This window comes from Meriones unguiculatus, chromosome 9 (genome assembly GCF_030254825.1).
Source record: "Meriones unguiculatus strain TT.TT164.6M chromosome 9, Bangor_MerUng_6.1, whole genome shotgun sequence".
Taxonomy (NCBI): domain Eukaryota; kingdom Metazoa; phylum Chordata; class Mammalia; order Rodentia; family Muridae; genus Meriones; species Meriones unguiculatus.
Genome location: NC_083357.1, coordinates 74,876,304 through 74,991,333, shown reverse-complemented (window position 1 = coordinate 74,991,333; position 115,030 = coordinate 74,876,304). Strand labels below are relative to the sequence as shown.

The 115,030-nt window shown below is 41.4% G+C and overlaps 1 protein-coding gene across 3 annotated transcripts; it reads left to right on the top strand.

Annotated features, from left to right (window-relative positions):
* The first annotated feature begins 26,196 nt into the window (after positions 1–26,196).
* Positions 26,197–70,491, top strand: Akap11 (A-kinase anchoring protein 11). 3 transcript variants are annotated; one of them, XM_021659134.2, is made up of 12 exons: positions 26,197–26,328; positions 39,853–39,961; positions 43,392–43,508; positions 46,846–46,893; positions 48,541–48,675; positions 50,241–50,505; positions 51,059–55,514; positions 58,133–58,288; positions 62,431–62,514; positions 63,206–63,252; positions 67,019–67,179; positions 69,131–70,491. In XM_021659134.2, exons 2-12 carry the CDS (start codon positions 39,902–39,904, stop codon positions 69,269–69,271), a joined length of 5,670 nt encoding a protein of 1,889 aa, XP_021514809.1. In that variant the 5' UTR covers positions 26,197–26,328; positions 39,853–39,901; the 3' UTR covers positions 69,272–70,491. The 3 variants fall into 3 exon arrangements, with proteins under 3 accessions (XP_021514809.1, XP_021514807.1, XP_021514810.1); XM_021659132.2 differs by having other exon boundaries at positions 62,428–62,514; XM_021659135.2 differs by lacking the exon at positions 62,431–62,514.
* Positions 70,492–115,030: the final 44,539 nt, after the last annotated feature.

Below are 115,030 nucleotides of genomic sequence, written 5' to 3'. Positions count from 1 at the left end.
CCTTTCTGCTCATTTATGAGCACAACTTTCATTTTGCCTTCTTCACCCACTTCATAGCTCTAAGCAACTGTTATTTATTCTCTCTCCTCCTCAAAACTCTCATTATTTCAAGTATGTTATGTTAGTGGAATTATATAATTCATGACTTTATGTGATTCCCACCCCCCCATACATCCAAATTAATGTACATACCAGTGTGAGGTTTTATTGTTTAATTTTTTTTGTTGATGGATAATATTCTATGTGGTAGAGTTATTAATATTAAAAACACAATTTGGTTTACCCCTACACAAATAAGCCCTTGAGGTTTACTACAAAATATTTAAGTTCCCAGTGTCGGGTCCTGGAAAGGTGACTCAGCAATTAAGAGCACTTGCTTCGGGAAATCAGGGAGAATGGAGTTAAAGTTCCAGCACCTTAGAACAAGCCTGAGCATCCTGCCTGTGCCTCTCATCCCACCTCCGAGGAGGGCAAAGACAGGAGGGTCTGCTTGCTGGCGTCCATTGTAGCTCAGAAAATGTGACCCTGATTCACGATGAGTGGCTCAAATAGCTGCAGAGTGATGGAAGACTCCATGGAGATCCTTCTTCTGGCCTCTGCATGCAGGCATGCCTGTGTGTGCATGCTGTCTGCACAAACAGAAACATATATTTGTAAAAAGAAGCAAAACGGACAGCACAGTGGGGAGGATGCTGTAGTGTGACTAGGACACAACTACAGGGGGAAGCAGAAGATGAATGTGGAGTATGTGGGTGTGGAAATGAATTGTCGGAGTTTGGCCCCATACAGAATAGTGGGTAAAATGAACTTGGAAAGGGCGGAGGACAGGGCAATCAGAGGGCGCTGAGGTTGGTTTTAGTGGAATGCCCAGGACAGAGCAGTAAAGAATACCTCATTGTGATGGCCTGGAGTTGGAGCTTGGCCGCAGATGAATGAGGAAGATGAACTCAGAAGTCTGGGTGGATGTCGATAGCAAACATAATATTGGAGAGAGTTACTGAAAGGAAACACAGAGCTGAAGGCCAACCTCTTGTGAGCTAAAGTCGTAAGGGAGAGAAGTCCTGAAAGACCTTTGTGAACACAGAAACTGAGCGTCGTAGTTAGACCCAGAGGAGATTATTCTGACTGTACGAGAGGGAGGAATCAGAAAATGGAGCCAACTTGCCACGTTCTGAATGAGAATCCATGCAGTTAGGATTCTGGCAACAATAGCGTGGCAGACAATCGGCCTTTCTCCTCCTGCCCAGTCTCTCGCAGGCTCCTGTGGGCAGAAAGAGAAGGAAAGAGGCAAGGCAGAGTCTCACGCCGAGAACTGAAGAGCAGGGGGTTGCAAGGCATGTTTGAAGCTGAGAGACCAGAAGAGCCCCATATGTGGCCCGGAAGCCTAAAAATGCACTTTTCCTTAAGATAACCCAGTGTTCGCCTCATTCAGAGGGCAGATGAGATACTGTGCCCAGGAGAAATAGTTGGGGGAATGGAGGCTTCATAGTGTAAAAAAAAGGTAGACTACAGGGTCGTTGGGAGTGGGGTCAAGCCAGAGGGGATAAAGTTGGATGGAAGAACGGGTTAAAATCCGGGAGGGATTGTCATGGTAGAGTGAGCTTATAAATGAGATGCATGAAACTGAGAGAAAACACTGTGATGTCTAAAGGAGTGATATGTCATTTAAAGAAAATAAAAGACTTCCTAAGAGGCAGAAGTTCAAAAACTGGCTGGCAACTTCTGGTACCTGGTCTAGTTTGCCTTCTGATGCTGTGATACAAAACTGGCCAAAAACGACTTGGGGAAGAGGGATTATCTCATCCACTTCCAGGTTACAGTGCATCACTGAAGGGAGTCGGGCAGGAACGCTGAAGAAAGCTGAGCACGGCCTTGCCTTCCAACTACTTTCCTTATATGGCATAGGTCCGTTCCAGGAATCGTAATAGACATACTTTTTATTTCTTTTATTTACATTTCTTAGGCTTTCTTCCCTTCTCCCATCCAACACTCCAATACCAGGTAGGAGAGAAAGAAGGTTAGTGGGGACAGGGGGGCGGAGTTCTCTTTAGCTACTTCCTGCTGGATAGGGTTGTCGGGTTCCTTGTGGAAAGTCCAATCTTCGTTTCAGGAGATCCTCAACTTCTCATCAAACTACATTAATGGCAATCAGGAGCAGCAGTGGGGAGCACCAGGAGCAGCAGTGGGGAGCACCAGCAGCCTCCCTTCTCAAAGCTCTCCCAACACTCTCTCTGGGCTCTGGCCGTCCTTTATTCCCTCTCAGAGTCCTCAGAATTAGACTATCTTCAGCTGGAAAAAAGCCCCTCTCAGAGCCCACATGAGGCAAATAGCTTGCTGCTGTGGACAATATTCTGAATCAATCCCATATCCTACATGTGGGATCAAAACAAAAACATATTTACAGCCACAACAAATCATACGGCCCACAGTGGGTTGGGCCCTCCTACATCAATCACCAGTCAAGAAAATGTCTCACACACGCAACACAGGCCAACAGGATTGGGTAATTCAGCTGAGATTTCCTCTTCCCAGGTGTGCCAAAGTCATAACCAAAATTAGCCATTCCCGTACCCAATGGAAATACAGGAAAGAGAACCATTTCCTCTCTATATCCAAAGGTCTAGAACAGTGCTTGACATGTAAAGCACACATCTATTAGCTGACTAAATTGGAAATGATTGGGTCAAATCAGAGGACCAGATACTCTTAGGTCCCTTTCCTTCCTACAGTTGATCATACGTAAATAACAAAACATGCATCCTAAGTGCATTTGGAAATAGATGAACCAGAACTTAAACTCCAAAAGAGCGGTCTAGTATCCCTTTAAAAACAAATCATGATTAGCCAGTGTTTTGAAGAATCTGCGTGGTTTCCTCATGATTCTGACGGACTTTCCAGATGCAGATGATATTCTTTCATACTAATTCAATCTGCTTGTGTAGCTAGCTCCAAGTCTTGGATCATCATCAGACCCAGTTCCTGCTTTCAGAAACTAATGGCGTCTAAAGGCCAGCAAATTACGATTTTTCACCAGGAAACAGAACCATAGCTGATATTCCTGATGAGAAGATCAAGAGGCATTCAAATGCTTCTTGCTTGAATTGCTTCATCCTTGGCTTGCTCGGGACCCGGTCCTAGTGCCACAGCTGGTACATTCACAAAATCTGTGCACTGTGGCATGGCTGCAAGGGTGGTGCCAGCCACAAGAACAAGAGGCTGCAACAAACAAGGCAAAAATGCAGTAGCATCCTAGCATAGTGTTTCGTTGATGGCGTTATGTCTGCAATGAGCCCTCAACACCCTGTGGGTTTAGCATTTGCCCCATTTGAACACCCTCACACCATAGCATCAGTGCTCCGTTAGCACTGGTATTTTGAATAAAAGTGGGCACTGAGGCACTGTCCTTTGACTGACAATAACAGCTAAAAGCAGCTTTAAGAACCCCAGTCAAGTAGGCCATGCTCTCTACACAGCTCTACCCCAGTGCAGTTCCCCGTTTCGCTCAAATCCGTGCTGGCACAAAACACGGTGTCGCTGACTGAGGCCACAAGTGAGGTTATGGACCTCCTCCTGTAATTTTTTGGAAGGCTTTGTTATTTTTGGTTATTAACTCAGAACTTGAAATTTTGAGCTAGAGAGATGACTCAGTGTGTAAGGTACATCAGGGCCTCTCTGTTGAATCCTCAGAAGCTCACATTGAAGAAGACAGGCATAGGGGTTCATGTTTGTAATCCAGCACTAGGAGGCAGAGACAGGAGGATACCTGAGGGGGTCACTGGCCAGCCTGCCCAACCTAATTGTGAAGGCCTCGTTCAAATGAGAGCCCTCCCCCCCCAAAAAAAAAAAAAAAAAAAAAAACAAGGTGAGAGCTGGCGAACAAAATCTAGTATCGACCTTTGGCCTCCGTGTAGACATGCGCACATACATGAGTGCCTGTATTTACATTACACACACCACACACACAGAAAAATAGAATGGAAATGAACGCACGCTGCATGAAGACTGGTGAGGTTTGTTGAGCAGTAAAAGTAAATGGTGTACATACTGAGGCTGGTGGGTCACAAGTTCGAGGCCTGATTTCGCTGCACAGGGAGTTTTAAATGAGCCTGGGTTGCTTAGACCCTATCTGAAAACAAATGAAAAGAGTGAAAACGGGGGTGGATATATAAGTCGATAGTACAGCGCTTACTTAGTATCCACAAAATCGAAGGCATACGCCCCAGTAGCATGAGGAGAAAAAATAAATTAAGAATCTGGGACATGAAGACTGGAGATTCAGAGCACAGTGCAGTCACAACAGCAATATTAACAAGAAATCTGAACTTGAACAAAGCTTGTCTCATAATTTGTTCACAGCTAATTAAAGGACTGGAGCCAGTGCCCCTCTACTGATAATAAGAATATTAAGCATCCCAAGGCTGAAATTTATAAAAGCTCATTATCCAAAATGACTAATCTTCAACTGACAAAAACCCACTAATATGTAACGCTCTCATTAGCTTAATTATGATCTTATGAACTGTGCAGTTCCAACTGGAAATCAAATTGTTAAGGCTTATCTGCTGATTTGAAAGTGATTACAGCAGCTGACAAATGCATCTGACTTTTTTTTTTTTGCCTGAAACATTCTTAATTTTAAAGAGCACAATTTAGTTCTATTATCATCACAATACAAATTATCTTGAGAAACACTTTATATAGAGACCAGTATATATTGAGATTAAAATGGGTAAAAATGGGCTCAAAGACAGGTAAAAAAAATAAACCGAAGATTCCTTTTCTTCCTTCTCATATTTATTCTTCAGTCTTCAATAGCTTTAGTTACAGCATTTTAAATATTTTAATTTTATTGCTTCCCTTTGTGCACCAAGTCAAATAAAAGAAAACGTCTAAGGCTTCCTCCTCCTGAACTGCCTTTGGCTCTTCCCTTTCCAGTACACACAGATACCATGTGAACACAGAGTACTGTAAATTACATCCCTACTCCACCCTATCCCAAATGATGTTACATGGTGCCATATGGTTAGACTGTGGCATTCTGAATAATCCAGTGTACAATGGTATTTGTGCAGCATCTTAATGTGGAAGTCAATATGGTGAGGGGTGAGCTGCACAATGGCCCTGATCCCTGACCCTCATTGCCCACCATCCCAAGGAGGCCTGTGACACCACTGCCACCTTTCAATGTAGAGTCCTCCCTGCCAATTCCATACCTGCCTGATCCACCTGGGGCACAGACAGCAGAGGTGAGCTATTCTGTCCCCTGAGCTCCATTATCAGGACCACTGTATTCCTTCCCTTCACCAAGAGGCCTGCGGGAACATTCAGGGCCACCTGAGGCTCATCTGCCAGAGGTGAACAACTGGCTATTCCTTGAACTGCATTGACAAGTCCAAGGCTTTGCCTGCCTCCCTGAGGAGTCGCGCAGTGGAAACATCCAGGCAACACCGGGGCAAACCAGGTGGCTAAAGGACAGTGTAAGAATACAATCAACAAGTGCCAGGGTAATATGACACCACTAGAGCCCATGCATCCTATTACAGCAAGCCTTGGATATCCTACAAGAAGGTGACCTTAAATCCAACCTTATAAAGATGATAGCGGCCTTTAAAGAGGAAATAAATACCTTAAAGAAATACAGAAAAAATGCAATCAAACAGGTAGAAGCCTTTAAAGAAGAAGCCAATAAATCTCTTACAGAAATACAGAAAAATACAATTAACAGGTGAAGGAAATGATTAAAATTGTTCAAGACCTGAAAATAGAAGTAGAAGAAAGCACACACACACACACACACACACACACACACACACACAAATTGAGGGAATGCAGCAGATGGAAAACCCAGGGAAGAGAACAGGAACAACAGACACAAGCATCACCTACAGATTAGAAGAGATGGAAGAGGGAATCTCAGACATAGAAGATGCAATAGAATAAACTGATACAGCGGTCAAAGAAAATGTTAAATCTAAAAATTCCTGACACAAAACATCCAGAAAATGTGGGATACTATGAAAAAACCCTAAGGATAATAGGAATAGAAGAAGGTTGAAGAGCTCTAGCTCCAAGGACCAGACAAAAATCATAGAAGAAAATTTTCCCAAACTAAGGAAAGAAATGCCTATAAACATACAAAAGGCATACAGAATACCAATTAGATTGGACCAGAAAAGAAAATTCTCCCACCACATAATAATCAAAACACTAAATCTATAGAACAAAGAAAGAATATTGAAAACTGCAAGAAGGCCAAGTAACTTACAAAGGCAGATCTATCAGAAGTACACCCAATGTCTCAACAAGAATGTCTTGCAGCCTCTAAGAGACCACAGAAGCTAACCTAGACTATTATATCTAGCAAAACTCTCAGTCACCATAGATAGAGAAAACAAGATAGTCCAAGACAATACCAAATTCAAACAATATTTGTGAACAAATTCAGCCCTAGAGAAAATACTAGAAGGAAAAAACTACATCCTCAGGAGGGTAACTACATCCAAGAAAACACAGGAAATAAATAATTTCACACCATCAAAAACAAAAGAAGGGAAGCAGACACAAACACATGTACACTAATACCACCAATATCAAAATAACAGGAATTAATAATCATTGGTCATTAATATCTCTCAGCATCAATGGCATCAATTCTCTAATTAAAAAGGAAAACAGGCTAACAGAATGGATGGGGAAACAGGATCCATCATTCTGCTGCACACAAGAAACACACCTCAGCAACAAAGGTAGACATTACCTCAAAAAGAGCTGGGAAAAGGTTCTCCAAACAGACCCAAGAAGCAAGCTGGAGTAGCCATTTTAATGTCTAATAAAATAGACTTTCAAACGAACTTGATCAAAAGATATTCAAAATGACACTTCATACTCATAAAAAAAAATCAACTAAAATGGCATTTTAGTTCTGAACATATATGCCCCAAATGCAAGGGCACCCATATTTGTAAAAGAAATATTACTAAAGCTTAAATCACATATCAAACCTCACACATTAATAGTAGGAGACTGAAACACCTCTCATCAAAAGGAAGGTAATTGAGACAGAAATTAAACAGAGAAATAATGTAACTAAACCACAGTATGAATAAAAATGGACCTAACAGATACCCATAGAACATTCCATCCAAACACAATGTACCTCTTTCTCAGCCTCTTATGGGACCTACTCCAAAACTGACTGAATACTTGGCCACAAAGCAAGCCTTAACAGATACAAGAAAATTGAGATAACACCTTGAATTTTATCAGACTACCATGTATTAAAGCTTAATTTAAACAATGACAGAAAGCCTAAATACTCATGGAAAGTGAACAACTTTCTACTAAATGACCATTGGGTGAGAGAGGAAATAAAGGAAGAAAATAAATAAAGGAACTAAAGGGAGGAAATTGCAGTTGAGAAATGCAATGAAAATGAAAGCACAACATACCCGAACTTATAAGACACAATGAAAGCAGTGCTAAGGGGGAAATTTCATAGCACTAACTGTCTTCCTTCATAAAGACATTGGAGACATCCCATATGAGCAACTTAACAGCTCACCTGAAAGCTCTAGAACAAAAGAAGCAAACACACCAAGAGGGGTAGACAGCAAGAAATAATCAAACCCAGGGCTGCAATCAGTAAATTAGAAACAAAGAGAACAAAACAAAGAGTCAGCAAAACCAAAAGCTGGTTCTTTGAGGAAATCAACAAGATAGATAAATCATTAGCCAAACTGACCAAAAAGCAGAGACACTATCCAAATCAACAAAATCAGAAATGAGAAAGGGACATAACAACAGACTTTCAGGAAATCTAAAGAATCATTAGGCGTTTCTTCAAAAACCTATACTCTACAAAATTGGAAAATCTAAACAAAATGGATGATTTTCTTAATCGATACCATTTATCAACATTAAATGAAGATCATCTAAACATTTTAAATAAACCTATAACCCCTAAGGAAATAGAAGCAGTCATCAAAAGTCTTCACCCGAGCCCCCCAAAAAGCTCAGGGTCAGATGGTTTTAGTGCAGAATTTTACCAGACCTTTAAACAAAAGATAAAACCTTCTTAGACTATCCCACAAAATAGAAACAGAAGGAACATTGCCAAACTCATTCTATGAGGGCCACAATCACTTTGATACATAAACCACACAAAGACCCAACAAAGAAAGAAAATTTCAAGCCAGTCTCCCTTAGGAACATTGATGCAAAAATACTCAATAAAAATACTCACAGACAAAATCCAAGAACACATCAAAAATATCATCCACCATGGTCAAGTAGGCTTCATCCTAGGGATGCAGGGGTGGTTCAACATAGGAAAATTCATCAATGTAATTCACCATATAAACATACTTAAAGAAAAAAAAACCCATATGATCACCCCTCTAGATGCTGAAAAGCCTTTGACAACATCTAACACCCTTTCATGTTAAAAGTCTTGAAGAAATCAAGGATACATTTCTAAATTAGGACACATGCCTAAACATAATAAAGGCAATATACAGCAAGCCAATAGCCAACATCAAATTAAATGGAGAGAAACTTAAAGCAATTCCACTAAAATCAGGGACAAGACAAGGCTGCCTATTATCTTTGTATCTATTCCATATAGTACTTGAAGTTTTAGCGAGAGCAATAAGACAACTTAAAGGAGATCAAAGGGGTATAAATAGGAAAGGAAGAAGTCAAAGTATTACTGTTCTCAGATGATAAGATAGTATACATAAGTGACCCCAATAATTACACCACAGAACTCCTACCACTGATAAGCACCTTCAGCAAAGTGGCTGGATACAAAATAAACTTAAAAAAAAATCAGTAGTCCTCCTTTATAAAAGCAATAAGTGGGCTAAGAAAGAAATGAAGAAAACAACATCTTTTACAGTAGCCACAAATAATATAAAAACTCTTGGTATAACTCTAACCAAAAAACTAAAAGCCTTGAATAATAAGAACTTCAAGCCTTTGAAGAAAGAAGTTGAAGAAGATATTAGAAGATGGAAAGATCTCCCATGTTCATGGATCAGTAGGATTAACATAGTAAAAATGACCGGCCTACCAAAAGCAATCTGCACATTCAATGCAATTCCCATCAAAATTCTAACACATTTCTTTACAGACCTTGAAAGAGGACTATTCAGCTTCATTTAGAAAAAGAAAATAACCCAGAAGAGCTAAAACAATTTTGTACAATAGAAGAACTTCTGGAGGTATCATTATCCTTGATTTCAAGCTGTATTACAGAGCACTAGTAATAAAAATGACATGGTGTTGGCATAAAAACAGACATCTGAAGTAGATGGATAGAGCAAAGTGGGTGGGAAAGGGTGTGGGGAGGCATAGGAGGGAGGAGTGGGAGGAAGGAAAGAGAACAGAAATGGGGGGGGGGGGGGCATCTCGGACAGGGAAAGCTCCCAGGAGTCTATGGAGATGATCCTAGCTGCGATTCCTAGCTGCTGGGCTTAAGGAGCCTGAAGTGGCCACCTCCTGTAGCCAGGTGGGACTTCCAGGGGAGGAGTGGGGACAGCAACCCACCCATAAAACCTTCCAGCCAAAATGTGTCCTGCCTCCAAGAAATGTAGGGATTAAGACGAAGCAGAGATTGACAAACCAATGACTGGCCTAACCTGAGCCCCACCCCGTGGGAGAGAGCCCACCCCTGTCACTATTAATGATACTCTGCTATGCTTGCAGACAGGAGCCTAGCCTAACTGTCATCTGAGAGCCTTCATCCAGCAGCTGGTGGAGATAGATGCAGAGTCAAACAATAGGCCTGACTTGGGGAGTTTAGTGGAAGAGTGGGGGAAAGGATGGAAGGAGCCGGAGGGGTCAAGGACATCACAAGAAGACCTACTGGGAAAACTAACCTGGGCCCATGGAGGCTCACAGAGACTGAACCCTGAACCACCGGCCAAAGAGCATACTGGGAGGGTGCTGGGATGGGGGGAAAAAAAAAAAAGGAAAGGAAACCGTGGCAGCTGTAGAAGGCGTCTGTAAGCGCAGCAGCCCCAGCTTCATTCAGAATGAAGCGTGTGACGCTTCTGGCAGAGCTTGCCCGTGTTGTGGCTCCCAGCTTCCCTAGTGTTAGTGCTGTACACACAGCATCCGCCCTGTTAGTGTGCGTGCCTTCACACCACACGGCGCCGATGGAAGCTTCCCGAAACACCCCGGCTCAAATTCCACACTAGCGTGCGTTCTGCTTTGCAGTGTTGCTACTGGATCGACGAAGTCTTCTGAAAATGTGGGGATCTAATCCCAGGAAACAAAGGCTTGAGACATTTTACTGCTTTCCACAGCCTGTAAGCACGTATTCGGTTTACATTTGGACTACATACTGTGTTAGAACATTTGCTTTTTATATGTGTTTGAGGAGCTGGAGAGACGGCCCAACAGGAGCGCTGGCTGCTCTTCCAGAGGACCCAACTCGGTTTTCAGCGCGTGGCGCCTCACAATGGTCTGCTGCTCCACTTCCGGGCAGTCGTCCCTACTTCCGGGCAATAGTCCCCTCTTCCGGCCCCTGCGGGCAGTTCATGCTTGTGGTGCACAGATACACATGCAGGCAAGCCGCCATCCACATCAAACAAAATGGGAACAATTGTTTGAGTTCCTGACTTAAACTCGTTTTAAAATAATTTTTTTTGAAGCTGAATGTGATGCCTCAATTCCATGAGAAAATGGAATTAACCCCCAAAGCAGTTACACAACTCTTGTGCCAGCGGGTACAACTTACTTTGCTGTGGGCATCTCTTACCTGGCACAGATTATCTCTTACCTGGCAGTGGACATATCTTATCTGGCAGTGTGTATGTCTTGAACAGGTGTGTCTTACCTGTTGTCAACATGTAGAACACAGAGTGTCCGTAGGTGGCTAAGGCCATGGATGGCTCCCTTCCCCCACAAGAAGCCGCACAGTAACTTCTGGGTCTGTGAAATCTAGCCAGCACAGGAGGAACCTCCAGCTCAGTTGTGTCTTAATCTCTCTGTATTCTGCAGCCAAATTGTGTGGTACCTTCAGCAATAGGGTCTCACATCTGGTTCTTGTTGGTAACCAGAAGTAACGGCAGTAGCTTACGTTGCTTTGGGAGCTCCTAGAAACTCCACAGCCAGTATCTTGGGCACTGAGATTTTTTTTTAAAAATCATGGTTTCTGGGAATGTCATTAGATACACATCATACATGCAGTGTATTTTCTTTTAAAAGTGTGTGTGTGTGCGCGTGCGTGCACGAGTGTGTGTGTCTAGTTAACTTCTAAAGTAATGGGCTCCTACAGGGTTTTTTCAAACACACTCCGTTTCAGTTTAGCCACCCCCACCTTTACCCCACACTCCCATCTCCATTTTAAACTTTCTGTGTCTAGTGTTCTCTTTCTACTTTCCTATCATATGGATTTTCCTACCCCCACCCCCACTTTAAGGCCTTTTTCCCCAACTCCTTGTGGTGTCTTTCTTACTCCCTCTCCTCTGCAGGCATTCTGTCCCACTTCAACACAGGAATCTAAAGATCTGATACTAGGACCCACGTGTGAGCAAGAACAAGCACTCCTTGCCTGTGTGGACCTGTGTTAGCTCGGTACAATATTTTCCAGGCCCATTCATTTTCCTGCAAAACCATAATCTCATTTTCCTTATAGATTTATAAGATGCCATTGTGTATGGGCCGCATTTTTATTAACTGCTCATCAGCTCATGATTTGCCCTGACTTCTTAGTTATTGTGAACAGAGAAACAACAAACATGGATTTGTGAGTATCTCTGTTGTAGGTTATGTATATTTCTTCATTTCCTTAACTTCTGCCCTTATCTATCATTTCTTTCTGTCTACCGAGTTGGGACTTGGCCTATTGTTATTCTACATCTCTAAGGTGTGTCATGAAGTTATTCAGGATCTCTGATTTTTTTATGTCTATGTGTGCATGTTTGCATGTGTATGATTGGGGTGGCCCAAGGGTGATGCTAGGAGCCTTCTTCAGTCACTCTCCTATCATGTCTACCTGGCATTTGTGTGTGTGCTAAAGATATGAACCCTGGTCCTCATATTTGCTGGTTGTTCTCCAAGAACTTTAACTGCTGAGCTATCTCCCACTCTCCTCTGATTTCATAGTCAATCAGAACTATGAACTTTCCTCATAGGACTCCTTTCATTGGATCCATAGGTTTTAATATGTTGTATTTGCTTTTTCATTCATTTCTAGAAACTCGATTTCCTTCTTGATTTCTTGACCCATTCATGAGTCAACAGTGTTGCTTAATCTACAAGTTTGTGAATATTCTATAGTTTCTCCTGCTGTTGATTTGTACTTTTATTCCATTGTAATCAAATAAAGTACAAGAAATTGTTTTACTCTTTCCTGTTTTTCAAGACTTGTGTTGTATCCTAATGTAAGGTCTATTTTATTAGGAAGAGTTCATGGGCTGCTGAGAAAAATGTGTATAGTTTCAGCATTCAGATAGAATGCTCTGTAGATATCTGTTAAATCCACTTGTCTATACTGTCAATATATATATATATATATATATATATATATATATATATCCTGGGCTGTCAACTGATAACAGTTAAGATACTGCAATCTCCCACTGTTGTTTAGTATGCGTTTAACCTGTGGGCCAGAGGCACACTCTGCTCTGTTATGGGAAGGGCTGATGCCTTCTGTGCAGACTCTCAGATGTGCAGTCCTCTCTGGGATGATGGGCTGGGCTGGGCTGGGACCACCTGGGTATGCTATGCTCAGTGGAGAAGTCCTGCACTGGCGCTGCCCATGTGATGGGCGTGATGGGAGCTTTCTGGACACAGTGTGCTCATCTCTGTATTGGAGTCTCTCAGGGACGCAGTCCCCTCAGGGTTTCTGAACAGGAATGGAGCCTCCCATGTACTTACAGCAGGGGTTCCCATTTGTATTGTCTATTTAGTTCACCGTCCATTTATTGGTTGGATCATTCATTCTTTCGATATTTATATTCTTGAATTCTTTATATAGTCTGAATATTGATTCTTTTTTATTCTATTTTTTAATATTAGTTACAGTTTATTAATTTTGTGGCCCATCTGTAGCCCCCTCCCTCATTCCCTCTCAATACCACCCTCCTTCCCTCATCTTCTCCCTGCCCCTTTCTAAGTCCACTGATAGGGGAGGTCCTCCTCCCCTTCCATCTAACCCTAGCTTATCAGGTTTCTTCAGGACTGGCTGCAATGTCCTCCTCTGTGGCCTAGCAAGGCTGCTCCTTCCTTGGGGGGGGGGTGCCAAAGAGCCATCCACTGAGTTCATGTCATAAATAGTCCCTGTTCCCCTTACTAGGGTACCCACTTGGATACTGAGCTACTACGGGCCACCTCCAAGCAGGGGTCCTAGGTTATAGCCATGCATGGTCCTTGGTTGGAGACAGTCTCATAAAGGACACCTGTGCCTAGATATATTTGGTCTTTGTGGAGCTCCTGTCCTCTCCAGGTCATACTAACTCCCCCTTCTTTCATATGAGTCCCGGCACCCTGCCAAAGTTATGAGTTATGAGTCTCAGCATCTGCTTTGATACACTTCTAGGTAGAGTCTTTCAGAGGCCCTCTGTGGTAGTCACCTGTCCTGTTACTTGTTTTCTCCTACTTCCAATGTCCATCCCATTTGTCTTTCTAAGTGAGGATTGATCATCTAACCCTGGGTCCTCTTTCTTGTTTCTCTTCTTTAGGTGTACAGATTTTAGTATGTTTATCCTATCTTATAGATCTAGTACCCACTTATAAGTGAGTATATACCATGTGTGTCTTTCTGCTTCTGGGATACCTTACTCAGGACGATCTTTTCTAGATCCCACCATTGGCCTACAAATTTCATGATTTCCTTGTTTTGAATTGCTGAGTAGTATTCCATTGTGTAGAAGTACCACAATTTCTGTATCCATTCCTCTGCTGATGGACATCTGGGTTGTTTCCAGGTTCTGGCTATTACGAATAAAGCTGCTACAAACATGGTTGAGCAAATGTCCTTGTTGTGTACTTGAGCATCTTTTGGATATATGCCTAGGAGTAGTATAGCTGGATCTTGAGGAAGCACTATTCCTCGTTGTCTGAGTGTATATTGATTCTTTGTTGAACTAATACCTGATAAATATTTCTCCCATTCAATAGACTGTCTCTTTACTCTGGACTGTTTCTATTGCTGTGCAACCCTTTTAATTTGACATAAGCCCATTTATTGTTTCTGTTGTTTCTTTTTTGTCGTGTTGGAAACAGCAGGGGTTAAGTCCAGGGCCATGTACATAAAAGGCTAGTGCCCTTCTGCTGAGCTCCATCCCCAGCACACCTGTGCCTATCTATACCTTAGAGGGTTTTCCTCATACTTTTCACAGAACTCTAAAAATGTAGGAACAGGCCTTGTTTTTGTAGAGGCTGAGAGGCAGGGATCTCCTTTCATTCTTCTTAGCTTTCCAGTGCTGATTGTTAAATATGTGCCTTGGGGGGGGGGGAGGCTTTTCTTAACATGTGCTTTTGCTATCTTTGTCGAAAGTCAAATTGGCCTGGATCTTTTGAGTATCTTGAGCTTAGATTCCCCAGTGCTCCATTGGGTCTGGATTTGAGTCACCTCTCACACTCGATGTTGTACTGTTTGGCATCTGAGGCCTGCTATCTTTGGGATATGGAACTCTGAGCTCCAGCCTGGATTTTCACTTGCTCTGTTGCCTGAAACCCATCCCAACTTAGTGCTGAGTGCAAGAGTCCCAGGTATGAGTGATGACAATGTACAGCTCTCAACACCTGCTAAGCTTTCTGACTTCCTTCCTAACCTGTGTCAGACTGATCATATGAAGCATGCTTGAGAGCCAGGCTCCTAAAATAGAACATTTATTAGGACGCAGCTGTCCCTAAGAACCTCTTAAATGCCTCAGACCTAGAGATAAAGTTCTTTCGGAAGTGAAACCCTTTGCCTTGAATGATAGGGACAGATGTGTTCTTTAAATTGCATTCAAGAAGGCTTACCCGAAAGCTACTTGTCTTGGGAGACATGGCATTCTTTTGCCTTCAACTCTGTACTTGATCAACTTGGCTCTTCTGCTTTCTGCAGGTTTCTCTTTGGAACCCCAGGTTGACTTCTTGCTTTGCTTCAAGCCACCTCTGCTTACTCTATTCCAGACAGCTCAAACCTACCTAAACTTATCTTCTTTAGCAACTATACTACATCACACCTGGAAGCCCTGTTTTCTCCAGGGTACCAACATTGAATCCCTTGCCTGCTCCTGGCTTGGTCATAGTTTCTCAGGCCAAGACTCCAGAAAACATATTAAAAGAGTGAATTAGAAGACGCTATGAAAAAAAGAAAAGAAAAGAAAAGAAAAAAGAAGAGACTACGGATCAGCAGAGATATGCCTGGACTCCTAGTTAATGCCTGGTTCCTAATTCTGTGATAGAGCCTTGGGAGTCAGTAATAATGAGGTTCAGTTTCTGAGTACATTTAAGTGGCATGGTGCTCAAAAGGGATTTGTAGAAGCAAAGCTAATGAGAAAAACAAAAGGTTAACCAGCATCACAGGCTAGGGGAACTTATCTCATGTGGACTTCCTAACAAATGCTTTCTTAGAAATTCTTGAGGACAGTCAAATCCTTGGGAGTAGAAGGCTATGGATAAAGAACTCTCTAGGGACAAGACGTTGTGGAAATTTTAGCATTCTGGGTCTCTGGGTATATTACTTTGCTTTCTGTTGCTGTGGTAACATACCACGACCAAGGCCATTTACAGAAGGAGAGGTTTGTTTGGGCTTACTTTTCCAGAGGTGAGTCCATCCATGGTAGGAGGCATGGCAGCAAGCAGCAGGTGTGGTGGCAGAAGCAGGAAGATGAGACTCTTTACCAGCATGCACAACGCAGAAAGACTCAACTGGAAGAAGAATGAGGCTATGTGCTCTGACAGCCCGCCCGCAGTGGCATACTTCCTCTAGAAAGGCGAGCTAATCCCCCCCCTCAAGGACTGCCACCAGCTGAGGCAGTGGTCAAATGCCTGAGCCTAAGTGGAGCATTCCTTATCTGAACCACCACACTGAGTCTTTCCTGTCAGTGCTCGAAGACTCCAGATGGCTGGCAGAGGTGACGTGTCATCCTCTGAGCATCTGTGTTTGGACTGTATCTGCTGAAGTATGTCTGATTCTAGTGGATTCAAGACTCTGATATAAAATGAACTACATCTGCTTGATTAGTATGAACAAAGGAGAGACTACTGATGCAGTGCACTGTAGAACTGGAGAGCGTCAGGAACTATAGACACCTACCACCAGTGAGAAGATAAACCACACATGTAACTGTGGAGGATTGTACGACGAGCAGTTGCCAAGGTGTTATCCAGAGGATTAAGATTCTTTAGCTTTGTCCTTGGGTAGCAGGGCATCTGAACTTCTTAACTTCTTTGGGAAAATATGCTAGCTATCTTAGAATTCCCGACATATATTCTATAATCACAAACACTGTCAGAGAAAACCCAGTCCACTAATTTAGAAATGTAGTTGATGGTTATTATGCGTTCTGAGATAAGGACGGATGGCATTTAAATAAGCAAGTTAGATGGAGGGAAGGAAGATGATTAATTGATTGTCTCAGTGGGGGAAAGAGAGGCACTGACGATACATCTTTAGAGTTTGACTGATATTCTCCTTCGGTGATATCCTAAGACATTTTGACAGACAGGCCAAAAATAGGTTCTTTCTAAGAATATCTATATACTTTCTTTTCCATGATGACATGATTTTAAGAAAAGGAAAAGGGGGGGCTGACAATTAATGTCTGTGACTGTAGTAGCCCAAAGCAGAGTACAAAGTCCGCTTGAACAGAAATACAGAGAGGTCCTCTGAGGAGCGCACTGAACAATAGCAGACACGCTTTGTGATGGTAAAGAAGGACCACGTGACTACTCGGATGATTCCTTTGTGTCTCTCTGGTACAAGGAGAAGTGAGCCGTGCGTTGTTGGAAACAGCTACCAAGGCGCTGAGATATTTCTAGGAATCTGCTTCATGAGAATTCCATTACAAAGGAGGCTTATAGCATGGAACTCAGAAAACCTGGAGCTTTTAACAGCAGCTGTTTGTTCTTGCGCATACCTTGTATATCATTACATCTCACTACTTTAAGATCTGGTGGTATCAAATATTAGGTGAAAAGTAAAAGCTTTGGCGGGCAAAAGTAAAGAGGTGAGCAGAAGGCAGGCTTCAGGATCCTCTTAATGATGGCCAAGTTATTGAGAGGAACTTCTCACCAAGGATAAGCAAATAATTCATTTGGTCTTAATATATTCTTGCCATTATGGAGTGAAAAACAAAGTGGAAAATCACTGAGCATTGTGGTGCACACCTTTTATCTCAGTGCTCAGGAGGCAAAGGCAGGGGGATCTCTGTGAGTTGGAGGGCCTCCTGCTTTACAGAGTGAGTACCAGGACAGCCAGAATTACTTAGTGAGACCCTGTCTCAAAACAAAATAAAAACCAAGACAAGACACCGAGAGGAGCGGCGCCAGCTAAATCATGGCACGAAGCTGAGTGCCACAGAATGTGGACCTCGTGGAGCATGACTAAATCACAGCTGGGAGGAGACTGCATTCCCACCAATCACTGGTCTCCAGACTGTGTGTGGTGGTTAAGAATTGAATGGTGTTTCTGCAATAATGGGTACCCGAAAGAAAAATGGTATTCATTAGAACATCTAAAGGAGAGTATTTTGTAGCAAAAAGCAGCACTGATTAAGCGAGATCAGCTAGCAGGGAGGCATGTCCAAGGACTCTGGAAAGGACATAATAAGATAATGGGAAATTTGGCAGACTTCAGTCGAATAGATTCTTCTTGAAACTTAGTTGATGGGGGAGTCTTAGAATCACACAGAGTAAAATGAACAAGACTTTTTTTTTTTTTTTTGAGTTACAGAACATGTCAACTAGTAGCAAAGTTTGAAGGGTACTGAGTTTGGCACTAGAGCTGTGACACCTGAGAAATGGGGGCTTTTCTTTCCCATTTGCAAATGACATGTCTTCCAGCCAGACCAAAAAAAAAAAAAAAAAAAGAGGGCTTGTTTACCCAAGATCTCACTTTCCTGGGGAGTTTACATGGTGACTTCAGATCAGCTGCTGGCCATCAACAAAGGAAAGAGAAAATTACACGGCATTTTACTGTCAAACAAGAGGTCTGTGGGACTCTTGTTACACCCAGTACACTCTGCCACAGGTTTACTGATAACAAGGTCTCTCGGATCTTGTTACACCCGCTGAGAAGGGCAGCAATCTACGCTGTCAACCATGATGTAAGGAAACTCAAAGAAAGAACTTTAAAGTCGGTTTAGAAACAAGAACAGAATATGACAAAATAATAAACAGAGATCTTATAAATTTGGACTGTACAAAAATATTTTTTTTAAAAAAAATATTAAGAACTATTTTGGCTGGGTGATGGTAATGAACACCTTTAATCTCAGCACTCAGGAGGAGAGACAGGCAGATCTGTGAGTTTGAGGCCAGCTTGTTCTACAGAGTGAGTTCTAGGACAGGAAGGGTTATATCTGTCTTGGAAAAAAAAATTTATACCCATTTTATGCCATTTAAATAAAAATAACCCATTCCAGATGTAGCCCATGGCAGCTCAGTATCCAGGTGTGTTCCCAAGAGGACTGTCTCTGACATGAACTCAGTGGCTGGCTCTCTGATCACCTCCCCCTGAGGGGGGAGTAGCCTTGTTAGGCCACAGAGGAAGATGATGCAGCCAGTCCTGATGAGACCTGATAAGCTAGGGTCAGATGGAAGGGAAGGGTCTCCTTTATCAGTGGAGTTGGAGAGGAGAGGAACATGGGAGGAGATGAGGGCAGAAGGGTGGGATTAGAAGGGAATGAGGGAGGGGAGGCTACATTTGGGATACAAAGTGAATAAATTGTAATTAATATAAAAAATAAAAATTTAATTAAAAAAATAACCCATTCCACGAGGCTTGGTGGAACACACTTTTGATCCCAGTGCTCTAGAAGTAGAGGCAGGTACATCTCTGTGAGTTTGAGGTCAGCCTAGTTTACCTATTTTATTTTAAGACAGCTCTAATTAATATTTTTTACTTTATATTTAAGCTGGAAATGTCTTTTTCCCCTGGAAGAGGAAGAGGAGCTTTGGGCATTTCTTGCATGATAGCTTTTCAGCCTCAGTTTCTATAATCTGCCTAGGTCTTCCATTCTATAGATTAAACAAAATCAGGTTGAAATTTGTATCCAGAGTGTTTCCTAGTTAGCTCACCTCTGATATTAGCTTACCTGATTAATGTGAGGAATGACCAGCCCAGACGAGTACAGTCTGTGCCTCTTTTGTTCTGAGTACTACGCTAACACTCATGAAGCTCTTTTTTCTAAAGCCACATCCTTCAGATGAAGGAGCTTACGCTCCCCATGGAATGATGGCTACTTTCATGTTCATAAAGACTGGCTGTAGGGACAAAACATGGTGTACAGACAGACTATGCCTGTTTAGTATAGTTTACTGACTTAAAATTCCAAGCAGAACAGAGAATTCCTAAAGCCAGAGTGCCTTCAAAGCTCTGCTGCTTTTGCGGGAGACTTTCCCACAGCATCTAATGGCTGAAGTAGACAGAAATCATCCATTTTTTATATGCATGAGCACTAACTAAAGCTCTCATCTCAGGAGGGCATTTCATGTTAACTAATGAATGAAGATGATGCTCTTGCTGGCATGAAAAGGAAAATAACCAAGGACTGGGAATGGTAGCCACAGGAACAGGCTGCTCTAAGATCTGTTCTTCTATCTGTTCTCATTACGAAAGCATGCCAAAAACCAAACCAAACCAACCAACCAACCAAACTGCCTGACTATAAACCTATAGTCTAAGGGAAGGTATCTAAAATATTTTAGAATAGGCATATTCAGTCACAGGATGAAGGAGTTCATCTCATCTTTTAAGAAGGCCATGTTTGGAAAAAAATGTAAAACTGAACATTATTTTTCACCGAGGTACCCTTAAGTGCTCTTGAAATTCTTGATAACTTTCATGATATTTTTGAATGTTTAACATCTAAAAATAGTTTTTTATAAGGCTTTGTGCTTCTACTTTACAATCAACTACAATATATACTAACCATTTAAAGTAAGGAGGGCAATGACAGTTAAAGAAACCACCTTATTAAGTAATTGCATTGAGTACATCCTTTCAAAAATGCTTGTCTTGAATTTTGGACAATCACATTTTCTAAAAGAAAGTACACCTGACTTTTCTATATTGGAAATTATTGATTAGCTAAGGCTCTGATGATTTAATCAGAAAAATTATTAAATTTGAGTATGATATGTAATAACACTTCAATTTATTTTGCTAGTCGTGACGACCTTAGCTTGTAGCTTCTGAATTAGCCCCTGTGCTATTTATTAATAACAGTCATGGTGATCGGGAGAGATGACTCAGTCCTTAAGACTGCTTGTTCTTCTCGAAGAGGACCAGAGTTTGGTTCCCAGTACTCATGCAATGTGGCTCACAGCAATCTGATGCCTTTTGCTGGCCTCTGTAGACATCACACGCATATTTGAATATATACATGCAGTAAACATATCCCCCCCAGCACAAATAAATGTTAAGCAGTCATGATTTTAGAATCCTTTGAGTATTTAATGATGACTTCCTTTGTGTATTAAAACATTATTAGGTACTGTCTTCTAATATTGGTGTAGTTGTGTTTTTGTAGGTCCAGAGATTTGCTACAAATGATATATATGTAATAAACATTCCAATAAGCTGTGATTATATATATATATATACATATATATATGTATATATATGCTCTTTATAGTGGTTTGAATGAGAAATGCTCCTGATAGGCTAAATTATTTGAACACTTGGTCCTTAGTTGGTGACTCTTGTTTGAGTAGGCTATAGATCCTTCAGGAGGTGGAGTCCTGCTGGAAGAAGTGTTATTTATATATGTATATACATACATATGTATATACATACATACATATAAGTCCTGACAAAAGAAGTATGTTATTTAAGTATACATGTACACACACATGCACATACACAAGTGTGTGTATGCTTTGAGGGTTTATACCTCACTCCACTTCTTGTATTTTGCTCTGCTACCTATGTGGACAGGATGGGATGTACTTCCTGCTCCTGCCACCGTGTCAGGTCCTTACACCGTTAATGGATTCTCGACGTCTGGAAGGATAAGCTGAAACAATGTCTTTTTTCCTTTAAATTGCTTTTGGTGATGGTATTTTATCATACTGAAGGAAAACTAACACTTTAAATACACTCTTTAAACAAAGGTATGGAAACTAAGAGGATAGCTCAGAGGTAGAGTACAAGAGCCTGCATCGGATCCCCACCACTTCAAACAAAGCAAAGAGAACCAAAAAAAAAAAAAAAAAAAAAAAAAGTGAGAACTTCATCAGTTCAATTTCAAAGGCATTTAATATATTGAAGTAGTTTATATACATATGTATCTTTCTCCTTTCAGAATCTTCACATCGGCTTGTTATCAAGAATGCATGTAAAGCAACCACAGTCCGAGGGCCTCACTGTCTTTTCCTGAATTTTCTAACATTCCACAATGAGTACATGTCAACGTATAGCCGTTAAAAAGCAACAACGAGAAAACAAACACAGGAACTGGAGGATGTGTATGAGGACTTCGACATGTTTTTTACATGTCAACCGACAGCTGGCTCCATCACTCATGCAGGGTGGCTCAGGGAGGAATCCAGCAGCTCAGCCAAGGGCGAGTCAAGTTTTCAAACAGGAAGTGACATGGAATCTCCTTTGGCTATCCTAGGTTGCTGGTGTAAAGCTCCAAAGCTTCTGGTGGAAAGATGATGCCTTCCTTTGTAGTCAGAACTTCATGGGAGGATTAAGTTGGGAGCCAGCTTTGTGTAGTAGGCTCAGTTTCACTGAAAGGCAGGACCCAGACGGAACTAGGTGATTTTAGCATGGAACTAGGACATTTAGTGCCAGATGTGATCAAGAACAGATCACTCAATGCTGCAAAGCCACAATTCTTTTATGTGCCTATTACCCAAGTTTCTTGGCTCCACTGGATCATGTCTACAAGTGAAAGCACCATTTTAGCTACTCTGGATGCTGAGGCCTGAGGAACCCAAGCCCAAGGCCTGCCTAGTCTACAGAGTTAGTTTCAGGCCAGCTTGGGTTAACTTAGTGGGACTGTCTCAGAATAGAAAGTAAAAACAGGGCTGGAGATGAGCATATCCCAGTGTTAGACTGCTTGCCCGGTGTGCCTAAGGCCCTAGGTTCAATTCCCAGGGCTATAATTATAACCTGCTTAAACTCTATAAGCCCTCTTTTGAGACGTACTTTAGTTCTTAACATAACTGTGGCTACTCTGTTAATACCTGCTGTAGCCTTTAGCATATCAGAAGCCATCTTGCTTCTAAGTCTCCATTTTGATCATGAAGTAAAATTAAGTTCAAGGTCTTAGGCCTATGTGTCTGAGACCAGGATACAATTCAATAGTTCAATACTTGCTGCTTAATGTGTCGGAGTGTACTTCACATAGGGAGGCAGGACAAGCGCTCCTGAAGGAGTGACGGAAGAGCTGAAGGTTCATGGATTCTGGACAGTCACAGATAAAGGAATACAGAAAAAAGATACACAATACTGAAGGAATAGTATGAGGGAAGGGTCTGAGGCAGAGTCTGGCCCTATTTGAGAATCTGAAAGGGAAAAAGACATCAGAGCAAAGAAATCAAGACAGGCCACTGGGAGAACTGAGGATCTTAAGCAGGTGAATGACATGGGCAGGTCATATACTCAGTACATGACCTGAGTACAAATACTCTTGTGGGTAGACTAAACATATTTAACAGAGTAGGCCAAAAAGAGAAAAGCCACAGGAATAAAGGAAGTGTGCTTAGACTGGAAGCAAGGACTTTGTAAACTAGATAAATTTGTGTGTGTTTTTTTTAATTTTAGAAAGATTCATTTGTTTTATATATAGATGTCTTCAATGCATGTATGCAGATGTACTAGGTGCCTACAGAGGTCAGAAGGGGGTGTTCAGTCCCCTGAAACTGGAGTTATACAACCTAGGTCTTCCAGAAGTGCTCTAACTGTGGAGCCATCTCTTCAGACCCTTGTTAAAAGTAAAAAAAAAAGTAATGTGTTACATACTTTTAAAAATTAAGAATGGAAAGCAACCTCTACCACAGAATGTTTAGAGAAATGTTCAGTGCACATTTTCCAGAATTGCCCAAAGTGAAAACAACCCACATGTCTATCAGCTGATAAAATGATCAATAAAATATGCTATATGCATAGGATTATTATGTCAATAAAAGGAAACAAAATACTCATACATGTTACGCCATGGATGACCCTTGAAAACAATGTACTAAGTGGTTAAATGACACAAAAGGTCATATACTATTTAATTTCATTAATATTCAATACCAAGGTTAGGCAAGTTTATAAAAGCAAAGCTTATTAGTGATTTCTTAGGGGTGAGGGTGAGATAGGGGATTATAGGTGGCTAATTGATGATTTTTTTTTAAATGGGAGGACAAAGTTATTTTGAAAATTAGATCACAGTGAGAGCTACAAAGTTCTGTCAATATATACAAAAACCATGAAGTTGGATGCATGTAAATTAAATTGGAGTAAACTATATGAGTATGTATATATTTGTGTGTGTGTCTATATATACAGTATGCATGTCTGTGATGGAGGTTTTGAGAGAATCTAAGATCTAGGGACACCGTAGGCGATCTTAGAATTCTTTTCACTTGCTGTCCACAGCACTCCAAACAGCCAGCACACATGGCCACAAAAACTTCCCTGCTAGAGTGAGTTAGGATGACTTCTGATCCTGTTAATGTTAGGATGGTAGAGTTGAGTCCTCTGTTTCTTTATCAGAGCTGCAAAAATCACTCTAAATTAGCCTTTAAATTGGCTTTATTTGAGGGAGGTATTTTTTCTGTTTGGGGGATTTTTAAATGGCCTTGTTTAAACAATTATTTTTAACACTTCCTTTCTTAAAAAGTAACTTTAAATCTTATTAAAACTAAGGTGTTAACGTTCAGATGTTGTCTCAGACCAAATAGAAAAGACTACTTTCCATTTAGTTCTCACTCTGATCAGGCACAGACAAGGTTTTGGATGCTACACAGATTCTCAATAGCTCCAGAGGAAGGGACTATGAGGCTGAACAGGTGGTACTGCTTCCGTTTTCACACCCTGAGGCCAGCATTGCTTAGGAAAGCATTCCTGGTATCTGTCTCAATTAGTTGCGGTCTCTCAGTTGGTGTGTGAGGGTCCAATTTCATTTGGCTTGTGTTGCTTGCTGACTCTTAGTCTTTCATAAAAGTTCATTTCCCTCTCCAGCTTCCCCTGCCAGCACATGCTTGACAAAATGGAATTCAGTCTTGTTGTATGCATAGGAAGCTGAAACTTGGAATCATATAGAGCCTTGCTTTGGTTATGTCTCTAGTTAGTGGGTGGGTTTCACACTGGAAGACTTCCTGATCTTCTTTTTTTCTTCCTTTCTTCCTCCTGTCTTTCCTTCTTAAATTGTCTTTTTTTTTCAGCCTCCAAACTCTATCTCTTCAAATCTTTCTTTAATACATAGCTACAAGAAACGTTATTTTATGTTCCATTTTGCTTAGAACTAACTTAAAAATGTAGCTACCTATGTAGTGAAAATGAAGGAAAGAAAACCAAAGGTGAGACCCATTTCTGGCCATTCCTTTTCTCAAGTAGTTCAATAAACAAGCAACAAAAAATAAAACAACAACCCCCCCCCCCCCACTTATTTAGGTAGGAGAAATCTACATATTTTAAACAGAAGTCAGCAGAAAACATTAGGGCTTTGACTTCTGATTTTGGAGAATGCCAAGGTCATTGGAAGTTGAGTCTTACACAATTGTCTCTCACCTGGACTAGACTCTTTGCTTCTCTACTTTGGCTTCCTTAAATTTCACTATCTACAGGGAAGAGTTTATTATTATTTTTTGAGTTAGCTGTTAGTATTTTTGTAAGTTTTCAAAGCTTTTCACTGTAGACTAATTCCTAATTCCTTTCTTGGTTAATAAAACTGTAGAGGATCTAGTCTCTATTATCTTTCCAGGTTTATTTCCTGTCATTCAATATTCTAGATTCTATCCCAATTTCAGGCTTGTGAATTTGCCTTCTTCTCTCCCATTTTTGCAGGGCTGTTATCCAAATCACTGCTTGAACCTTTTCTCCCCCAAGGGCATCGCCCCCAAGTAGTGGGCCAATTTTAACCACCTTCAGATTATGATAAAATTGTGTAACACCTACAGATACTCTCCCTCACCCCTAGCAGATCTGTCTACAAGCTAGGCTATTTGTCTCCATCATAGTTCAATAGACAACTTGGTGCAAATGCTTAAAACGTGTAGGAAAACAGCCAAAAGCTGTGGAAGAGAATGAAAATATGAATCCACTCTTTCTTTCTCAACCCTCTCTCCGGAGGAGGACAAAACAAATAGCAAGGAGGATATACTTCAAAATGTCTTTCTCATCTCTCAGCCAGTATGAGGAATGGTTGTCTTTGAGACCGAGCATCTTGGCTGCACTAGTTCTTCCGATTTAAACAGGAGTCACACAGCTTGTCATCCGAGTCTCGGCTTCTCGGTGATCCAAGCCTTATTTCCCAATTCCAATCTCGATGCCACATGGGGTGAACACTTCCCCTGGACGGGTCCCAGAGGTTCAGTTTGGACCCGAGGCCTGGTGCACCCCGAGTGGTTTTCCCTGAAGTTGTTGGGACCGGGCAGAGCCATTCCGAAGGATGGGCTGTGTGTGGACCCTTGATCTAGTGGGGATGTCGCTGTGGAAAAGCAAACCCATGGAGGGGGTGCAGCCCAAGCGGGCAGCCTATGGGTGGAGGAGGCGAGCGAGCTGGGCTCGGGTGTTTTGTCAGGAAAAAGGGTTAAACCGTTCCCAAGGCAACAGACCAGGAAGCGCGCAAGACGTCAGCCGAGTGTTCGTAGGTCAGCTCGGCGTTTAAAGCTCCCACGGGCCGAGGGGCCCCTGACCAATGGAGAGGGCGCCTCTGTGTCACGTGCCAGGCGCCCCGCCGCTTTGCCCTTTGGAGCACGTGGGAAGGTCCCCCGCCCCCTTTCTGGCTCCTTTTGCGCGGGCTCGGCCGCGGGGTCGTTCTCGCGAGAGGTGCGATCGCTCTCGCGAGAGTGAGTGGGCGGCGTGGGGAGGCGGCGGCGGTGGCGTCGCGGGTTGGGGCGGGCGAGGGAGGCGCCGCTGCGCTGCGGCTCGCTCCACCGGGCGTTGCGGGCCGTGACGGGCGGGTGACATGCCCGGGAGCTGAGAGGCTGCGCGGCCGGGTGAGCGGGGCGGGGAGCGGGGAGCCAGCGGGCCGGGTCCCGATTGCGGCCGGGCGGCTTGGCCTCGGTGCGTGGGGCGCGGGCGGGAGGAGGACGGTGCACTACTTTGTCCGCAGCAGCATCCTTCCCTGTCAGCGCCCGAACCCGGGTCCCGGCGCTGCCCAAACCTGCGATGCCGCTGTTTGCATCGCTGTCACGTCGCCCCGGGCTGGCCGAGCATCCGAACTGCGCTATCAAATAGAAAATGGTCTGGCTAAAGCACAGTGACATTACTGTCTAAACCCCTGTCATGGCTTGGTGACAGTCCTTAACTCTGCTGACCCTCTTTAAAAAAGAAAGAAAGAAAGAAAAAAAACCCTATTATTTGGAGGTGTTTTAGCCTTAGGTATTAAGACATTTCATGGTGAGCAATAATACTGCTGAGACACATCGCTAATGTGTCTTGGCCTTGGCGCGTACAGGAGTTAATAATATTCGCAGTTCTTTTAGCTTTGTAATTACTCATTGCTTCTTAAACGCTGGCTTTCTTTTGCTTGTTCTCACCTTGTTAGCAGCGTTATTTATGTTGATACCCAATTTTATTGTGTATAACAATACTTAAAAGTATCAGGAAAGATGGAGCATCTATGTATGCAAAGATGATTTTGTTTTAATGTCTTAGCATGTTTTGTTTTGTTTTTTCTTTTGGTAAATGGCAGCACAGTGCTTGCTATTATTGATGTCATTTCAAATAGTGCCATCCAATCATTTAAACTGTATGAACATTTTCCCAGGAATATCCTGGTTGTTCATACTTAATTGTGTTCTTCAGGCAGAACTGTGAATCATGGGTTGGCAGTGAGTTAAACAATTAGTTGTGTTGTCAGTAACTGACTTAAGAGGGATAAAGGGATATGAGGGAATTGGAGAAGTGGGTTCACTAGCTGAGCTGTTACTAATGTAGATAGCTACAAAACTGCTCAACTGATCCACCTGAAAAGGAATTTGCACCACACTCTGTGGCCAGCGATTTCTTTCTGTTGTTGAAGATACTGAAGTAGTAGCCCTGGAACTGTAGTGAGAGATTTGCTAGCCTCTAAATTCCAGGGCTAAGTCTAGAAGCAGAAGAAAATCCTCTGGGAGAAAAGATGGTACGTGTTATTTTAATTCCAAAGATTTAGTGTCTGGGAAAGGAACTCAGCCAATTCAAATCATAATGTAGCAGGTTGTTTAAAGGGAAATTTCCAGTTATAAGTAGGGAAATTCTAGCCATATGCAAAGATACAAAAGAACTTAGGTGATTGGGCAAAGGAGGTAACAGAAGTTCCCTCCCATTCATCTTGGCAGAGTGAGATAGAAAACTATTTGTTGTTAGTCTTTCTAACTTGTGGCAAAGGTTTCAAACTTTTGGGGCAGTGGTTACCTTATCTTGCATATGGAAAGCAATTAGAGTAACTTTGGATGGGGTAGTTACTTACATAAGCTTTTTCTTTTCTTTCCTTTTTGAGAAGTGGCCCCAGTAGTAAAACATTCAACACTCAAAGTGTTGAGACAGGTTAAGAAACTTAAGAGCTTAGCTTGAGTGATAGTTGAGGCTATACTACACTGGCATTGTGGCACGGGGGAACAAAATGGGCTTTCCAATTTTAAAAGCAAATGGGGCAGATCCATATTTTTTCTCTTTTCTTTTCATCCTTACAGAAAGAAATTAATTTAAAAGGGCTTCATAGAGTTAAGCATTTGGAATGTATGGATTATTGACTGGACATTACTTGGTGCTTTTTCTTTGACCTTCCATAATGACTTGACTATTATTTGGCTGCAAGAATCACAAAAGCCATTTGAATTGGCTTACTTGAAAAAGACATTTGTCATACTGTTGGAGGAGTGACTCTAAAGTGAAGTTTGTGAGTCTAGCTCAGTGTCCTGGGGACCAGAACGTCTTCAGGTTGAACTCAGGTTGGGTTTCACTTAGTTCTCTAGTACAAGTTGCATGCCTTATTCACTTGTTAAATAGTGGTCTTCTCTTGAAACCTTTTGGGTTTTGTGTCTTTGGTTTGCCAGTGTTCACATCAGACCCACCTTGACTTTGCGTCATGGTTCCAAACAGACCCCTTCAGGTCTCAATTCTAAGTGTCTATAGATAGTGAATATGTTGTGGTTAGCTTTCCACTCTAGTCAAGTTAGTTGTGGGGTGGAGTAGCAAGATGGGAGTAGGAGATAGATGGTGGGGAGACATAGGTGTGACTGGAAATTTTTTAGGACTTGTGCTTTTCAGACTGCTACAGCAAGGTCTTTAGGACAGGGGAGGTTTGTAGGGGAGATGATGGGTTCTTGTGGCGTACTGTAGAATCTTGGAGTTTGAGTTCTGTCCCCGGGCTCTGCATTGCTCTTGCTCTCTGCTAGGTACAGATGTAACTGGATTCAGTGGTCCCTTTCCAGGACAGATTCTTGTAGGTTTGCAAGGTTGAACGTGCTAGTTAAATCGCTTTGTATAATGGGCATCATGATAACACGAGAACTATGGATTCACAAAAAGAGATTGTAACTGAAACAATCTCTTTCTAGCTGGCAAACGGCAGGTACAGTGCAGAAGTATGACGCATAGTGTCTGCTGCTAGCTGTGGACTGGCTTCTGGCGTGTTCAGAGAGGAAAATACCATTTTTCTCCTTAGTCTTAGAAGCCTAGCACTGGCCACACATTTTTAGAACTACTTTTTAAAATTTTCTACCACCTGTGTTTTAGATTGCCTTATAATTGTTGTTCCCCACTGCTTTTTTTTTAACCTGCCTTGAACCATTGATGGAAATTATTCTTTTAGACTCTTGGTTAATCTTATATTCTCTCCTACTGTCTTGGATTATCTTTAAACTCTGGATATATGAATGATTCTTAGAGTAACATTTTCAGGTTTGACAGTAACTAAATGTTGTTAGTTGCTTTTTAGATAGTACCATGTTGATGTAAAGCGCCATCTTCCGATTATTGGTTAAGGTTCTGCCTTTCCTCTTCTTTTCTGAGTTGGAAACCGTACTTCATGTTTCACACTCTTTAACTATTCCTTATATATCCCATTAATGAACAGGCTTTGGGGTAGGCTTATAGGGTATCTCTTTTTAGCCAAGCACCACACCTTCTGCAACAGATTCACTCACATATTCTTGCTCCTTGGCAGCCCGGGGCAGAGCCTCACTGTATGTGCGTTGCTTTTCAGTAATGTGCTGTTAGAGTCGGGGAGTTGCAGGTGTCCCTGATAAAGAGCAGTCTGTTCCCAGGTTAAAACTCTAACATGATTTTGTTGAAAAGCAGTCTCATGCAGGGTTAGGCATAATATTAAGAACATGACTTTATGCTCATGACCGCTTGACTAAAACTCTTACGGTTTTAGTTTTCTTTTTGAAGTTGCATTTACATTTACTGTAAAGGGAGTTATAGTTCATACTTAGTACCTGTTAATGAGGCCCATGCTTGAAATACCAGTGAGTGGCTGGGCTCAGACATACTTTAGAAGAGAGGACAGACCTGCTATGCAGTTGAAAGACCAATGACATTTTTCTCTGACTGCTTAAGAAAATAAATATGGGTTAACTCCAAACAGTTCTTAACTAAGTGACTCTGCTTTTCATTCCATGATGTCACTTGTTAGCACATGTCCCTCAGGTTCATGTTCTTGGAGCTTCTCCTTATGGTTTGTTCAGTTCAGTAAATAATGGTTTTGTTTTTGATAAGGAAATGTAGAGAGATAAGCAAGGCTTGTCCTTGGAGAGTACACGAGCTCTTGAGTGAAAGGTTTTCTGCTGTTGTATCTTAGCCACAGTTACAGAGACACTTCAGGAATGGCAGCTGAATGTTGCTAGTACTTGGAGTTAATGCAGAGCATAGACATGCATTTAATTGTAATACCCAGCACCAGAGTCTGAAGTGCAAAAATTAACTTTGCTGCACAGGTAGGTGTGATGACATTTGGAGAGTGGATTTTCACAGCTGGACAGGTCTCCTGGCCTCCAGTGCACAGATCCACCCCTACAGCAAAGACTGATCTAGCCAGTAGTGCTGGGATGAGAACCTTATGGCGGTGAGAACAACGTGTGTCATGTGCATGCAAGAATGGGTTGACTTAGGAGTAAAATAGAAAAAGCCAGAAACTATCAGAAAGCAAATGTCTTAGTCATTGTTAGGAATGTGCTTTTTTCTTAATATAATTGGCTATTGTTTTGGAAGGCAGTTAGGATAGCTGTGGTATTTTTAGATTTAGTAAGTCAAGCAGCAGGTCTGCATCCAAGGGAGGAGCCAACATTTGAGTCCTGCCTTGCTGTGCTATTGTCATACTTGCTGGGGTGAGCCTTTGCCGCTGTCTCTGCCTGAGGTGATGGCATCACCTGTATCCCACTACCCATGATTAGTTTTAATTCTGTTTCTCTAGTGGTCACTACAGGACTTAGCTCAGCATGGCCTTCCCTCGTACGATACCATTTCGTACGTAATGTGGCCATCTCTAATAACTGACTTTTCACTGCTCCCCACCGTGTCCTTTGTTCTCTTCGTCATGCCTTTCAGTGTCTACTCAGTTGCTATTTAAGGTTATTTTTAAAGCGACTACAAACTGAGGAAATATTATTCTTAACATTGGTGTTGTGTTACCGATCAGTCATTCACTGTTACTTTGGTAGGTCCAGGTTCCATCTGGTATTTTTCTTTGCCTGAAGAATTTTTCATAGTTACTGTCATGTGATCAGCTGGTGATGAGTCCTCACAGCTCTGATTAGTGAGAAGAAATTTATTTTGTCTTAAATTCTGAAAGATATTTTTTATCATGTGTGGGTGTTACCACATTCTCTCCCTCCTTTCAGTTGTTAGAGCTGATGATCATTGCCTGGCTTTGAGCTGCCTAGGTATCCGGGCTGCTGTCTTCCTCACTCTCTGCCTGTAGAGGTTCGTTCCTTCCTGGTTGCTGGGAAAATGTTCTTTTGTTTCTATCAATTTGGTTGTGAGTCACATGAGTGGTTTTTTTTAAAAAACTTCTTAATATTTATTGAATTTTCTTGGAGCTGTCACTGTTTTCATCAAATTTGGTACATTCTGGACCAATCCTAAACTGTTTTGCTTTTTTTTGTTGTTGTTGTTCTGCTCCCCAACTGATTTTATTCAGTGCTTAATAGGTTCTGATGCTGTTTTTAAATTCCTGTGTTTTGCTTCGGTATTTTCTATTATATTATCTACAGTGTTCAATCTGCTGTTACTACATCTGTAATAGTTTTCATTTTAGAAAATTTCCCCTTATTTTGAATGTTTTTATTATACAGGAGTTACACATAGTGTCCAACAGTTTGGTACATGAATATAATGTATTAATTATATTTATCCCATTAACTTACCATGTCCGCCTCCCACTCCTGGTGACTTCCTCTTTCCAACCAATCTTTTTCTACCTTGATGACTTTTTGGTGACACAGTTTCAGTAGGGTTGCTTACCTAATAGATGAGGGATTATTTACAGGAGCATAGCACCTCACCAGTGGCTACACTACTAAGGGAAATCTCTCTCTCTCTCTCTCTCTCTCTCTCTCTCTCTCTCTCTCTCCCAGCAACCATTAACTACCTATGAATTGTTGGTGAGGGGGAAATTGTTATAGGGACCGTACTTAAAAGCTACTTCTAACTGCCTGTAAATCCTCATGGAGGGGTGGGGCCTTGTAAGTCCCTTCTCTCCCTGAAACAAATGTTGATGGGCTCAGTCTTGTATGGGTCTTGTATTGGTGATTACACCTGCTTTGAGTTCAAGAGTGTCATGTCAAGCCATGTAGGGAATACAACATTTCATTCTATCCACTCTGTTGATGTTCCCTGAATTAGAGGGATAATGTAGAGCTCCTGAGTATTCAGTAATCAGTTATTCTCATCACTGCCTGGTTTTTGGTTTGCATTTACCACTGCCCATTACAAAAAGAACTGGTTTAATCAAAGTTGACAACAGCATTGATTTATGGAGCTAAACATAGTAATTTAGAAGATAATTCAGTGGATATGTCATTTAGTAAAACTACAGCTGTAGCTTCCTCACTAGGGCTTGTGACCTACCAGCTATGAGGGCCTTTGGTTTGCAGTACCAGATGTGAATTCCCTCTTGTTCCAATTAGAAAGCCATTGGTTATTCCCATAATTTTCTCCAATTGCATCAGTGGGCAGATCTTGCCTGGCAGGTTAGTAATGTGTTACAGATGAGTAATCGTGTTGATGAACATCCACCCCGCAACTGTATAGCACTTTCCAGTACTATGAGGACTAACCAGCAGGGAGGAAGATTCTGTGACCAGACCTTGTGATAGCTTCAGCAATAGAGTCTACCAACAACTGCCACCAGTGGCAATTATGTTGTTTTGGGGGCCTCCCTGACAAACAACTCATAAGAAGTTATCCCACCCCTGGCACTGAACTTTTCACTGAATGAATCAATGCATTGTGAATGATTTTTTTGTTTGGATCATTTGAGGTGAGAAGGCTCACCTTAAATCCAAGTCATGTGAGGTCAAAAGACCCACCCTAAATCTGGGCTACACCTTCTGGTGGCAGCCTACATAAAAGGAATGGAAGAATGAAGCTTTTGCTTTTTTGCTTGCTTTGCTCGCTCTCTTCATGCTTAGTTTTATCAAGCATTTGTGTGGCTTTTTCATAGGCCTTGATTTTAATTGACCCTTAACCTCTTCTCCCATCTCCCCACCCACTCTCTCTGCCCATCTGCAGATTCTTTCTTGCATTCTCAGAAGTTCTGTTTTAGTCCCTTGTGTTTCTTCCTTTATTGTGATCATATTTTCTTGCCCCTTGAATGTACGGAACACTGTGTATTAGTTGGGATTCTGTAGAGGAACAGAACTAACTGAATATATTCATGTAAATTAAAAGAGGATTTACCAGAGTGGCTTACAGGCTGTGGGCTGTCTAGTCCAAAGTGGCTATCTCCTAACGAAAAGGCCAAAAACCCAGTGGTTGTTCAGTCCACGAGGCTCAGTGTCTTGGCTAGTCTTCAGTCTGTGCTGGAATCCTGGCCAAGTAGGCTCCAACACTAGTGAAGAAATGCCTGAGCAGCAGGATAGATAAACTTGTGAGCAAGAGTGAGCAAACAGGCAAAAAAGCAAAAGCTTCATTCTTCCATGCCCTTTTATGTAGGCTGCTACCAGAAGATGTAGCTCAGATTTAGGGACGTCCTTTTGACCTCACATGACTTGGATTTAAGTTAAGTCTTCTCACATCAAATGATCCAAATAAAAGTTTTCACAGATGTGTCCCTCTACTTGGGTTTTCATTGATTGTAGATGAAGTCAAGTTGACAATCAAGATCATCCATCACACTGATTTCACAGTCTGTCTCTGCTTCCCTGTCCTCATCTCTCATTTTTATTCCAGATTATCACTTCTAGGTCTGCGTTGTTGCCTTTTTTCTCTCTCAGTTAGGCTCAGATTTCCTTCCTTTGCGTATTGTCTGCCCAGCATTGAATTTTTCATTATTGCCTGCTTGGTGTGCACTTTTTCAGAGAGCTGGCTGTAGTTGGAGTGCAGAGTGTACAGAGTACTATTTGTACTCTGTAGGGTTGCTTCAAGGCCCACCTTAAAGTTTTGTTAGTGGTGATGCTTGGATTTGCCCAGTGTGGGTGGCTTCTGTGAAGGCTGCCTGATGCCTGATGGGCTACATGGAGTTTTGCTTTTTTCTGCTCTGCTTAGTGAGAGTGTGAAGGATTCCAAACCCTGTCTGATCTTAAGTACTGCTTGGTATACTTCTCTGTGATCACTTCCTCAACCTTGGGTGCTTGGTTTGTATTTAGTTAAAAATTATAGAAAAGCCCTCCTCCAGACCTCTGGAGCGTTTGTTGTCATTGCAGTCTGCCTTTAATGCTCTGTCCTATAACATGAGCCAACATTGTCTCAAAAACTCACTGTGACTGCCAGACTGCCTAGCTTTGCCTGTGTTGTGACCTGGAAGTAGCTGGCAGGCAGTGTTTCCTTTCTGAGGTATCAGTCACACCCTGCATTGCTGTGGCTGATGGCTGAAAATCAGTGTTTTATATGTATATTGTACTTTTTTGTTGTTGTTCAATGGAAAGTTAATTTTCAACACTTGGCCATTTGGTATATGTTAAAATATTTTGGAGCATTTATTAATATCTCTAACACAAGACTTGTTAATAAACTTAAAAAGACATTAAATGTATTTGAACATTTAAGTATATACTTTGCTCTTTAAATAACATTCTTTTGAGAATCTTGCCTAGACCAGCCTTGACCTTTTAGTCCTGCTTCCGCCCTGAACCTAAGATTACACATGTGTGTAATCATAAGATTACTTTTTATTTAGCAAGCATTTGGATCCTGCCATGTTCAAATATAAATCTGAGCTTTCTGGGCTCATGAAAGAGATGTATGCAAACAATGGCACCTGAAAATTGAAGGACACACCACTTGGAAAGCATAAAGAGCATGTTGAGTGTTAGGAAAAGGACAGGGAAAGATGAGAGGAGTCGGGCTTTCCTCAAAGAGGGAACTCCTTGAAGAAGCATAGAGAGTGAGTGCAGATTAGGTGAGTTGAGTAGATTTTAGAGCATCACAGATCAGGGGTTAGCAGTTTATTAGTTGTGATTATCAGTAGGGATTGAGGGAAAGTCATGGTTGACTATATGGAGTTGGTATGCTAGTTTTTAATGAAGTAGAATGGAGAGTGTTTAGAGAAATTTTATTTAGGTTTTAAGTATACTTTTTAATTTGTTTTATTTATTTTTTGAGACAAGGTTTTTCTCTGTAGTCCTGGCTATCCTAGAACTCCTTCTATAGACAAGGGTGGCCTTAAACTCAGAGAACTGCCTGCCTCTGCCTTCAATGTTAGGATTAAAGGTGTGTGCTACCACACATGGCTTAAACATACTTTTATAGTAATTGTACTTGGCTTAATCTCTTTTGTGTTGCTGTAGCAGAATACTTGAGGTGAGTTATTTTCTAGAGAGGAAATAGGTTTATTTGGCTCATAAATTTAGAGACTGAAAGTCCCAGCATCCTATGTAAATCACAGCATAGTAATATTATGGCCCGAGTGTATGCTAGAAGAAGACATTGAATGGTGGGACTGAAAACCAGAGAGCTGGAAAGAGTACCTTTTGTAATAGTCATGGGGTGCTTAAAATAGTGCAGTGGGAGCTGGAACTGCCATGGAGCAGCCTTGATTCATTTGTGAGGGTTGTCCAGGGCCTACAGATCCTCAGAGCCCCAACTCTTTACTGTTTCACTGTCTCTACCATACTGGTGACCAACTCTCCAGGACATGAACCTCTGGGGGCAGGCCATATCCAAACCCTAGCAGAAATACTTTATTTGTAAATGTCTAGTAGAGCATTTAGATAAGAGGAATTGAAACTAAAGCATAGGACTGAACTGAAACTCTAAATTAGGAACTTGCTTGTATAGTTTAAACCACAGGTAAAGTGTCTTTGGAAGACTAATAGGAAGAAAACCAATGGGGACAAGGACTAAAGCAAAAAACAAAGATTAGTATTAAGAATAGAATCGATGAACTGGATCTTCCAAGTGTGTGGCTTTAGAAATAGTCTGATTTATAGGTTGTTACTGGAGGACTAGTGCAGAGCTGTAGATCATGGTGCAGTTACTGTTGGGAAGATGTTGCCCACCTGGTCCCCTGATTATAGAAAAGGTCAAGTTATGGATGATACTGACGTGAATGGTTCTTAAGCTAGAGGTGAGGTAGGCTTGGGAAGTTGTGGTTTTCTTTTTTTTTTCTGTCTTTTTTTTTTGCATTTGAATCATTAAAGAATTTATGTGCATCTAGAAAAGTACAAGATAATTTTATCCAGGTAAAACTACTATCTGGTGAGAGGCCTGCCTGCTGTCACATCACACAGGGTGGGTAGGCAGAGGACACTATGCATGTTTGCGGTGGGTAGGTTGCAGAAGACACCCAGAGGCCCACCAGATGCGTGTCCTGCCTGCAGTGATGTGCACATATGTGACGGACTGATGGGAGAGAAAGAAAAATGGAATGGTTTGAGCTTTATGGAGAGAGGCAGAACTGGAGGTTCGAGGGTGAAGAGAAGAGCCTGATAGGAGTAGCCTGCCCTGCCACCTGAGGCCATGGTGAAGTTCCAGCCCCTGCTGCCACTAAGGGCCATGTCTAGTTTCGTGGACATGAAGTAACAGGGGTCGGTGTCAATGTTCATGGCTCATATTAACACCAAAGACCATGTGAACGTTCCTGGTCTGGGCTGCTGCCTGGGACCATGTTGATGTCCAAATGCTGTGCAGAGTTGGCCTTGCCCCTCACTGGCTGCAGCAGTCTGAGGAGGAGGCCTTGCACCCTGTCTAGACAGCACAATAAAGCTGACTATGGTTGTGGGAGCATGGGTGAGCCAGGAGAGCTGACCCAGCCTCTTGCTGGCTGTGGCATTAATTAGACAGTGCTTGCTCTGGTAGTGTGGGTGCTGAAAAGCTGGTAGGCTGACCAACTCAGCTGCCACCCGGGCCCAGATCCAGAGCTTTGAGTTAGCACACACCAACATCTACACCATTGATAACTGCTGGATCATGTGAAGGGGCCAGTCCTACAGGTCCAAAGCTGCAGGGTCTTCGTGAGACAGGGCAACAACAGGATATCTGAAAGAAGTCCCCAGTGAGGACCCAGTATTGAATCCTCACCAAAGCCAGAAGCCTTGAACCAGATCAGTGACTCATTGCAGTGATCATTCGCCAGTAAAGAAGTATGGACAAAAGGGTACACTGTATGACACACCAGCTTCCATGACAAGATTTGTTGTTATTTTGTTTATTTTTTATTTTCATTTTTAATTTTCTTTTTGGGGAGAGGTTGCAAGGGCAGAGGGTAGATATGAAGCGATGGGGAGATTAGTGGGATTTGGGACATGATGTGAAATTCTCGAAGTTAAAAATTCACTGTCTGTACCTATCTACAGTATATGTGTAATATATACATATATAATAATCAAAATGTAATGTATATACACTTATACACAATGTAATGTAATATATATATATATATATATATATATATATATATATATACATTTATACACACAGTTCCAGAGTTTACACTGAATGGGATAATGCATGTATGCTGGAACTGGCCTTGTTTTACTTGATAATTTATCATCTTCCCATAAAATCAGATAGATGACATTTTGTAACATTAAAACCAAAAACCCTTGTTATCAGTTTCCAGCACTGTCTTCAAGGCCTTTCCTAGGCTCGTGCAAACATATTAATGGTGTCTGTTAATCTGAATTCACTTGCAGCATTCTGCCATCTGCTTCTTCACTCGTGTGTATTATTCAAACTCCTTGTTTCCCACAGTTGACTAATAAGTGAATTTATTTAAATCAAGGAACTTGTAGATTAGTTTTTATTTTTACTTCAGTGACTAGTCTTGCACTATATTTGTAAATTTTGTGGAAGCATGGATGCAGGGAGATGTTGAGATGTGAAGTTGCAAGATTAGAAGTATGCATATTTGTTCAGCGCCCTGCATCTCTGTTTGTATTTTGTTTTGTTATAGCCTTGGCTGTCTTGGATGTACTTTGTAGACCAGGTGGCCTTTACCTTATAGAGATCCACCTGCTTGTGCATCCCAAGAACTAAAATTCAAGGCGTGCACAACCACTGCTCAGCTATTCTTTGTTCTTTAGAGTTGTTTCTCTGGTTGTTTTCATGTCTTCTTATGAATTTTGTGATTTCTTTCTTCTATATGTATATGTACCGTTATTTGTATTAAGTCTTTTTTTTCCCTGATAAACATGGCTTTCGTGCTGTGCCTCAGGAGATTTACTTAATTAGTGGTGTTTTAAATTTTTTTGTCTTTTTCTTGAGCTCTAGCCATTCCACTTCTGCTTGGCTTGTCTCTTATCACTTTCTATCTTTTAAAGTAAGTTCTCTTTTATTTCTTTATTGTAACTGTAATTCCTTGCTTAGAATTCTTCTTTATTCATCCAGAATTGGATATAAGCAGGTGTTCAGTGTAAAGCTTGTCATGATGGTACTTTAAGGGAAGATGCGTGTGCACTTGTGCCATCATAAACTAGTCTTCCTAGGTCTGCAGAGTGAGGGAGTCCTCTCTTGCTGTTTCTGTTGGTTGTCTTTGTATTTCTAAAGGTTGTTTCCCCCCCACTTTCTTAAAAGAGTGCCCTGTCATTCCACACTGATTCTTTTTTTTTTTTTTTTTTACATTAAACAGATACTCTTGTAAGGTATTAAGTTAAATATAAAGCGGTATGCCTCCATGCTCTCTGCCATGATGGTAGTGGACTAACCTCTGAAACTGTAAGCAAGCCCTCAATTAAATTCTTTCTTTTATAAGAGTGCCTTTAGGGCTGGAGAGATGGCTCAGCGATTAAGAGCATTGACTGTTCTTCCAGAGGACCTGGGTTCAGTGCCCAGCACCCACATAGCAGCTCACAGCTGTCTGTAACTCCAAGATCTGACACCTTCATACAGGCATGCATGCAGGCAAGACACAAATGCACTTAAATAAAAATAAGTAAATTATTAAAAAAAAAAAAAAGAGTTGCCTTGGTCATGGTGCCTCTTCACAGCAGTAGAACATTGACTAAGAGAGATGATGTATGATAAACACTCACACCTCAATTTTATCTCTGCTAAAAGTATGGAAATAGACTATGGAATTAGAACTTTACTAAAATTTAGCCCTTTTCTTTCTTTCTTTCTTTCTTTCTTTCTTTCTTTCTTTCTAAGAATTCATTTCTCTGCTTCTATCCTTTACTGTAATCAAACATTTCTCTAAAAGGCTTTGGATGTAATAGGTCCATTGTTGTCTCCTTGCCCTTTGTGTGTGGCGCAAGTAGACCTTAAATGAATGGACAGCGCTCTATACCAAGATATAGCAGTTGGCTGGCTGCTTAATGTTCTGAGTTGGTTGTAGTTCCCCAAAATTTTTATGAAAGCATCATCAAAAAATTCAGTGTTACTTGGAGAGTTTTGTATGTGATGTGTATGATTCTACTGATTTTTTTTCTGAATTCAAGACATCGGTACACTCTTAAACTTCCAGATAAGGATTTTGTTTTTTTGTACATCTGTAATTTTATAGTATATGTACAGATTTCACATTCTCATTTGTTTGGTTTTATAGCCTTTTTTTGAAGGGGTAATAATGTCTGCAGCATTTAGCTGACTATGGGGTAGGGAAATAGATTCCTTTTGTGGTGGTGTCCAAGTTGATAAACCATTTCCCAGCAATCTTTGTTGAGAGGGGCAGTGTGATTGAAAGTAATAGCAAACTATAATTGTGAGTCTAAAAACTTTCGTAATGCCTGTATATCTTATTAAGGTAGCCATATTCTTCTATTTTTCACACCCCTCTCCACAAACACATATATGGTTGCTAAATAAGCTTTTAAGTCTCAGTGTTGGTATACATATTTTTCTTTAAATGCCTACATTTGAAGAAATTACTTAGAGTAAAATGCTTGAATCACAAAGATGAGTAAATAACTTGTTTTCTTTTACTATGTCTTCTTTAGGTGTTTGTGGATTTACTCTCCAGTGATTACATACTGCAGTAATACAATTATGGCAACTTTCCAGCCTTTCAAGAATAGTCATGTAAAAAATAAAGCATCTGTTCGAAAAGTAAGTCCATTGGATTAGGTTCTTTTTCAGTGAAAGTTTTAAAAACGTGGGTTTTTGTTTTTTTTTTTTTTTTAGAGTTTTTAAATGAATCTTAGTATTTAAATTATAACCTTAAAATACTGCAAAGATGATTGTATACAAAAGTAGTGATGTGAAGTCATGATTGTAATGATGTTAGTCCCTAAAACCTTACTTCTCAGAGCACAGTACCTCTTTCCTATTTCTTCACAGATCTTTTCCATCTGTTTGGGTTTTTGTTTCTGTTTTTTTGAGTAAATTATCTTACACACCTTTAGCATTACCTTAAAGATATATAAGAAATATTAAATACTCATTTATTCAGCATAAATGAATTTAAATGCTTATTATATGTCAGGACTATGCTAGATGTTGAATAACTAGTGAGCAAATTAAAAATTACTTTTCTTGTGTGTGTGGTGCTATGGATTGAACTCCAGGCCTTGTACATGCTAGATGAAGTGCTGAGGTACTGTATTCCTAGCCCCCACTTCACACCTCTTTCTGCTTTTTAACTTACTTTGATGTAAGGTCTCAGTATATTATCTAGGCTGGCTTTGAAGTAGCTTTGTATCCCAGAGAGGCTTGAGCTCCTACCTTATCCTCCCAAGTAGCCAGGATTACAATCCAGTACTAATAGCCTTGGTCATTCTTTCTTTAGCCTCTTTTCATGTCACTGTTGACCTTGCTCATGAAGACCATCTTTGAGTTTCACGAAGGTGTTTTCCATTCTCTTTTGATAACTCTTCTCTCTCTTGACAGTGATTATAAAGGGAGAAGGTAATTCATCTAAGGTAAATGAGGATGGGTAAAAGTTAAGGCTTTTTTTTATGACAAGTTGTCAGCTTTATGAACTCTATGACTTGTATAATAGTCACTTACTATGGTGATAGGTACATTATTTACCCTTACCCATTTATTATTGTTTTGTATTCCTCAAAGTTTTTTTTTTTTAATAATTCTATACTTTACAGAGTTTTATTTGTAGTGATTTTTGCCTAGAAACACCATTTGCTCTAGAGTGTCATGAGTTCATATTGGTAGTTCAAGTTCACATTTATATTTTTTCCTTTTTGTATTCACAAATTAGTGTGAAATCCTCAATTCATTAATGGAAACAAAACTGTAAATATTGGGTGTTTTAAAGCCTACTGAATAGTTGGAAAAAAATTCAAAGCAAGGAGAAATTCATGAATTTTTTACTTGGATTCACCTTCTGTTAGCATCTTCCCATACCCATTTTCTTCTCTATTTACACCTGTTTCCCTTTATAATGGTGTGAGAAGTACCCTTTGGTCCTTGTTTTATATGTTGGTGTGATTATCACTCCTAAGAAAACCATTCATCTGTATTTTCATCTGACATGTAGTCTGACAAATTCCCCCCAGTTGTCTCAAATACAACCTTGAAACTTTTTCTTTTTTTTCTTATCTAGAGAATACTCAAGATATTTTGCATACTGCATGAGTATTTTGGTTACCTCATTCTAGACCATTCCAGTGATCTAGATTCTATTCTCATGACACCATATATTTGGAAAAATCTGAGCTAGTTATTTTGTAGAACATCCCAAGTTGGTTTTCACTGTGTTTACCAGGAACACCTCAACAGCCTCATTTTCTTCTTTGCACTCTGTTAGGTCAAGAGAAGTATATTGTCAGTGTTCTTGAGGAAGTGGTCATGGTTGTAACCATCTGCTGTCTCCAATATAAATGCAGAATAGGGCTGGAGAGATGGCTCAGAGGTTAAGGACGCTGGTTGTTCTTCCAGAGGTCCTGAGTTCAATTCCCAGCAACCACATGATGGCTCACAACCATTTAGAATGAGATTTGGTGCCTTCTTCTGGCCTTCAGGCATATATGCAGGCAGGATACTATATACATAATAAATAAATCTTTAAAAAATAAAAAATAAATTCAGCATAACTTTGATTAAATGCTTAGTAAGGACACTATGTAGAGATAGTGTAAGAAATATGAGTAGCTTATCTTCCAATAGCCTTTAACCCGGTAGATTTAGGATACATTGGTAATTCTTTCCAAATCAGAAATTATGTGGAGAGAGTTACAATGAGCATTTTTCTAATGGAATCAGTTCATCCATATTTGTCAACCATATGACTGAATTCAGGAGTTATGATGTGTCACCATTTTTTGTTCTTTTTGATGCCCTGATTATTCTGTATTTAGCCAATGGGGATTCCTGGCTACTGCAGTGACTTCTGTGCTCTTTTGCAGTCGCCCAATTAGTCTTTGAGCACCTCCTGCATTCTGGCACCGTTAGATGGTCCTGCTTCTTTTGTACAGTTCTCTGTCCGGGATATGGAACCAGACATTTTTCTGGGGAGCTCTGGTTCTTTTAATTGATGATTGCCATTTAGAAAACAAAAGCTGGGCATGGGATCTGCTCATTGGTACTTGGGGATTAGTTAACAACTGTTTGTTGACATCATGTAAAATGTGAGGAGATAAACTGAATGGAACATAGTTTTCATGATTTGTTTCAATGGATAGAAAAGATATACATATGATATTGTAATCATAATATAATATAATACAGATCAAGTGACCTTAATCTGCAAACAATATAAAAGAAAATCAGACTAAAGGGTGTGGAAAATCTTTGGTCTCTTGATGTGAATAGGGTTACTGTGGGCTAGGACTGTGAAGTAAGGCATTCCCATAGGTTAGAAGAGCAAGTCATGTATCAGAAGAGAAATAATAGAGTCAGTGAGAAGTTAGTGCTGCTTTCTGTCTGACTACTTTCTGTCAGTCTACTTTGCATTTGCGACAATTTCATTTCTCTGACATGGAATTTCTTACCTTATTTTCATCATATAGTTGCTTTATGACTGTTGGAAAATCTTATTTTTAGTTACTGTCTTTTTTTCTTTGTTTTTTAAGGGAAGAATAATTGATGCTAATTTGCCTTTTTTTTAGCTCCTACACCATCTCATTTATAATGTGAATTGTTTCTGTTCTGCTAGTGACTTATAAATAAAATGTGCAGTTTGTTGATTTTAGTGTAAGGCAGTAGTTCTCAACCTGTAGATCACAACCTCTTTGGGGGGATCACATATTAAATATCCTGCATATCAGATATCACATTATAATTCATAACAGTAGCAAAACTACAGTTATGAAATAACAATGAAATAATTTTATGGTTGGGCATCACCACAACAGGAGTAACCGTATTAAAAGGTTGCAGCATTAGGAAGGTTGAGAACCACTGGTGTGAGGTAAGTGTAAGTAAATCTACTTATAAGGTCTGTATAGCCACTTGGTAATTTGACTTTTTTCTCAGCTGAATAGAGCTCCGCAAATAATATGAGAAAATATTAATTGAAGAATTAGTAACTGGAAAACTCAAATGTCTTGGAATTAAATTGTTTTGTTTGTTTATTTCCCAGAACTTCAGCGAAGATGTGTTTCAGTCTGTAAAGTCTTTGCTACAGAGTGAGAAGGAGCTATGCAGTGTATCAGGAGGAGAGTGTTTAAACCAGGATGAACATGCCCAGTTAACTGAGGTTTGACATACGACTTTCTAAATCCTTCGCAGTCAAGCACAGTATGTTTTCATGTCCCTTTGTAGGACTTTAGGGTTGATTTAAAAAAGCTGCACATAGTATTAACACAGATACTGGGAGACAGTTGGTTTCTTTGAGGGTGTGACCTGGTAAGTTGACTGTGCTCTGAGGAAGGCCTCATACCTGACAAGATTTGGGCAACACAAGTTAGACATAATTTTTTTTTAAAGAGACTACAAAGTTGGGTGGGTAGGGGGTTAGGAGTGATTCTGGGATAAATTGGGGAAAGTGAATATGATCAAAATACATTCTATGAAATTCTTAAGCAATTAATAAAGATATTGTTTAAAAAGTACCTATTTTATTATATGTTTTTACATTTTTTATTTTTATTATTAGTTACATTTTATTAACTCTATATTCCAGCTGTATCCCGCTCCCTCATTCCCTCCCAATTTTACCCTCCCTCCCTCATCTCCTCCCTGTCCCTTTCCAAGTCCACTGATAGAGGAGGATCTCCTCTTCTTTCATCTGACCCTGTTTTATCAGGTATCTTCAGGACTGGCTGCAAAGTCCTCCTCTGTGGCCTAGCAGGACTGCTCCTCCCTTGGGGGGTGGGGAGGTCAAAGACCTAATATTGTTGGCCAGTTGTTGATATTAGCCTGTTTATAAGAATACAGGTGTTACTGGCCTCTCACTGGGTAGGTATGGATTATTCAGTAACTGCTACTGTTAATACTAAGTTTCTTTTATTCTGAAACATTAAAAATTGCACTTGTTTTGTGTAGTCATTTTTTAAGTCCTTTTCTTGACCATCTCAATGCTTTGATTTAAAGTGTAAAATTTATCTTTGGAATTAACATACACATATATATATATGAATGAATATATATATATATGTGTGTGTATATATATGTATATGTCACCTGTTTCTTTAAAATAGCTGTTGTTTTTCATTTGAATTTATTGCTATTCAAAGGAATGATATTTTTAAAGTATCTATATTCCTTTTTTTTTTTTTTTACAAAGTAACAGTATGGTATTGGGGGCTGAGGTATAGTTTTGGACAGATCTTTGCCTAGCCTTTGCAAAGCCCCAGGTTTAGTACCCCAGCTCAAAAAATGTTATATTAGGTTTTCACAGTTTAAAATTGGTATGCGTACTTAAGCCCAGTCATTTTTGAAGCAATGTTTCTAACCTCGATTTCTTACTTGGGAGTGGGAGGTCCTATTCCTTGAGGAATTCTTTCTGTGACATCATTCTCTAGAAAGAGGAGTGTCCCTGTTGGGTGAGGAACATTCTGCCACCTTAATCTCCCTAGTTCATTGTTGTGGCACTTGATTTGTCCTCTCTGCCTCCCTCCTTCACTTTATCTCAGTTGTTGTCATTCATGATAAGTCCCCTGCCCCACCCTCAGTTTTGTAACCCATATCCCCAGTTGTCCACGTGCTGTTCTTCCAGCCTCTTCCTGTGACAGCTTCAGACCACCAGAAGGAGCAGGCTCCCTTGGTACCTCCAGGACCCAAGGTCAGCCTAGTTTTCTCTTTTGTGTCCAACAAGGAAACTGGAAAAGATAGAACAGATTTCTGTCCCACTTTAGGGTATGCATATCTTACATATCTGAGTTTTGGTGGTTTTTTTTTGTTTGTTTGTTTGTTTTGTTTTTTCTTCCCAGGGTACTGATTCATTTTAAGGCAAGTATGTCAGCGTATTAGAAGTACTACTCAGCTTGGCAATGGCTGACTTAAAAAGCTTTGTTGTTGTTGCTTTAAGTTTTCTTATAGGTATATATTGTGTGTCAGATCTGTTCCCGTATACCGTAAGACCCTCACCTTCCAGTTTTACATTCCCTTCTCTCCTGTTAGTCCCTGTTCCTCTAGACCATTTTGTTTCTCCTTTTATTTAATATATAAATACAGGCTTTTATTTGATTGTATAAAATCTAGGATCTTAAATATCTGTTTGAATAAAGGAAAGAAATTAGTGCCTATGTTTTAGGGAGGGAAGCTCTATTTTTTGGAAATGTTACAAAGAGACAAGCTTGTATTGGTTAACAGTTTACTAGATGCCTGGAGGGTACCTAGCACTCTACTGAATTAGTAACCATAAGTAATTAGAGTAAAGTGCCAGGGTAATTTTAGATTCTGACTAGTTTCTGAGTCATAAGAATCAAAGTGTATTCAATGTAGTCTTATATGTTAACCATTCCATTTCTCTCCAGTACTTTAATTGCTGTTATTTAAGATTTTGTATTTCTAGACATAGCACTTGTTTGGTAGATGATTTATTTATTTTTTCCAAAAGGAAAGGTGCTAGTATGATAACAGAGACATGAATATAAATTAAAAAAATAGCTTTTCAGTCTGTGTTCTTTGTAGAAAGGCGAGAGAACTAGAGATCTAATTGGGAAGAAGTGTACAAAGGGCAGAAGCACAGGGAAATGAGTCATGTGAGAATTCCCGGTTAATCACTGCTAAATATTTTGGTGCATTACGTTTCAATATTATTTTTCATGCATATGTTTTTAAGAATAAGGAAGAAGTTATATGCATGTCACATATTTTTGTAACTTTTTCTTTTTACTTAATAGAATTCTTCATGCCATTAGAGGAACCATAGATACATGATTTCTATAAACTTGTGTAGGGAGTAGTATCTCTGTAAGAGTGTTGAAGGGAATATTCGTAGAATCATAGCTAGTAGGAGGGAGCCTGGGAGATCTACACAGGGAAGGTCTCTCTAAAAAGGCTGCTGGAACTTGTAGGAACTTGCAGAATGAAGAGGAGCCAGGCCTAGAAGTGTCTGAGGAAAAGAGATTCATATCAAGGGGACACAGTTGCAGGAGCCTTAAGTAGTCATGGACAGGGCATGTTCTGGACCTAGGAAGGGGTCCCATGGGTTTGAATGAAGTGAGGGCAGGCTGAAGTCACCTGCTAACACCCTGGGAAGCATGGGCAAATGGCATGGCAGTGGACAGACACAGGGATAGTGGAGTATGAGGGCATGGCAATGAGAATGGGGATGAGTAGGGGTGCTTAGCTATGCTTTGAGGCTGAAGTTGGGCGAGTTAGCAGGAGGGAAAGATGTATGAGGTAGATGAGGTTCAAGAACTACAGCATGGTGGAAACCCAATGCGCTGAGCACCACGCTAACTGTGCTTTGTCAACGCTCTGATACAAGACTTTAAAAAAGTAAATTAATGGAGTTTTTTCCCCTTTTCCTTTTTGATTATTCCTTCCTTCCTTCCTTCCTTCCTTCCTTCCTTCCTTCCTTCCTTCCTTCCCTCCTTCCTTTTTTCCTTCTTCCTTTCTTTTTCTTATTTTTTTTATTGATTCAGGTCACATTTCTGGGCTTTAATGAAGAAGCAGATGCTGCTCATATACAGGTATGGTCAATTTATTGAATTGGCAAAGACTGTGGGGGACTACTTAAAATTTTTGGAGACTGAAAATTTACTTTAGTGCTCAAAATTTACACTAATGTTGAGGTATCTTTGAAAGTTAAAAGATGCCATTTGAAATTAGGCATAATGGTGCCTGCTTTTATTCCAGCACTCAGGAGGCAAAGGCAGGCTGATGTTTGCATTCAAGGCCAGCCTGGTGTCAGGCTGCTCTGTACACTGTGCTCTAGGCCAAGCAGGCCTACATTGTCCCAGCCCCCACCGCCTGCCCCCACAACAAAGATGACATTTGAGATCAACTTTTGTACATTTTCACTTTCACCATTTTTACTAAGGATTCTTTTGTTGTTTTTGAGACAAGGTCTTATCATATATCTTTGCTGTGACCTTGAACGTGTAGAAATTCTGCTGCCTCAGCTTCCCAAGTGCTGGGATAACAACTGTATGCGACCATGACTGGCTTTTGTTTATTCTTGCTATAGAAAACAGCTTTAGGTTTGGCTATTAAAATCATCTATCTTTAAGCCACAGGCCATTTTCTTGATTCTGTTCTTTATATTACATTTATATATTTTTATGGCTTTTGCAATTTGACATTAGTAAATTTCTTGTATTTTTAGTGAAGTAGAATTGAGTATAAAAATTAAATTTGTAAAACGTCTCAGTGTTACACGTTTATAAATTTGCGTACAAATTTCTAGCCCATTTCATTTATGCATTCATAGAGGAATTGGTATTTGAGGTTAGGGTCAATGAAGAAAAGCCTGACAATTGCAGAAATTACTGTAGATACAGTTTTTCTTTGTGCTGCTGCTAGAAAACTGGTGATTCTGCATTAGTTCCCTCTGGATAGTATGCCTGCAAACTCTGTAGTCTGTAGGGCTTGGACAGAGAAGGCATACTCTCCAGAAAAATGTCCAAATATACAACTGGACTGCAAGGCTGATGCAGGAGCGTCACCATGACTTAGAGTCCAGACCAGCCTGAGCCACAGAGTGAGACTTTCAAAAACAAGACCACAATTCTTCTGGTCCTCAGGAGCTGTGGACATGACCACATTTACAGACCTCTGCTCTCTGCTCTCTGCAGGACAAGCACTTGAGAGAATCTTAACCTGGAGAAAATAGTTACTAAAAACAAACAAAAAAGGAAAGCACACAAAAAAGAAAGCTTCCCTTTAACCTTCATAAAATTCCTGAAGGCTTACTACAACACCCTCAGAAAAAGCGAACTTGTAGTTTAGAGTTAAAACTCAAGCTCTGAAGAAGAGTATTCAGTAGCTAAGAATTCTATATTAAAAATTTCAGAATCAAACCAGAGGACTTGTGTTGACAATTGCTAAAAACAATTGAATGCTAATTTTCATAGATGTGTGAGGTGGCCTGTTAGATTGATTAGGTAGCTCAATAGCAAAATGCTTAAAAGGCTATTATACTAAGTAACCTTAGTTTGCTTTATTTTTGAGTAAAAAAATTGACTATCTACAGATAAACTATATAGGTGAGCTGTTATGAAGCAGACAATTTCTTGGCCAGTACACTTCATGGGTTTTGGCTATGGACAACATTGTGGACACCTTGAGAGTGTTACTGTGTAGTGTCACTCATTACTATTGCTATTATTTAAAATTAGGATCTGGCTGCAGTTTCACTGGAACTTCCAGACCTTCTGAATTCACTTCATTTCTGCAGTCTAAGTGAAAATGAAATCATTTGTATGAAGGATATCAGTAAAACATCAGATGTAAGCAGTAGCCCTCTAAATCAGGTAACTGGTGAATCATTTCTAATCTCATTTTCAGGGCAGATTTTTACTATATTTGCTTAGTAATAGTAAACTTTTAAGTGATTGGAGCTTTTCTTGTTTTAATTCAGTCTCAAGAAAATTGTATTGATGAAAAGTCTGACTCAAAGCATTACCAGCCTTGAAGCATAGAATAATTTTGATCATAGCTTATAAACTAAATTCCCACTTGTAAAGTTTTGTCAGCAGTTTGCAAGCACATAACTAATTTTTCAGTGAAATGTTACCATTGGGATTTTTTTTTTGTACAGCTGGAGGGACTGCTCCTGCTTCACAGCCACCCCACAGTTGTATGTGTTACAAGCTGCATGTTCTAGAAAATGGACTTCCAATTAACTTCTAGTTAAAGATTTTCCATGTAAAATGTTGTTTTCCTAAGGCAGTATTTAGATCAGTACTAAGTATTTTTGATAATGTATCAAAGAAAAATGCTTTGCATTTTAGGAAGTAAGATGTCTACAATTGTATGAGTAGGTTTACAGGTTGTTGAACTTACTCCAGCTATCAAGCACTGCTTTGTCCATTGTGAGGTTAGGGTTAGGGCTGTTCCCTGCTTCCTTGATCATGTTGTTCACTCATGTACACCTGCTGTAGTTGCTGGTACATTAAGGTGATTAGCTGTTATATTTGCTTTCTTTTACAGTGTTTGTATTTAAAAATACAGTGGGAATAGGGAAAACTAATGGCTTGTGTTCTTTATTAATTAATTTTTTATTTTTTTTATTAATTATAGTTGATTTACTTTGTATCCCAGCTGTAGCCCCCTCCCTCCTTCATCTCCTCCCTGCCCCTCTCCAAGTCCACTGATAGGGGAGGTCCTCCTCCCCTTCCATCTCCTCCTCCCCTTCCATCTGACCCTAGCTTATCAGGTCTCACCAGGACTGGCTGCAGTGTCCTCCTCTGTGGCCTAGCTAGGCTGCTCCTCCCACGGGAGGAGCTTGTGTTCTTAATTAAAGCTGTAAGCATGATTGTAAGTTTTAATACCAGAGAAATAGAAGTTAAATGATAAGGACAGGTTTGTTTTTTGTTTTTTGTGATAGACGGGAAGGTGACATGCTGGGAGCTATAGGACAATGGAATAACAAGTAAATAGATTGTGGTGGCTTCCCTCAAGCATTCACAGCATAGTGGGTGAGATTGGTCAATTATTAAGACATATTACAAACATACACAGTGATATAGAAAAAATAATTTCCCAAGAGACTAGCTTGGTGTAGTAGGTTCTATAACATTTAAGGAGATAGAGTGGGGAGAACTTGAATACATGAGAGAAAAAAGATTGGGAAGGAAAAAAAAATTAAAGTGAGATTTAAATGTATGTGTGTGTATATATATATATATCTTTAGACAATTTCAGGAAATTAAATACTTAAAATCATTAAATATTACAGAATGAAGGAACCTTTTGCGATGCATGCATTGCTTGTTGTCGGCCCTCACTCCCAAGGCTTATTTCTAGGCTTCACTTCCAGATAATGTTTTATATTTAAAAGTAAAACTGATTTTTATCATCTTTTATCTCTCCCAAGAGTCATCATTCTGGAATGCTTTGTGTCATGAGAATGTCACCTACATTACCAGGACTCAGAATTGATTTTATCTTTAGTCTCCTGAGTAAATATGCTGCTGGCATAAGACACACCCTGGACACACACTTGGATCAGAAGCAGCACCTTGAGAGCACTGATGAAGATGATGATGATACAAACCAGTCTGTGTCTTCCATAGAGGATGACTTTGTCACTGCTTTTGAGCAGTTAGAGGAGGAAGAGAGTACCAAGCTGTGTGATGATGGTGTGTGTGTGCCTTTTGTTGGACTTTCTTCCTAGAAATAGATTGAAGTTGAAAGTTTGCTTTTGAAGCTTTAGAGGAGACTTAATAGTTGAAACTTATTTTGAAATCTGATCCGGTTTAAACATTTTAATAGTTTTTCTTAGTACAGAGGAATTCATTTTCCTGTGTATTTAAGGTCATTGTTAGCTACTTTTTAAATTTTCCTATTTCTCTTTGTAGGTAGCATTTGTTTAAGCCTTGTCATAACCTAGTATCTGGAACTTTGCTTTGTTCAAATGTCCAAACAGCTGGCAGTCTAAAGTTACTAATCTTTCTAACATAAATAACAAGGAGCTGAGCTTTCCACAGGTCATGTATCTGAAGATATAGAATAAAATGAGATTATTTTTGTTAAAAGGTGCATACGTTCCCAAGTGTTACTCGGGATGAAATTTCTGTTAAATATCATAGTATAGGAAACAAAATTTATGATGTAAATATTTTGTGTTTAATGTCAGTGTTTTTTAAAGCAATTTTTCTAGAATAAAGTAAGAAATTTATTCTTTTCCTGTAGAAATAAATATTGCTACACTAAGGAGCTGGTGTGATGCTGCCTCTCAGACTACTTCGGGTCACCATTTAGGAACCCATGATTTTAAAGTGTTGGTTAATTACGGACCGCAGAAGTCATTGGCTAAGCCCTCATCTTCAAGAAATGTTGTGGGACACAGAGAAGCATCTTCTGTGAAAACATCAGTTACAACATCAGTTTCAGAGCCCTGGACCCAAAGGAGTCTCTACAGGTCGTCCAGTACTCCAGATAAAGGCAGAGGCACCCAGGAGACATCCTTCCCTTCTTCTCCCGTCCACTCCTCGGAGTCTGAGTGCTCAAGCCCAAGTCCTGTGATTTTTTTGGATGAAGAGGGATATCAAAAATGTTTAAAAGCGAAACTTGAGCTGCCTGAAATTCCTGTGACACAGGATGATGTAGAGGATTCAGACTCAGAAGTGAGTGAGTTTTTTGATAGCTTTGATCAGTTTGACGAGCTAGAGCAGACTTTGGAGACTTCTTGTCCGTTTATGAGAGATCCTGTCATAGGGAAGTCCTCGAAGAAGGTAGGGCACAAACATGAAAAATCTTGTATGAATCCTCAGAAATTCAAGTTTGAGCGTCCAGCTCTTCCAGCTAATGTTAGAAAGCCAACTCCACGCAAACCCGAGTCTCCGTACGGTCACCTGTCTGATGCTCCAGATTCCCCTCGTCCAGTGATGGCCTCAGAAGACAGTGGGTTGTTTAGCCCTATTCGAGCCTCTGCTTTTAGTCCTCCTGGAAGCTGTACTCCCGCTGAATGCTTTTGTCAAACAGATATTGGTGGAGATAGGATTCATGAAAATCAGGATCCTATTTACTGCACTTATGAAGATTATGCAAATAATCTTTCCTGTGAAGTACTAGGCTCAGTTCTTTATACTCAGTATGCAAATGAAATGTCAGATATAAATAGTATTAAAAGAGGAGAATATAATACTGTAGCTTTTAAGCATGGAGACTCTGATCAAAAAACTAAATGTAAAAAGTCTTCAGTGATTACAGATAGCGTTCAAAAGTTTGCAGCAGATCTTGTGGGGAAAAGTTTTGGCAGTGCATTTAAAGACTTACAGAAAGGAGTTTCTTCGTGTACCAATGCACTGTGCCAGTTAGCTGTCAAATTGACATCGTCTGTATTTCAGATGGCATTTAATGAACTTAGAAGGCAGTGTGCATTTTCACTGAAAGAACGAGCCATTGGTAGCCTGGCTAGTCTTTTGGTGAGTGAAGCCTTATCAAATGCCTTGAAAGATTTACAATACATGAAAAAGCAGATGTTTACAAACACAGTTGCTAGGTTTGCGGCGGACCTTGCAGAAGAGCTTGTTTTTGAGGGTATCATGGAAGTGTGTCAGTTTTCATATCCTCCAACACCTGCATCTCCACAGTGTCAGTCATTTGACTTTGAAGACAAAGTCGTGAAGTCGTATGCCAAAGATTTATCTGAGTCTGTCATACAAGAAGCATTCATAGAGCTGTCACAGACTGATGTGACCTTCACAACAGAGGCAGCAGCTAATGTTTCCGTGGGTAATGTCAGCTACGTGAGCACAGAAGGTATAGTGCCACCTACACAGACCTTCACATGCTCATCATCTTTGAGCAGTCAAGCAATTACAATGACAGAACCAGTGCAGGAGCGTAAGAAGGGATACACAGTGCAGCAGGCTTTGTTTTGTACTTCAGGAATTGTCACTTCAATACCTGTGCCCTTGGCAGGTAGTGCCCTTCTCCCATATCATATTTCATCTACTTTGTATCAGCCCAAGTCTCACTTGTCGTCTGAGCATAGTAAATCAAATGGTAATTCTACCCAAGAGCGCATCACCACAGTAAGCAGTGAAGAGGAAATGGATTGTTCCAGAAATACCTGTCTACCTTCAGAACTCAGTCCCCACAACCAGAATGACTTCAAACCAACCAATGGTGATACTGACATGCAGAGCCCTTCTAGTGGCCCTGTGATTATTGGCAACTTTTCTGCAGCAATGGTACATACATTAGTAAATGAAACCTTAGAGTCCATGACATCCTTCAACGGCACAAAAACTGTTGATACAAATGCAGATTATTTAACCAAAACAATAAAAGGAAAAGCTTGTCCTCTTTCCCTTTGTGACCAAGCAGCACCACAGCAGAGCAAAGCTAGTAGTAAGGACATGTTTGCTGAGCAGTTATCAAAGTCTATTATTAAACATTCCCTGGATAAAAGCAAATCAGTGCTTCCAAATATAGATAAAAAACCAGCTAGTAAGGGATGCATGCCTGTTCTTGGAGAAGAATCACAGTTGACCTTGGAGGAATCTCCCAAATCCTTTGACTTTCCAGATCATTCACCTCACTACTCACTCTTGGCTGGAAAGTATTGTGTTCCAGAATATGGAGATTCTGTGGGTTTTGGATTTTCTTCAGAGACATTGCCACCATCTCTAATGATGACAAGTCAGAAATCTGACTTAAAGGAATCTGTGAAGGATAAACCAGTGAAAAGGCATAATTTGAATAATACTGCATTCGAGTCCTTGTCTTTTGGACAGGAAAGCTCTTTACGTCACTCACATACTTTATCATCTGCAGTGCTTACCTGTGTAGATGGTTTGCATGTGGAAGATAAACAGAAAATCAGAGACCGAAATGTAATACCTGATACTCCTCCATCAACTCCTTTAGTACCATCCCAGACTAGTTCTGAATGGGACATCAGAAAATTAAGCAAAAAGCTCAAGGGGGAGTTAGCCAAAGAATTTGCACCTGCGACACCACCTTCTACACCTCACAACTCATCTGTTGGTAGTTTGTCTGAGAGTGGACAAAACACTATGGAAAAGGAAGAGTTCATGCTGAAACTTATGCGATCTCTTTCAGAAGAAGTTGAAAGCAGTGAAAGTGAAGAGCACCCAGAAATGAATGTGACGTCAGAGTACTCAGGAAAGAAAATTCAGTTTGCAGAAGCGTTAGCTACACATATCATTTCTCTTGCAACTGAAGTGGCAGCCTCCCATTTAGATCATGAGATCACTCAGGATTTCAAGGTTCAAAACCCTCACTTAACTGTGCAGAGTCAAAGGAGTGTGCTGCCCGCCTCTTTAGGTCATTTGGATGAAAACATACAGATGTGCAGTTTTGCAAGTAGTGTGGCAGCTGATGTCATTGCAGAAGCCGAGCAAATTGCCAAAGCTAGAAGTTGTGTGCATTTCAGGCGTGAGGGGAATGTTTGTCATGTCGAAGGTGACCAAGGTAAAGCAGAAGAGAAGCTGGGTGTTGCATACCCAAGAGAAGTGGATCCATGTGTTCTTTCATTACCAAGTTGTATGCCAGGTCTGACATATAAGTACCCCAGTTGTGAAAGTGTGACTGATGAATATGCAGGCCATGTTATCCAAGTGTTAAAGCAGGAAGGTGGCAATGGTGACTTAATCATGGATCAGTATGCCAGCAGACTGGCCTATCGGTCTGTCAAGTCAGGAGTGCAAGAAGCAGCTAAGACAGTTAAATTGAAGTGCAATTCAAAAATGTTCCCTGGGCACAATCCTCATGTGAAGATAAACAAGGAACTTTTGATGTTCTCAAATAAAGAGCAGCACCAAGAAGTAGATAAAAAGAGACCAAGAAAAAGAAATGGTGGCCATCTTTGCAGATACCAAATGTATGAAAGGATACAGGATCCATGTAGAAACGAACTCTCTGAACTGTATAGTTTTTCAGCCTCTCTTGCTAGCAGCATAACAAGAGATGCTAAGAAACAGCTGACAGCACCTACAGTTGACTTGCGAAAATCCTCAACAGATTGTTGTCATTTTGAAAAATCTGGATGTGTTAACAAGAATGAGAATAGTATTGAACCAGAATTTTTGAAGTCTCATCAATCTTTGAAAAACTATGGATTTTGCCAGAATACAGGACACTTAAGGGGACATGATTGTAGAGATAATGCTCAATCTATAGAACAGTATGCTAGAAAAGTAGTGGGGGACACTTTAGAGCCAAGTTTAGGACCTGCAATTTTCCATGTTTCAGAGACTACAACATCAGCAGATAGGATTACTCATGCAGAAAAATTGTCACCTCTTATAAATGAAGCTTGCAGATACTGTGACCTTAAGGACCTTCATGGTTGCACCAGAAATCCTGCTCAGCCCCTTTCAAAACAGAGTCTGTGTGCTAGTACTAAGCCAGCTTCACATTCAAAACTTAGTAGCATCCATCAGAAATCGAGAATTTTTCATCTTGATGTGCCTCAAATTCATGTTAATCTTGATAAAAGGGCAGTGCTTGCAGAGAAGATAGTTGCAGAAGCTATTGAAAAAGCAGAGAGAGAGTTGAGCAATGCCAGTTTGGCAATTGATAGTGGAATTGGACAAGATGGCATTAGCTTTGCTGAGAGCCTTACCACAGAAATCATGACAACAGCTATGACAAATGCTGGGCATGCTGTTAGCAGGTAGGTTTCAAATTTTCTGTGGGGTCTTGTGATAAAATGAAAAGTTGACTTTGTTCTGTATGTCTTAGGTTCTGTTCATAAAAGTCTGTTTATTTTCATCCTAACTTAACAAAAGATTTCTCTGATGCATTTGTGTGCGGCTTCATATCCTGTACATGATTTTCATGTGAAATCTTTGTTTTCCCAGTCCCTTTTGAGGGACATTATCATTTATTTACAGGACTGGAAGATGAGAGTTAGAGAACAAAATAACCTCAATTCACAGAACTAAGAAGCAGGTAAAATCGAATTAAAAAAAAAAAAACTGATGAATTTCATGAAAGAAGGTAGACTGGCATCTTTACCACTCTGAGGTTAAAATCTGTTCTGTGGTTAAAACAGCTTTTCTACATGTGGCTTTGGATATTTTTATTTTTCCTCCCCTATCATAGCAGCTTCCTAAGAGGAAACTAGGTGGACATTCCTAAGCCCTCACGCTCAGAACTTAGCAAATTACTTTGCTATTCATTCTTCAGAATACTCATTTCTCTTCCTTAGACCTGGCCAGTAAAGCACCCTGAGTTCTTCCTAAGCTCATTTTTTATGCAGGCTGATATTTGCACGGACTCTTCTCTGTTGTACTTCTGCTCTTTTGTCTCTTCTAGCCGTCATTCCAGGCTTCTGTAAGTACTGCAGAGTCCACTCGAGTCATATATAATTCTGCTTCACAGTCTGTAAAGTTAAAATGATTTGAGGTTGAAGAATGATTGATTATTCACTAAGCTATTAACTGAATTGTTTCATTAACGTTCCTTTTCTCATAAATGTTCGATTAATGGAAGTAATCATAATAGTAGAATATGTAATAGAATGTCACAAACCCATAATGCTTACCAGGGTGCCATATGAATATCAAATAGGAAGCATAGGATAGTGGAATTTTACAACAGTAATATGTCTAGACTTTATTTTTCAATTGCTATGAGGCCAATTGCCTACCAGTCATTATAAACCTTCCTTTTAACCTCCTGTGAGTAATTTTCTTTAAAAAAAAAAAAAAAAAAAAAAAAGTGGTAGGTAACAGAAAAAAGTGTTAAGTAAAGTTGTGGTGTAAGATGGCTGTGTTTGTAATGCCCAGCTTAACTGAGTTGTTAAATCTTAAATACAAACGGAGAATTGCCTAAAAAGCGGGGAAGGAAGTTCTGGGCTTATTTTAGCTTTTAGGGATATAAAAAAAAACTGAAACAGGCAAAAAAAAAAAATTATGTGTGCTCCAAGAGCTTATAGTAGAATAAGAGAGACAACAGATAAATGAGCTGAAAAAGGACAACAGTGGACATGCTAGTGTAGACAGGCAAAAGTCCAAGAGGCCTCAACCCTACACAGAGAACTACAGTGCTGAGAGTGGGAGATACAGTCTTCCCCAGGGAAGGGTATACTGATTGATCATGCACTAATAAATGGTCATGAAACATACAACGAATATTATTTAGACTAAACAGGTCCTATATCTGTATACACACACACACACACACACACTTATATACACATACACATAAAAAGAATTAAAGAATTAAAAAAAGGGGTCATGAATTTGAAAGAGAACAAGAAAGGCATATATGGGATGAGTTGGAGGGAGAAAGGAGAAGGGGAAATGATATAATTATAATTTAAAAAAATACATGTACATGTTATTAGCAGAGGTGAACAAGAGCTGTTGGGGCTGGCCTGCATTTTTGGATTGGGTAGTAGAGAAACAATACTAACAGAATAACATCACAACCAAGAAGCAAAAGTGAAGATAGAATAAGTGATGGGAACCTGCGTCTGCTGGGTTCTAGGCAGAGGGGTGGGATTGCATGTATGTGTTGCCCTAGAGTGATTCGGGGGATGGTAGGTGAGAAGGTGGACATTATGAGGGAGCCAGCTTATACATACGTTATTGCTTTGAAGCAATGGAAGATTTTAATCAGAAAACTGATAGGTTTTTGCTTCATGCTTAAAGTATCACTGTTTAGAACTGTGTTGAATGTATACAGATGGAGCATTTCGTATTATTCCTCTAAATGGACTTTTTTTACCATCTCATAAAAATATGAATGTCCCTTTGTTTAAAAAAATTTTTTTTAATGTAGCCTTGGCTGTCCTAGAACTATGTAGACCAGGCTAGCCTTGAACTCACGTCTATCTCCCAAGTATTGGGACATGAGTCTTTGCTTTGTGACTCATGTTCTGAAGAGACTTATCTAGTTTGAATATAGACTTGGTTGACACAATTAGAATTTCAAACTCTTTCTTGTTCTAAACCACAGAAGGAGGCTCTTTTAGATGCAAATGAAGGTACTGTTTTTACAGGGCAGATGTGCTTACAACTTGTAGTAAGGTGGACTTCTGTTAGTGTCCTGCTGAAAGTGTGAACTGCTCTAAACAGAATGTAGATAACCGTATGCAAGGATGTCTCCCGAGTAGCAGAGCTGGCCCTGCTGTCTATCCTTCAGTTTCAGTATTTGCAGATGCCATGAATGTTCAGGGTGTGACTGGGAAGGTAATTTTGTAGCGTCATCTTTATCATCTTACATTCTCACCAGAATCTGTGATGTTTCAATTATTTAAATTATTACCATGTGCTCTTTTCTTAGTTCAAAAGAAATAGAAGATTTTCAGTTAAGTGAGTCATTTGGCAGCCAACAGATGAATCTCAGTGTTGGTGAGGACAGCACGGGTAGCTGGTCCAACTTAAGTTTTGAGGATGACCATCAAGATGAAAGCAGCAGTTTTCACCATCTCAGTGAAAGGTAACAATGCTTTGACAGTTAATTGTGTGATAAAGGTCTTAGACTTGAGTGAACAACAGCTTTCTGTTGCTATTAGAAAATTCTCGATTTGGAAATCTGTTTCTATTTCCAGCATTATTTTACTGTTCAGAGTGCATCTTTTTTGTTGTTCTTACTTTACTTCTTTTTGAGGGGTATAGCCCAGGCTGATCTTGAGGTTAAGTTTCTCTTCCAGGCTTCTGGGGGCTGGGCTATAGGCCTGTGGGTTGTATTGCCATGCTTGGCTTCTGAATGGTTTAGACATATACTAAATACAGTATGGAGCAGAGCTAATGTTCTTTGGGTTTGCTGAAAGCTGACTTGAAAAAATATTGTAATACTGTATTTTATTTAAATTTTAAGCTTTTCTGGATGTTCTATGAGTATAATTTATCACTTTAAAGAGCATCCTTTTTGCATTAGTGAGAAAAAAAAGTCAGGTATTTAAAAAAGGTATCATAATAGTCCTATAGTTTTCTTGATACAAGCTAAAATAAGCAGCATCTTTAGGGATGGGAAGAGAGGGTCCTTAGACTTCTGTTAGTAACAAAATAGTGAGCATTTATGTAGCTTCTTAGATTGAAGATACATTGAATTTGTGATAAAATAGAGTTTTGTATACCTGAAGACATTCACTTTGCATGTGAATTTTCGTAGTTAACTTTGTTCATAACAGTCATCTTTGAAATATTTTATAGTGATTGTTTCCTACATTCTCACCTCTGCCTAAAGGCATTCCTGGCTAGCTCATGAATTCCTGTAAACTATTTGTCCATATTAACTGATAATTGGAATAATAAGTAACAGTCCACAGTTGGAGCGGAGGGAAGGAGAAGTTCTCTGAATACTTCTACCAGGAGGTATGCATGGAAAGGACCGTGTGTAGTTCCTGCTGACCTAAATGCTTGAAATATGCTTGATAAGAGAGGGAAGGAAGAGTGGGAAGTTAGAGGAGAGGGGGAGGTGGCATAAGGAAGCAGATAGCCTCTGAGCAGTTAGAGCACATCACCCTAGCCTAAGGCTTAGAGGGTTTGTTCTGTGTACCTTCCCCTCCCCCCTTTTTTTGTGGTTAAAATCTGTTTCTTATTCAATTTGGATGCAAAAAAAATAGTCTTAAAATGGGTACAGTAGAACATGGTCACAAATCATGATTTTCCCTATCTGGAATACTATACTAACATGTTAAGTTTTTTCTCATAAGAAAAAGACACTTCTAAGATCTCGGCAAAGGTGGCATTGCTGCCTAGAACAGTTAAACTGGGGAAAAAGCCAGTGGTCTTAAGAGGATTTGTAGAAAGCTGAGTAACTAGAGAGGGTTAACTGATTTGTTGTAAGGGGGAGCATTCGTTCTGCCTGTAACAGTAGTTTATTGGTGTGACTCAGAAAGAAGGCTGAAATGACATCCCCATAACAGAAGGCTGAGACCAAAATAATTATACCTCATAGGAACAAATGCATTTAGGGTTAGAAATTAATTCTGTGAACCCAGGTAGCACATCCGGCTTGAGAGGGTTTAGTCAGAAAAGATCTGTTCCTCACTCGTCACTTGTCAGAGTGAGCTAGTGCTGCTGCAGTGGTTTTAAGGTGTGGGCACGAAGCAGCTATTGGGACTCATGCAATAGAGTGCTTGCTGAACACAGGTTTCCAGAAGCTCACCTCCAGGGATTGATTCATCAGGCCTGACAGGGTACCCGAGAAACCCCTTAGTGACTGCACTGCGAGTGTTTGGACACACATGAGAGAGGTAGCTTTACAAGTTACTTCCTTTGGTGGCTTTTGCTTTGGGTACTGGTCTTTCAGGCGCAGAGATCAGGTGAGTAATAAGCACCTTGAACTTTCATTTTAAATTGGAAGTTTAGTAAAGAATATCATTTTTAAAAATTAGATTTAAAAAGGGTTTGAAAAGACTATATTTGTTTGAAAAGATGGCTTAGTTTTACTTTAATGTATAATTGATCACAAAGAGAGCTGTCCTGTGCATGCGAATTTCTTAAATATTTTAAATAGTTTGTAACATTTTGAAGTTAATGTATTAGAAGCAAGTGTGATGTTTTATGTCTGTAATTGTCTGGAGGCTGAAGCAGTGCTGTAAGTTCAAGGCTAGCTTGGGCAATTTAGCAAGACCCTGTCTCAACAAACAAACAAACAACTATCCCCCTACCCCCAAAAATTTAGAGTTGGAAATTTATAGCTCATGGTAGAGTACTTGCCTGCATGGCTTAGATTCAATTCCCAGCATATCACATGTACAAATTTATATGTACATAAGAGAGGAGGCCAGACTTTGACAGCTCTTGAGATACTTTTTTTTTAAATCAGAATATATAGTAGTCTGGATAGGAATCAAAGCCACAAAAAAGAATCTCAGCACTTAATTAGCACTGCCTTCAGAGTACACCTGCCGTAGGAATAGACTGTGAGAAGACGCAAGTGGAGGTGGCACAGTTTAGGAATGGAAAAGGAAACCTGTTAAGTAAAGAAAATAGACTTTATGTTGGCTCAAGATAGGCTGATCATCCTTCGCAGTTTACTTTTGTGTTCTGGTATAATCACTAAACAGTAACTCCTTCCATTTGAGGGTGAGCTGCTTAGGGGAAGCAGTCTTAGAGGCAGCTAAAACACTTAGAGGTAGGTGGTATTCTGTAAGTGACTGTATCCAATCCAAACCACCTTGAAAAGCAGGAGCAAGATGAGGTTAGGAAGATTTTTCCATTTTATTCTTTATGTTACTTAGGTGTTACTTCTCGAGTTCATCTAAAGTTTAAATGCTGGATTTTTATTACTAATGAGATTGAAAAGTTATTGTTAATAGAATATGCGTAAGGATTTTAATTTTGTGTCTTTAGAAAGTCATTTTCTTAATGTATATAAGATTGGAAGTCACTAATTCTCTCTTTTTGTTTATAGTTCTCTATTTGTTGTGTGCTACTGTATTTTCTGTGTTTTAGTTTGTCTAAAGACAGACTGATGGTAAAACTCTGGATTTCTTTTTGATTTTATAATAAAACTATATTTGTTTGAAAAGATGGCTTAGTTTTACTTTAATGCATTGTAATTTCTGAAGCTTGATACTGTTAAAGTGAAAATGGATAAATAATTTATTTGGGAATGTTTAGTAACTACCTAGAACTTCAGATAATTGTGACTTTGGTTACCTTGACCACACTTACTGATTCGCAAAAAATGAGTTCATGTTGAAGAACCAAAATTTAGGTTTGTATAGATGATAAATTATAATTGACTAGCTGATAATGGGAAGTAAAGCTGCTTATCACTGCAAACTAATGTGCTTACTAATTATTTTAATAATTAGGAATGATTAGAATTTTTAAGTTGCATGTTGAAAATTTTAATCTGAAAAGTAGCTATACTTTTGTTTTTAAATACGGTTGCTCCCCTCCCCCCCTACGCCCCCCCCCGCCCAAACAATGCTTTGCTGCAGTTGTAGATACACTCGCATTCTTCTTTTGGCTAGGTAATGTAAGAAGTTGGGGCTGTGTGTGACTTTGGTGACTAGCCAGCCAGACAAATGTATTGCTTATGTAAGCCTTGCTTATTCTAGCTTTCTTCTGAAGAGAATATGTGCTATTTGCCACCTGCTTAGTATGTGTAATGTAAGAAATAAAGAAAATTGGAATAGTGATGTAATGAGCTCAGAAGGCAGGGTCTGTTGGAGACAGTTTGCCCGACACATTATCATTATTTTGTACTGTTCAGGAATCTCAGAAGACCTCAACTTTGGTCTTTCTTCTTTTTTAAATATTATCCAAACCAAGGAGTAGGAAAGTGTATTGCCTTTCTTGTTCTTGTTAGATATGAATTACATGTTAAGGTTTGCTGTGAGATACTAACTTTATCATGCAGTCATTTTCCATCCCGAAAGTTCTGTTGTCTTAATCTGAAAAATAAACATAAGTTTAGAATGATGCCATGATATTTTGAGGACAATGAAAAGACTCCAGCGTCGCCCATTCTCCTTCATGGAATAGCAGTGACAGTCTTGTGTCCCCTCTGGATGCTCCACTCCACTGTGGCAGCTTAGGACTGAAGCTGTCCCAAGGAAGCACAGGTGCTCTTCACTATGCATTTGCTAGTTCAGCTCTGTTCTTTTCTCCCTCCAGCAGTAATGGTAACAGCAGTAGCTGGAGCAGTCTTGGTTTAGAAGGAGATTTGTATGAGGACAATTTATCCTTTCCAACATCAGACAGGTTGGTCCAGTTTAGACACTTAAAAACTCATGAGTCTTTCACCACTAATGCATGATGTCATTATTCTTAAGAGAGCCAATATATATCAACCTGCTTTTCTCCTGAATTTTGACATGATTCTGCTCGATATGTTTACATCTAATGACAATTTCAGCTAGCTAAAATATCACTGACATCTAATTGCAACATGTGTGACCGTTTGCATGGGTTGCTTTGCTTGCTATTTTCATTCTACCAATGATTTCATTAAAAAGAGCTTGCTTCCTACAGGATTTCTGTTGGTTTTGTTTTGTTTTTCGATATAGTTTACTTTCATATATAAGTATAGGAAAATTGTTTTAAAACATTAAATGACATTAGTAGAAACAATAGTACTTCATTTTTATGACATTGTATGATATTCAGATAGCATATTACTTAAAACCAAATAAGAACATTTCACCTTCATTTGGAGTTGCTTGGCTTTAAGTGTCATGCTAAGGTAGGGCTTCTGTAGGCATCATGTACACTTCAGATTTTAACATGAAATAATGTGAGAAGCAAAGCTTCCTTTTGATTGCCATTTTCTCCTTTCTAAATTTCATATGTCATATTGTAACTTTTCATTCCTGCTACTTTTCTGAGATGTGGTTTTAATCCATTACTAATTAAACTTTTTTTTTTTGAAACTACTGTTGTTTTCTTTGAAAAGTGATGGAGCAGATGATAGAGATGTCGGACAGGAGGATGGTGTAGAAGGTTAGTCACAGTTTGCTTCTCTAAGTCTTCGTTTTTGTGTGTTCTGTGGTTTGCATTTATGCCTCTTTTACAGATAAGCTTTGCATTATTGGTGTGAAACATCACAAATTGCCCTGTCTCAGAAACAAACCATTGGAGGAAGAAGCTTAGGGGGCATTTTTCTTTTCAAAATTTATGTCTAAAATCCTCTCATGTTACAAAATTAATTTATTGTAATTACAGCATATCATTGTTTTTACTCTGTGTTAAGTTACTTTTTTTGTGGCTGTGACAGAATTCTTGAAAAAAGGGAAGGAATTTCATGAGGGGAGGGCATGACAGTGGGAACTTTTGGCTGGAGGAAGGACAGGCAAGAAACCAACAGGAGCAGATGGGCTGCAGTCCTCCAAGGCCCGTCCCTAGTGACCTACCTCTCTCAGGCCCCAAGTAGTAATGATTTCACAGTGACCCAAAACAGTGCTGCTTAGCTGGGGATCGGGGGTCACTCAAACTGTAAACCTCATATTTTCCTTCAAATTAGTGACTTGAAGATTTGATCCTGTTGTCAAGCTTACATGAGACAAAAAGCGAACATGGAAAGGCACTTTAAATACCCCACTTCCCTCTTCCGCTTCTAAGTCTGTGCTCACACATGCACATGTTTAAAGGCAATACCTTCCTTCAGTGAACAGAGTTCTTACTATGTCAGCACTAGATATCTTTGGATGTAGAGTTTTGAACATAGTTTGTGATCATAATTCATGTATTAGATATCCAAGTGAGCCTAGTGACTTCATTCATGTCAAACCCAAGTTTTTGTTGTATTCAGATAGGTTTAGAATGTCCTCTTCAGATCTTACTTTTTTAAAAGTATGAAGTGATAATACTTTCTATAAAACAGCACATTTAAATTAAAAATACTGTTTAGTTATTTTTGAACTAGTGAAATTTTGTTGTTTCTTTTGAAGTAGGAAACCTGAGGGCTAGAGATGGCCTGGTGTGTTCTCTGTTGGGAGTTCAACCCTGTACCTTCATGCCAAAGTCGCAGGCACTGAGAAAATGTTGAAGAGAATTTCGTCAGATATAGGGTATAACTGCTGAATTTTCAGACAGTATATCCATAGTATTCTTCTTCTGCGAAGTTACAATCAGTTCTTAAGTTAAAATTCTCAGTTAATATTATTATTATTTAAAAATTTTTAAATTTGTGTTGTATGTGCACATGTGTGTGCATAGTTGTAAACACATGAATGCCACTAGTCATGTATCTCACATGGAGTCAGTTTCCTCTTTCTACCATGTGGGCCCTGAGACTCGAACTCAGGTTTTTCAAACTTGGCAGCAGTGCATTTGCCAGCTGAGCCATTCCACTAACCCAGATTATTCTGTGTATTTTTAAAGATTTATTTTTATTTTATGCAAATGGATACTTTGCTTACATCTGTCTGTGTAGTTCCCAAGAAGGCCAGAAGAGGGCATCAGATTCTCCTGGAACTGGATTTACAGCAGGTTAAGAGGTGCCATGTGGGTGCTGGGTGTCGAATCTAGTTCCTCTGCCAGAACAGCCAGTACTCTTAACTACTAAATCATTTTTCCAGTCCTTACAATAGATTTTAGAGTTAGTGATAGTCTAGGTAGTTTTCTTTATTTTTGTTCATTAATGTTTTGGCCTTTGAAAGTCGTAACTTCTCCCTAATAACACTCAGGAATCTAATTATTCCCAAGGCTATCCATGTGCACATGTGCTGTGGATCTTTAATAACCTAGTTATTGCTTACCTAACTCTGCTGAGGAGTGATTAGGAGAAGGAATACAGTTAATATAATAGAATAATTCATGGAAAAAGTTTATCAGTAGGCCCCTGAGAATTTTTTTCTGTTAATAATGTAGAAATCAGGAGGTCAGTTATATGCAAATTCATCATTCCTCAGCTCTTGGGATGATAGGCATCTTACACATATCAAGTTAGAGCAAACTTTGAAATTTGTTCCATTAGAAGGTAGATTGGTTTATAGTTATAAAAAGCCTCAATATTAGGGAATTCCTACAACAAATATCTGCTTTTAAAACCATCCTTCGTTCCTTTTTATTTATTTATATTTTGTTTAGGTGGTATCAGAAGTTTCCCATCAGGCCAAGCAAACTGCAGGATCTTACCAAGGAAATCTTAGCAATGTAGAGAAGCACTAAATGACCTAGCGTCCAGCCCCAGGCACAATGCAGCCTTTACTAAGGGCATCAGACACTGTCTTGTTCTATAGTATATCAGACCTCCTTTAAAACAAATAAACCTATACAAACCATTTACCAAGGTAAAATTTTATGTTTAGCATACAAAGTGATTGATGGATTTCATGTGTTGTTTTCTGAATATATATCATTATACATTCCTCTTGCTTATCTCCATCTCCACTGCCCCTCATTCCCATGCTTCCCTCTTTCTCCTAACATGATAGTCTTTCCTTCTGCTTATGTAACATGACTGAAATTACCTTAGCTCTCCACCCCCAACCCCCTTAACATTTTTTTTCTTTCCTCTCAGGGGTCTTCCTTGTACTTTCATGACCCGCACAAACACACATGTGTGTATGTATATATACATATGTAAATGTACATTCTCTGTATGAAAGAGAACATACCCAGACCTACTTTTGATTGAGACTTATTGTCACAAAGGGAGAGAAAAGATGAATTTTTGAGAATAACATGGATCAGAATTTTTACCCTAAAAATAGAGGGCTAACACAAATTCCAAAAATGATTAATAGTGGTCTAGAGTGCCTTATATACTATAATAGAAAAATATCCCTCAACAATTAAGAATCTACCAACATTTCCATTATTAGTACATCCTGGCTTGAGGACTGTCAGTATGCCTGTTGTAGAAATCAAATCAAGGTTGTATTTAATATTTACTATTGATATATCTTTTAGTTAAACAGCGGTTATTCTAAACAGCTGTATAACCAAATCACCACACAGAGACTAGGATTTATTTAATTAACCTAGAGCACAATGCTGGGCAATAGTTACTCCATCCTAAACTTCCAAGTCCACATAGTTTCCTACCATTCAGACTCACCCATTATACTTGCTTTTAGTGATATCTTAAGTCCGGTTCATTTCTTCACGTGATTCCAAGACCTGCCTTCCAGATTCTTCTCCTCCCTCTTCTCCTTTCTTCCTTTTCCTCCCACTCCAGACCAGGATGTCCCACCCTATCCTCTCCATTGCTCAGCATTGTTGCTGGTTGTTTTAATTGACAGTGTAGAGAACAAATGGTGGCATGTTTACACAAACTTGAGACAGGTGATGCTTAGAATAAGCATCATAATGCAATATCTGGATTGAAACCAGATAGTGGGGGAGAGAAATCAGCATTTGAATGAACAAGGGTCAATTGTATACATTCCAAAAGAACATAATACCAACACATTCCCTAGATATGTCTTGTACTCAGTCATCCCTAAGTGGGAGTACTGGTTAACAGGACATTGGTTCTATCTTCCAGGTAGGATATCTCCTTTGTATTGAAACATCATTCTCGTTAACAAGAAAGTAAAACTTGAGAGAAGTGCCAATTTACTCCAAACAGTATTTTACATTGTGCCATCAGTAAATGGTCAAAGTTATTTCTTTGTTTTAGCATTATTTCATCCTTAAGAAATGCTTTATTTAACATTATAATATAGTTAAGTAAAGTATTCACTGGATGCTTAAATTGAAATTAGAGTTTTGAAAATTGATTTGATGAATTTCACCTTATATTGTTTAAATTGACTACTAGATCTGCAGCAAAATGGAAAGACTCTGCTAATTATGAACATTGACATGGAGCCAGGAGCAGTAGATCCTCAGCTAAGGGTTATTCTTCAGTGGCTCATTGCCTCCGAGGCTGAAGTGGCAGAACTTTATTTCCATGACTCTCCAAAGAAGGAGTTTATATTAGTAAGTACCTCCTGTCTGGAGTGGCTGTGAGGAAACATTAACACTGTGTGATAATCCTTACCACTTTGTTGGTTTAGAGAAATGCTTGTTGATTGCAGAATATTAGTACATCGACATGGAGTCTCACAGTTGGGTTCAGGGGTCAGCTCTGCCACTTTCTAGTAGGTATGACTTTGGGCAGAAGAGTCAGTGAAGGTCTCAGTTTCCTTAGTTGCATGTGGGATTAGCAGCTTATTGACTTACCTTGCAGGTTTGTGAGGATTAATGATAATATTGTAAAAAGCAGGTAATTGATCTAATACCCTAACCTTAGAAGTTAGATGTCAGTAATAATCAGCTCATGAATTCTTAAAGATCCAGCTATTCTATTTCCCAGATTCATAATTGTACCTAAGTGATTAGATCTTTCTCAGTCTTCATGCAGATGGAAGGCTGCATAATACATGCAGATGTATTATGAAAAACAATATTAGGTTAGATAAGATACTTTTCTTAGGCAAGGTGGGTAATAGCATATGTAGAAGGACTTGGGGACACTGCATCCTTCATACAGTTGTTAGTGAGACTCTAAGGCAGTGAAGCTGTGGTGGGAAAACTGTCTTGACAAGTTTCCCAAAATGCTGAGTGCAATATTAACTTGTTACCCAGTATTGCACTGCTCAGTGTGCACTTGAGGGACATGAAATTGTGTGTACCCAAAACCTGTGCAGAAATGTCCATGGCAGCATTATTCATGGAAGACATGACCTAGGAATGTTAGCCGTGGTGGTACAGGCCTATAATTCTAGCACACTGGAAGCAGAAGTAGGAGAATTACTATGTTTGAGTACATGTAGTCTCATTGATGAGTTCTGAGAGAGTCAGGAACTCTCATACATACATACATACATACCCTGTCTCAAAGGGATAAACTAGAACAAAACAAAAAGAAGTCACCATCTGTCCATCAGCTAATGAACAGAGAGAGAATGAGCTTTGTTGGTTAGTCGAAAGTAGTAAGGCACCGAGCCTTCCTTTACCATAATAAACCCTCAAGATAACTATGCTAAGCCAAAAAACCATGCACAGAGTTCACAATTCCATTTCTATGAAATGCCTTCAAATAGGCAAATCTGTAAGGCCCCAAGTAGATGAGTGCTTTATCTGAAGGTGTGAGGGAGGATGGAGAGGGGCTTCTGATGTGGAGGCCTTTACTCCAGGTTTGAGGAGAGAGCATCCAGTATTGATTGTATGGAACGTGTCCTCAGTCCACTGATATACTAAAATTCATGGTATATCTCAAAGCTGTTGAAAGAAAAGAACATTTACAGGAAAATAGTTTTTCAGAATTTATTTTTCAGGTCTTTTACAACTTAAGAATTCTTACAAAATTGAGTAGACAGAAAAGTGAGTAAGACCATGCATGTTCTGTTTTGCTGTGGTAGAGTTTGTTTAAACCCCTGTTTACTCTTTTGCTTGCTTTTTCATTGAAGCATTACATTTCTTAACTTAGAAAGCCATGTTTCCGTTGAGGCTGGAGTGTTTTCCAGAATATAAGCCACACTACATGTTGTGGAAAGAGAATCCACACCCTTTTATTAAGCTTGACATTGTCACTATTATTTTTTGTTCCTAATTGAGGGTGTGGCAGATGTATTTAGTTAGGTGAACAATTTCCTGTAGACAGACTCTGCACTCCCACACAGACCATCCACTGCCAAGGTTTGTGTTCTGTTTCTAGCAATCCTGAAGTGTTATTCTGTGGAGATGGGTTTATAAAGGGCAAGAAAGGAAAATGTTTAATTTGTGTAAAGGGCTGGTGGTTGGGAACAGATCTCATAACTGGGTAAGAATATTTCATTGTAAACAGCAGGATTCCCATTTTTGTCTGAAGATAAAAGCGAAAACCTTGTTGCTGCAAAAATGTTTTCTCTTAACTTGCATTAATGTTTCTGTTACCCTTCTTTCTTAGCTTTCAAAGCAATTACAAGAGAGAGGATGGAAAGTGGGAGATGTCCTTCAGGCTGTGTTTAAATACTACGAAGTGATGGAAAAAACTTCAAGTGAGGAAAGATACAAGTCACTGTTTGATTGGCTTTTGGAAAATGCCTAGAACAAACTCCAGACCAGTATATTTTATTGTTTGTTTTAGGAAGTTAAGAACCTGATGACTCATGTTTAGGATAAAATTCAGATGCAGAATATTAACATTTTAATTGAATTGAGAGGAAAGAAAGAATCTTTTTAAGTGCTTTCTGTCACCACACTGTATATAGTTCATACTTTTGTAATCTTTGTCAGAGTATTCTTTTTACTTATTCTTTTGTACATGTGTTTGTGTTATTACCCTGAGAAAATATCTGTACTGGGGGATCTTCCCCTGAGGCTGGGGCATTGTCTACAGCATGTGTTTGGATATATCCAGGGCTGCTGCAAACAGGGCTGAGGCACTGGCCTGGCCCAAGTGATCCCTTTGTTCCTTTGAAAACAGTTGGCACCTGATACGGAGGCTGATACTTGTTGTTTATTTATTTCTGATAACTCTGTAATCTTTATGTACTATTCTTTCAGAACAGTTTTATTTCCCTACTTCAGCTATTGGTACTTCGAGATTTCCCCAGACATTTAATTTCTTAGCAGACTCATTAGTGATTTAGGTTTCTGTGAACACCAGAAGTGAATTTCCCTAGCCTTTCATCAAGTGATTTGCTGATGCTGCCTATTGTTCTGGAATGAGAAATAAAAGTGGGGGTGGGGAAATGTGTTGTGTGAGAGAGAGAGTGTGTGCGAGAATAACCTTAAACTTCTCCCTATTTTTATTTTCAGTGTTTTCTTAGTTAGGACCATTGTTAACATTAAATAAAGTGTCTAAGTATTGTACAGTAAGAATTTTGTCCTTTTGATTTCTTCCACAAATGAAAATACAGGTTGTAAAAGAAATTGAAATTTTCAAAATTAATGTAGAAATGCACTCAGAGGACCCTAATAATGATTTTCAGTGTTGGATTTTTGAAGACGAAGAAGAAAAACACCCTGCTTCACCAAGAATAATTTCTTTTAGCATAGTAGTTCTCAGGCTTATAATTCTGTGACCCTTTATGTCGTGGGTGACCCCCAACCATAAAATTATTTCATCGCTACTTCATAACTGTGAATTTGCTATTTTATGAATTATAATGTAAATATATCTGTGGTTTCTGATGGTCTTAAGTGACCCCTGTGAAAGGGTTGTTCACCCCCCAAAAGGTTCTGACCAACAGGTTAAGAATTGCTGTTTTGGCACAGTAGGTGCCTGTACCCCAATAAAATATATCTGGACTATGTTGTGAAGTCCCTCTCATGATCTTTTTGGCCTCTACATTCCCTGTTGTGGTGTTAGAGACTGCAAGTTGCTGTGAGTGAGATGACCCAGGCTGTGTCTGTAAGATGTATGTGTAGATGTTGGGTTCTTACACTGAACAGTTCTGGAATCCAGGGTAAATCAGTTTTTGTGGGGCTGTTGATTTTACTTCATTATATTTTCTTCCTCCCCTCCCCCAAGCTCTGACTTTTCTAGAAACTGCAATGAATAGAAGATATTGCACCTACCAGGGTATATTACATTAGTTTGAATTAGTAATTATTGTGGAAAAGTGTATTTGTATAGAGATGTCTTATTTGCTTTGACTCCAGAAACAATTCTAAGTATTTTGAAATTATGTTATAAACTCTACTTTTTCTCAATTTAAGATAGATTCACAGGGACAGCCTTTAACCTACATTTTTCTAAAGTTCTTCAAGTGTTTTTCAGAGTGGGGAAATGCAGGGAATTACATCCATGTTGTGTTCTGCAGTTGTAGGGTTATACGACACTTGAACTGTCACACTGCACCTGTGTAATCTGCATGAATGTATAGGTTAGATTAGCAGTAAAGCAGTTCTGGATTTCTTTGCGGTGGAAATGACCATGTGCTGGTCATTTCCACCGCAAAGAAATCCAGAACTGCTTTACTGATGAAGCTGCTTCGGTGTCTTTCTGTTAATGGTATAATCACTTGAGGCAAGCTTTCCCTCTGCTCCCGTTCCCTCTGCATTTGGGTGATGCTGCGCTGTGCTCAGCGTTCTCTGCTTAGCTGCCACCTAGTGACAGAACAGCTAAGGGCATTGGCCCGAGTTGTAACAACAATAGTAGAACAATAGTAGAACTCACATTTGCATCAGCTCTGTGCAGGAACGCGGAGAACAGGAAGAAGTGTTGGTGGGGTGAGCAGAAGCGTGGGCCACGGCTCCTTACAGAAAGTGTTTGTGTGTGGCGCAGTGCCGTGGGCCGGGTGCAGTGTAAAGTGGGCTGCTTTAAGATGTGCTTTCCCAGGCGTGCTCCATCTGCTTGCGTGTCTGGTTTTTGGAGCACCTCTGTTGAAGCTAGCTTCATCTTATGACAGGTCTCTTGACATATTTATATGGGAACATTGTATACTGCCATTGTGTGCATTTTGCTTCTAATGAAACATATTTTACTCAAAAATGTTAAAGTTGTGATGTACAACGAACTGATTTCTTGGTTTGCCAATTTTAAAGGCATTCTGTGATCCACAGACAGAAAGAGAGGGACCTCTGCCGAGAAGCTGCTGGAATGATCTCATGCCGAAATAACGCAGTTTTCATGTCTATGTTACCCTGAGTATAAATGACATATATTTTATATATTACTAATGTTGATTTTGGAAATTATTTCCTGATTCATTCAGGAGGAGTGTTTTACCAAAAGACCACATAAGAATCGGCAGTAAAAATGGGCTGCCTCCTTATGATGCACAGCTCTAATATTTTAACAGCCTTCAGTGAACACATGTAGTTTCTTTGTACTTTTGAGAAATGCTTCGTTCATTCCTAACGATGCTCAATGTGAATTAATTCAATTCATACTGCTATAATTCTGCTTAACAAAGAATTTATGTTGCTGGTGGGAAGCTCTTTGTAGTAAGTGCACTGGGTAGAAAGTAAAGATAGTTTGACCCATTTGACAGCTGGCGGCCTTGACTGGGGAGTGCATGGCCTCGTCACCTGCTCCAGAGCCACGTGGCTGCCTGCTGTTTCACTAGTCGTCTGTGTCACCGGTTCCTAATCAGTGTGTCATTTTGTAATTTATCAAAGAAACTTTTACAGAGAGTTTATGTTGGGTCCAGATGGGTAGGAAAAAATGCTTTTCTTTTAAAATTCTGTCTGCCTGTCACCAGCACGTGAAAAGTAAGGCATGTCTGTGGGACCCGGAAGGGCCCTCCTCAAGTCAAGTGCGCTTTCCTCGTTTTCAGCACAAGCCCTGTAGGCACCTGTTCACCGTGCGCCCGTGCTGACCAGCAGGCGAGGTGCCAGTCACTCCTGTTACTTTCTTTACTTATTGTGGCCATTTGTACATTCCTTTCATGTAGGTAGAGCTGGAGTGCTACAGAGTCTTATTTCAATCAGTTGTACGATTTGAATACTATTTAATGCTAATGTTGCTGGATTTGCTGCCTTTGGTTACTTGTGCTGTGTTCAAAGTAATCTGCATTTTTGTTCAGTTAATGAATATTTAGAAGAAGCAACTTTGAATAATTGTGGCCATTTATTTTAGTTTGCGCAGTTAGTGCACTAAGGTCTTATACTGTGTGATAGGAACTCCTCTTTTTGCTCTTGAGTAATTTAATGTTCATTTGCAAAATAGGAACTTCAAATTGCACTAAAGTTTTGTTTGAGCACTGGCTCAAAAAAATGTTTTAGAAATTACTTTTGTAATAGTTTGCAATTAATTGTTCTTTTCTCTTTACTCTTGTTCATGCCTGTGATCTTTCATCTCCCAACTAAGAATTATTCAATAAATTTAAGAAATGTCAAGCCATGGTTTTTATCCTATAGCTTCCTGTTGATTCTTGTGCTGAACGAAAAACAGGCAATTAAGACTGCTGTGTTAGAAAACGTAAAAGAGCTACATGCTTATGTCATGGTTTTTGAGGACAAGAGAAACTAGGAATACTTTTGATTGAACACTGGGTTCTCCCTATTTCAGAGATACTTTAATGGGCACTGTAGCACTTGAGGCAGAGACAGGTGGATCTCTGAGTTGGAGGCCAACCTGGTCTACAAGGCAAGAGCTCCAGTACAGCCAGGGCTACACAGGTACAAACCCTGTCTCAAAACCAAACAGCAGCAAAGACATAGAGAAAGACTTAAATATGAGCTACTTTACCTCTGCTGTGGTGGCTAAAATAACAAGATAGATGATATTGAGTGTTGCCAGGGATATGAAGACACTGCTGCTGTTTACAGGAATTTAAAATACCGTAACTGCTTCAAAAAATCTTTGGCGGTTCAAGTTCCATGTAGAATTGCCATGTATTCTCGCAACTTCTTTCCTATGGATACGCTCATGAGAAGTGAAAATGTCTCCATAGAAACCTGTATATAAATATTTATAGCATTATTCCTAATAGCTCCAGAGTACAGCCAGTTGATGAATGCATAAAAAGATTGTGATTTATCTGTGCACTATTATTTAACATTTAAAAAAATGAAGTAGAGTTATGTGCTACAGTGTGATTGAGTCTTGAAAACAATGTTAATTATAAGAAGCCACACACAGGAAATCGGGGTGTGCGTGTGTGTGTGTGTGTGTGTGTGTGTGTGTATTAAGCAAATTAAAGCATATTGCAGACTTTATGTAAGTGTTAGCAGTTTGTTAGGAGGAGGAAGGCAACGAAGAGTGACTGTTTAGTGCCACAGGGTTATATTTGGTGTGATGAAATAATTCTAGAATTAGATCTGATGATGTTACCCAATTCTTTGAATATACTAAAACCCACTGAATTGATTTAAGACAATGAATTTTATCACATAGGTGATGCCTTCAAAATATTACATGGAATAGATAAATAATTTTTAAAAGCAAGAGAGTCTTGTAAGCCAAAATCATTGAGATTCAGAATTTAGGGTTGACAGCAGATTAGATATAGCTAAGAGAATTAATGAATTGGGAAAAATTATACAGAATCTTTTTCAGAAAGTCAGTAATGAGGTGGGTATATAAAAGGAAGTGATAAGTTTGTTAAAGGAGAAGGGGCAAATATGTTTATTAAGTTCAGAAAAAGAAAGAAAAATGTCCTAGATAATGGAAAGATTGCTGGAAAAACTCCAGAAGCAACCATGTATAGACTTAACCTGAAAAATCCCCAAACCTGCATTTCCTAGGGATGCACGCATGCATGTATTTTTACTTCCCTGAACTATTAAATAAGCAAGCTAGAATTTCTGAGGTGATTAGTAAAAGAAGACAAGTTGTATTAAAAATTAGAGGGAAAAAAATAAATGAAGTAAAAGAGAAAATGGAGCTAGACATGGCAGTTGTAAAGCCTCAAAACAGGTCCATGTGCTTAGAAGAGGAGACCACGGGGCGCCAGTCCTAGCGGAGGCATCCGTATCCAACCCCGAAAAGTTGAGGGAACAGTTCGAGAGGGAGCAGAAGGAATAAGCCAGAGAATGAAGAGACAAGCTCCGAAATGCCGTCTTCTGGACATAGTATGGTCATGGCGCTCATGAGCTCACAGCATGAGTTCCCGCGGTTGCCTGCCCAGGATAAGTCCAGCATGGATGAGGGAAGAGCTCTTCAGGTTCTGCCCTGAGCTGACCAGCTGTTGGCGATTGGTGGCCGAGGGGGTGGGTGGGTCAATTTTCTTTACAAGCGTCTGCCCATGTGCACATAGCCAGTATGACAGAAGGTTATTAACAAAAATTAACACATGAAGGTGGGAGGGGCAGTGTTGGGGAACTGGAAGGATGTGAGGGGTGTTAGGAGTGTATATGATTAAGGTAAATTTTGTATTTGTGCATGAAATTGTCAAAGAATTATTAAAAGTTTAAGACTATAAGGAAACAACCTACCCCTTAGAAGTAATCAAGGGAGATGGTGGATCTAAATCTTGAGTTCCTTGTTCCTCACAGTTGTTCCTGGGGGCCTTCCTCAAGCTTCCTGCACAATATCCAGGTCTTTCTAGGAAAATCCAGTTTATGAAAAAATAAAAATTAGGCAAAGCACTTTGGAAGATAAGTGGGAATGACTTACTTAAGTTGGGCTTTGTATGTTCACCTGTATTCACACTATTACATATAAGCTCCAGAGAAAAGTGGCTGTGTATGTAGACCAGTGAATATATACAAAAACATTTGTAGTAGAATTCTTCTCACCAGGGAAACAGGATATTTATTAACAGAGCCTGGAGTCGTGAGACGCACTTGTCCTCCCCTCGCACATGCTGAGAGTTCTCTGTTGGAGGATTTTACCAAATGGGGATCCAAGATACTTGTAGAAAAGTGGCACCGGCAGCTGAGCAGACTTCTGTTTTCTAAACAATGCAGCTGAATAATTATTTAAAGGGTATTATAAGCAATTTAGAAAAGATTTAAAGTACATAGGTTATATGCAAATGTGACTCTTAGAAAAAGGATTTACACCTCCTATGATGCCTATGATGCCGGTGTCCATAGGGCAGCCTAGGATCAGTCACAGTACAAAGGGATGACTCTGTTCATCTAATGCAATTTAAAATAGCAGAAAAAGTGATACATTTATATTCATCAGCCTGGCAGCATTGTAAAAACATAGTAGCAAAAACAAATTACAGAAAGGCATAAAAAAACAGATCAATATCAAACCAGATAAAACCAAACATGATGGTAAATAGGGACAGAGAACACAACTTCTGATAGTTGTGTGTGTGTGTGTGTATATATGTATGTATATATACTGATATTTTACTATATAGATGTTGAAGATTAATACAGAATCCAGGATAACTCTCTGTGGAAGTGAAGGGAGGGGAGGGAGACAGTGCAGGTGTCTAAAGCACCAGTAGTGAGCTATGAAGGCTGTGCCCTAGATACTTCTCTTCAAATTAACTTTACGTAATTTTTTAATGGGTTTTTATTAAATTTTTGAGAACTTTGTACATACAACATATTTTTATTCTCAAACCACATTTCTCTTCTTAATTTCTCCTGGATCCACATATCACCTTTTTCTCTCCCAACTTCAACAACAACAACAACAAAACACCAGGTCCAGTATGTGCTGTTCACAGCATGGCTGTGAGGGTATCCAGTGTTACGTGATCAACTTACCAAGGACTCGATCCTCAAAAAAATGTGCTTTTCCTTAGTAACCATCATCTATCATGAGCCCCTCCCTGATCTGTGCCGGAATGGTGACTGGCTTGTCTTACAAAGCCAACTGCAGCTTCAGCGAGTTTGTGAATACAGTGGTCCCATCATATCCAGAATACAGTTTCCCCCTGATCTGTTGCTCTTAGAAGTTTTTCATCCCATCTTCATTGTGTTTCCTGAGTTTTGGGAGTAGAGAATGTTATAATAGATGACTAAGCTCTCTGTAGACCCCTATTCTTCACAGTTTGATCACTTTTGAGTGTCTTTTGAGTAACTGCTGTCCACTACATAAAGAAGCTGATGTGGACCAGGATCTACACTAATCTATGGGCACAGAGGGGTGTCTTAGGGTTACTTTTGCTATGATGAAGCACCAGGGCTAAAGCAACTTGGGGAGGAGAGGGTTAAATTGACATGTCACTGTTCATCATAAAAGGAAATCTGGACAGGAACTCAAACAGGGCAGGAACCTGGAGGCAGGAGCTGATGCAGAGGCCACAGAGGAATGCTAATGGTTTGCTTCCTTGGTTTGCCCAGCCTGCTTTCCTATAGAACCCAGGACCACCACTCCAGGGATAGCACCACCCACAATGGGCTAGGCCCTCCCCCACTGATAACTAATTAAGAACATTTCTTACATCCGGGTCTTATGGAGGCATTTTCTCAATTTCAGCATTTTTCTCTCTGATGACTATAGATTGCGCCAAGTTCACATTGAAATAGCCAGCATAGAGGGCAATTTTATACTATGTCCATTTAGGAAAACAACAGTATTAGGTTTACCTCTGGGACTTGTGAGCTCCCTAACCATGGATTCTTGGTTAGATTTACAGTACCAAGCGTACGTTTTCTCTTGTGGAGCTGGCTGTAAATCCACTCAGGAAGTGATTTTGGTTATCCCCATAATATTTATACCATTAATGCAACCAGGGGAATGTCTTGTCAGGCTGGCCTTTATTGTGGTTCACAGGTAGGTAATACTGTTAATGAATTTTCCCCTTCAGCAGCCTGAATAACACCTCCTGGTACTATTAAAACTAGACTGCAGGGAGGAAGGCTTGGGTTAATACCAGCTTGATTTCTCCATGTCTGTGACCAAAGTGTGTGGTGTTTTCAGCCAAGGGGTCTTACCATCGAGTTCCAGTGGGCAACCGAGAACAGTGACCGTTACCTGTGTTGTTTTAGGAATCTCCAGGCCACCCTGACCAGAAACTCAAGGTCAAGTATCCCACACCTGGCACAAAACGGAAAATTAATTTAAAAGATGTATCTTAATAAGATTTGTGTAAAGAAGTAATGGGTATGTTATATGGCTTCTGATTTTTTTTTTTTTTTTTAAATAAGGGAAAGCTGAGGAGCTTTAACCACAACTGAACATTATTAAAATCAAAACGTTAAAAACAGAATTATCTCTACTCCCTGAATTGCTTCCTCATACAAGTACACATTTCAGGGTTTTCTTTGCAGCCCCTTTGGACTGGGCGGGTGAGGGGAGAGGCTGCTGCTGCCCAGCAACCAGAGTTGCTTCTGTCCGCAGTGCCTCCTGGGTTCTATTCTTATTCTTACTTTGGCTTCTCACGTCTACCTGCCCTAGACACCTGCACTCCTGTGAAGAGGATGGGTTGGAGGAAGGAGCGGTGGGGTGTGAGGAGAATGTTTAACGTTGCTGTGATGAAACATCGTGAGCAGAAGCAACCTGGGGAAGAAGGGGGCTATTTGGCCTATGCTTCCACATCACTGTTTATCGCCGAAGGAAGTCAGGACAGGAACTGATCACGCAGGGCAGGATCCTGGAGGAAGAAGCTGATGCAGGGGCCATGGATGGGTGCTGCTTCCTGGCTTGCTTCCCGTGGCTTGCTCACTCAGCTCTCCTACGGAACCCAGGAGCACCAGCCCAGAGTGGCACCACCCACCGGGAGCTGGGCCCTCCCCCCCCCCCCCCCCCCGGCATTAAGAAACTGCCGAGGCGCTTGCCTACAGCCACATCTTATAGAAGTATTTCCTAAGTTGAGGTTCGCTCCTCTCAGATGACTTTAGCTTGTGTCCGGTTGACATACGATGAGCCAGCGCAGGTAGGCAGAAGACCGTGTCAGCCGGAGTGGGGGTAATGCCAGGGGAGGAAAGCTGTCCTTTTCACGGTGTGTAGAAGGCAAAGCTGCACGTGGCCACTGTGGGCTTGGGACATGAGTGGCAGTGCTAACTGAGGGCCCAGGGGCTAGCTTGTGAGACTCAGAACTGAGAGGTCGGAGCTCTGGGTAGCCAGCCGCAGTGGTATTTTGACCGTCTGCTCTCAACAGTGGTTCCCATCCGCCTCCAGCCAGGCTGAACTGGTCACAGGGATGGCTGATGTGGGGACACACTGCCTTCCCACAAATACCTTGCAGCTTGGCCTTCATGGTTCACTCAAGGCCTTCATGGTTCACTTGCGATCTATTTGGGAGCCCATACATTTTCAGCGCAGTAAGAGTAGGCCTTCGGAACAGGGCGAACCTTTCCAGCACACCCTCCTCTCTCCCCCTCCTCCCCCGGCCAGAACTCCCCCTCCCCCTCCTCCCCCCCACTCCGCCCGCCTGGGATGCTAAGTGCGTTCCCGAAGCTGCAGTGTCACTGTGGTCCTCAGGGTGGTACAGCAGCACAGCCTACGGCTTCACAACACACCCAAAGTCCCTCACTACAGCGAGCCTGACCCGAACCTCCCACATTTCTTGTTTCAAACGGACTGGTTCCCAATTTAGCCTGTATTTTCTTGCTGGTCTGTTTCCATCCCCAGTCAGAACTGGGGCGTCAGAATAAGAAGACTTAAATTACTGAAAAGGAAACTCCACTCGGCCCAAGTTCAGCTTCAGTTTTAAGGTAGAGCTGCTCCGTGTGGTCGCCCCACCTGAGCCGCATCACCCGGTATGGACCAGGCATTCCGCATCGGGGATGTCAAAGCCTTGCTGTGGATGGTGAGGTGAGCTCATGGGGCACCCTGCGCGCTGCACCCCAGCCTCCCTCCGCACTGGGCATCACAGCCTAGAGCTCCTTCTCTAATAGGTTTTGGTTTTATGACTTTGCTTTTGAAAGGAGCCAAAGCCACATCCCAGGTGGCAGTCTTCATCTGCAGCTGCAGCAACAAACGGCTCTGTGTGTGGACACACCTGTAATTGCCTCATGGCTTATAAATCCTTACATGAGTTATGTGCTGGCCCATGCGATACTGATATTTTTTCCTGACAAAGATTTTTTTTTTTTTAAATTGCACTTCATTTTGGCTCTTGCTCGAGTCTTTCAGTTAGTGGCATTGTTTTGTGAAAGACGATACAGTACACTCCTAGTGTGCTTCCAATGCAATAAGAAGATTTAAAATAAATGCATAATAAAAGGATCTCATTACTATTGCCCTAATAGTCCATTTTGGTCCTAATTCTTCTTACCACGTGCTTGTAAATGTGTTATATAAAACTAATGCATGCTGGGATCTGTAAGGCGTTACAATAATGTTTGACTGGTCAATAGCACGCTGGAGGGAAAAATTGTATAGAGGGATATAGTTAAAGCTTTGTGAAAGTGACTCTTCCTTAAAGGAGGGAGTCTGCCCCTCCTAGCCCAGCTGAAGATAATATGGAAGTGCCTACCCCTGTATCCCCAGGTGTGCCCTAACTTCAAATTCTTGATTTTTTCCTCTTATATTAAAAATTTTTTAAGGTAAAATTTTTATAGTGTGTGTGTATCAACCTGCATACCATGACATGCGTGTGGAGGTCAGGGACTACTTCTGGTAACCATTCACACCTTTAATCTGACGTGGAACTCACTTGATAGACCAGGCTAGCTCTGACTCAGAGGCTCTGCTTCCGGTGTCCTGGGATTAAAGGTATGCATGACTGCACACTGCTTTTATTTGTTTGTTTTTCGTGAGACAGAGCGCCATGTAGCCCAGGTTGGCCTTCAGCTGGCTCCATAGATGAGAATGTTCTTGAACTTTTCGTCCTTCTGCCATGATGTCATGAAGTTAAAGGAGCGTAGCCGTGAGAGCTCAGTGAACGTTCTTCACTGGGAGAGCCGTGACTAGGTGTGGTCTTTGGATGGTGTGATTGCAGAGCGAGCATCAGGGAGGGATGTTACGAGCGAGCTGGGAAGACTGAGGAAGGCACGAGTCAGCAAGGGCAGATGCCTTTGGTACCTGGAGCCAAGGTGAAAAGGGATTCTTGGAGCGTCTGGAAAGGGAGGCTACCCTGAGGTCACAGCTAGACTTGTGTCACATGTCTGTTCTCTGAAACTGCAAAAGAATGTGTTAAGGTGTCAAGGCTGTATAATTTTTTTAAGATAGCTGGTTCAATATGGTAAACAACTAGCCATGTGTGATTGGTGACTGCCTGAAATATGACTAATCCAGGGAAGTGCTTAAAGTATCAAATGTACGATAGATTTCAAAACTTTAGTGTGACAAAAGTAAAAAATGAAAAGGAACCTCTTTGATAATTTATTCATATTGATTTCATGTTGAAATGGCACTATTTTAAATTGGTTGTTTAGACGAGATAAAACACATTAATTTTCTTTCATAAAAAAGAAATTTAAAAATTTAAAGTACAGCTATGGCTTGCATTCCTGCCCCCACACGATTCCTCTGTTGGGCAGAGCAGCAGTGCCCACTCCCTGAGGCATAAAAGGGAACTAACTGTTCTCATGACTGGCTATTCTGAAGTGCTGAGCAATGCCAGTGTTTAGATCCAGGTTGGTTTCTTAGAGGAGAGCCAGGTTTTCTGTGTCCCCCTGTCCTGGAGCATAGGAGAAGTCTTTATGTCCTTAGCACCCAACAGAATGTACTGTGCATGCTCGGAAATTATTAATAGAGCATGCGTTATTAGTGTTGCTGATCCTAGAAAGTCCTTTGACAAGACAAATTGGCAAATTCATTTGGACACAGTTGCCCCCAAGGACCTAGAAACCGTGGTCTAATGGAAAATGGGATGCAACAAATGAGTTTTTTTTCCTTTTGGAAGAGCATTTGTTGTTCTATCTTTCCCCTCCAGGATGGGGTCATTTACCATTTCTAGCAAGGAAGAATGTCAAAAAGAAAAACCAGAAGGCAGCCCTGTAGTTAACCTCTACCTGTATCTGTGACAGTTTCTCAGCAGATGCCAAGAAAAAAGCCTCAACCTCAAGAATGAGGAGAATGACTTTGTCTCTGAAAGTTGGATGATCTGATTTGCTCCAAGATCAATTTAGGATCCTTTAATCCCATTACCACAGCTGCTACTGTTTGCACTTAATGAGGGCTGGTTAATTAGTGAATAGACTTAGAAATATTTTTTAAATTATCAGAAATAACTTGCTTCAGTAATGAGTTGTCTTTGCACAGAGTTTGACAATATTGTCAGTTGATTCATGACCGCTCTGACATTGATGTACAGAATCTGAGATGGTTCCATGGTTCTTCCCAGTCCAAAATATACTATTTGAAGTGTGGCATTGAAATATATAGACGGATGTTGCTCTCTCTCCCATTCCTGTATGAGGTCACTGCTGAACTCAAATGAACTTTGTGCCATTAAAAATGGGGAAGTACAGTTTATTTCATTGCCATTTGAGTCTGCTTTGAGGTATTGTGGACGGAAATATCCTGGTTACTGGGTTGGGATGATTCATGGAGTGGAACAGTCTGGAACCAAGCTTTATCTTGTCTTCATCTTTATTTTGTTTGCTATATGGAAACTAATCATTTGAGGTTGGCAATATGGATTTTGGCTGAATTTCTTCAATAATTTTTTTCTATGTTTCTTCACCTCAGACCAAAAATCTCCAAACACAGGCTGCTTTCCGATTGCAAACCTGCTCACGACCCCTCTAAAAGGCTGCTAGCCTCTTAGAAATTACAGTAAATGCTCTCTGGTGTTGGTTAGGCCACACAATCATTGTTTAGGGTCAAAAGCAAGGTGTTACTATGTAAACCCAGAAGCAAGAAGGAGAATTAAGAATGAAAATATCACTAGTGGAGACAGCAGGCACACATACATACACGCAGAGACACAGACACAAACACAGACAGACATACAGAGACACACAGAGACAGAGACACACATGGAGAACACACAGACACACACACATACATACCACACATCACTGGCTGACCTCATTAGTCAAGCCCCTGGGCTAGGGCACTGTATGGGGGACCAAAGAGAAAATGCTGGTGGTCTGGCTATTTTTTTTAAAATTAGTTTAATTATCTTATTTTATTTTATTTTTGAGACAATATCTAACTCTAGTCTAGACGTCCCTGGAACTCACTACGTAGCCCCAGTCGACCTTGAACTCAGGGCTCCTACTTCAGTGTCCTCCATGCTGAGATTACAGGCATGAGCCGCCATGACTGGTGATAGCCTAGGTCTTGAAGACACCATGTCCTTGTGTTTCGAGCCTATGCCCAAAGTGTGACCTTTGACAGATAGTGCAGATAGTGTGGTGGTTTGAAGGGGATGCCCTTCATAGTCTCAAACATTTAAATACTTGGTCCCTAGCCAATGGAACCACTTGGGTGAATTTAGGAGGTTTTGCCTTGCTAGAGGAAGTATGTCACTGGGGGCGGGCTTTGAGGTTTCAAAGCCTCTCACCCTTCCCAGTGCTCTCTGCTGCTTCATACTTGTGGTTCAGGATAAGGGTGGTGGGGTGCTGGCTCACTCAGCTTGATATTCGAGCTACCGTTCCTCCCCTACATAATAATAATAGACTCTTATTCCTCTGGAACCGTAAGCCCAAATGAATTCTTCTATAAGTTGTCTTGGCCATGGTGTTTTATCAAAGTGATAGAAAAGTAACCAATACAGCTAGTTTGATTAAATGCATGTGTGTCTGCGCTCTCATTCCCACCTGTATAGTCTGTGTGTGTGTAGACATGCATGTCGAGTGTTTGTGGCCATCAGGGAACAGCTGTGAGGAGTCGCTTCTCCCCCTCTACTAGTGAGTCCATTTGAAGGATTGAACTCGGGTCCTCAGCCTTGTGCCGCATCCTCCGAGCCATCTCAGCAGTCCTATGAGAGTTTTACACATTCACTCCTGTACTGGCTAGTTTTAGGTCAACTTGCTGTAAGCTAGAGTCATCAGAGAGGAGGGAGCCTCAATTGAGCCGATTAAGGCATCTTAACTGGTGATCCATGGGGGAGGGCCCAGCCCATTGTGGGTGGTGCCATTCCTGGGCTGGCCATCCTGGGTTCTATAAGAAAGCTGGCTGAGCAAGCCATGAGGAAGAAGCCAGTAACCAGCACTCCTCCAGGGCCTCAGCTCACTCCTCCAGGTTCCTGTCCTGTTTGAGGTCCTGCCCTCACTGTTTTGATAATGACCTGTTATCTGGAAAGGTGAGTAAGAACCCCTTTCCTCCCCAAGTTGCTTCGGTCATGGTGCTTCATCCCAGCAAAGAGTAACCCTAAGGCAATCGTCCTTTACTGGTCTCACAAGAATCCTATTTAGTGTTGAAGACCATCTCATTAGCTCAAATTGTATTTTAATTGATCAGATATAAAATAAATACCTTAAGGCCTTTGGGAATCCCATTAGACCTAAGCACACCCATCCTCAGTGGAACCAAGCTTTGAAGATGTGCATGCTGCCTCCCCTTTTCTGCTGAAGGAGTAGCTTCTGTCCCTGCAGCATCGTGTTCAGTTTGAGGATGCGGAAAAGCAATGCCATTGATTCTCTTTAAAACCTTTTCTTTGCGGGCTTCGAGAGCCGGAGGGTCACAGGGCAGTCTGTGGCCCACATCGCTCTTTAGAATTCACTCTCTGTGGATGGTTCTCTGTGGGGATTGCTGAAGCAGAAGGGAATGTGACCTGTGCTGACCAACCCCGGGATGATACAGCAGTGTTTTCAGAATGGTTCAGCACAGAGAAGAGTACTTATTACCCAAGGAAGGAAAGGGAAGCCAGCTTTGTCTATGGAGCTCCTGGCCCTTGGGGAAGAAGGAAGTGGATATACTTCCCCACTAGCCAATTTCTTTTATAGTTGCACAAGCGCATCTTGGATTGGATTAAAAGACTCTGCATGCAGCCCACAGTGGGACCCCTTGCTTAGCTCTGTCCCCCTGGAGGATTGTTGAACCCCACACAAGGCATTTTGAGATACAGGCTTTAGAGGTGAGCCATCCGGGAACCTACCTTTGCTTCAGTAAACATAACTTCAGAGGAAACTTTAGGTTTACAGAGAACATTGCAAAGAGAGCGCAGAGCATTACCTCATGCCTCACATGTAGTTTTCTTCACTAGGATGCTGCAGTATGTGTGGTGCTGCATTGCTTTTATGTGGCTAGGGAATACATTTAGGGAGGAAAGATTTATTTCAGCTCATGGCTTTGGGAGATTTAGTACTCTCTCACCAGCTCTCAAATTCATTGTGTTTTTTTTTTTAATTTATTTTATTTTATTTTATTTGAGACAGGGTCTCTCTGTGTAGCCTTGGTTGTCCTGTACTCACGTTGTAGACCAGGCTGGCCTCGAACTCACAAAGATCTGCCTGCCTCAGCCTCCCAGAGTGCTGGCGCCTGCCCCATGCCCAGCTTTCCTCAACTTCATTTTTAATACATACATGAAAACACAAACATTGTATGTAATAACAAGCTAACAATGTAGTATTGGAATATATGTAGACATTGTGCAATATTTTAATCAGGTTATCTCGATCTGCATCCTCAAACATCTATTTTTTTTTCTCAAAATATTCAAAATCCTTTCTTCTAGCTTTCTGAGATACGGTATGCAAGTTTATCTGAAGCCACTGTACCATGCCACAGCAGACTGTAGCTTCTCACTCCCATTTACTTGGTAAAGCTTCCCTCCAGGCTCTCGGAGTCACATTTTACTTTCAAATTTGAGAACTTATTTTGGATTCCACACATGAGTGAGATCATGTGGCATTTGTCTTTCTGGATCTGGCTTATTTCTTTTAACACGTGGCCTATAGTTTTATGTCTGCATAATGAGTGACAGGATCTCATTCTTTCGGGGGGAGGGGGGTTATGCTAGTCCTTTGTGTGTATGAGCTTCATTTCCTCTGTTTACTCAGCACTGGACAGTCACTTAGGTCGTTTGCATTTCTTAGCTCTTGATGGCACTGCAGAGATGAGGAGGTGTAGCTGACTCTCCAACATACAGATTTCTTGTGCTTGGATTATCTATGTAGTAGTGGGATTCCTGGATCACACAACAGTTCTCTTTTAACTTTTTGAGGAGCTGTTAACAACAAAGCCTGAGAACTTAATTCCCATCAGCAGTGTGGAAGGGGTTCCCTTTCTCAACAGCCTCCAGCAGTGACATCTCATTGTGGGTTTTTGTTTATGTCGTCCTGATTATTTGTGAAACTGAACATGTCACAACCATTTTGCATGGGTTTTTTTTTTTTTTGAGGACTGTCTAGTTAATACTTATCTATTTAAAAACCTATCTATCTATCTATCTATCTATCTATCTATCTATCCTCTATTGTTGGAGGTTGGTCCAATGCTAATTACTGGCACTCAAGAGCTGGTTACTGCCTGCCGGATACACCCATCCTTGTTTGTGTAAACCTGCCTAAAACATACCTGATTGTTTCATCAAGTGGCCTATACCTGGGCATGGCAAAATGGTCTAGGCGTGGCTAGGACCTGGGCTTTTGAGGACAAAAGAATCATTACAAGACTCAGACAGACAGAAAAGAGAAAGGAGGAGGCCAGCATGGGTTAGCATGGAGAGAAAAAAAAAACCCACGTGGGACTGGAGAAAGGACTCCAGTGACAGCGTGGAAAGGCCCAGATAAAGAATAAAAGCAAGTATCATGGGATTATGGATGAAAGGCAGTCCAACTGAGGAGGATTAAAGTGGATGGCATTGGATGGGGGCTGGGTGGTGAGGATATTGAGACAGTGTAAGTGAAATATCTGCCTGGCCCAAGGTAAATAAGGCAATTATAAATCTAACAGGTGTCTGTGTCTCATTTTATTGTGAGAGTGGGTTAAATAATGCCGCCATGATTTACTACAACAATTTGTTTATTGGTGATTGAGCCTTTTGAGTTCTTTACGTATTCTTGAAACATCAGCTGTAGTTTGTAAAAATTGTAGCTCGTTGTGCTTGCTGACTCTTCCCTCTGATGCTGGTTTGCTCTCTGTGAAGCGGTCCTTTAGCTTGGCATCCTTGCGCGTTGCTGCGTCTCCTTCCCATGCTTTAAGGCTGTGGATCTCAACCTTCCTAATGCTGCGACTCTTCAGTACAGTTCCTCGTGTGGTGATGACCTCCAACCATAACATTATTTTTATTGCTACTTCCTAACTGTAATTTTGCTACTGTTACAAACTGTAATATAAATATCTGTGTTTTCAGATGTTCTTAGGCGACCCTCGCGAAAGGGTCATTTGATCCCAAGGGGTTGTGGCCCATAGGTTGAGAGCCACTGCTTCTAAGGAGTTTTCTCCAAGGCTTCCTTTTCTGTTCCAGTGTCCTGAAGCATTTTTCATATTTTCTTCTAACAGTTTCATGGCTTTACGTCTTAAACACTCATCTTCAATCTGAGTTGATTTTTGTACAGAGAGATACACACAGAGAAAGAGATCTGGCTATGTTCTTTCATGTGCTTATCCTGACTTTTCTAGCACCATTTCTGGAGAAGCTTTTCTGCACAGCATGCTTCCCCACACCGTATTATAGGTGTGTTGGCTGACAATGTCCGTGGTCACTTCCAGGCTCACTATTCTGTTGTTTCTTTTGTTACCTCATTCTTAAGGTTTTGGGAGCATTTCTGGATCATTCTGCCACTACAAGACACTCTAGGAATATACATTTTAACAAGCTTTATCATGAGCTAGAATTCACAGTTTGTCGTTTTTTAATTAGCATAGGCTCTGCATATTATTAGGAACAGGAATTAATTTTTAAAAAAATTTCGTAAAACAATTTATATGTATCTTGAAATTTTTTATTTTACTTCATATTCTAGTTCCCTTTCTGTTGTTGTGACAAAACAGAAAAAAGCAAGTTGGTGAGGAAAGGGTTTATCTGAATCATCATCATCATCATCATCATTATTTTGGTTTTTCAAGACAGGATTTCCCTGTGTAGTTTTGGCTGTCTTGGAACTCACTTTATAAACCAGTCTGGTCTCAAACTTAAGATCCACTGCCTCTGTTTCCCAAGGGCTGGGAGTAAAGGTATATACCACCTTTTTTGACTTATACTTCCAGGTCACGAAATCAGGGCAAAGACCTGGAGGCAGAAGCATCAGAGAACACCGCCCACTCCCTGGGTCAGTTTCTGGCTTTATACTCCTCATGACCACATGTACAAGGCTGGCATCACCCTCACTGACCTGCGCCGCCCACGTCAATTGATTATCAAGACACTCCCAGGCAGACATGCCTACAGACCAACGTGATGGAGGCAATTCCTCAGCAGAAACTCTCCCCTCAGGTGTATCAAGTTGACGACTGAAATTAGCCAGGACCCTTGGTTATATCTACCAATAGGCAGCTGTTCAAATTTAATCAGGTCATCATGCAGTTCAATAGATCTATTATACAACATGATGACCAGTCAGCAATGCATTGTCCGATAAAAATATGTGATGTACTATCTATGTTAATTAGCTGACTTAGGTGTTCCTTGTGTATGCATATTTTAAAGCATCGTGTTTCGTACCATAGATATATATGACTTTTATCAATTAAAATTTTAAATTAGGGTGTGTATGTGTGTGTGAGCGCACGGGCACTCAGACTTGCCATGGAGCACATGTGGGCATCAGGAAACAGCTTCTGGAGTGGGTTCTCTCCTATACCTTTATGTGGTTTTTGGGAACTGAACTCAGGTTTTCAGGCAAATGCTTCACTGGATGAACAATCCTTCGGACCCCGAAATACTGTCTTTAAAGTATTTTTCCAAGGAGAGATTAAAGACTCACAAGGCTCATCAGCGAAGAGTTTTCTAGGCGCCCAGGGCTGTGGTCCCTGATGGCCCACTGAAGCGGAAGTGGACAGTGGCTATCCTGCACCCCTCCAGCCTCTTTCAAAGCAGACACTGGATCATAGGAGCTGCTCTCCGGGGCTTTCCCGTGCCTCCTTTCAGTTCTGAAAAGACTTGGGTATGACAAGGTGATGGATAGCTGCGGATTGGGACTGGAGATCCATCCTTCAGCGAGGACTAGTGGGAGTGCCTAGGTTATAGTGTGGGACTCCGTGCTTACAGAGGGTGTTGAGTGTGTGTGTGTGTGTTTGTGTCCATGGAGACATATATATATATATATATAGAGAGAGATGAGTACTTCTTCCATCTATCTTGGAAACTGCCATCTATCCATAGCCAAATTAGATTGGCAGGTTGTGGTGGTGGCACGTGAATGCTGTGTTGACAGTGAATCACAGAGGCACACCGGAAACCCATTTTTAAACTCTCCCTGATCACCCCGCCCCACAGCATGAAGGTAATAGCCGTTCCTTATCTTGGCTTTCCCTTGGTCCTGTGTTTGCCTTGGCTCATCTTTCAGAACGCATGCGGCAGGGTTCCTACCAAGCGCACAGCAATTCACAGGGATTCTTCGCTCTTCCGACGCCCTTGGGCCACCCAGCAGCTGCTCTTGAGGCCGAGTCTCAGCTGCTGGTAAGTGCAGTGGAGACTCCCGGGTCTCGGGTTTCATTAGTCTCTGTCTTCTTGACCACTGCTATCCCTCCATCTTCATGTACTCTCTCCCACTCCTGCAGAGGAAATGTAGACACTTCCTACATGTCAACAGCAGCTGACCTCCAGGCATGCTTCCTGGCGGTACTCTGGTATTCTGGAAGCATGGGTCCTCTTCGCGTGGTGGCGGGAATTATTATCTTTTTGTCAGGGGCGGTGGGGAGGACAGGGTGGGGGTGCTGAAGTGACTCGTTGGGCTTTTGCACAGCTGCTAACGGGCTTGAATTTATGGTGGAGACTCCTATGAAATGTAGTTTCTGTCTTGTCTTTTTTCTTTTTTTTTTTCCCCATTTGAGAAGGGAGTGCAGATGGGCTGTACTTTTAATTTTCTTGCTGCCACCTGGGAAGGATTTGTCATTTTGTTCCTAAAGGAAAAGGAAAAAGAACCGCATCTGACATAATCTAATACAAATATGCGCTAAACAGCTCCTGGGACTCTGGGAGAGCGATTCTGGCAATTTGTGTGATTATCTGTCTGCAAGGAACCTTCAAGAGAAGGCTGTGGTTTCTATGCAAGTAATTTCTCCTTCCATATTCATGGAACTTTTAAAGGTGTGTAATGATAACTGGACTGGAAGCCTTGCTAGGTAAATAAAAACAAAACAACCAGACTTTAAGGGAGCTGAGGTAAAATGTATGGAGAAGTGAAAGAGGGCAGATCTTTGTGTAGCTTTGTATTTGAACAAAGCGCTAGGCGGAGCTAGCAGTCCTGGATTAGTGTGGGCCTAAGAGCTGTACCCTCTTCTGTCTCTCCTGGGTGTCTTTTGTGGCCTCACTTCTCAGCTGGAATTTTCCCTTGCCAGTTCCTCTGCGAGAAGGTACTTTCCTGTCCCTTTCCCAAGGGCCTCTAGGCTCTTGGCCAACCAGCTCTGACCTTATAGTTACCTTTACTCCCTTCCTCTGGGAGGGCTTCTCGGGATTGGACCCTAACCTTTCACCCATTTCTTCTTCCCAAATTCACAAAGGCCATGTGCAATTCTCTCTCAAGGTCCGCAGGTTCTATTCCTCAAGAAACTCTGGCTCACGCATTCCTTCTTGACCAGGCTCTAGGTGTTTTCCTTGCAGTAGCTGTAAGCACCCAAGGGTCAGCTCACCCACTATCAGAGGGTCCCTGTTCCTTAAAGGCTAGTTGAAAACATCCAGGAGCCAAAGGATGGGGCAAGGACTCCTTCCAGGCCCCTTAAGGGTTCCCTTTGAATGAGAAAAGCTTGCTTGCCCTTCCTAGAGTTCCTTTTCCTCTTGGCCCTTCTGCTTTCTTTTCTCTCTCTGTGCTTACAGGTTCTGCTCCACGCAGCAAGAACAATTCTTGTCTAAGGACAGACAGATTTGTTGAAGCCTTAACGTGCTTCAAAACCACGACCCTCAAGATCAATCCCTGTACTAGATCCCCACCCCAAACCCCACAAGGCATTATCAAACGCAACCTCCACTCTTGCTAATAACAAAGTTTAGATGCAGATTATGTAGTTATTGGCCAACCCTAAACACACACAACATATATACGAAGGGCAAAGCTGAAGACAAACTCGTCTTTTGCTAGGTACCAGTTTTCTTAGGAGCTTGAGGATTCCTAGTCCATCTAGTGTTGGAGGTTCATAGCATCACACAGGCCTCAACTTGACAGAAAACACATGCTCTCAATCCTCTCTTATTTTCATAAAAACACATTCTTTGGCAGCACCAGCTTCTTGAGTGAGGATTAAACCATGTGCTGGTTAGTTTTATGTCAACTTGACAAAAGCTGGAGTCACTGGTTAGGAGGGAGCCTCGGTTGAGAAAATATCTCCATAAACTCAGGCTGTGGGAAAGTGTGTAGGGCATTTTCTTAATTGGTGATTGATGGGGGAGGGCCCAGACCATTGAGGGTGAGGCCACCAAAAGCATGAGGAGCGAGCCAGGAAGCAGCACCCCTCCATGGCCTCTGCATCAGCTCCTACCTCCAGGATCCTACCCTGCTTGAGTTCCTGTCCCGACTTCCCTCGGTAGTGAACCAAGCCTAATGAGCCCTTTCCTCCTCAGGTTGCTTTGGTCATGGTGTTCCATCACAGCTGTAGTAACCCCAACTAAGACAAGAGATCTGATATTGCTACTTAGCTTTTTATAAACTAAATGAACTAAGTTCACAGTGGTTTTGTAAGTAGCGTGTGTACTCGGTAAAGCAGCAATAACAACCACAATTCTCTGTTGGTATCCCAGGGTGAACAATAAATGAACCCCCTACCTCAATGCTTGCCAACCTGAGGCTGCTGCTGCGGTGGTTCTTGTATAGTGCTCCAGAAGCAATTATTGTCTTTCACATTCTGTCTCTGAGTCTGCAATGTGTATGGATGCAGGTATATTTTCACTTATCTGTGCCTATAGACTCATAGTATAACTCAGTGGTCATTCCATATTTGCAGTATGGGTCTATATCAACTTTTTAAAAAGCAGCATGGTATTTCGCTGAATACATATATTAAACCCCATCCCTCAGGCCATGGGAATTCTGTCTTGGGAGCATATGAGCAGAGTTGCAAAAATCCTTTCTCTCTCTCTCTCTCTCTTTTTGAAACAGTGTCTCAGTATGTAGCCTTGGCTACCCTGGTCCTCACTCTGTAAACCAGGTTGGAACTCGGAGATCCACTTACCTCTGCCTTCTGAGTGCAGGGATTAAAGGCATGTGCCACCACACTTGGCCCTGTAGCAATCACTTAGTACACTTCTTTAGTGGATGTCATTAAATTCTAATTGTTCATGCCTTTACATGAAGCCACCAGGGCAGGCTTCATTTTTCACGGTGCATAACCGAGGGGTCTGACGAGAAGTGTTGTATTCAAGTTCTGCATGGTATAGAGAAACGAGAAGTCCCCTATACAGGAGTTGCAAGGAGAATATTTTAGTAAAGAAAATCTCCTTGATAGAAATGGCGCATTATGCTTAAAATGTTTGTTTGGAAAAGAAAGCATTTGTTACGTTAAGTACAGAGAGCAGAGAACACATTTTATCTACTCTTTCTCCAGCTACTGTTCTCTGCATATGTTTTAAAACTAACCTATGGGTAAAAAACAAACAAAAACGGCAAGAAGGACAGCTGCATATGGGGTGGCTATTTACAAATTTTCCATTTTTCAAGTTTTTGGAGTGAATATATGCTGTATTCATGATTGAAAGACGTTTTCTGAAGCATGGAAAGGGAGGAAGGACCAATAAAGGAAAATATGGGGACAATTTTAAGGAAATGGAAGATGGGCCAGTGTGACGATGGCTCAGCAGTTGAAGGTGAGTGCTGTGATTCCAAAGGACCCAAGTTCTTTTCCCAGCACTCCAATAAGGCAGCTCACAGCCATCTGAGATCCCAGCTCAGGGGATCCAAAGCCCTCTGCTGGCCTCTGAAAACACCCCTTACCCTCTACCCCATAGCATACATTCACAGATGCACACACGTTTACATACATAACAGTAAATTATGAAAAGAAAAAGGGAAGAGAAAAAAAAGGGACAGGTAAGAAAATAGAGTAGTTGGGTCTATAGCTAAACCCCCAGGAACTGTGGTCAACCCTGTCAATGAACTTCTATGTCCTCTGGCCATCTCCATGCATGTACAATAAGAGCCAAAGATCTTGCGTCATTGAAAGAAAGGCATAGACAGTGGATGAACTCCAGAGAGCCAGAGAAGAGGTGTGTACTGCAACCATCTTCATCAATATTATTTTTGAAGTGTTGTCATGTCAAATCAGCTGTTATCTGGAAAAATGTCCTTGTATAGACATGGTCATTGCTTAACAATGTTGGACACATGAAGCCTCTACTGTATTTGTCTTCTTAAAAATATGCTGTTACTCTTTAAAATGTTATCTTAGACACATCTGTTTGCTTCGTATTTACTTAAGTATTTTTGATTACACTGTTCTTTCCTTGTGCAAATTGTTTAGAAAAATGTCACCATAAAATATTGATAGTCATCGTGGCAAGACTTTGAAAGATGACCCGTAAGTTTTATTCCAATCCAAAGAATTCAAGGGGCTTTCCAAATTAATTTATTTGGATTCCACTTGGAATTTGTAACTCTGAAAGGGCCCTGTAGAAGCTTATGGTTTTTTTTTCCCCCTCTAGAGTTTACAAAACAAATAACTTGTGTTTTACTTTCAGGAAACAGATTTCTTGAGTATAATCAGAGTTTTTTTTTTTCCAGGTGTCCCCAATATGTGTGGTATGTCACATCTCTGTTAGAGCTAAAAGTTTGCTCCCATGAACATTACCAGATAACCATATTTGCTTTTTGTCCCCTGTTGTCCTATGAATGGGTTTGAATTATTGAAGTTGATATACCACCTAACATATCGTTTATATTGTGAATTTATTATATTCAACATTGCTGAAAACGGGACTTGAATTTTGTCAGTTGTTTTGTTGATATTTTTGAGAAAGAGACTTATGCAGACTAGAGTGGCCTTGCTGTGTAGCCCAGGATTGCTTTGTGTTCCTGATGGCCATCCTGTCCTTCCTCCCAGGTGCTGAGGTTACATGTGTGTACCACCATGCCCGGCTCATGTGGAGAGTTTGTCACAACGGTTCTCCATATTTTCAACTTATCTCTTGTCCCCAGAGCTAATGGTGGCTTTCCCCTACTCTACCCTTTCCCCTCATTTCTCTAAACCCCCTGTGAAAATGACTCAAGGAGGGAAACCACTGTAGCTTTCACGGAGACACGACGGCACAGTTCTGACACTCTCCTCATGGCCATCCCCAGTGTCTCCGGGCTTTGATCCTTGTTGATGCTCTTCATGACAGTTAGTGAGCAGATGGTCTTAGATTCAAGATTTGCACTTCTCCAGCACAACACACTCTCTTCTACGACTCATCCTCTATTGTTAGATCCATCCATCCACATTTAATGAGTGTATGCACAGTGTGTGTTAGGTGTGTGGATGCTACGTGCATATCCAACGTGGAGATTTTAGCCTTCATTCTTATTACATCTTTGATCACAACTTGGCTTTGCTGGTGAGTACTTCCTCCTCGAAATGCACTTTACTTTTGGATTTCACGACATCTCTCTCTGTAGCTGTCTTTTTCAGTCCCTTTATCTCTTCAGTCATTAAGTGTGGGTGTTTCTTAAAGCTACACTCCTCTTCATCCCTCCGTCCCCCTGAGGTACTACCATCTGCACACTTCAGTGACAGCCTCCATTCCCATGATCCCCAAGCCCTCACCTTTGAGCTGCAGACTGTGCCCCCAGGTAGACCTCTGTAATTAAATGTCCCCAGCTTACCAGTTATTTAGGCAAAAATAAACTCATGCAGCCCACTTTTCTCTCAGGGCTCCACCATGGTTTTCTTTAAGATTCCCCGAATGTCCCATCATTTATATAAACCAGAGTATAAGGAGCCATCCTTCCGATTGTCCTCTCCTCTGCTCTTTCCCAGATGCAATTTATTTGCAGCTCCTGCCAACGTTGCTGCTAATCAGTTCTTACATCTACCTCCGCCGATTTCCATTTCATTACCATGGCCCAGGCCACAGCCGCCGCTCACTAAGATGGCTGTTTTCACGTCCTAGTTTAGCTTTTCCTCTACCATACTGTCCTCTCCCCTTATTTCCTTTCAAGCTGCTGACAGGACAGTCTTTTAAAGAGCATGAATGCATTCTTCTTCTCTGAGACAATGGCTTCACACTGCTCTTAGAGAAAAGGTCCACAGCTTTCCAGGGTCTCATCCCTAACATCCGTAAATGGTGTCATAAATGGTGTTAGGAGTTTTTGCGGGTATGGATAAAGAGATACTGCAGAAATGAGTCTTCTATTGCTGGGTCCGTTGCCTCCATCTCCCCTCTCCCATTACTCGGGCAGACCTCTGAAGGCGGGTGGCCTCTTCTCTGTGATCTCATTGTTCCTCCTCTTTGTCCTGTTGGGGATGGTTTGAAAAACATTAAGATGGAGACCCAAGACAGAGATTCTGTTGTCTGTTTTATTCCCTGTGTCTTCACAGCCTAGTAGTACCTAGCTCATATAGAGTTACTTAAAAAAAAAATCTTTGAATGAATGAATGATTGGGTATTAGCAGCATCTTGCATCTATTGTGATAAGTACATTAAGAGACGTAAGGTGTTAGGGATGGGTCTTGTCCTTAGAGAAAGTGCATGCTTCTGGCTAATAGTGACATCTTAACTAGGCAGAAGCGAGGGCAGCCAACTCTGTGTGTGGATTCATCCAGAGATGGGAACCTTCAAATTTCCATCGCTATGGCAATTTGATATGCTCTCTTATGTGAGACTGGAAATATTACTGTGGAAGAAGTATATAGAACCCTTCCTTTTTAATATATTAAAAGCCTATAGGTTGAAAACCGCTCAATTCTTTTTTTTTTTAATTTTCAAAACATGGTTCAAAGAATTTCAGTGTTGGTAAGATTCTCACAATATCTGATTCAGGTTTTTTTTTTTTTTAATGCTACAAATGCATAAAAACCAAATGTTTAGGGAATATAGACTCTTTCACATGCTCCAAGCTGTATTTGACACAACCAGCTTTTTGTTTTTAAGCATACGAAATACATGATTGAAGGAATGATTTAATTACACATCTGCGGGGAAACATGGCACTACATTCTGTGTGATGATTCACGGAGCAAACACAGCCTACTCGAGCAAGCCATGGAAACTGTGAATAAAATTACCATAAGAGTTTCGTGATGGTGGTTTTCTAAATGTGACCAGCCATTCCACAGGGAGAGATCAGCCAGAGTTTCCTCCTCTGTAGCTGTGATTGACAGTACTGCACTGGAGTCGTGTGTCTGGGATCATGAGTCACTCACACACCTGTCTGAGCTGTTTGTGGTAATCCTCGGGAACATGAAGGTCGAGCAGCTGACGTGCGCAAGCTCAGATCCCTTAGGTCAGTCCCACAGCTGCACCTGCAGCAGGCGCCCTCTGAAGTGGGCGCTACCCTCAAGGTTTGTCCAACTTGCAGCAGATACAGGCTGCAACCTCACTGCACTGTATAGTTGGTCTTGGGGCTGGGACTCTGAGGACTGTTCCCGGTGTCCGTCTCTAAGGTCCCTCCCGGGGAGGGCTGTGCACCTAGGCTTTACGCCAAAGTTAGGTGCTGTTTGCTTTTGCTTTTGTCTGGTTACGGAGTCATTATTAGCAAGAAGGGAGCTCTGATGTCAGCGTGGTCTTTGTGGATTTCCTGAGTCAGTGTTTATGAAGGAGATGCTTTTAATGGCGTAGCATCCGGTTCAGTCTGATTATACAACGGTGATTTTTCATTTCCATCACTATGGCAATTTGATATGCTCTCTTATGTGAGACTGGAAATATTACTGTAGAAGAAGAAGTCGAAAAAAGGCAGTGCCTTTTCTGTCCTTTTTCCCCTTCTAGCAACAGAGGGGCAGGGCATGTGTGCCTCCAGTCAACTTGGAGAACCTTACTATTTTCAGAGTCTGTCCTGGAACCATAAAGCTGTGGCCTAAGTGTCCTTTGGTCTTTCTCTGGAGCTCAGTGCCTGGAGACAGTGTCTGCGCTTCTGAGCTGTATGAAGTTCTTGAGAGACCTGCTCAGGAGAGCAGAGGCCCTGCTGGCTTCGCCTTCCTGTCTGTAAAGCAGAGATCTGAGAACAGTCTTAAGTGCAGTCCAGGGCAGGAGAGTACTGGTGAGTGCTTAGGTCTTTGAAGGCAGCTGCTGTAAGAATGAGAGATAAAAGCTTCCGGGGATGAAATGATGGTCAGGGACCTTTTGAGAGCTGACAACATTCACTGCAACTGATTCTCCCCATTCCCTCCCTCCAAGTCTCTGTTGGTTTGTTATTGTATGAAGACTTGAATAGAGGGAGGAAAGGTGCTAGCAAGTAAGGTAATATCTCCTGCCTCCATCAAAGTGAGGAGATAGGAAAGGAGAAAGGGGAGGAAGGAGGAGATCTCCAGCAGAAAGAGAGAGAGGTGTTGGGATGATCCAAGAACTAGGAGGAAGGAGGCTCCAAATGGGATGAATTGCTCTGTTTGTAAGATGCCTCAGGCTCCTTCTAGCCTTTCTAGGGCTGGCTTCTCTCAGTAGCTGTGTTACTGCCTCTTCATTTGGAACCAGCAAAGACCTCTTTGGTACAGAGGCTGGTGGAGAGTCAGACTTCCTGGTGTTCCCCTGCCCCAGACATGCTGCTCCTCCCCATTAGCCGTGTACCCTCTGCCTGGGCTCTCTAAGAACAAGAGGCAGCTGGCCTCTGCCCATCTTCACACCACTCCTCTCATTTCGAGTCCTGTAAGGAAGATTGAGAGCACAAGATGAGAGCCCCCATGTTGAGCCCGAGTGGGTGTCTGTGCTCCGGTGTTGCAAGGTCCTTCCAGCATGGCCATGCCACCAGGACAAACACTTAAGAATCTTCCATTTGGCCTATTCTGTATTTGTTACACATCCTATTCATCTCATGTGTGTCTTGGGTAAACTTCAGGGCTATACATATTTCTGTAGGCAGAGATACATTCTTATCTATATTTATAAGCTCCAGTTACACTTCTTGGCAGCCTCTCTCCTGCACAAGACTCTGAAGAGAGCAGGCCCTTCGTGAGCCTAAATGGTTACAGGAGACTCAGTAATGGCTCCCTTCCATGAATGTTACCTGAACTTGCACACAGCATCTTTGTATGTGAAAGATGAGGAGGCACACCTGGATGTTCAGGTGGGTCTGCTGTGAGTCTTTCTAGGTGGGAGACAGAAGATGATGGACCACAGAAGTAGAGGTTGGGGTAATGTTCTGTGAAGATGGAGGAGGGGCCCATATACTAAAGAACACAGGCAGAAACTGTTGAAGAAGGAAGAAAGCATCCCTGGAGCTTTCAGAAGAACCAGTCCGCGCTTTCTCAGACAATTAGGAATAGGGCTTCCTCAAGATCCAGCTATACCACTCCTAGGCATATTATCCAAAATATGCTCAAGTACACAACAAGGACATTTGCTCAACCATGTTCATAATAGCCAGAACCTGGAAACAACCCAGATGTCCCTCAGTGGAGGAATGGATACAGAAATTGTGGTACATTTATACAGTGGAATACTACTCAGCAATTCAAAACAAGGAAATCATGAAATTTGCAGGCAAATGGTGGGATCCAGAAAAGATGATCCTGAGTGGGGTACCACAGAAGCAGAAAGGCACACATGGTATATACTCACTTATAAGTGGATATTAGATATGTAATATAGGATAATCATACTAAAATCTGTACACCTAAAGAAGCTAAGCAAGAAGGAGGACCCTGGGTAAGATGATCAATCCACACTCAGAAAGACAATTGGATGGACATTGGAAGAAGGAGAAAACAGGAAATAGGACAGGAGCCTACCATGGAGGGCCTACTGAAAGACTCTACCTAGCAGTGTGTCAAAGCAAATGCTGAGGCTCATAACCAAGCTTTGGGCAGAGTGCAGGGAATCTTATGAAAGAAGGGGAGATAGAAAGACCTGGAGGGGACAGGAACTCCACAAGGAGGGCAACAGAACCAATCTGGGCCCAAGGGTCTTTTCTGAGACTGATACTCCAACCAAGGACCATGCATGGATATAACCTAGAACTCCTGCACAGATGTAGCCCATGGCAGCTCAGTATCCAAGTGTGTTCCCTAGTAAGTGGAACAGGGGCTATCTCTGACATGAACTCAGTGGCTGGCTCTTTGATCACCTCCCCCAAAGTGGGGAGCAGCCTTGCCAAGCCACAGAGGAACACAATGCAGCCAGTCCTGATGAGACCTGATAGGCTAGGGTCAGATGGAAGGGGAGGAAGACCTCCCCTATCAGTGGACTTAGAGAGGGGCAGGGAAGAGATGAGGGAGGGAGGGTGGAACTGGGAGGGAATGAGGGAGATGACGACAGCTGGGATACAAAAGTGAATAAACTAATTAATATAAAAAATTATAAAAAAAGAAGAGGGTTTTAGGGTATCTTTTCATCATTCTGCAACTATCTCTTCTTTAAATAAATTGAAAAAGAAAACAAAAATCAAGATTTAACTTAAAAAACAAAACAAAACAAAACAGTGCTAACACCTTGGTTTCTGACCTCCAGAACTACTTTAAATCCACACTTTTGTGGTTATTCATTCCATCAACAATAGGAAGCCATACTGGTGTTATCTGCTGGGGGCTCTAGGCTGACAAAGTGCTGGAGTGAGGAGTCAAGGAAATGATTGCAGAGGGCTTGCTGGCTTCCAGTTTCCTTCTGTGTCTGGCTAGAGGGAATGCAGCTTTGTAAAGAGAACGTTCCCTGGGACTGCGCATAGCTAACACCAAGGTGTCTGTGGCTGCTTGATGAGTGGTTGGCAAATGGGTACCTCAGACAAAACTTTGATGCTCTACTCCCAGCTCTGGGGCTCACCCCACCTCCCCCCTCCTATGGGTGTTTCTCACCCACAGAAACACAGACTTGGGCCTTGTTTATGGCTCTTTCCCAAACACATTTCCTGAAATCAGGATCTAGTATCTCATGGGGAGGGGGGATGTCATAGTGGTGATTTTAAAGACAATGAACTGAAGAGCATTACTATCTAAGACAGTCACCAGGTCACTGGAGCATAACTAAATGTCCCCAGAGAGACGAGCAGTGATGTTCGTGATGTGAAACAAGATTGACAATAAAGAGCAAGTTGAAGCATGCATGGGAAGTTTGATGGCTGAATAATGAGAAGAGATAAATACTTAGAAGTACAGCTGAGGCTGGGAGTGAGTCAGACTATCAGATCGAAGAGTAAGATGTGACTGCAAGGGAGAGTCGAGGAGAGAAGTAGAAATAACAATCGCATCATCTAATAGGACTCCCAGGGAGGAGAAAAGTAAAAGAAAAAAAAAAGCTGGACAAAATGGAGATGAATTTCTCAAGAGTTACAGATGGAAAATCAAATTAAAGGGCCCATGGCAAGATAATGAGAGCCCCACACCTAAATATCACCCAACTGTTAAAAAAAAATCACTAAATCCATAGGTGAATGGACAGAGCTAACATCAACAACAAAACCATCCTGAGTGAGGTGACCCAGACCCGAGAGGACAAATATGGTATGTATTTGCTTATAGGTGAATGTCAGCTGTTAAGTCTCCAGAAAGCAGGCATATACATATAATGACAGAAGTTAGGTCCAGAGTAAGGGTCTAGCGAGTATAACTCACTAGGAAGGGCAAAGAGAAATAGGGGGTGGGGAGATGGGACCTGGGTCAGGAGGACCTGGGACCTCAAATGAGGAGGGAGAGGGGAAAGTATAGGATGCAATATAGGGTACGGGCGTTTGAGGAGTTGTATGGAAACCTAAAACAGTAAGAGTTTCTTGAAACATGTACACGCATGAAAGAAATCTAAATGGAATCATCAAATCACAAGGGAGACAAAGACATTTCTCATCACCAAATGACACTCCAGTGCCTTAAATTGGTTGCATCCAGTCGAGTTGTTGGTTAAAGAGGCCCATAGAAACCTCTCCTACATCACCTAAGCTCCTTCTCCCCTGCCACGGTCCCCTTTCTATATGAGCTATATTCACCTGTGTATAGGTGCACATAGATTTACACATATACACTTAAATCTAGATTCCACGGAAGAGAGAAAACACGGCATTTGTCTCTCTGAGTCAGACTAATTTGTCGTAATACATTGACCTTTAGTTTCATCCCTCTTCCCCCAAATGGCATTTTTCTAGAAGAGGAGAGAGAGAGAGATCATGCTCTTGCCACCTTCTACCTTCTTTGATCTGGTTTCTTTGAACCTATGTCTCAAGACACCGTTCAGTTTTTGTTCTTGCTGCTGCTAACTCTAAGCTATCATATGAGCACTTCTAGGTGGCTAGTTGGAGACTGAAAACCAGATAGAAGGAGGCAGCTAGGGTCCGTGCTGGCCTAGCCAGGCTGTTGCAATGGAGCCAGCCTCAGCCTCCCCCACCCACAATTGTCAACAGGCACATAAACAAGTTCAGCCAAGATCAGCCGAACCCAGCCTAGTCAAGAAAAATAACCCAAAGCACAAACTCTAAAAGCCTGAACGGCATCAAGGGCTGTTTCATGTTGTTAAAGTTTAGAGCAGTTATATTATGCAGCAAAAAGCTACCTGATACCACCATTCATTTCTTCAGCCACCATCTTTTATAAGACAAATACCTTCTCACTTTTTACTCTTACATATTATTTCTGTCCTTTTCATCTCAATTTATTATGTTCTAAGGTGGATATCAGAGGCCCCCTCAAGACTCAGATAAGGGGGCAAAGAGATTTTTAATATAGAAAGGCAAGCTAATCCAGATAAAGGTGACACTTGAGTCAAGTTTTGAAGTAAATGTGGGAGTTGGTTATGCAAAAAACGTGGTGTGGATAGGAAGAAAACCAGGAGGTGTGGGTGAGGGAAGAAGTACAAACCACAGCAGGAAGCTAGAGAGGTTGATGGGGAGTTTCTTTGGGGATGGCACTCACCATCCTCACTGAGTCCTCCTTGTCATTCTCAAGAATTCTTGTGGCCCTCATGCAAATTGAACATGTAGGTCATGTGCCACTGGGCCTCCCACAGGGAAGTCCTAGGTACCTTATCTCGGGCATCTTATCTTTGAAAACACTCCCTACATGTTTTTAAAAATCACCTAAATGCAATGCTGGTGCCCCCTTCTTCATCAGGGAGATGGGGAGCTTTGCCTAGAGGCTGCAGGAATTCTGAGCTGGGAGTCTGGAAGTGTTGTCATTTCAGCTCTCAGTTAGCTGTAGTGGAGGCGTGAGCAGGAGGGAGCCAGGCTTTGGCACAAAGGCAGCCATTCGGCTAGTCAGGGAAGCTGATGGCAATACTGAATAGTTTGGAAAGCAGCAAGTCCAAAGTGTACCAGTTACCACTTCCAGGGCCGCTTTCCTGAGCCAAATTTTCCTGAAGGAGGATGCCACGTCCACGGGAAAGGTGGCCCTTTGAACATCACTCACCATCTCTTCCTGGCCTTGCCGTGGCTGAGGCTGGGCCATCCTCTCTTTTGAGATTAGCATTACATGCTGTATTGCTGCCCCTCCCTCAACAGGTAATTACTGGGTCCATACTTACTGTGAGGCAGCCATTTTCTTAGGGGTGTTGAGGTGATAAGAGGTTGTGATGTGGCCACAGAGCTCTGAAGGAGAAAAGGGATGATAGTTGGAGAGGCTGGGATGGGTGAGTAACTGTCAGAGCTGTTGGCAGGAAATATCTCAGGGAGCAGGGATACCTTCCTGAGGTGAAGGCATGTGTAGCGAACACAAAGGAACAGTAGGAAGTCGAGTGAGGCTGGAGTTTAGAGTGTACAGAGCATTGTGTGGATAGTAGCCATGTAGTACAGGCTAACTACAACTCACAGGCTCAAAGAAGCTATGTAACAAAGAAGACCCAAGGGAGGCTGTCCTTGAATCTCATTCAGATGGGGACATAGAATGGATAGCAGAAGTGGATGTAGAGACGGAACTGGGTAGGAGAGGGTGTGGGAAAGGAAATGAGAGGGGGATCAGATGTGGGGAGAGTGGGGAGGGGAGAGGAGGGGAGAGGGCTTGGAAAGAAAAGGGAAAACATGGTGGGGCCATCTCTGAGACAAACTGGAGACCTTCAACAGGGTAGGCTCCAGGGAGGATATGGGGATGACTCTAGCTGAGTCTTCTAGCAGCAGGGGACGTGGAGACTGAGGAGGTCACCTTCTAGCCAGGCAGGACTTACAGTGGTGGGAAGGGAACACCAATCTACCTACAAAATCTTTGACCCAGATTTACCCTGCCTACAAGATGTTCAGAGATAAAGATAGAGCAGAGACTGAGGGAATGTCCAACCAATGCCTGGCCCAACCTGAGACCCACCCCATGGAGAGAGAGCCAACTTCTGACACTGTTAATGATAGATACTCTGCTTTGTCTATAGACAGGAGCTTGGCATAACCATCCTCTGAGGGACCTCACCCATAGCTGATCGAATCAGATGCCGAGACTCACAGCCAACCATTAAGCGGAGCTTGAGGAGTCCTGTGGGAGAACTATCCCCTTTCTGCTCATATATATATATATATATATATATATATATATATATATATATATATATGTATATATATATAATCTAAATGTTCATAGCAGCTTCATTCGTTGTCACTGAAAACTGGAAGAAACCCAGGTGTATGTCAATAGGTGATCAGGTAAACAAAATATCACACAATGAAATATTGTTTGGCAATAAAGGAACTTGAGTTATGCTTCATTGACATCCATAAGGACACTGAATTGCTAAGTGCTTATTGCTCAGTTAATGAAACAAGTCTCAAAAGGTACATAGTGTGTGACTCCAAACATCAGGCATTTTGGAAAAGGCAGAAGGTTAGTGAATGCCCTAGGTTTTGAGGGGAAAAGGTAAGAAAATTGAGTAAAATATGGGATTGCTGTGGTAAGAAGGGTCAGGAGACAGGCCATGCTGAAGGCCAGTCAGGCCAGCAGGACTCCTGATGAGGTCTGGATCACTTTTAAAACCTCCATCTAGGGCTGGAGAGGTGATGCAGCTGCCAAGAGCACTTTCTCTTTCAGAGGGCTGAAGTTTGGCTCCCAGCATCCACATCTCACGGCTCACAGTGACCTATAATTGCAGCTTTGGGAGATACATCTGTGTCGGCCTCCGAAGGCCCTGACACACATTTGTGCATGCAGACACAAACACATGCTCATTTTTTTTAAAAATCCCTATATAAAGTTCTTAGGGTTTATTTTCCCATATTTATGTCTTTACTGTTAGAGTGCTGAAGGTCTTGAGTATTAGTAGATTATACTTTCTTTCCTGTATAGAATATCTAAAAGCACTTAATCCACTGGGTGTATTTTGTAACAGGAGAGAGAAAGTTACTGCACTAGAAGGCAGGTTGGAATCCCTGTGTGGTCAGTGTTTGCACTGTCAGTCTCTGCATCTCTTTCTAACCCCAGGCTTATCAGTCAGTCCACGATGAGCACACAGACACACTTGGTAAGGGGCTCTCTTCTAGTCAGTGTTCTATTGCTGTGAAGAGACCACGATCACCACAACTTTTATGAACGAGAGCTTGGGACTGGGGCTAACGTACAGTTTCCGAGGTTTAGTCCGTTATTGTCATGGTGGGAAGCATGGTGGACATGGTGGCACAGGCAGACATGAGAGTTCTACATCTGGATTGTCAGGCAGGGGAAGAGAGAGACAGACAGACAGACAGATAGACTGGGCCCAGCTTGAGCATTTGATATCCCACAGCCCACCCCTAGTGACACTTCCTCCAACAAAGCCATACCTCCTCATCCCTGTCAGGTACCGCCATTCCTTAATGAACAAGCATTTAAGTCCATGAGCCTATGCAGGCCATGCCTATTCAAACCACCTCAGCTTTTAAAGCCAGATCCTGGTGGATCTTAAGAAGTGACTCAGAAATTAAGCTCTTGCCTCCCTTTTTGATTATCGTCACGGAGCTTGCTGAAGTTGGAAGCGCTCGCTCCCCTTACCAGCAACCCATCAGGAGCCATGTAGAGAAAGAACACTGGAAAACCCTATTGCTTATAAGGGAATTGGTAGTTGAGGTTATTTTATTCTGGCATCTAACAATAGCTGGCTGTGGCCAGTTGTGAACCACTGGTCTCAGTGTCCCCAAAGTGTGGATCGGTCATCAGGTGGTGCTAACTCCAGGATTTTACACTTGAGATAGGTTATTTGTGTGGCTAGCGGAGTGCAGAGACTGGAAGAAACCTCACTCCTTAAGTGAAGATGAGTGTGGTTGGTTTTCCTGCCGGGGCCAGTTTTCACAGGGGGCTCCCGACATCTTGAGGTGAAAATTCTTTCCATACAGAACGTCCTAAAGTTGACATTTGGATGGGTGGAGCTTAGTAACGAACACTCACTGAATTCTTCCGAGCCAAGCTTAGGCGTTTTCGTTTGCAATTATCGTTATGTCTTCTGATGACCCCGTCTGTGGTTACCGTCTCACAACTACTTGAACAGGTTTTACAAGCAGAAGCTTACATTTTGGGTGAGTCAATAGAGGCTCTTGAGGAAAAGCGCTTTTGTGATTATCTGAGTCTTGAGCCAGCTGGCTGCTTCCCTCCAGCCCGTCCGCCCTCCAATATAGGATGCCACATTTATTAGAGAGAGTGACTGACAGACACGCTGAGTGATTCAGACTTAAATACTCGGCAGACATATTTCTCGAAATGAGAAACCTGAGTGTGACACTTCAAGGGAAGCAAATGACAGTGTTTATGGTCAATGATAAAATTTGTGCCTTTAAGTGAGAATTAGAATTTTGAAAAGTTTGCATCAGCTGCCATCAGCTTGGCAGCTCTATAATACTTCAAGGCTTTGCTGATGAGAACAACAGTGGTGGGAATAAATGTAAGTTTTTTGTTTTGGTTTTTTTTTTTTTTTTTTTTTTGACATTGTATAATGAAAGTGTCAGAATCTCAAAGATTTGCTGCTATTGACTGAAAGACCAGGGCACGGTGTTACAAAATTCAAATTGCAAAAAGACTAATGGACTGTGATGTCATGGTTTTAGGTTCCCCATTGCAGCTAAGTATTAAGAACCACCAGTTGCCGAGGCTTGACTGTCTCAAATGTTATTCAAATATGCCTGCCTTTTCCTTTTCCGTTACATGTCTTTGTGAGGCGGGATTGTTCTTCAGGCACTTTGACCAAAGTGCATTTGTTAATGAATTTAGTGCACAAGTTGATTTGACAGTCCGTCTCTCTCTCTCTCTCTCTCTTCTAGTCAGCCAGACATTTAAGAAGAATCACAAAACAGAAAACAATGTCACTTTCCCACTATTGATAGATTCCTCTGGTTTTGATAAAAACAAAACATTATTTTAATATGCCATATTCATTATTAATTTTTAAACGGATCTGCAGAGATTAAAGCAGCGTTAGCTTTCGTTCATCATGTCACCCACACGAACAGAGCTCTCAGGGATCCTTGATAATTTGCTAAGAGCATGTCAAGGGGTTCTAAGAGGAGAAAGCTGACAGCAACGGGAACAGAGCCCCAGGAACTGCTTCCCTTCTGCTGAGCTGCTTTCATTGATAACGTCTTCAGAGCGGTAGTGGGGTTGTACTTCTCTGCTGCTTGTGCTAGCACTGTCTCTGGAAGGCCCCCTGTAAGCATCGAAAGATTTTATGTGGCCTTCTTCAGCACTGTTATGGCCATGACCTGTGTGACAAGAATGGACCCTAAGTGTGCAGGCGTGGCTCACCAGCCTAGCAGACATGCTTTAAAAACAACAACAACTATTTTTTGAGAATGTCATAGATGTGAAGCATTTTAGTCAGACCCACCCCACATTCCTTCCCTTCAACTCCACCTTCTTCATTTTTTTTTTCTTGATTGACTTATTTTACAATTTATCTTTATTTTATATGTATGGATGTTTTGTCTGCATGGATAGGGCAGGCAAAAATGATTTAATTTTTATTTTATGTGTATAAATGTTTTGCCTGCGTGTACTATATATGCCTGTGTGCCCGGGGTCCTTGGAGCCCAGAAGACGGCATAAGATCTCTAGGAACTGGAGTTACAGATGGCTGGGAGAGGGCATGCAGGTGCTGGATATTGAACTTGGGTCCTCTGGAACATCGGCCAGTGATCTTAACCTCTAAGCTCTCAAATAAATCTTAAAAAAAAAAAAAGACTTGTGGAAACTCACCAAGGCTGCAGCAAAGTAGGATAAATGCAGCAAATTGTAAGACAAGAGACCCTTCTCTCCAAAGTCCTCTTTGGAAGGATGGGGGACACTAATTCAATGACATAAACAGGTGAAGGCATAATTTCGAAGCAGTCAGAACCATCAGAAGCTAATTGGTGCATGCTGGGCTCAGCTAGTGACACTGTTTCAAACAAGCAAGCAACAGAAAACAAGGTGGACAAAGAGAGAGGGAGATGCTTGACATTGACCTCTGACCTCTGGCTTTCACACACACACGTGCACACCCTCATAGACTGTTACTGCACACCCACAAAGGGGAAGGTACCATGCCAAGTACTAGAAGGACTTTACACTTACACAGAATGCCCTCTTACATCTCCTAGCTTCATACCTGCTTCTTTTGATCTATTTTTCAAGTATCTGAAGATGTAGGTGTTTCTGCATTGCTATGATGAAATTCCTGTGACTGGAAACTTCTAAAGGGCTAAAAGTTATTTCTCGCTGTCGCAGAGGCTGGGAAGATCCAACTGGAGGGCTGCAGTTTGAGCTGTGTCTGCTTCCATAAGAGTGCCTTGAATGCTTTGTCCTCTAGGGACATAAATGCCTTTCCTTCCTACAGTCAAGGAAAGAGAAGCCTTTTTAAAAATAAGAGCATCTAATCCCACCCATGAGAAAGGAGTTCTCAGAACTGACTTACCCCAAGAAGTTCCTACCTCCTAATACTGCCCTGTTGGCAATGCTGGATTTCGAAAGTGCTACATTCAAGCCACTTCATGATGTATACATATATTTATCTACTTTAGACTAATGGGGAGGGGTTGAACTAAAACACACTTGTTGTTTGGTACGCATTTTATCTCTGTACCTAAAGCCTGGCCATATTCATTTCACTTAGACAGCATGTCAAGGGAGATAACAGATCCTCCCTGAGACAGAATGGGTGACCATCATATGGGCCATTTTCTATTAGAATACTACATCACTGCTAGGAGGGTTGGTCTATCTACTGGCTAGTTTTACGTCAGTTTGACACAAGCCAGAGTCATCAGAGAGGAGGGCGCCTCAGTTGAGAAAATGCCTCCATAAGCTCCAGCTGCAAAGCCTTTTTCTTAATTATTGATCAATGGGGAGGGGCTAGCCCATTGTAGGTGGAGCCACCACTAGGATCCTAGTCCAGGGTTCCATAGAAAGACAGGCTGAGCAAGCCAGGTGAAGCAAGCCAGTAAGCAGCACCTCTCCATGGCCTCTGCATGATCTCTGCCTCTAGGATCCTGCCCTGTTTGAGTTCCTGTCCTGATTTCCTTCAGTGATGAAAAACAATATGGAAGTGTAAGCCAAATAAACGCTTTCCTCCCCAAGTTACTTTCGTCATGGTGTTTCATCCCAGCAATAGAATCCCTAACTGAGACAAGTGCTTGGAATTGCTATTATTTGGGTTTTGTTTTAGCACAGGGTCTCACTTTGTATCACAGGCTAACTTAAAGCTCACTGTGTAGTCCAGGCAGACTTCAAACTCATGATCCCCCTTCCCCAACTAGCTGAGTGCTGGATTCCAGGCATGTACCTGGTTCAGAATGCACGCTTTTTGAAGCAACGGCTGCATATGGCAGTCTGAGGCTTATGGCAGGCGCCAAGCCTGGAGGATGGTAGTACTAGTCAAGGTCTTTCCTTGTGAAGCACCACATGCTATAGATTTCAATCTCAGCTTCACTGTGCCCAGCTCACAGCATGGCATCAAAGGTGCATTGATGATTTCTTAGATATTGCCACCCAGCCACAAACTCTCGTGAAAGTAACATTTACTGCATTCACCTTGCGACATTTTTGTGCAAATTATAAGACTGGGTCGAAATGTTTAGCCTGGTGTCCAATAAATGATAGAATTAGAGAAATTATAGCCACCACCATTATTGTTGTTACTGCTGTGAGGATAACCAAGGGCATCCACTTCTGCCAAGCCAACCATACGACACATTATAACAATGGATTATAGCAGTTAACGCTCTTACGCACTGGCATTTTCTAAACAGATAAAACACTCTATCAACTGCTGCTCTCATAATTTGGAATTGATAACAGCATATTTATTCTATAGGCACACCATAACAATCTCTTAATTTGTACACTGAAAGCACCCTTTATTTTTCATGGCTCCTTTAGTTTTCATTGCCAACAATTAGTCATGCTTTCAGCAAATGCCAGAAGCTGCCTAGAGGACTGACTTTCCATAGAACTTTGTTGTTCTTGCATTTTTGTGATTGTCATGGGACGTTGTCCTAGTTAGGATTACTATTGCTGTGATGAAGCACCATGACCCAAGTGACTCAGGGAGGAAAGGATTTATTTGGCTTACACTTCCACACCAGAATTCATCTTTGAAGGAAGTCAGGACAGGCACTCAAACAGGGCAGGAACCAGAGGCGGGAGCTGATGCAGAGGCCATGGAGGGGTGCTGCCTACTGGCTTGCTCCCCATGGCTTGTCAGCCTGTTTTCTTATAGAACCCAGAGCCGCCTGTCCAGGGGTATTCCCCACTTACAATGGTCTGGGTCCTCCCCCATTCATTTGACATAGACTCAGTGACTGGTTCTTTGATCACCTCCCCCTGGGGTGGGGGTCCAGGGGCAACCTTCCCAGGCCACAGAGGAAGACAAATGCAGTCAGTCCTGATGAGACCTGATAGGCTAGGACCAGATATTAGGGGAGGAGACCTCCCTGTCAGTGGACTAGGGGAGGGTCATAGGGGGAGAATAGGAGAGAGGGTGGGGCTTGGAGGATATGAGGGAGGGAGCTAGGACCAGGATATAAAGTGAATAAATTGTAATAAATAATAAATCATTAAAAAATGCCCTTACAGGCTTGCCTACAGCCTGATTTTTATGGAGGTATTTTCTCAATTAAGTCACCCTGGCTTCTGTCACATTGACACAAAACTAGCCAGCACAGACATGGAGATCATACCTGGATCATAGTATATAACACAGGAAATATGTTTTGTTCCAACATATTTGATATTGGTGCTAGAAGATTCTTAACTTGCCAAACATTCTGTAAGTGCCTTAGGCCAGAGTAATCCAGAATCAACTTTGGATTGTGCTAAAAAGGAAGTAACAGTGACAGAGTTTGGAAATTTGTCTCTATGACAGAAAACACCATGATTCTAGTTGACCCATATCTTCACAAAAAGTCGAAGTGAGTGATAGACAGAAATGAGCAACAGGTGGAGACTGTCCCACTAAACATCTGCTTTGTTGACTATGTCTCACGGTACGCTATCCTTAGTTGTTAATAGATGCTGGAAAGGAATCCAGTTCCCAAGTTTGGCAAAGATTTTGCTGTGGGGTTGTAAAATGCTAATCATGCTCATTTGCCTCCTCATCTTTCGGTAGTGGGTCTGCAGGCTCCAGTCAGACCTCTAAGTCAGGTGTCCGACTGCATTCTGTACAGTGTGACACAACCTGCAGTTTCTTACTTATGCCTTTTAGAAAGCAGGGCGGGGGCTGGCTCGGCACTCCCTTCAACCCTCCTTCCTATTGGGTGGAATAAAGACAGATGTCGTAGATGAGAGCAATGTTCTTAGGAACGGTGGGGAATGCACAGAGGGGCGCACTTGGAGAAGAGAATTTGCCTTTATGTAAATCTGACTCTTAAGACAGAAAGAGAGGGAGGAGAGGGAGAAGCTAGCAGAAGTCATCACCGTCATGAGAATTGTCACCATGGTTCAGGGTCACTGGAGGATGCACGGAGCAGTCAGTTTCTGTTCTGACTGCTCGCTACCCCTGAACCTTGCTGCTAAAGGGAATGTGCTTCACTTCAGAGTGAGAGATTACATTTTGGGGGGTAGTAGCTGTTGTAACAGCCAATAGCTGTGCCCTAATTACCACAAGTCTTTTAAGTTTCCACATTTATAATTTTTTTTATTGGGTAAAGGGTTTTTGCAACACAGGACGTGCTAAAAGAGAAAGAAAATGGCCTATAAGTTTTTTAACATTGTCTCCCAAGGCGGGAGCTGATGCAGCTGCTCAGCACAGCTGCTCATAACATCAGCTTCAGGAGGTATGATGGTTCCTTCTGGCCTATAGACACACCTACACACCCTACACACATGGCAAAGATGCACATATGCATGTGCACATACATATAAATAAAAAACTTTGAAAATGTCTGTGCTGTGGCTCTTATAACCTAGTACAATAACAATAAACTACAGTCAGCATTAAACAGCCTTGACTTATTTTTCCAGAGTGTATGCAGAAATTGCCTGTGCATGGTGAATTTATCATGTCACAGAGAATGGTACAGACAATAATATAAACTGTGGTGATGATGGGTAGTTTGCACTGGACATGGTAGTTGATGGCCACTAAAAACACCTTCTCCAAAAAGATGCATCCTTTGTGTCTGTCAAACCCTCAGGATGTGTCAAACCACGATGGTGCTTTCCTGGAAGGGAAGGGGGAAGCTGTGGGGACCCCTAAAAAACTCCCTCCGACACATTTAGTCTGTGGCCTGTGGGTCTCAGTCAGGCATATCAGAAGGAGTTTTGCATCTGTCACCCATGGCAGAGCTGAGGGAGAGGGAACAGGTGAAACAGAGACCAGACTTCCTTTTTACATCTAAGCACAGGCACTTTTTAATTTTTCTGTCTCAGTGCCCTGCTTGGTGCATCTGGAATGGCAAACAGCAGTGCAGTGATTAATTCAGAAAATGGAAATGGAAAGTGTTCTGAGGTTTGCCTAGGAGCTTTACGTCAAAATGAAAGGTTGAGCTCTCATTTGCTCCCAGAGAAGGATAAGGAATACTCTGGGCCTCTGCCCAGGTAGATTTTTATCATTCCCTATCATAACTTGTACACAAATGTATTTCTGGGACTTCCAGTAGTGCCATTGCTGTTTTAGTCATTATTGTTTTCCCCAGAAACATCAGACAAAATTCTGTCTTAAGACGAGAAATCGGTGAGTGTGATACTAATCCAGATGCCTTGCTTTTTGGCATGGTGTCCCTTCCTGAGACGTGAGCTCCAGGCTCACATCTTTCCAGCCTTTTCCTTCTGTGATGTATGGTAGAAGTCCTGGAGCCACCAGCCTACACTGGACGGCGTCAGGCTGTATCCGGTAGGTTCACAGGTTCACAACACGTGACTCAGAATTCCACAGTATGGGGCAGTGGGAAGACACTGTACCCTCAGCATCCTTACTTTAACTTCCTGTGAAGGAAAGACCTCATTATCCATGATGGACTCTGAAGGGCAGCCCTAAAATCATGAGAGGGTTTGGTGAAAGGAAAATGTTTGGTGAGTTAGAAGGCCATGCTTATGTCCATTCTCAGCACCAGGCTGCCAGGCCAGCTTCAAAGGGGAGACCACTGTATGGGGGATCCGGCTCTCTTAGTTACTGCTTTCTTTCCTGGGGATGTTAATGAGTGTGCTATTTGGTGACAATTTCACTGGTGGGTTTTGTGATGTGGGTATGTGTCTACTAAGATATGACAGACACCAGACCACAAACTCACTTAAAATAGTGAGGTGTTTTTTTTTTTTTTTTTTTTTTTTCCCTCTCTAAGAGGGAAATAACTCCTTTTCTGTGTTGACCCTAGCCAATGACCAGTGACCAGAAAGTAAAATTTTGGGACTAGAGGCCTGGATTCTGGCTTAGCAGGAACCATGGTCTTGACATTTTTAGCCTTTTCTTTGGTCTTGTCTCAGCGCAGAAACTATTCTTCCTACAGACAAATTTGACAAAATAACATCAGCAGATCAAATGCCAAGGCACGCCAGACAATGCCAGACAGTTCCTCCACCACCGTGGTCCGTTTTCTGTACTCACTCTCATGGGAGAATTCATAATTCTTTAAGGAAGCCTCAAAATTATACAATAATTGAAACAAATTACCAGAAAAAAAACCCATATAGATGAACGTGAGAAGCAGAAGAGAAAATAAGACCACAGCAGATAGTTTCTCAGCCAGGAGTGGCTTGAGTCCTGGGGGACGCTTGACAATGTCTAGGGACACTATGGCTGACATGAACATGAATGCACAGGTGGCTACTACTGGCATCTAGTGGCTAGGGTGCAGTGAGCATCCTTCAGTGCACAGAATACCTCTCTTCAGTGAATAATCTAGTGCCCAATATGAGCAACATTGGGTTTTGTGCTGGCTAGTTTTATGTCAACTCGACACAACCTAGAGTCGTCAGAAAGGAGGGAACCTTGAATGAGAAAATGCCTCTGTAAGACCAGGCTGTGGGGCCTTCTTTAAATTAGTGAGTGATGGGGGAGGATCCAGCCTGTGGTGGGTGGAGCCATCCCTGCACTGGTGGTCTTGGGTTCTATAAGAAAGCAGGCTGAGCAAGCCATGGGGAGCAAGCCGGTAAGCAGCATCCGTCCACGGCCTCTGCATCAGCTCCTGTGTTCCAGTCCTGTTTGAGTTTCTGTCCTGACTTCATGTAGTGATAGTCTATGATGTGGAAGAGTAAGCCACATGAAGCTTTTCCTCCCTAACTTGCTTTTGGTTATGGTGTTTTCTTGTAGTAATAGAAACCATAACTAGGACAAGCACTCAGGTGGAGAAACCCTGACGTAGGTGAAGACAAAGGATATTTTCTATGTGTTCTGCCACTTGAGAAATGGGTTCTAGACATTGGTGAGTATTTATTATGTATGTAAGTGGTGATTAGCTTTATGGGAGCCTCTTAATAAAGGTCATATCCCTTACATCAAGAAGTTTCCATTTTAGTCGGAGGTGGTACATATACAGTGAAAATCTGTGTTATTTGTTATAGCACCTGCTCACTGTGAGGAAGATTGATACGTTTATTTTCTAGGGCTGCCGTAATAAAGTGTCACAGCCTGGCTGGCTTTCATGATGAAGATCTATTTATTTGCTTTTTCAATGTGGAGCCTGGCAGTGTGAGATCAAGGTACCAGGAGGGTTGGTTTCTCGCAAAGCCTTTCTTCTTGGCTCACACATAGCTGTTTTGTCTGAGGGGGTCCAAATTATGTTCCTGTCTGCGCCCTTATTTCTTCTTACAGGGACACTAGTCATAGCAGACCAGGCCTGACCCAGATAACTTCATTTCATCACAATGACCTCTTCAAAGGTGCCATCTCCAGACGCAGAGACATTCTGAGCTACTGGCCATTAGGGCTTCCTGAGTTTTGGAAGAGCATATATGGTTCAGCCAACAACAGGTTGGAAACCAGGAAAAGAAAGACAATTAGGAATATAGGAATGCATCTTCGGAGGGTTAGGCTGAGAAAAATAAAAGCTAAAATAAAGAAATACATTTGAGAGACCTATTACATAGAATGATGTGATGACTATAGTTCATAATTTGTTATATAATTCAAAATTGCTACAGAAGTACATTTATATGTTTTTTTGCCACAAAATATTTCAAATATGTGAGACAATAAATACATTAGGTTAGCTTAATTGTTTAAAAATGTAAACAAAATATATTGCAGCTAGGGAGCTGACTCGGCAGCTTAGAGCACATACCATTTTTTCTAGAGGTCCTGAGTTCAGTTCCTAGCACCCGTATTAGATAGCTCCTATTGCCTGGAACTCCATCTCCAGGGATTCGGATTCCCTCCTGCAGCCTTTGGGAGCACTTCACATATACGCATACATAATAATCAAAACTGAAATAAACATTTAGAAAAATTAAAAGTTACATTTGTGCCATAAGTAATTATATACATGGTAGAAGGAGAAAACTGACTTCCACAAGTTATCCTCTGATTTCCATACTTGAGCTTTGGGTATACATGCACATGGAACACACACATATGCACACACACACACACACCCTTCACATATACATAAACACACCACACACACACATACACACACACACACACACACACCCCACACCACTGACAACCAAATGTAACAATTAAAATAACAATTAAAGGGGCTGGAGAGCTGGCTTAGCAGTTAAGAGCCCTGACTGCTCTTCGAGAGGTTTCAGGTTCAAATCCTCGCACTCTTGTGTCAGCTCTCAACCGTCCATAACTTCAAGACCTCACACCTTTACACAGATATATGTACAAACACAAAACAAAATAAAACACAAAGCACAAAAATTAAAAAAAAACAACTAAAAACAATTAAAGAGGAACTTCAAGAGCAAGGGCAGTGGCATCAGCACATATAAATGACTTTGAGTTTTAAAGGAGAAAGGCTCTTACTTGAATCTGGAAGGTGTTTACCCCGACTCATTAACATCCTGGAGATCTGATGAACTTCTATTAAGTTTTGACTGTGTCCTGTGACATCTGGGTAACCAAGAAAAGATTCTGCCCTTTTCGGATGCTCGTGGTCACACCATGTATGTTGGTAGGTGTGACCACAGTGGGAAGAGTCTGAAGAGGACCAGAGAGGAGACTCCTTT

Bases quoted from the DNA above. Each gene is read 5' to 3' on its own strand.
- Akap11 (XM_021659132.2), top strand. From the start codon at position 39,902: ATGGCAACTTTCCAGCCTTTCAAGAATAGTCATGTAAAAAATAAAGCA. The intron at 39,962-43,391 runs GTAAGTCCATTG...TTTATTTCCCAG, and splicing joins ATAAAGCATCTGTTCGAAAA to AACTTCAGCGAAGATGTGTT. The intron at 46,894-48,540 runs GTATGGTCAATT...ATTTAAAATTAG, and splicing joins CAGATGCTGCTCATATACAG to GATCTGGCTGCAGTTTCACT.